General features: G+C 29.2%; 4 protein-coding genes across 7 annotated transcripts in view; 2 read left to right on the top strand and 2 right to left on the bottom strand.

Moving 5' to 3' along the window:
* Window positions 1–31808: 31808 nt before the first annotated feature.
* On the top strand, window positions 31809–111552 carry LOC129988748 (sodium/calcium exchanger 2-like). The gene is made up of 12 exons (XM_056097016.1): window positions 31809–31920; window positions 67104–67478; window positions 71324–71450; window positions 78056–78275; window positions 91064–91134; window positions 93848–94015; window positions 96111–96292; window positions 97595–97830; window positions 99414–99752; window positions 102176–102354; window positions 108795–109124; window positions 111051–111552. The coding sequence occupies exons 2-12, from the start codon at window positions 67111–67113 to the stop codon at window positions 111285–111287; spliced, it is 2457 nt and encodes an 818-aa protein (XP_055952991.1). The 5' UTR covers window positions 31809–31920; window positions 67104–67110; the 3' UTR covers window positions 111288–111552.
* On the top strand, window positions 39587–42569 carry LOC129987529 (piggyBac transposable element-derived protein 2-like). Its single transcript, XM_056095499.1, has 2 exons — window positions 39587–40346; window positions 42418–42569. Exons 1-2 carry the CDS (start codon window positions 39587–39589, stop codon window positions 42567–42569), a joined length of 912 nt encoding a protein of 303 aa, XP_055951474.1.
* Window positions 111553–114915: 3363 nt separating the features above from the next.
* On the bottom strand, window positions 114916–124591 carry LOC129989402 (L-xylulose reductase-like). Its single transcript, XM_056097919.1, has 7 exons — window positions 124426–124591; window positions 122188–122285; window positions 121321–121475; window positions 119735–119777; window positions 117853–118017; window positions 116438–116567; window positions 114916–115877 (listed from the first exon to the last, which is right to left on the bottom strand). The coding sequence occupies exons 1-7, from the start codon at window positions 124475–124477 to the stop codon at window positions 115771–115773; spliced, it is 750 nt and encodes a 249-aa protein (XP_055953894.1). The 5' UTR covers window positions 124478–124591; the 3' UTR covers window positions 114916–115770.
* Window positions 124592–134903: 10312 nt separating this feature from the next.
* Window positions 134904–144179, bottom strand: part of LOC129989347 (low-density lipoprotein receptor-related protein 8-like) — a 15720-nt gene continuing 6444 nt past the window's right edge. The window contains exons 5-8 of one of the 4 annotated variants that reach the window (XR_008785756.1): window positions 143327–143429; window positions 139583–139703; window positions 138475–138527; window positions 134904–135121 (exon numbers count right to left, since the gene is read on the bottom strand). Coding sequence is in view for 1 of the 4 variants with exons in the window: in XM_056097834.1 (XP_055953809.1) it covers window positions 139586–139703; window positions 143327–143429 (221 nt within the window). In the remaining 3 variants the exon portion in view is untranslated. The remainder of the gene's footprint in view (window positions 135122–138474; window positions 138528–139582; window positions 139704–143326; window positions 143430–144179) is intronic. The other 3 variants (XR_008785757.1, XR_008785758.1, XM_056097834.1) reach the window with 3 other exon arrangements.

Below are 144179 nucleotides of genomic sequence, written 5' to 3'. Positions count from 1 at the left end.
CTCACTAAATATAGCACTCAAACCAAACTGGCATTGCAACCCTATGAGTGCGCCTCTCATGAGAAGAAAACAAGCATCTGTTTACGCTGTTTATATTAAAAGATATCAAAATTATTGATTTTAAAGATGAAAAATAAATAAATAAATAAAAATGTCAAAATTATCGCCAATAATTCGCCAATCCTTCACCGTTAATTAATAAGTATCCTATATTTCTTAGTATTCAGAGCTAACTGATAAATGGAGTAGACAAAATGTAATAAATCATTTCACTTAAGTTTAACATCTGATTTTGAATGCAATATATATATGTATTAGATTAATTAAAAAGCCATTTTTCCGTTAATTCAATATCAGTTGTCGCCGATCATATACATTGAAGTAACACCCATGTAAGTGCTGTGCAAAATATTATATATTTGATAGTACCAAACTGAATGAACCGAAGCACTTTTTTGACATGAATCGCACGTTTTGTAACATTAGAGTGCTGTATTTCGTGGGGTTTACAAGCATTTTGGTTATTACAAAACGGTTTTTCAAAACAGAACTCCGGATACATATTTTAGTTTCTGTCAAACCAACTGAACAAGTACCAATGAATGTTAAAAGACATTTTCAAAGAAATGTCTTTTGTATGTTTAATTCAGAGTTGGCGAGTCATTATAAGAAGTAAAATAGATTTCAGTTACAACTCGCCAAATTCTCATTTTTTTCCCCGACAGACTTACTTTGTGAGCCAAATCCTGTAACTGTAGTAGATACTCTTTGAATTTGAGGATCGCATTGATTTCATTTGGGGTAAAATCTCTTCCGAGTGCAGCCATTTCATCGTCAACAACTATGCGAGGCGCAAACTAGAAAAACAAAAAGAAGTGCAGTTTAAATTAGTTTTTACTATCCCGTATACGTAGTACAGAGGAAATAATGTAAACGTCAAAAAATTCGAAGTCGAGATTTTGATGAATATCCACGTTTCAGACCTTCCTGAGTTTAAAACGCATTTTTGGAAAATGTCTGTCCGTCTATCTGGTAAATATGATTCAATAACGCTTTGAGTTAAACGGCTGAAATTCGATATAAGGACTTTGCACCAAATTTGCAGATTTCTATCAAAATTTGAATAAAATCTGTACAGATTAAGTCCATCTGTCCGAATATAAGTTAACACGATAATTAAACGAAGAGAGCTAGATAGATAAAATTTGGTATACAGATTTAATATCTATAATGTAAACACCTGTCAAAATTTGAACCAAATCCATCTACGAGTTGACTGTCAGTTTATACTTTCAGAAACATGAAAACGCAATTATTCAAAAATGCCAAAATGCTTTCAAATATGGCAAAAATGCCATATATGAAATTTGATATGTGATTTTGTGGCTACAGATGCAGATTTATGTCAAATTTTCGTTTCAATCTATTGATAAAAACGTGTCCAAAATGCAATTTTTGAATACTATTAACGTCTGCCTGATATTAATCTCGAAATAATTCCCCAAGAATGACATAATAGATTCATACAAATACTAAATTCAGGCAAAAAATTTATATATCGTAACTATTGTACGCCAGTGCCATATAAGGTGTTTTCTGGCATGACAAGTTTACTAGAATATATGCGAGAAAGTTTTGGGGAGACCACGCCCTTTGTTTTGCATTTGCAATCAAGAAACCATGTACACTCTCTGCATCAAGGCGTTCCGAATTGTCCGGAGTTTAAGCCTTGTAAGAACTCATAATTTTGGACTCTCCTCTTTACTTATTGCAATTTCAAAAATAATATTTTTCATTAATTTGAGTTTGATATTTATATATGTATTTTTTTAAAGTAAATATCACGACCAGCGAAACACTGCATTTAATTGCCTGCCACCTCCTTAAGGATATTTAGTTGCATTGCTTAGTAAAAATTGTCGTAGTTTTTATTAAAAATGGGGAAAAATTGCAAAATATTTTGAAAACTCTTTAGTAAAATTTTTATTACAAATTTTAAAGATATTGATTAATAAATCAGTAAATCTATAACAAAAAAAAATGCCCCGCACTGATTCGAGAGCAAATTTGAAAATCTGGAAAAAAAAAGACTAAAAAAATTACTCAAAAATTTGCATGATATTGAATAATATCTAGTACATGATCCTTGTCAATTAAATAAATGCATAAGTTTAAATTACTCAAAATATATTGTAAACAAATAAAATCTCAAGATCCCTCTACCCAATGCTGACTCTGCCAAACTGATAATCCAGTTCGCCCCCCCCCCCGGCAAAACAAAGGATAGCTCTTAACGTAGTCATGTTGATGATAAATGAATTTATATGTCTTGATGCAGTAGGTATAGAGGATTTTAAATGTTAACATTTTCTGTGGACAAAAAGGGGATATTTAATTTAAATACTTAAAGCTTTCTACAATGAGGAATTTAGAAAATATTGCCACATCAGGCAGCAAATTATTTTCTAAATATAATTTAGAAATTTATTTTGATTTTTAACATTTTTTTAACATGAGCAAATCAACGTGTTGAAATTTATCTCATATTTAAAATGAGAGATTTTAAGGAATCCTTATAGGTTGAATTCATTTTTATAGAAATGAAGGCATACACTTACGAATAAAAAACTCGCAATAAAAGTGCAAAAAAAAAAAAAGAAAAAAAGAAAAAAAAAAAAAGAAATTGGCAAAAGGGAAACAAATATATGAAAAAAAAATACATTTTTACATATTATTAAAACCATATAATTTGAAAAATATGTTAATCTCAGCTTAATGTCTTGACTTAAGATGGCCAAAACTGAAATTATGTTGGAGAGATTTCTCATCAAATGTACTCATGTCAATTTTGATTGCTACTCTAAAAGTCATTTGTTGCCATTTCTAGTAGCCATCGAGGATGGCGAATATTTGGAGTGTTTTGGGACGATCAGCGCGATATCATCACGCTCAGACATTATTCTTAAGCCTTATCAATAATAAATACTTTGTATACGAAAGAAGTAAATACTTTATTGAGCTCAGTGATAACTTCCAGACAATATACGTCGCGTCGAATCGCATGACAATCATAAAATCTCGTGTCATCTAACTCTCTTTCTTGGTACTTTGAAATCGCATTCTTTTCATCTACAAGTTGCGCAACGGATTTCAAAATTGAATTGTCGCATAAGCTTGACACATAGCATGTAGACAAAAATTAATATCATTAATGAGTTGGAGTGAATGATTCTGTTTTGATTCCCGGAGGGAAGAGAGCAGTGTATATTATTTTCAAAAATTTGAAGGTTTCATTTTCGGAAACGATACTTTTTTATTAACGGATTTAATCACCATACAATTGTTAAATGTCCTTTCATCTCGAAGTTTATTCTTAATTACGATGCTGGTTATATATAGTACTTAAGTAACATTAAAATGTTTCATTTATGGTTGAAAATGTGCTTTGCTGGTCTAGACTTAAAATTAATTTACGCCTATCAAAATTGAATTATTTTGAGTCGATTTCTTGCAAATGCAGTAGTGGAAATTTTTTTAGCAACCCTAAACGTTGTTTGTTAATATTTCTAGTAGCCATTCAGGATGGCGAACTTTTGGCAAGTTTTTGGATGATTGGCACGATTTTCATTTGATGAGAGTCTTAATTTAATGTGCCTCTTTGTTATCAATATTATAACCTAAAATAGCAAGTGTAATAGTTATTCTAGTAATCTTATACTCTATACTGTTTGTCTTGTCAGCCATATTGATTTTTTTTACTTCAGCGTCCTTGGCGATGTATGATGCACATTAAGGTAGATTTTAACTTCCATTTTTTAATTATTATCCGGTGATGCAAATTCAATAGATGATTAAAAAGAATTCTATTGAAATCTAATATAGAGTATGCTTTCATTTAGCCAAGAAAGTCAACAATGGCAAAGCGCAAGATGGCTGACGAGATAAACAGTATTGTAAAGCAGTCATTGCCAGTCATCTTGATTTTTGATTTTGGCGACTAGGCATTGTTGGCTTCTTGGCGAGGTAAAGGGATACTCTAATCTAGATTTCAATCAAAAATTCACCATGCCAATAAAATTATTAGAAAAATAGATTTATTTACCTTTGAAAAATATTTCCGAATGCACAATAAAATGTATCCTAAAAGAGAAAAAGAAAAGAAGAATTAGGTTTAATACCAGTATTCAAGGATGGAGCTGAATACCTATTCAGTGATTGATAAATATTTTAGATATTTATGGGAAAAAATAAATATTTTAGATATTTATCAATTTTATCATTTTATTAAAACAGTTTATTGTACAATTTCAAAGGAAATGATGTAATTGAATCCAAGAGGAGAAGACTAATTCTTTTTTTAAAAGAGAAATTGTTTGACATGTACATACATTTAAAAACTCAAATTAAAGGCGCTTCACGTTAATGATAAGAAAGCTACAATTATTAAAAAAATTACTTACCTATAAAAGCAACAGTGGCAGTTAATTGCAAAAAGGAGCCCGTTGTACATTCTGGTGTACTCATTACTATTTTAGAATTGGAACTTTGGTGATCAATTTGAACTATGAAGATTAATTACATATTTTTTTAAACATACCAAACGAGTTTTTTATTTTGAAATAACTAAAGATATCACCACGAGCTTGTATCAGACGGTTATGAACATTTCTCGCTTAATCTTTATTCATTATTATTTTGGTTATTTATTTACTTATATAGTTTTATCTTATATGAATTAATGCATATATCACGTACACGATTTAATTTAAACATCTCAATTTAACAATTTTTTGTAAAAACGCAAACGATAACTTAAGAAAATTCTTTCTGTTTTTTTTTTTTTTTTTTTTTTTTTTTTTTTTTGTAAATATTAGTTTTATTAAAAAAATTTTTTTTACTACTGTGAGAGTTATCTTTTCATAGCAACAAATTTGCCTAATTCCATATCAATTTTACGGATTAAAAAAAATCTGATGTTCCCGTGCTTTTGAAATTAGAGAGGTTTTATTTATAATATTTTGTAAATACTATGCTGATGCAACAACTATTTGCAAACGATTTTTGAAATTTTTTTAAAATATTGAATTTTTCTGGAATTATTAATTATTTATTTCTTTAATTTATAATTTCTTTAATCTATGATTTATTAATTTCTTTATTCTGTGTAAAATAATTATGTGATTATGACAATTTTTATATACTTTTATGTTGAATGTAATGAATTTTATTCTATGATATTTATTCCATGAATAGGAGTTTTAGAGCATTATTGATGAATTTTTTTTAGAAATTTGTGTTAGAAAAATGTGAGAAATTCTTTGTTTCTTGTGAAGAATAAGAAAAAAGAAAATCTTTTGATATATTACAATTGGATAAGATGAATTTCAGTTAGTCCTGCTTTCATCAGTTTTTGTAGTTATTGTTGTTTGCGTGATTGTAAAGATAGCATATTTTTGAGTTCCACTCGATAAAAAAACATGGAAGCATTTCGTCGTCTATATTTGAATTGTCATTATAATTGAAACTATTATTAAAAATTAGCAATTAAATTTTAGAATTATTTAGGGATAAATTTTTACTCGTTATAATAAGTATTAAAACTATTTGATTAAGAAATAAACTTAAAGAATTAAAAAAGTTTTAAAATTTTAAAAATATTTGGTCATAAGAAACTAGTTATTTTTTTATGATAGTACCATCAGTATAGAACTAAAAATAATTAAAAGGAAAAAAATTAGTATTTTATGGCATTAATATGTCATTTTTGTAACAGAAAATATCATGCATACATATATCGTAAAAGAACACTACACATATCTTGTATGCATACCTTTTTTTAAGTTGTAATATTTAAATTTAAAAAGATTAACTGATTTTTTTCTTTGAACTAGGTAACTTTTAACTATATATTGACGATATGCCAGGATTTGATGTTAGTTTAATTTTCGAAGTTTTAGAATTGGGTTTATTACATATTTAAACAGTAGAACTCTCGCCGAAATACGAATTTCTTATAACATTTAAATATCCATTAAATTAGATTTAAAAGCCGGAGTAATTTCGAATGACTATAGGGTTCATATTTGCATCGTTTCCTTTGTATTAGAATATAATTTGGAATAGTAAAGCAGTGCCTGGCACAACTAGACCCCGTTCACTTTAGTTTTTTTTGTATTTTACAAACGGTGGTGAAATATCATGATTCTCAAATCATGACATCATGTTTACTGGTTTTAATCCTGATTGTATTCGAAATGCAGATCTCACCACGTCATAGTTAGATATCCTTGATCTATTTGAATGTTAATGGAATTGTTATGCAGTAAAGAACCAACTCAAATATGATATTTAACAGCTGCATTCTCAGATTTCTTCATGTTTAAGTTGGTTTGATAATAAAGCTCGCTGCATTTTACAAACAAAGCTATTTATTTTTCATATTAGATCAACAAATAAATGGTAAAATTTAGAACTGGTCACGTACACGAATACGAAAAAGCATAAAAATTCTGGAGGAACACAAAGTCATTAGTAGGGCAGACGATTTTTTTCTAATAGTGTATTAAGAACAGTAGTTTTAGAAAAATAGTAAGAAAAATTCTAATATTACATTTTGTCTAAATTTATTATTGCATTGCAAGTAATCTGCTATACAAATAAATACAGTTAGTTAAATTTTATTTCACCAAGCAAATAAATCGTATAGTTACTTTTACGCTGTTCTACTATAAAAGAATTCGAAAGCAAGATGGAGGTTAATTCCCGTTTGCATAACAATATCCAATTAAAGTTAATTATGAAAATCTGAAGAATAAACTTTTTTAGTTATTTAATTATTTATCTAATATTATATTTATATGAATAGCTTTCTATATTTTACAATATTTGAACATGTGAATATTCTGCTTTAGCAGAATAATAAAAGCAAAGTTTCAAGTGCTAAATGTAATGCTTTCCAATTGAAGAGTAGTAGAATGTATATTTTGTTTTAACAAGCTTTAACTAAATTTTTCTATTGAGTCTGTTTGTCTGTCCGGTGCAATTTTTGCAATTGATTTTAAACTAACTTTCCAATAAGCTATACATTTGAAACTTTAAACATAATTCAGAACTGGATAAAAATGCAATATCGACTTGGTTTCTTGTCTGTATGTTTATCTATTCAGCGAAAAAAGTTTCAATTAATTAAAAACTTTCACTTCTGATAGGCGGCTCTGTCATTAGCTTTAATTTAATCGATTTAAAATCGATTGCAAAATTTCACAAACATAAGACTAAAAAGCAGAAAATTATTTAAATAATTTTTTGAACACATGTCATTTTTGAAACAATCTAAAAGTATTCAAATTAAATTGAATATCGTTTAAATTTCCGAATATTATTCTTAGTATCTTATTTTTTATGTTTTCTAAAGCGTTTACAAAGCATTGTGGTCCAGGTTTTTTTTCTTCACTTCATCGGCTGATTTAGAAGGTAACACTCCCGGCAAACATTGTATTTAAATACATAAAATGCATAAAAAATTATTATTCTTTTAAATTTGTTAGAAATTTATGCTGGATCTAAATTTTAAATTTCTTTTAAAGTTAACCGAAACCTACTCTCTTGAGGGTGTTTTGAAATTAAATTCATTGTAACAGTTATTAAAATAAAGTAAAATTAATTCGTTTTGGAATGGAGAAAAGAATACCGGCATTCCTTAAGGCATCTGAAAGGTAAGGTAAGGTATTAAGAATCTGATCCTATTTTCCACACTTCGGTATGACACTGTTTCTGTAAACAAATTAAATTAAAGAAAAGAACAGTTTTCTAAAGTTAACTATTTGTATAAGATTGAATAATCATTTTGTATCATATCACTCCAGAAATAGGCCAAGCGGTTGCATCATTATGATTCATTCCTTTTTATTTATTAAGAGTTCCATGGAAGTTGTCATTCAATCCACTGAGGCACTCCCATTAGTGGTGACGTCACAGAGCGTCATATCCGATGCGAAGCTGATAGTTAAGCTAAAAACACCGATGATGTTTAGAAAGTGGTTAGGGAGGTTCAAGCGGTGACTGGTAGATCTCACTGGCAAAGTAATATCGTTTTACTTTTCGTTTCATTTTTAAACTTTGTACGTTCGCCAAATTGGCGATGAATTCATTATTTGTCTTCTGTTCAGAAAGATGAGATTTTTTTAAAAACTGTATTTGTCTGTTTGCGAGTGTTTATATATTGGCTTTTTTTCCCAGATGATAATTACAAAGAAAACTTTTCATTTTCACTTTTCCGAAAAAGAAAGAATTTTTATTTGTTTTATTTATTTTATTCTAATGATAACGCATAAGAAAGATATTTTTCTTATTTTCAAAACTTTTTGAGACAAAATTATATTTGGTAAATACATGCCCTCTTCATATATAATATACTAATAATAAAGCTGAATGTATATATATATGTGATGGCGCTCCACAGGTCAGATAACTTGACTCGGAGAGGTGTAAAAAGGGGGGAATGCGACAGACTAAATGCTTTGATGATTGCAGTACTAAGTATTTCCTTTGCATGTCTCTGTAAAACATAAGACCGAACAGACAGTTTTTATATTTAACTTGACTTATTTCATGTGTGTAATCTATTTTTCACTCACTGTTCCGTAGCTCTGAAATTTTACGTAAATATGTATTTCCAATGTCAATGTACTGCTTTCATACTTTCAAGATTTATTTTTTAAATGTATCAATAATCATAATTAAATCTTGATTCCATACTCATGCTGCCACTGATAGCGAATAAATAAAAAATGATTTCAATATTCCTTTTTTTTAAAAAACCGTCTTTGGCAACCAGTTAATCCACCAAAATTATTGTTTACTACAAACTTCATTTAAACATTTTGTGTAGTCTGGCCTTAATAGCTTCTACAGAAAATACATTTACATTTCGAATTTTGATAGACATGGAACGTGTATTCTATGAGAAGCATTACATCCTTTTATTCATTATGCTGAATAAGAAATAAAGTATTATCTCTGATTTTCTGACATCTTGCCAAAGAATTAAGTTTTAATTTAGACTTACTTCTGAAGTTAAATTTTATTCGAAAATACAAAATTTGAAAGTTTGTTAAATGTATGTCTTAAACAGAAACCCTAATACATGAGAAAATAAGCCATATCTTCGCAAGTTAATTCACACCAATGGAAGGAAAATCCAGAGTGGAATATTTACAACAGCGAAAACGGTTTCTGTTTCATGTATCAATAAGAAAATATATTGTATAATGAATTTAAAAGTATTACAAATAAGCAATAAAACTGATATCATAGAAAAGACATTTTTGGAATTCGAAAATGATATAAAATATTTTTTGTGTTTATTATTCAAATTTCCAAAATATATTGTTCCGAGAAGAGTATTCCCACCTATCAAAACATATCTATGGTAAATTTGGTATTATATAGGTTTACATGTATAAAACACACACACTTCGTATTAATTTTTAACGAAAATGTATTAAAATTTTAAAATTAAAAAGCAATAAAAGTTTACTAATAAAAACGTTTTACAAACTTTTTTAAAAATTATTAAATATGTATCATTATTATATGTATTATATCATATGTATGCATTGGATAGCTCATTTTGCAATATGTAATAAAAATATTTATAATTTGCGATTTTTAAATTTCCATAGCATATAACATAAACAAGTTTTTACTTTTTTTTTTTTTTTTTGAGAATTTAGGTATTCTTTTCAAAATCAAAATTGAATTATTTCTTTTCAAAAATCTTGCCTATATTATCGAAGTTACAGACATATTTTTATTGTAAATCACTTGTCATCTTTCTTGCAATAATGGTGTTTTCTTTAAGAGAAATTTAGCTTTCAAAGTAATTAATCAAAATATTTCGAAGTTGAAATGATCTTGGCGACAATCTGTCATGCCGCACAAACAAAATCACCATATGTTTAGATGAAGCAATTTTTTTTTTTGTTTTTTTTGTTTCTGAAATTTACTTTGGGTATGTCATTGTTCAAAAATAAATTTAGTTAAAACGATACAGTAGCGAAATAATCATTATTTTTATTTTACTGCAATGAAAACCAAAATATTTTTAGAATAGATGCTTCCTTATTACATACATAACAAGATTATTCAAGAATTCGTTCAAAAATTTCAATTTTATTCTCTTCAAGTGTTTGAAATGATTAATAAAGGACAATATTAACATTTTACACGAGTGTGGGATTTTATTATAATTTCGTCGTTAACAATCAAGGCCTGAATTTGGAAATTGAAATGTAGTTGTTTTAAAAATGTGAACTATATAATCAATATAATAATTTGCTTATGCTCAAAAATACAATTTTGAATTAGGTGGGAAATAATTTATGAAATAAATTAAATATTATAGTTAAAATAAGTAATTATAGTTTTTTAAAAGTTGAATCTGGTATATAACAAAAAGTCATTAAAACCTGGTATATAACAAAAGCCATAATAATATTATTTACTTTAATTTGAAAGTATCTGCAGTAAATGCTGAATAAAGTTTGCATTACATTTTACACTACTTTCAAAAAAAATATTTAATTTACTTTCAATATCATAGATGGCGTTGTATTTTATCGTTTTAGAAGGGAAGAATCAAGTGTTTAAAACAGTATCCAAAATTGTTTTAAAACACTTCTTAGGAAAAAAAAAATGTTGTAGGATGATTTTATAAAAACTTAGTAATTTTTTTCTGTAAAGAAATATCATATTCTATTAATTTCAATTTCATTTTTATATTTGGAGAATCTTTCAAAAGCATAAAGGTATTTTCGTTTAATAAATTGAAAGAAAAGTGTTAATGCGAAATTAAAACTTTTTAAAAAAAGGTCATTATTTACATTTTATATTTCCATACAAAGAGGATTGATTAAATATACGGACTATGAAAGCGGCTTACTAATCCAATTAAAAATAAAAACCATAAGTTAAATATATTTTATAACCACAGTGTGATTATGAAAAGTTGTTGTTCTTAACTTCAGATGTAAAAGCGGGAGCTGTTTTCTTCTACAGTCAAATCGATGTGTAAAATAATTTAGTGATGGATTAATATGTAAAATATAATTTCTGTGTGCCTAATCTGACTACAAATTCACATTGCTTCCAAAAATATTGAGAAAAATTCAGGAATTATCACTTTTTTAATGTATTTCTCAGTCTCTTTCTTCTTGTATCTCACCCCAAAGCGGTTTTTTTTCTTTGGTTTTATTTATTATTTTTTTATTATTTCGTTTTAATGTAAGACTTCCTGTTTGTAATATAATATTTGAACTTTTATTCACTATTTCACTAGTTATAATAATTTTTTTAGACAAAGATAGTAATTTTCCTGATTGAATTAAACACAAATTTTAATACGGTTCCAAACTTGTACTCCTCGAGTTAAAGAAAAAAAAAATAGTATATTAAAGAACTTTGAAATTTTTTTTATCGTATCACTCATTGCTGATCTTATATCATTCATAATACAGATGGGAAATTAAAAATAACGATGATTTGTGTTCAAAATACGGATTTCTAGATTATAGAATTATGGGCTTCAGATATAATTCCATCCTAAATCTACTGTGCTTGCGCAATTGGTGCATATTAAATCCCTCCTTAAAGATTAGATATCACTGCTTTCGGGTTATCTTGGAGGTCAGAAAGTGTCAGTTTATGTGTCAATCTTTTAATTGACCACTGATCAGCACAGCAAGGTTTGTTCTCCTTACCCCTCTTGAAGGTTTAAAACGAGATGTCTATCTGAAGTCCTGTTCCTATGGCCCGTTGTCTTTATGGATATGGTTGTAAATCTGCCGTCTGACCCATTGTAGGACTACTCCCGCCTGTGGACGTCGATCGGGAACTTCCCGCAAATTTCCGGAACTTCCGTCGGTACCACATCAAAGAACCACGGGAAACTACAAGAAAAAAGAGGACAAGGTTCACTACGGGCCGTCGGAAACGGAACTTAACCTGAGAAATAAAGGCAAGCTCACTGAAGTTGCTTTTCAGCGATCTGCCTGGGGAGAGAGGACAGTGAATACGAGGATGAGATAGTGCTACTCGGTTCACTAGTGGTATAGTAAAGGTGCTATGACTGCTTGACGACCTCATCAACGCGGACAAAGATTACATCCATATATGTGCTCATACTTTTGTATGGGTTCTATTATTATTTCTAGCGTTGGAGATATTCAGATTCAGTGTATATGCACATGAAGGAAAAGCTCCCCTTTCAGTGGCCTTGGTATGAAAGTGTTCTATGAAAGAAGTTGTTTTATTACAAAAGATTCACCAAAAATAGAATGATTCGATGTGTTGCCTTTTTCTACAAAGGTCACAACACTGCTCTCATAAACCGAATCTGCTGTAAATTATTATAATAACGATTTAGCAATTTAGAATTCCAACTTTATAGTGTCTTTCATCTATTTTCCATTTTATATTAATAACTGTATACATCCTCTTCCTGAGTAAGCCCAGAATGTACATACATAAGCACGCTCTTGTCGAACAACGAATGATACTTCTTACCGTAAATGCATATTTCATGTAACCAGTTACCACCCAAATAAACATAACCTTTCCTTTACCCCAGCGTTGGCCAACCTGTTGCCCAATCTCATTTTCTCTCGGAAATAAGTGCTCAGGGTTCCTGACATCCAGGCTCTGAGGGCGAAGGAAATGTCAGAAATAATGGGCGCAACCCCCGCGCCAAGGTCGGATGGCTATTCATCTGCTAATGGTCGGACGACAACGCAATGCAAAGAGAGGGATATGCTTATGAAAGCCACTTTTTTCATTTTCAGATCTTGGTTGTTATTCGGTTCTGCACGCTAGACTCGGAAAAATGGAGAACAATAGAAGTCGATGTTGTTATGATAACAGTACTAAACCATTCCGAGTATGCGTCGTGCATCGTTTTGGGAAGGTAAAATCGATGATTGTTAAATAATTAAATAAACTGTTCTTAGAATTATATATTCAAAAGCGGATGCGAATTACAATTCATTAGATCAATGGATCCAGAAGTGTTGGATTTAGGTTATTAGCTCTTTGCAGTGTTTATTATGAAACTTTTCTTTAAATAATATACTTAATTTAGTTTTGCATTCAGCATTTTTTAATATACTAATGATTTATTTTAGGTTAATAATTTTTATTTCTTTTTGTTAACTTTGTGAAAAACATTTGATTTTTACACTTTTTTTTTATAAATGACCACAGACTTCCCAGTATTTCGTTTATACGTAAGACTATTGAAGTTCATGTTCGATTTTATATTCTAATATCTAAGGGGCTAGTTCTATTCTAATAGTTAAGGAAATGTAATGGAGTATGTCAACATGGGAATCTAAAGTGATAATGTGTTAATATTATACTAATATTTTATCATCCACAGAATTTTTTTTATATATAAAGTTATTTTATTTATTTACTTTTTGACAAAAAGGGAAAGAAAAATCTTATTCGACCTCCTTGCGAACCCTTTTTTTTTTTTTTTTTTTTCGATTCTTATTTGCCTCTGAGCTTAATGGCTTTAGGCAGCTGCCTAGTCGCTTAATGAAAATCCGCCATTGGGTTCCAGTGTTTGTTGCAATGAGACAGGATTCAAGTAAGATGCAAATGTCTCAAGTGTTAATTTTAAGAGGTGCTTTGAAAGAAACGAAAAGATATCATGTTCCATGTGCTTTTTACATTTACTAAGTCATCGAATACGACTTGAGAGAAAAAAAAAAGTCATATTACACAGTAGTCAATATTTACCAGGATCAAATTATCAAATAATAAAGATATACAACTGTCTAAAGACCCTGAATTTACAGGGGCCCAGAGACTTAAATATATATTCTTGTAATATTTTCAGATTAATCTGATTTTGTTTGATACAAAAAGACCTTGTGCTAGAACATATTAAAATTATGGTGAGGTATTTTTTAAATTCCGAACTTTATACTCGAGATTTATTTATTAATTTTTTTGCATATTAATTCGTTTGCAAATCATTGCGTCATCAATTTTTTTTCATTTAATAGAATGACACATTTCCATGTCCCAAGTAAACTGTATTTTATATTTAGAATGTGTTAAAAGGCTTTTATTTTTTAAAACAATTTTGTTAAAATGTTTTTATTTAAAAACTTTCGAATTTAAATTCTTAATATGCAGCATAAAGAACCTTAACTCACCTGAAGATGATCTGCAATGAAAGATTATGCTGTTTATGAATTGTCTGAAAACTGGCATAGATATTAAATTAAAATGTTAGTGTTAAAAAATAAATAAACTGTTTTTATCATTAGATTTACATAATGGATTAAAATAACGTTTTATTAGCCACAGAGCTTCAGTAGTATAGCGACAGAAGAAAAGGGAAGTAAGATAAAGATATCGCAAACGCTAATCTTAGAGAATGCATCGCAGATGCAAAATTAGTAGTCCATGTATATCATATTTTAAAATGAAATATGGTAAGAAAATAAATATAAAATGTAAGAAAACAAATATAAAAACAAATATAAAATAACGACTCAAGAAGAAAAATCACTTTACACGCCTACCAACATTTACCTTCAGTAAGTGCTCCTAAAGTGAAGGTGCCTTCTTATAGGGACGGGCAAAAGAAAAAAAACTCTTAAAAATATTGAGTAAAAAGTAATAGAAGGAGAATCTAATTGAGGAAAATAGGCTTAAGATTAGTACTATTTCGAAATTCCCAGTTTGAGATAATTAAGTTTTAGATGTGGACAGGCGGAGTCCATCTAATCCTATCCAAATTAAAAGTATATCTTGTTTGTGGTGAGATCTAATGAAGGCTGGTATTGTACTGCTCTTGTTTTCAATGTTTCAGAACTATTTTTATCGAACCAATATACAAATTCACTGAAAAACAATAAAAAAAAATCCCGCCCCGGACTTTGAACTTGTTCTGTATTGATTCAACTTCTACCAATAATAAAAAAAGATTAATATGTGTGTGTTACTGGCGCTTTACAGGCCAGACTGTTTGAACTGTAGCTACCAAATTTAACTCATATATGTATACTTTAGAGGGTGGAAATTTGTATCTCAAAGCGATTTTTTGAATTTTTAATAAGAATTTTAATTAAAAATCAAGCTGAATTTCGACATTTTCAGAAAATATTGTACAAAAATAAATTCTACACCGCTTCAAAATTTAAAAAGTTGTCTTTTTTATAATATAAATTTCATAACGTGCAAATTTTTCCTTAATTTTGGCAGTTTTTTTTAAAAATATTTTATTGTCCCGTTTCAAACAATAGATAACAATTTTATTTTTAAATTCAAATAATTTTCTCAATTTCATTAAACATTTAATTGCATGATTTTATCTCATTTCTGAAAGCTAAAGAAGAAGAATTCTGTTTAATGTCTGTGTGCAGTTTACAAAACGAATAAAATAAGTGAAATTACAATGCTGCGATATTCACCGGACAGATGAACTGGACATTTACATTTTTTAATTGTGCTATGATATCATGGGACTAGTCCCTATTAGAAAAGTTCATTTACACACTAAATAGAGCTAAAGTAAGACAATTAGAATAACCTGATTTTAACGCCAAACAATTTGGCAGAATCATGGATATGAAGTTATATCGATGCTATGGATCGAATTTATAAATGATTTAGCAAATTAAATATATTCAATATTCCAGGCGAGTCAGCTGGTCCCCAAAGCCGACTAGTTGTTACATAAAATACATTTGTAAACTCATATATATATATATATATATATATATATATATATATATATATATATATATATATATATATATATATATATATATATATATATATATATATATATAAAAGTTATTTTTAAAACTACTTCTATTTTAAAAGATTTGAACTATCATTCAATATAGAATTATGAAGCCATTCACCACAAGCTGAATGGGACTACTTAAATCATTTCATCCATCTAGCTCATTTTCAAGTTGTTTTGATCATATGAACGTGAACAGACCGACAGACATACAGACCATAACCTCTGTAATGTATTTTCATAATCCTGCAAAATCTATGTAGAAGAGTATCCAAGAAGTCCAAGTATCTATTTAATAAAAATTCTCTAATGTCATTTTATGAAAATTATAGTCTTTTCTTTATGCGAGGAATTAGAAAGTAAAAAAAAAAATATTTATATATATATATAAGTTTGGAATTTTTAAGCTTCACTTAGATTTATGTTCTCGTAAACCGTTAATCTAATTGCTTGGTAGTAAATTCTTTGATAATCGTGACATTAAAAAACATCAATGACGACAAAACTCGCATGGAATCTCATACTATGGAATACGTGAAAGTGTCGTACGCAAGTAGCTGTGTAAACAACGATCGTAAAATTCTGTTATGTGCGTGTTGATGTTTCTATATGCGGAGTTGACGTTTCTTTGAAAATCAATTTTAAATGAGGGGAAAAAAATCGAAGATGTTTGTAAAAGAGAATGAATACAATAAGCAACAAGAATAATACGGATCTCTAGAAAAAAAGAGAATGGATAATGGCATTTATGACATCACAGGCACATGATAAACGTAATTGTTTCATCGCATATTATGCAAACATACGTCTGAAACATTTAAAACGGATGAATCTGTTATGAAAATCTTATGCTTTATTAACATTTTTTGAGACTTTTTTGCATAAATATTAAATTTTTAATCAAAAAATAGTTTAAAATAATGTTTTTATTAATGCGCTATAAATGGTTTTAGAAATCACTTTCTGTTTTCCATTTTTAAAATTTATTTTCATTTATTATTTACTAGCCGCCTTTGGCGACCAGCCGGTTCGCCAATCTTAATGTTCGTTAAAATTTTAATAATTAAATATTTTATGCAATTTCTACTTTAATAGCTTCTTCATCAAAATATTTTAAAACTTCAAATTTTGATTATCATATAATTCATTCATAATATTATAAAGGCCTTCAGTCATAACGTAATATGTATCTCCCTCATTTTCTGTTAGCACCCGTAGAATTTATGCTTTAAATTAAATTGGAAACAATTTATCTTCAATTAATATAATAATATTTTTTACTGAAACAAAGAATTTTTTTATAATCTGATTACTGAAAATCGAGTCACTCAGCGTTTAAACTTTATGGGCACTAAAGAATATCTTTTTAAATTTATGTAATATCTCAAGAGTTGGTCAACAAAATTTTCTTAGATTCATTATGAGCAGATCGATTCATTAACAATGTTTAAATTTAAATGCATCAAACACTAAGAAAACAAAACGAATCGTTTAAAATAAACGGTTGAAAACGGTAGAATTTATGCTTTAAATTAAAGTGGAAAGAATTTATCTTCAATTAATATAATAATATTTTTTACTGAAACAAAGCATTTTTTTATAATCTGATTACTGAAAATAGAGTCACTCAGCGTTTAAACTTTATGGGCACTAAAGAATATCTTTTTAAATTTATGTAATATCTCAAGAGTTGGTCAACAAAATTTTCTTAGATCCATTATGAGCAGATCGATTAATTAACAATGTTTAAATTTAAATGCATCAAACACTAAGAAAATAAAACGAATCGTTTAAAATAAACGGTTGAAAACAGGTTTTAAAAAAACTACTTAAAAAACGATGTACTTAAAACTATAAGCATATACAAAAAATATATAACTAACATAAATACAATTTACTTACAAAAGCATGCAACTAACCCAAAAATAATTTAAATCATCCATTGATAACGTTGCCATGGCAACAATCAGAACAGAATGCGCATGCGTGAATTTTCTTCGCCGGTTACGTAACGCAAATACGTGATTTTTTCTACGCCAGTTGGGGTAACGCTATGCGGATTAGGAATTTTTAATTTCCTTTATTCTGTTTTATTTTAATTCAAAAGTACTTCAGAATGAATCTGAAAGATTGATTCATTAACAATGTTTAATTTTAAATGCATCAAACATTAAGAAAATAAACAGAACCGATTGAAATAATCCGCCGAAAAATTTTAACCCTAGCCTCATTACTGTTGGGAGAAAAAAAAACTGAAGCCTTTCTCGTTTGGCGCTGGGGATAATGGAAGATTTTTTTTGGCGGAAAAGTTGGCGGTGGGGAAAATGGAAGATTTTTTTGGCGGGAAAGTTAGTTTTTAATTAATAATTAAAATTCTAATTAAAAATTCGAAAAAAGAAACCCCAGGTGCACATTCCCAACCTCCAAGGTATACATGTACCAAATTTGGTAGCTGTATGTCAAACGGTCTGGCGTGTAGAGCGCCAACACACACACACACACACACATTGAGCTTTATTATAAGTACTAGCCGCCTTTGGCGACCAGCCGGTTAGCCAATCTTAATGTTCGTTAAAATTTTCATAATTAAATATTTTATGCAATTCCTACTTTAATAGCTTCTTCATCAAAATATTTTTAAACTTCAAATTTTGATAGGCATATAATTCACTCATAATATTATAAACGCCTTCAGTCATAACGTAATATGTATCTCTCTCATTTTCTGTTGGATCCCATAGAATTTATACTTTAAATTAAAGTAGAAAGGATTAATCTGCAATTAATATAATAATATTTTTTACTGAAACAAAGTATTTTTTTTTTTTGTAATATGATTATTGAAAACAGTCACTGAGTGTTTAAACTTTATGGGCACTAAAGAATATCCTTCTTAATTTATGTAATATCTCAAGAATTTGTCACCAAAATTTTCTCAGATTCATCATGAGTAGATTGATTCATTAACAATTTTTAATTTTAAATGCATTAAACACTAAGAAAATAAAACGAATCGCTTAAAATAATCAGTATAAAACAGGTTACAAAAAACTACTTAAAAAACGATGGTCTTAAAACTATAAGCATACACAAAAAATATATAACTAACATAAATACACTTTAATTACAAAAGCATGCAACTAATCTAAAAATAATTTAAATCGTCCGTTGATATTTGTTGTCATGTCAACAATCAGAACACAATGTGCATGCGTGAATTTACAAAGCTAGTTACGGTAACGCAAATGCGTGAGTTTTTCTAAGCCAGTTGGGGTAACGCTATGCAGATTAGACATTTTTATTTCCTTTATTCTGTTTTATTTTAATTCAAAAGTATTGCAGAATTAATCTGAAAGATCGATTAATTAACAATGTTTAATTTTAAATGCACCAAACATTACGAAAATAAACAGAATCCTTTGAAATAATCAGCCGAAAAATCTTAAGCCTAGCCTCATTACTGTCGGGGAAAAAAACTGAACTCTTACTCATTTCGTGGTAGGGAAAATGAATAATTTTTTGTTGAGAAAGTTAGCTTTTAATTAATAATTAAAATTCTAATTAAAAATTCAAAAAAAGGGACCCCAGGTGCACATTCCCGACCTCTAAGGTATACATGTACCAAATTTGGTAGCTGTAGGTCAAATGGTCTTTTCTGAGGAGCGCCAACACACACAAACACACACACACATTGAACTTTATATATAAGTATAGATGTTTTTTTAAAGCAAGCGAAGAGGGGAAAATAACTATTCTAAAAAATTGGGTAAAGCAGGTGTTCTTATTAAATAAGTAATTTTTTAAAAAAATGAAACGAAAAAGGGGAAAAGTTATTCTATAAAATTGTGTAAAGCAGATGTTCTGTATTAGAAACTTCTTTTCCCTTTGCAGCTGTGTTGCCATAGAAACCGGCGCACAGCTGTTTACACGTTTATGTTTATCTATTCAGATTTTGTAACATCTAATCAGAGTAACGGTGAATATCAGTGTGTCCGTGTTCGTCAATAAATGTTAATTTTTTTAATAACATGATTAACGAAAACAGAATCACTGAGCATTTAAACCTTATGGGAACTAAAAAATATCTTTCTTAATTTATGTAATATCTCAAGAATTTGTCGACCAGCCGGTTCGCCAATCTTAATGTTCATTAAAATTTTTATATTTAAATATTTTATGCAATTCCTACTTTAATAGCTTCTTCATCAAAATATTTTAAAACTTCAAATTTTGATAGTCATATTATTCACTCATAATATTATAAAGGCCTTCAGTCATAACGTAATATGTATCTCTCTAATTTTCTGTTAGCACCCGTAGAATTTATGCTTTAAATTAAAGTGGAAAGAATTCATCTGCAATTAATATAATAATATTTTTTTACTGAAACAACGAATTTTTTTATAATCTGATTAATGAAAATAGAGTCACTCAGCGTTTAAACTTTATGGGCACTAAAGAATATCTTTTTCAATTTACGTATTATCTCAAGAATTTGTCAACAAAATTTTCTTAGATTCATCATGAGCAGATCGATTCATTAACAATGTTTACTTTTAAATGCATCAAACACTAAGAAAATGAAACAAATCGTTTAAAATAGACGGTTTAAAACAGGTTTTAAAAAAACTACTTAAAAAACGATGCACTTAAAACTATAAGCATATACAAAAAATATATAACTAACATAAATACATTTTAATTACAAAAGCATGCAACGAACCTAAAAAAAATTTAAATCCAGTCCGCATCAGTTGATAATAATTCGTCAACACAATGCGGAATTCAGAACACAAAGCGCATGCGTGAATTTTCAACGCCAGTTACGTAACGCAAATACGTGATTTTTTTTCTACGCCAGTTGGGGTAACGCTATGCGGATTAGAAATTTTTAATTTCATTTATTCTGTTTTATTTTAATTCAAAAGTACTTCAGAATGAATCTGAAGGATCGATTAATTAACAATGTTTAATTTTAAATGCATCAAACATTAAGAAAATAAGCAGAATCGTTTGAAATAATCCGCCGAAAAATACTAACCCTAGCCTCATTACTGTTGGGAGAAAAAAAACACGGAAGTTTTACTCGTTTGGCGGTGGCGAAAATGGAAGATTTTTTTGGCGGAAAAGTTGGCGGTGGGGAAAATGGAAGATTTTTTTGGCGGGAAAGTTAGTTTTTAATTAATAATTAAAATTCTAATTAAAATTTCAAAAAAAGGGACCCCAGGTGCACATTCCCGACCTCTAAGGTATACATGTACCAAATTTGATAGCTGTATGTCAAATGACCTGGCCTGTAGAGCGCCAACACACACACACACACACACACACACACACATTGAGTTTTATTATAAGTATAGATAGATTATTATAAAATCTTGAAATAATTTTTTTTTCAAGTTCGCAGCAGATGGTGCTACTAAAATAGAATCAAACGATTCTTAATTCAATCGGTTAACGTGGTAAATAAGTTCTGGAAACATTATAAAAGTGTATTGTGATAGAAACCATGCTTTAAAATTCGTGTACATTAGGAAACGAATGGAAATTCAATTAAAAATATCATTCTTATAATATTTAATTGAAGTACATAAAATGCTCTATTGTTCAATTTTTGGCAATTATAAAGAGAAAAAAAGAAATACAATTATCGTCTGAAAGTTCTATTGTTCCAAGTATACATTTAAACAGTTCTAATTTATTGAAGGCATGGATTTTAATTTCAAATATGCGTTTGAATTGTATTCTTTTATATTTAATTTTAGTAAAGTTAAGCAACATTATTTATTAACGTATTTGTAATAAGTAAAAAATAATATAATAAATAAATTAAGTGAAATTAATCAAACATCTTATAAATTCTTAAGAATATTAACATAATATTTAATTTGGAATAGAATTAATAACACGAATGAAGAGGACTTATTCTATTACAAACTAAAACTAATATAAAATTTAATAACATATATTTTATATTATTTATAAAAATACAATAATAATAATACAAATATAATAATAAGAAATTTCGTAAAATTTAATATTTTATTCTGAATAAGATATTTCCAATTCAGCCAAATTCTAGTTTTCATCGGACAATTATAGTTACTAAGCAATAATTAATAAAAAAAATTAAATTAAATTAAAACATCGATGAAGTGAAAACTGAAAAATACGTAAAAAAAAAAGATTACTTTATAATACATATAAATGCAATATGAAAAGCATATTAAATATTTTTTTTTAAATTCAAAGTATTATCTATTTGGAATTTATAATTATAGAAATTTTTTTACTATATTTGAGATGAAATTGATAATATACAAGATTCTTTAAAGAAATTTTGTACTATTAAAAAACGAAATTTTAAAATACTGAAATATTTATTAGTTTCAGTGTTTTATTATTTATAATCCATATGTAAAATAAAATCCATATATATTATTTATATCCATATCTATTATTATATATCTATAATTACAAATAAAATGAAAATGAAATAATTAGCATAAAAATATTAATTGAGAAAATATTAAACCATGAGCAAAAAAAAAAAAAAATCTTGGCAACAAAACATTGTATCATTCTAACAAAAATTGCTATAAATTTTTATGGCAATTTTTGTTCATGTGATGAGTGATGCCACTTTCAAGCAGATTAATATTTGACAAAACGAGGCTAATTACCAATTTATAAAGCAGAGGGAGCTCTTTTGTAGGCCAAAATTGTTTTCCCCATTCAAAAGTTTTAGCACAGTGTTGGTTAATTGTTTTATTCTCTTGAGAAAATTTATCTTCTTCATTATCATAAGTGGTGTTCTAAATCTACATTAAAATGAGCAAACTTAAAAAAGAATTTTAAAAAAAACCTAACTAACATGTTTTATCGAGTAGCTGTAAAATAAATAAATATTCTTATTTTCCTATTTAACAACTGTTATTAGCAATTTAGTTTTCATTACAAACAAACATTAATTAAATAAGTGCCTTTAGGTAAGAACTCTTTTAAAAGAAAATTTTAAAAATAATAAGAATAAAGTTTTTTTAAACGTTGTTTTTAATTTATGTAAAAAAATTCATCTTTTTTTAAAATAAAAAAGATTGATGTCAGAATTCTAAAAGTGTAAATTATTGATAGAAATAATTTAAACAAATTTTAAGACTTAGATTATTGGTATCGAATTTAAAGGAACAAGGAAAGAAGCGAGGATAGCTGATTTTTGTTTTCTCAAATGCGAATAATACAAAGAAAATGTATTGCAATCGTCAGAAAATTCGAACTCGAAGTTCTGACGAATCTTCATTAAAAAAAATCTAATCAAGAATATGAAAATTTTTAAAGCTTTTTTTTCAAGATGTTATATGAACCTTTATTTTATAGAATTTAAAATTATTTGAATGCACGTTAAACAACAAATTCATTAATATTTTTTAAAATAACTTTAAAATAGTAAATACTGCCTGAATTATTTGTCATAATGCCAATAACTTTTTAAAATTAATATAAAGAAAAAAAAATTATTCGAGATATATTTAAAAAGCACATTTTTGTCAATGTGCTAATACAATGATGTTTATTTTATTTATTTCTTATTTTTTAGTCTTTATTTTGCAATTAATTTTAATAAACAAAATGGAATTTAGAAATTATTTTTTTCACGAATTCACCATTAGGTTCTGCCACTCATATGGAATACAAAATTTAATAAAATTGATCGATTAATTAATAAGGAAGTTTTGGAAATTTTGAAATAGAGTAATGCCAGCGAGAATACGTAACTTAAATTTATTGAAACATGCAATATTTGAAAAAATTAGCGCATCAAGAAGTAGATGAGATAGAAATTAAAAAATTCAAACTTAACAAACTTGAAACAAGAGGTATTAAATAAAAATACAAAAAAAAAAAATGAAAAACGCAAATAAATATTGTTTTTAAAAGATTTTGTTAAGCAATAACATCATTTTGCTTGAAATAATATACAAAATTCTTTTGTTTTTTTTATTCTAATTATTTTAAAGAAACTTACTGTTGATTCTTTTTAAAATATAAAAGACTTCACTTTTTTTGCTGTATATTTTCGTTGCAAATAATTTAAAGAGCGATAATTGAAACAAGTTAAATAAAAGTGCCAAAAAAATGAAAAATGCGAATAAATGCCATTTTTTAAAAATTCTTTTAAACAATAATATCATTTTGTTTGAAATTATAAACAAAATTCTTTTATTATTTCTATTTTTTTTATTGATTTCTATTTTTATTGATTGATTTTTTTTTAAAAAGATAAAAGACTTCATATTTTTTTCTGTAAATTTCCGTAATTTTGTGTAAATTTAATAATTTAAAGAACTATAATTTATATCGGAGATCTTTGTTGGTTTTTGCATCTGATAACAGAGATTTATTTTTAAACTTTCGATAAGAAAACAAAAATGTTTCGTATGTTAAGTGTAACTTTTATGCTGATGCTGTCAACGAGAGGTCTTCCAAGAAACGGTAGACTTGAATTCCTCCCTCTTACCGGGAAAACACTGCCGCTCAACTTAATTTTAGCTTTTGAGTGAGTAACAAACAAATATAACTCGAAGGAATAAATAGTTAGGCAGGTAACAACAGGCAGACACTTAGTAAAACATGCAGAGGATGTTAGTTTAAATATTAAATTTTTGCTGGTTCTTAAACTGAATTTTAAAAAAAGAATGAGCAACTTTTAAGTATACCATGGCTTAATTTCAGATTTTTCTGCCCAAATTTTGTATAAGATTGATAACATTGTAAAAGTTTTGAATTAAATATGATTTATATCAGTATTTATGAAATGGCAGCTAGATAATTATTATACTTTTGCATTATTGAAAAAACAAACATACAAAGAATTACTTTATAATGTCAGGAAACAGAAATATTGTCAGCAATAGATAAGTTTCATTAAAATAAAATAATATTTGAGAACTATGGAATTTCTTAAAATCATATCACCATTAGTTTATATAATATGATAAAATGGCATACATTTGTAATAAAACAAAATTATAATGCAGAATTATATTGGCATCTTCTTTGAGCGATGACATTTTCAATTAAGAAAGACATTGAATTATTAGATATGTTGCCATTTAATTGTATTAAAACTCTCCCAATTTTTTTTACAGAAAAAAATGCTAAATATTTTAAAAGAATGAAATAATTTTCTTGGATCACGGAAAATAAGGATTTAATACCTAAATCTATAATTTGCAATTTTATTAAATAAGAAATGACTTACTATTTTTTTTTCTTTTTATGCTAAATTCTATAAATTGCATCAGTAAAGTAAGAGATATGGTAATATTTTCACTTTCACGTATACCAGGTAGGTTAAAAAAAAAAGACTGTAATCTCAAAAATAAATAAATAAATCGAACTTGAGATTTTGACGAATCCACATTTCACATCTCCTTGAATCCAAAAAAACATTTTTTTTGGCATTGTGTGTGTGTGTAAAAGCTAACTCAAAATCTCTTTGACTTAGACTTATAAAATTTTCTATCTCATCTTTACACAAAATTTGTAGATTTCTATCGAATTTTTTTCGGAGCAACCGTCTGTCTGCCTGTCTGCACTTTTGTAGGCATATAGCCACGATCAATAAAATCTTAAAGAGTTAAATAAATGTATGTGATCTTGTGGTTGCAATTGTAATTTAATGTCAAATATTGGTTTCAATCGCTCGGAAAAAAAAGGCTTTCATAATATATATTCAGTTTTGTGATTTATCTCCATTATCGGCATACCAGCGATTAATCGTTGAAGATCGTATACCAATAGGCTCTTTCATAATTTTCTTAATTATTTTTCTTTCGTATTTTATTAATTAATTTTCTTTCGTCACTATTTCGTCGTCCCACATGTGGTGAATATATGGTATTGAATTTCTTTACTATAGTAAGAATCATATAACTCTTAGGCACGGGACTCGAAGTTTTCAATTTTACACGAGAAAGGAATAGCACCTTTATTGGAGAGTATATGAAAAAGTTCCTGGAGGATTTCTCTGGTTTTTGAAAGAAATCCTTTTAAAATAATTGCATGGAATGTTATGTTTAGTTTACTTTTTTATGGAATGTTATGTTTACTTTTTTTTAATGTAAAAAGAAAGAAACACTCCCAAAATTAACATTTTTATTTTAATTATAGATATTATTTTCCTAATTTGTCATATCTTTAAATTTTAGTTTTCATCAATGATTGATGTATATGGCGCCAGAATTTCCATCAAATAAATCTAAATGTAATCGCGCCATTCTAACTCTATTATGTGGTTCAGTTATTTAATAATCTACATCTAAAATCTATTTCTAGCTTTCAATGAATCGAAGATATCATAAAACACAGAATAACATTTATTGACGAACACGAACACAAAGAGGACATCGTTCTACGTTACATCTCTAATTAGGCATTACAAATTCTGAATCACAAAGTAATAAAAAAGAAGCGTATCAAAGTTCAACAGAAACTGCGCATGCGCCGGTTTCCTGATCACTACAGCTGGAATAGGGGAAAGGCGTCTCTAGGACGGAACAATCAATGTAAAGCAGGTTATTAAAAAATTATAATTTCATGTAAAAATGATCCATGGTATAAAATAGTCTTAGATCACGTACTCTGGATCATAATATTAATCCTGTTTTGTTTTGATTCCAGATGCAATGTGGAGAAAAGGAACTTATCTCAGTTGTGCACCTTTGAGGTTTTTAAAGAAGGCTTTATCATGGGTAAGTTGAAAGCTTTTGCCCTTAACAAAATTGTCTTTTTCAATTTTCTGTTTGATAATTTTACAGCGTACTTAATCATAAATTGTGCCAACTATTCTTCTTTGGCTGTTTTTTACTTCGTTTCACTTTTCAGATAGGATTTCATTATTGATCACTCCAAACTTATAAGCCAGACTTCGAACTCATTTCTTCGTCGACAATCCATAATTTATCTTTTGTCGCTTTGTTCTATATTGCTCTAAAGAGAGTTCTTATTTTTCAGAAAAATGCATGATATATTGTACCAAACATCATATTACAATTTCTCCTCCTCAGACTTGTGAAAAATCTGTAATTAAAACTGCAATTGAAATTTTCTTTTTCAGCCCATATACAGATTCAGTTGCTTATTTCATAGCTTCGGTATCAATATTTTCACGATTCTTTCACATCTTGATCCACAATATGGCATTGTAAGCTGGAAAAAAAAATTCCCCTAGATAGGCAATGGAAGATTCCTTTACATCTAAGTCACCATTTTCAAATTCCTTTCAATCCTTAGACAAAACTTCAAGGGGAAAAATAGCCAAAATAAGGTCTTGGAATATCACTTTTTAGCTCCTAAGATGTTGAAATTATCGAAAAACTCTAAATACGAAAGTTGTGCTTTTTAATGAGGTGCTAATTTGGCTAATTTGATTTATTTTTCTATCTTCAGTATTAAGAAAGTTATAGCAAAATGAAAATCCAATACTTTTCCCTATTATTCTCCCGGAGGAGGGTACCTTGAAATGAGGATGAGAAGCTTCCGGCATGGTGGTTGGTTCTCGCCACCCTGGAGGGTACACGAAAAGGTGGGGATCTGGTTCCTCCTCTCGATGACAGGACGTACTTCTTTAGGGAAGTGTTGTGCCGTGGCCTTAAGACTCAACCACAGTTCCCGACAGTGCTGCTGAAGCAGCGATCCTGTCATTCGGTCAGTGATATGACAAACTTTTCCCTATTTATTAGTTTATATATTGAACTGGGTCAGCGTCCATTTCCTTAAAATATTGATCATCGCAATAAGTAGCATTCATTTGATTTTTAAATATAATGTACATTTCAATCATTTTTTTTTTTTGGAAGAAACACTACACATTAATTATCCAAGCATTTTCGATAAAGGAAGTGTGGTTTGTAAACATAGGATTTGTCACACTTGAATGACACATATTTAAAATTGTTTATCTTGTGAAAATCAGCACAGAATTCCTGTAACATCTTTTTTCCTCTTACTTCATATATCATCACGACTATGTTTTGAAGAAAATGTATTCACCATGAGAGAAATAAATGTCAAGAAAATGATTAAAAAGTTTTAAATCGTTAGTTTTTTTTTTTTTTTTTTTTCAGATTTTTATTGATGATAAACATTAAACCCAGATTTACATTTTCTGCTCTGTTAAAGCACAATACTGTTGATTGATAATCAAGACAATAGTCTTCGTTAAATTTTTTTTGATGAATTAGAAGAAAATATTTTGATATATGCAAAGTATTTTAAACTGATTAAAACCCTTAATGACTATAAATACTTTTGTTTGTTTTTGATGCCATCCACAAAAAAAATTAGTCTAAATAAATCTGCAGACGATTTTTTTTCTTTGAAAAGAATGATTAAAAAATTTACTTGTTAATAAAAAAGCTATTTTTTAAAATTGTAGAAATATTCAAAATTAATGATTCTATACGTAACATATTAACCTAGCAATTCATGCACCTAGATATTCTTTTTGATTTGACACCATAACCTTCATTTTATCTTTTTTTTTTTCCCCAAAAAATTTTATTACGCATATTTTTTCTAAATTGAATTACATACATTGATTTTTTCCCCCATTTCCACTAAAAATTTTTTTCTGATTTCGCTTTTTTTAGCTTCTTTTTTTTAGTTTTTGTTTCTACTATAATGGATAGTTATTAATATTTGCATGGGCACATAAATTATTTTATTATAAAATTTAATATTTATTAGTTTCATTGTATTCTACATGCATTTATTAGTTTTATTCCGTATTATACATCTTACTATTGCATTACATTATCCTATTATCATTTGTTTGTTATGTGCTGTGCTATATATTGTTGCTATGTTGTATTATGTAAATAATATTTGTTATTCTTGATTTTATACCTTATTACTTATTCCTGGCGTAGATATACCCCTCCCGCCACTACCACTACTGTTATTTTATTTTACTTCCTCTCTTGCTGGGAAAGGTTAATATCAACTGATATTTTCTACCCACCAACTTTATACCCTTTGTGTAAGCTTGGTTGTGGGGAATAAAATTTTCTTTTTTTGTATGTGTTAAAATGTAATATTTCGACGTTATTTTAAAACTTTGACTCGTGTAATATCAATGCTTGTGATCGTATTATTAAAATTAAATATAATTTTGACGATTATACACTTTTGTTTAAAGATAAAAATCTAAGAAATGACAACAGTAAATAGAATTAAATACTTGTTTAAAATTTGTTTTAGAAAATAAAAATACTGCAAATATTTGTATAAAATACTGTAAATATTTTTGTTTAAAAATTAAAAAAATTTTGTAAATACTTATGATTAAAAAATTTTTAATGCTGATAAACAAATGATATTTTAAAATTTTAACTCATATTAGAATTAGAATTTAGAATCATGTACATTTTTTTATTATTTTACTTATAATCAAAAGATCTATAGTCTAATTAAAGATAATACCCTAGAAAGAAAGCAATTGGACCTTACTCAGTTCTTTCTATAATTTAATTATTCTTTCATTGAATAATTAAAATGCGGAAGTCTTATCGCAGATTAATTTAACGGTTATATCAATTAGACTTAACCAAGCATATGAGCATCAAATTAAAAAAAAATACTCATTTTAGAAAACAATTCAAATTTCTGAGAATGCTTTAACATAACAAAGTATACTAAATAATAATTTTTTTCCTTTATTATTTACTTGTTACTATTATTACTATAATTCCCGCTTTTATTTTTTATTAAAGCTAATAACTCATGAATTAAATTTCTTCTGCGACGTCTCAACACTCCAGCATTAATTAAATTGAATTATGAGAACCACTTGTGACTATTGTTGAAAAAGTGATGTTTCCTCTAACGGCAACAATGGAACTTGAACGGTACCTTGGAAATTGCATCGAAAAAATAAGTTCCAGCTTAATTGAAATGCAATACAGAATCTAATTGCGAATCTAATTTAATCATCGTTCTAAATGGGCTTCTAAAAAATCTAACACCAAGCGAGCACTCTTCGATAACCAATTTAGAAAATGAAAGGGGAATGGTTGATTCTACAGAATATACTATAATATTATTTCGATATTTTCTCAATATTCTACCATATTCAGACTCCTATCAACAGCATGGTGGTATAAATCATGCTGTACTTAACAACAGCATGGTGGTACAAATCATGCAGTACTTAACAACAGCATGGTGGTGCAAATCATGCAGTACTTAACAACAGCATGGTGGTATAAATCATGCAGTACTTAACAACAGCATGGTGGTATAAATCATGCTGTACTTAACAACAGCATGGGGGTAAAAATCATGCAGTACTTAACAACAGCATGGTGGTGCAAATCATGCAGTACTTAACAACAGCATGTTGCTACAAATCGTACAGTTCTTAACAGCATGGTGGTATAAATCATACAGTACCTAGTGCTAATATGACGATATAATCGAAAATTATAATAGATAATTTCCTCATCTAAGAGATTGAGAAAATAACAGTAGTGACAAGATAATTTAAATTTTTTGATTGCTCTTCTTCATTTGGGGAATCGTCTATAAATAATTTTAAGATCGACATTATATCTTTGGATTATAGATTTGGCTTCAGTGATGTACAGGGTGGTTAAAAAATTTCCCCTATTAATTAAAGTTCCCCTATAAATAGCATCCTACAACGCAAGCGGATGAACGGTCTGCAGCGGAAGTTGTTATATAGACTATACACGAGATGCACTAACGGAATTTCTGAAAAACAATTAGTTCTAAAATGTCCACCAGAGGGGAAGAAGCTTTATGCAAAACAGATTAGTTTAAGAAACGTTTGCAGTCATTGTTAGGTTTTATGTCGATGTTTCTGGTTTTAATGATGATGGTATCTTGTTGCGACGTTGAATGACTTAAGGAGCTCCAAAACGCTCCATGTGCGAAGCATCACAACTGATCAGTTACGATCTGCTGTTGAACACGCTGTCCATCGACTTAAAATTTCGCAGGTGAATGAGGGTCGTCACATGGAGCACCTTCCCTTACAACAGCCGGGACGTGATTAACTACTGCTACTCTTGTGCAATTTCGTCCTAATTTGTTCTTGTTTCTGCAAACTGAACTGTTTTTTTTTTTACCCTCAAACAATATACTGTTTTTTTTTTCTTACCTTTACTTAATGTGGTTCGATGAGTAGGTGATCAGAAACTAGCTAATGAATGTTAATATTGCTTCTGTATTCTGTTTTGATCGTTTATTGGGTTAAATTTAATGTTTTTCCGGAAAAGGAGCCCTTTGGTGGACAATTTGGAACTAAAATTTTTTTTTTCGAAATTCCTTGAACGCATCTCGTGTATAGCCTATATACCAAATTTCGCTGCAATCCGTTCATCCGTTCGCGTTGTATGGTGCTGATTATAGGGGAAGTTTAATTATAATCAGCCGGTATATCACAGAAATTTTCGCTATTCTTCATGTTTTTATTGGCGCCCTCTCCCACTGATTGTGACCCCCTTATTTGGAATCATGAACTTATAAGTTCATATCCATTCATTAGTTACATGCAAATTCCTGAGATATGCAACACCAAAGAAATGGACAAGAATATATGAAAAACTACCGCGGTAATATGAAAAGTTCATTCCCTCCTATTCATAATCCTCTTCGAATTACTTGAATCAGTAAAATTCCAACCATGGTATACTCAATAAACTACGAAAATTTTGACGTGAATTCCCCATTTTCACTCGTTTGTAAACACACGCGTTCCACAACCATGCACTTCAACAAAAAATTTCAACGCGTAATATCGCTGCTCTACGGGCGAGTGAAATAAAATTGGTTCGAGAAACATCGCCAAGGCGGAAAAAAGTGGATCGCCAACTATGACCTGTTGACTGCGAAGCCCAGTTCGTGAATGCGTCACGCTGGCTGACTCTGAAAAAAAGAAACCGCGTGAGTGAGTTGGCGCTGATCGTAACTTGCTGGAAGAGTAGGAGTCAGGCAGCTGTTCGTGTTTTTAGTTGTGCAGATCATCTGCTTGGAAATCGGTCAGACATTCTGCCGGTTCAGTTCTAATCAGCAGGGTAAGTGAAGTTCCTTGTCTTACCATTTAGTTCATTTGACAGTTGTCTGTAATAATTGTCAAGTTTGTTAAGAGACGCGATTTGGAAATATTTAAGTTCGAACAAAAGCACCAGGGTGTCTTATTGGAAAGGGGGAAGGGTTCTTATTTATTAGTAGTTGCGCTTGTGTTGTAGTTTAGGTTCCATATTTACAATCCGATTTTGCGATGCTTCGTTTAAAACTGTTTCTACAAATAATATGCTGCAAACATTATATTTATTTTGTTGTTTTAATTGTATTACGATTTCAAACATTTGCTTGATTTAAATTTATTGTGGAATGTAATTGTTTAATATTACAGAATTCGATCAAAATGTTTAAAAGTCTTAAAAAACAATGAAATAAAATATATAAATATGCTAGTTTACAGAAAATAATTTTAAATGATATTAGTAATTATTTAAAAATGTAAAGCATTAAAAATATTTTTGATAAGAATATTAAGAAAAGGAATTTTTGACAAATCTTGCACTTTTTTTTACAAACTTTTGAAAAAAAAATTAGCAAAAAGAAACTTTTAACACGTTTGAAACAGAAAGAAAAAAGAATTTTGTAATTGATGAGCTTTTCAATATTCATTAATTTAATTATTTCTATAATTTATTTGTAATGATTCGGAAACAATGAAAATTTTAAATAGACTTTGTCAAAAAAAAATAGTCTGAAATATATTAATTTAAATTTTATTGTTAGTATTAGCTGTAATAAATTCTTAAACATTAAAAAAGTTTTTTAATCATATTCGGAATGCTCAAATGTTAAATCAAGACATTTGTCTTATTACTTCCAGATCTGATGTCACAACTAATTATTTAAATTAGAGTTTAAATTTCGTTTAGTTCTCGTTCAGTTTATTTATTTAAAAATTTGGTAAAGTAAGAGATGAAAATAAGTAATTGACATTATTAAAGGCATAATAATTTGGTTCAAAGAAATGCAAGAATTTTTATGTTAAAATAATAATGACAGTAATAAAAATAATTCTGCCTTTTGGTAGCATTATGATGGTGAACGAAATTATCATTAATTTCTAAATCTAGGATACTGATAAAGAAAATACAAACTCTGTTGTGGGATGAAGTATTATTAAATATATATTGTTATTAACTCTTCTGCCATATTGGCAGTATTTCTCAGATTTGATTAATACTTTTTAGGCAGTTTAAAATATATATAAAAGATGTTAATTTAAATAAAAAATTTAAAAATAAATTTTTAAATTTCTGAAATGATGAAGTTAATGTCAAAATAGGTAAAAAGAATTATCCTGTAGCTATTAAATTAAAAACATGTTTTTAATATCATTATTTTGCTGACTTCCATTTTTTTAAATATATTTTCGATATCCCAGAGTTTTTGTTTTATTTTTTTATTTATTCGGATACTTTATATGTGGAGAAGAAATGTGAATTCGATTACAAGGCATCGTCACTGACTCACGAAATTTCACCGCTTAATATGAAATTTAAAACTCACGCTAAATCTATTGATTTAATTAATTTACTTAATACTTTTATCCTTTTTGCTTTTTCCAAGATTTAAAAAAAAATTCTTTCTAGATAATACTTGTCAATAACACTCTTATAGAATTTTATTTGATTGTATCCGAAATTATTAACGATTATTATAAGGATCTACAAGCTCCTACTTTAATACAGTTAACTAATAATTGTAAATATTCGTGGTTAAGAAGAGTGTTTTATGAGAATCAATATTTTATTTTCTTATGTTTTATTTTAATAGTAACCAATTTTTATTAATTAACAAACCTCCTAAAAATTATTATATATTGACAAAACAATCAGTATTAAAAAAATAATTTAGAAATCCGTTGTTTAAAATTATTCATTGCATCGCAATTAAATAAATAAAATTCTTCATTCATATTTAAATCATTTTGCAATTTAAGAACATCTTAGTGTAATATAATCAGTATTAGGTAAGTGAAGACATCTGTTAATTATTAAAAACAGATTACACCGAGTATAAGTGACGTCATTGGAACGGAAAAGACGAATAAATTAAAGAAAGAATTAGGTTTTTTTCAGAAATTGAAAAAATAATAAATATTAATTTGAATGATTTAGATTTAATAAACATTCATAACTGTTAATTAATAACAAAAAAAATTTCTGCAAAAAATTCTTGTGCTCACTTAAAATTTGATTTTTTTTTATAATGAAAGTTGTATTACTGAATTGACAAATATGGGCATTTTAATAATTTTTAGTGTATAATTATGATGTTACTCTTTTTTACTAGTACTGTATTTAAACACAAGTAAGGTAAAATCAATTTTTTTTAAAATTCTTGCCATTTAATTATAATTTCTGCAGTTATTTACAGCTAATGAAGTCAGTTTGCTTTTTCTTAATGAACGTTTCTTGGAGCTTAACTGCTCTTATGACTGTATGGATTTCAAGCATCTATCGTATGACACTGAGATTTTTTTAAAAGAAAAATTGTGAACTTAGTTTGCGATGAAAATACAGATTCATCTGAATATCAGTTAATTATGATAAAGTCAATTAAGTTCACACTTCTAACAAGAAAACTTATTCCTGCGAAAAAACAACAACAAAAAAAAAACCCTTGCTAATAAAGGCAGAACAGTTCTTATTCGTTTAGCTTCATTGCTTTATTTAATAGCTAAAGAAAAAAAAAATCGTTTGAGAAAATTATCTGCATGCGTGAAGCGAATTAACTATTCAATCCGGCGTTTTGTTGTATTAGAAGCTTGGAAGAAGCGGAAAAAGCGTATGTTGACGTCATTGCTGAGTAAAGTGATATCATATCATTGAATCAATGAATGGATGTGAGGTAATGCTACAATTTAGCGGTTTATTCATTTATTTCCTATTGTTGAGGTTTGCCAGGATTATAGCGTTCTGTTGGAACAATTATCTAATTTTTATTTTTAATTTGCTGAGTTCGGTCTAATTTTGAAATAAATTATGTGAGTATAATTAAAAATGCATTTAATTCAGCGCATATGTAATTTATATTCTAAAAAAAGTAGATAAAATTTAATTAATATTGAGGAATATTTTTTTGTTACTTATATATAAAAAATAACATTCTTTTTTTTCACAAGATTATTCTTTCAAACGGTATTGATAATGTGGGATTCAATTATAAGAACTGTATAAATTTTTCGAAATGTTTTACGAATAAAATAATATGTCGAAATATTTTACTTCATTTTTTTCATTCATTTTACTTCATTTCTAACTTCATTTTTTTCATTAATAAATTATCTTTTGTTGATCTTATCCTACGCACTATTTAATTTTATTTATTTGCCTATTTTAACATGTTCTTTTTTCAATTTTTGTAATTATAGATGATCCTTGCAAGGTTGTAAAACTGCGAATCCGTTGCTTAAAATGTGAGTGAAATTAATATCGCGAAAGAATTCTTAAATTTTTTAAAAATATTTTCTTTGTGTTGCCAGTTTAAAAATGTTTAAAGGAGACCAGAGAAAAAAAAATTAGAAGACTAATGTGTTGTAAATATTATTGAATTTTTTTCTTAAAATTTATTTTCAGAATAAAAAAAAACTCTTTATGATAATCATTCTCTTGTAATCGAAAGTTGCTGTTTAGTGAATTAAAAACTGGGATATTGATTTCCTGCCTAATCTCATCTCCAAAATCGTGATTTACACGATGAATTCTTTTCATCGTGTAAATCATGCTAGCTCCTAGATACCAAACAATAAGCGGGCTCATAACAATAAATGAGTTTCTATGTTGCACCGTTGCCATTGTTTGTTTACGTTATTTCCTTCTACTGAATATTAAACAGATTTTTTTCCTACTTCCTTCAACTTAAAACTAGTCATATATTTTTTTCTAGTATTGGTGCCTATATATTACGAAACATGAAACATTTATTCAAATTACATGTTGCTATTTATTGTTCATTTGAAGCTTCCTGTAATTGCTTGTAATATATGAGTGAAATTATGATCATTATGTCATTAGTGCAAATATATATTTTTACTTTTTAAGAATTTGAAAAGTATTGTAAGAAAATAGTTTCTTTTCTATAAGCATAATTTTTTTTTTTGTTGTACTTTCAAAACTTATGCATATTTGAAATTGATGAGAATATTTTCGATTGATAAATAAATGAGATAGTATTGTATTGAGATGGTCATCTTCAAAAGGATTAATAAAATTTTTATTTACCTAAATGTTAATAAAATCGGCGGGAATATTCTCCTTTCTCATATACTTATATGATAGACGTGTTTCCTGTTTAATTTTGCAAAAAGAATCAAGCGTGCAATTTGAAATATTAAATCGCTCCTTCAGTCGATGGGCCACGGTAGTGTGATGTCAAACTCTCGGACTTTTGAGGCCGGAAGGTTTCAAATTTGATACTCAGTTTCACCGATGATCCACCTTGTATGTTGACTAGGCTTTTAAATCTGATGTTGAGGTCAAACATCCACCTATCCACTGAATCTGCCGACATTTGAGAGGAGGTGACGGCTCAGGTGTTGTTTCTTGTCATCTGACTGCTGCGAAGGTTCGCTACTAAATAGCCCTCGTGTTGTTTCAAAGCGTACAATATAGTTTTAGCTAAATTAAATTCATTCCTTTTTCCAATTTTATCCAAAATTTCAATCTGATTTACAATTTTGATATAAAGATTGCATACTAAAATTCAGAATTAATTGAATATGCGCTGGAATATATTTCACTGTAAGCAAATAGGTCAGAATTTGGGCACAAATCCAGTGTCGATATTGAGATTAGATAATTAAATTTATTATTATTATTATTGTAGCTTATTATTATCATTATAAATTTATTATTATTGTATTTTCGAGTTATCGCTGTTACATGTACATGGATTTATATATCTGTAGACAATCAATCTGATGATAGATTAGGCCTAAAATATGATAAAATTCTACAATTCTATGGTTAAATTATATACCAAGTTTGTAGCCATATGTTTAGCGTGGTGCATTTGTAAGTTGCCGTGTTCACTTACACACAGGAGGATTGGTATTTTTTTGTCTGTAGACTGATTTCATCAAAAATTGTACAGAAACATACAATTTTAGTGTTAAGACTAAATACCAAATTGCATCCTTTTAACTCCTTGTATTTTTGACTAATCGTATTCACAGATTAACTGATCTAATTACAGAAACATTATTTTTTTTTCATATTCATATATAAAATGTGACTTTTTTTTTCCTGGGGAATTTCAAAGTCAATTTTTTTAATGCTTACTGTATTTTCTTCTTGTATAACTTCAGGGTATTAAAAAGAATTAATATATACTTTTTTGTAAAAAAAAAAATGAATTAAATTTTCTTGAAGAATTAAAAAATTCTATATTGTATTCCTAAACTAATATACCTGTAAGATTATTACCAGATAAAACTAATATTTTTCTCTAATTATTTCATTGCTGCCAAAAATTCTCATCGAACAGTAGACTTTAAAATTAACAACAACAAAAAAAAGATGAAAATAAGAATTTTTTATATTGGATAACCAAAATATACGTGTATATTCAACTGAAATAGCATTATAAAATGCATTGTTCAATACGATGAATATTTGAAAGGCTTTGAGAAATAAATATATTTTTCATAACTTTTTCTCAAAATGATATTCCTATAAGATTTTAATATCTTTAAATTGTTCCAAATGTCTTATATTTGAGAAAATTGCGTGAAATTTATAATGAAGATTTTGTTTAAACACCAAAAGAAATTTGGATATGCCTTTTGTTTCAAGTTCTTTTAGATAATTAAAAAACAATTTCAGTTTTTTTTTAAAGAAGTACACATAATTCTTCTGAAAATTCAATACATGTGCATGAAATTATTTCCAATAAATATATCTCTAATTGAAATTACAAAATCAGTTTTATTCCAAATAAATTTTTTTTAGAATAATAAGAGAAAACCAATAGAAAAAAAAAATTGCGTCGCCTAGAATATTTAAAAATTTTTTGATTATATATTTTAAAATTTTCTTATAATAATATATTTTGTCTTAAAGAGTTTTTATAGATATATGATGTATTTATATTTTAATAAATATGTATAAAAAAACTCTAAAATTCATATGTAAATTCGCGAAAATGGCCAACAGAGTCCACTCTCTCCTGAAGATTGAGAAGTGGTTTCTTAGAAAAGTCCCGATTGTTCCTTGTCGGCCGTTGACCATACGAGCATCGTTTGTGGTAACCCCTACCCTATTCAAGGTCGATTCAACCTCCACAATAAAGGTGTGTTCTTAGATCGAAAGTAAAGAGGTAGATGATATCACTTTCCACTATAAGAAGGCCTGCTGTTTCGAAAATATGTTGCGAAAGCGGTTACCCTGAGAGTTTAGATAACGAATGTAATTATTTCAAATATTTTCAATGGAAAGAATTGCGTGCTTTGTTTAAATCGAATAAATTATGAGATTGTTCTTCCAACAATATAACGAATTAAGCAATACTTTAAAATTTAATTGACTTTATTTGTCAAAAAGTGTTTTTACTGTAGCAACAATATTAAATTTTGAAATTCAATGGCTTAATGATTTATGAGAAGAAAATTGGTGAATTTGGATTACCTTTTATTCCCTGTATTATTACCATGTGAGAACATGATGTTGTTTTGGTTTGAGATTTTATAAGCCACAAAATGCATGGGCAGAAAATTGGCGAATTATGGATTTGAGGCATCCATTTTTCGCTTTTAGGGTTATTAGAAAATGCTAAAGAAGGTTGTCACATTTGATAACTCACAACCTAGTTACAACTTGGCGCGAATGCCCACCATGTACCCGATTTTTCTGGCCAATAAAGGGCAAGGTTATAAGAAGTTATGGTCCGAAGAAGTACAGAGATGAAAATGGGAATGAACGCGAAATAGTGAGGAGAGGTATCGAAAGTTATATATATATATATTAAATTTTCAATTTTCTAGCTGTCAAAAAAAAAAAAAAAAACGTTTTGGAGCACGAACAATTTAGAGATTAAAAGAACTCATCGCTTTTCTAAAAGTTGACAGTTTTGGAATACAATAGTAACTTGATCATTCCAAACCAATTTAAACTGGATTTTCTTAAGAAGAAAAAAAGAATTGGCTTTATTATAAAGTTTTGGAGCTTGAACTATTTTGAGATGGAAGAAAAAAATTCTATCGTTTTCTAAATATCAACGCATGCATAATCTGGTACTCACGTGATTGTTTAAAACCGGTTTTGACTGTTTTTTCATGGAAAAAAAGTACTGGCTTCGAGAAAAATTTTTACAATTGGATTGATTTTGAGATGGTTAAAAACCATCGCTTTTCGAAATGTTGACGATTGCGAAATATAAGACATGTGAGAACGTGATGCCTTTCTTTCTGTGATACCACGTAACTTAACACTTTGTTGACCGGTGACGAGATAACTCGTCTTTTCATGCCCGAACGTTGTTGACCGGTGACGAGATAACTCGTCTTTGCACTTTGATATTTTTTTCTAAGTTCATGAAATGCAAATATTTTTTCAAAAACTTGCAATGCAAAATTTTGTTATGTTGGCTTTTCAAAATCAAAATTACTTTTCTGATTTCTGTTTCCATTGCATTATAAAAATTTAAAAAATTTGAACCATGTCGGAAGAACTTTTTAGCGAGTTATATGCGGATGTTTTGTCGGATTGTCCGAGTGATTTCGAGTTCAGTGATTCTGATAGTGATGATTCAGACATTAGACCATCAAAACGACAAAGAAGAATTCTTTCCGATAGTGAAGCAGATAGTGATGAAGAGTGGAATTATATTGATATTGTTCCTTCTTTGGAAGATTATTCCAGAAATTCGAGAGTACCGAACTTTGAATGTGATCCACCAAGCATCGTTGATGTAATCGATTCGTTTTTTGATGAAGAATTTTTTAATTTAGTTGTTTCTCAAACAAATCTATATCACACCCAAATGAAAGATTTGCATAAAAATTCAGCCAAAACTTTACAGTGGAAGGAAGTAACAACGAACGATATGAAAAAGTTTCTTGGATTGTTGGTATTGATGGGACAAACGAAAAAAACTTGCTGGAGAGATTATTGGTCAACTGACCCTTTGGTGGAAATACCAATATTCCCTAAAACAATGAGCAGGGTGAGGTTTGAACAGATCTTCACATTTTTCCACCTCAGTGATAACGTTGAAAATGTACTTAGTACAGATAGGCTTTATAAAATGAGACCTCTCTTAGACTACGTTATTTCCAAAAGTCAATCGATGTATGTACCGAAGCAGCAATTATCATTAGACGAAGCAATGATACCATGGAGAGGACGTCTAAAATTCAAAACATATAATCCTGCAAAAATTACAAAATACGGAATTTTAGTGAGAATGGTTTGTGAAAGTAAGTCAGGGTACATTTGCAACTTTGAAGTTTATTCTGGTGTTGGGAAAAAACTTGAAGAAACAATATTGTCAATTTTGCAACCGTATTTTGGATTTAATCATCACGTGTATCAAGATAATTATTACAACAACGTTTCAACAGCTAGTATTTTACTTGAAAATAAAATACGTGTATGTGGTACCATTCGCGAAAACCGTGGCTTGCCAAAATTACTTATAGAAAAATCCAAAAATCTTCAGAGAAGGCAAATGACATTTTTACGAAAAGGACCGATTCTGCTCCTCACATGGAAGGATAAAAGGTTAGTGCGAATGATTTCAACAATTCATGATGCGTCTATGATAACAACTGGAAATCGAAATAAAAATTATATAAACGATAAAATAAAACCTTCATGTATAATTGAATACAATAAATATATGAAAGGAGTCGATCGTGCAGATCAATATTTGGCAAACAGCAGCATACTGCGAAAAAGCATCAAATGGTCCAAAAAAACAGCATTTTTTTTATCAATTGCCTTCTATTTAATGCTTTCGCGATTTATTCAAAGAAGTGCCAAAATAAAATAAGATACAAAAAATTTCTCTTAGAAGTAGCTAGGATATGGCTATCTTCGGAATCAATTGAAAGCAACACACAACCAGCAAATACTTCTCATGCATCTAAAAGAGCTCCACACAAAGATCCTGTATCTAGGCTTTCAGGAAAACTTCTGGACCACGTTTTAGAACCAATAATTACTGCATCTAAAACAAATCCAACAAGAAAGTGTCGAGTATGCTCTTCAAAAGGAAAGCGCAGCGAAACGAGATATATTTGTAAGACATGTTGTGTACCTTTACACGTCGGTGAATGCTTTAATTTTTACCATACAAAAAAAAATTATTAGTTATTATTATTATTATTATTGTTATTGTTATTATTATTATTAGTTTTACTATTGTTTTGTGCAAATAAAATGTTTTGAAAATCACTTCGAATTTTATTCAATTACATTTTTTGCCCCGGTGACATGAGATATTTTCTATATCAAATAGCGGGTGCCATGCATACATTTTTGTGCGAAATGGCCGGTCAACAAAATAAATTTTTGTATGAAATTGCCGGTCAACAAAGTGTTAAAAAAATAATTTTCTCACATGATAACTTGAAATTTTCAATAGCAGATTTCAATTTTTTTTATAATTTTTCTTACTGATTAATGAACATATAAAATGAAACGTATAAAAAATAGTCCGAACCATCATAATAACTGTTTTTGGCTTCATTCGTCCATTGTAATATTATTTTAAAAATTAACTCTTAATTATATAGCTGCAATAACTTATGCACAAAAGAAATGTATTTAACCTCGTTACAACGCACGTATTTGTAAATGCAGTCACTAAAATAATGAATGACTTTTGTAAAATATGCTTATAAATATTTTGGAAAAATTAATAAAAATTAGAGGGCAAAAAAAAAAAAAAAAGAATGATTCGGAAATGAAGCTGTTATCGCTGAAAAGCTAATTTTAAAATGGTTTTCTTGTTCAATAAATACTCCAAGGTTATTGAGTAAAAACGTAAAAATTTATGTGTAAAAACGGGATGGAAATATATTTTAATAATAATTTAAAAAAACAAATATCGCCATAAATAAAATTAAAATATGTTTATTAATTTTATTGAAAAAGTAAAACCGAAATGTTCCAAAAACATTAATAGATCATATCAGTTTCTAAATGTACACACATCAAAAGCAAGTAAAAAAGGGAAGTATTCAATTTTTCTATTTCTTTTAATTATTCTAAAAATAGGAATAAACTCTAAATAATTACAAATAATTCATTATAAAAAAATCCTTTTAGATGTAAAAAAGATGCTTTTTTTAAGTTACAGAAATCGAGTGTGTTACTTTAAACTATTCTAGTTTCCATTCTAGGCCAGTTCCACTTATTTTTAAATCAACAAACTATTGCTTCCTTTTTCAAAACTTTTCCTCGGTATCAAAGACCTTTTCAATCTCGAGAAATACAGCAATTATTTCTTTTAATGAGCTGTTGACTTTTCAAGTTCAATCTTAGATGACCCATATTGCTCGTTGTTCGCCTTGCTGTGGACACTGGTCACGGTTCGTGATATTTCGAACTTTACCTGTTTAGGCTGGAAAACAAAAGTCAGTATTTGCTCGAATGGTCACCTGCTTCTGCAAGAAACAGTCCTTCCACTCTGTTGACCAGACGATTTTTCCCTCTATCGTTTGGCGTATCAATTCAAGGCGTGTCGGTAACTTGCATGTTGTTTATTTAATTTATAAGTGTCCATTATGTCCTGGAGTGATCATGTAGGGCAGGGTATTATTTTGGAACGAAATAACTTCTGGTTCTGCATGAAAGACACATTTGAGAGGGAAAATGACGGATTGGCCTTTTGAATTGGCGACTTGGCGGCTGTTGACCCTTTCGTTTTCGACGCGTGAGTGACTTCGAATGTGTGTGTGTGAGGAATGGAACCTGGAAATGTCGTTTTTGCTTGGAATTTCTGGAAGTTCTCTTAAGCTGTTTTCTAAACTCAAAATGGGAGAAATTCTTACCATTCCATAGTAAATACCCAGCTACATAATTTATCTTTATTCGCTGTCAAATTGCTTGTATTAAAACTTCTGTCTAATGTTTGGTTTAAAAAAAAAGTTGGAATGGTTTCCCCAAAACTTTCTCGCATAATTTCTAATAAAAGTATTATCCCAGAAAACTTGCATGGCATTGGCGTCCAATAGTTACGAAATATTAACCTTTGGTGTGAATGTAGCATAACTATCTTGTAATCCTTGGCGAGATTTTTGGCAATTAATCACTGGCATATGGTTAATAGTAACCTAAAGTCTAATTTCAGCTACAGACGCATTTTCCCCAACCGACTGAAATTAAAATTTGATACAAAACTACGCTTGTAGTCACAAAAATCCATTCCAAATTTTATATATATCATTGCGTTTGTCAGTTATCGCATTTACATGTTTCTGAAAGTACAGACAGACAGCACGGTCAACTCTTTGTTGTATTTGGCACACAATTTGACAGGTGTCAGCACTATAGATGTTTAATCTGTATACCAAATTTTATTCATCTTTCTCTCTTCGTTATGTAATTATTGTGTTAGTTGATATTCGAATTCAGTATATATTTTTTGTATTACAATAGGTATTCACAATATATTTTATTTCTGTACAATAGGTATTCACAAAACTGGGCATCTTAACCAGAAATTTTATATATAAAAATAAATTTCTGAGCTTATATTTAATAAAAATAATAGTTAAGTTTATATTTAATATTCTTTATATTAGTCACAAATATACCCATGAGAAAATAATATATATATATATATATATATATATATATATATATATATATATATAATTGAAAAATCAATGTTTAACATTGATAATACTTATTTTTATCAACATGATACACTTTTTATTATTATTGTTTAATTATATTATATTTTATTGTAAATTTATAAAATTCGTTATTCGTTTCCAACACTGCGCAATCAGGTGATGGTTAAGTTGTTCTATTTTCCTTTCTTGAAACTAGAGCAAGTAAAAATGTTAATAAGATTCTTCATCAGTATTGTCTTTTAAACTGATTGCCAATATCGAAATAGTGGTTTTGGTATTCAGGTTGCCTTTATTTTCTTAATTTTTTTTCCTTTTTTAATTTTACTGCCTTCTTATGATTACGTTCAAATTTATTTCTCTTGAATTCATGTGCGGCTAACTCATTTACAAATTGATTTCGTTTTAACTTTCTCGTATACGTAGTATAGAGCAAGTAGTGTAATTGTTATAAGATTCGAACTCAAGATTTTGAAGAATTTTCACGTTTTAGAGCACCCTGAGTTCGAAAAAATCATTTTTGGAAAATGTCCGTCTGTTTATCTGTCTGTGACAAAGATAACTCCATGGCGATTTGAGCTAGACAGATGAAATTTGGATATTAAATTGATACAATATTTGTATATTTCTATCAAATGTTCAGCAAAATTCATAAGGAGGAAATCTGTCTGTCCGACTGCTTGAAAATTAGTTACATGATAACTACAAAACTGAGAGAGTTAGATTGATAAAATTGTATACACAGGTTAAACATCTATAGCAAAGGCATCTTGCAAATTTTGAGCCAAATCCAAGAAGGGGTTGACCGTCTGTCGGTATGTACTTTCAGAAATATATAAACGCGGTAATTAAAAAAAAGCATCAACTTAAATATATCAAAATTGGTATGGGATTTTGTGATTGCATGTGCAGTTTTGCATCAAATTTTTGTTTCAATCGGTTGAGAAAAATGCGTTTAAAACGTGTGTATTTGTTCGATTTTTGGATACCATTAACGGCATGGCAAGGATTAATCGCCAAATAACTCGCCAAGGATGACAGAAAAGATTCAATAAAAGCGCTAATTTCACGTCAAAAGCTAATATTTCGTAACTATTGTATGCCCCGCAAGGCATTATTTGGCATGACAAATTTATTAGAGAGTATACGAGAAAGTTTTGGGAGACCATTGCCGCTTGTTTAATCTTATAGTTGTATAATTTTTATTTACAGCACAACTTTCTCTATATTCTTTTATACTGAAATTTTGTATCTTTTTTATTTTTAATTGTACTATATTTTACTTGTGTCTTTTTCCAAGATAATTGAAGAGATTTCACTAAATCTTCTGATTGAGGGTAATCTTTTCCTTGTGAGCTACAATCATCTTACTCTTACTCACTTTAAAAAAATCGATTGTTGTAGGAAGTAATCCGCTTCGAGGCTTTAAGATAAGTCAAGGTAAACGATTGAAAGATGGGTTATTTCATGGCTCATTTCTCAGAAAATTCTGAGAAATGACCACTTTTTCTGACTTGGCTGATGTCTCAACATTTGTTTTCTCCCTTTTTTCTTGAATTATTAAAATGTAGATCACTTTTCTTTTTCTTACCATTTTTCAAATACTGTCTATTTCAAAAAAGTGTAGTTATTTAAATTGAAATGTGATAAAAAAGTCTCTTAAGTTATCATTTATTTGTAAATTGTCAATAATGATAAAGAATTTCTTCTTTTCAACTGGATTTTTTAACAAAAACATACAATAATTGCTGTTTCACTTGCATGATTGAAAAGTAAGATTCTGATTGTCAAGTTGCAAGGTGCATCCAAACCATGTTTCTATCTTAATTAGAGCGAGATATATCGTAATTTTTGTTGACCACTGCTTTGAAATTCTTAACTGTCAAAAAGGCGTTGCCATGGCAACTTCATCTCTTTAAATGTAAACCGACATTTCCTGGCATTGTTTTAGCGTAATTTTTGATTTTTTGGAAATAAATTTTTAATTAAACCAAACACTTGTGAGGAAGGGAGGTGTCTCTTATGCATCTGGAAACTTTTAAAGGTATTTAAATAGTTTTAATTCTTATAAATTTTATTTTTAAACTTTAAACGTATTTTTAACCATGTTACGTTTTTTCATTATTTTTGTGATCAAATTGATATAAGTCCAGATCATATAAAGATAGAGGTCTGAAATTTGAAACACATATTTTTCAAACTGTTTACTTTAATTTTGATTCAGCAAATTTAAAAAAAAAAATTTACTTTTCAAGATATGAATTTTTTTTAAAAAAGTACCCAAGAATTTTTCAAAATTTTCATTCAAATTTTTTAAATTTTTTTTTTAAAATTAATATTTTTTAAATTGCCGAATCAAAATGAAAGAATATATATTTGTGTTTGATTTAATGAAAAAAATTTGAAAATTGATCAAAAATATTTTGAGTTATATCGATTTAAAACAACGTCACTTTTTTTAAAAAAAAATTTTTAATTTTAAGTTTAAAAATTTTTTTGAAAACTTTTGTGTTGTGATTTTGTTTATTAATAAGATGGTTGATCAGTACAAAAAATTTCAAAGTTTTAAATTATGTAATAAAAATTTTTTCAAAATGTGTCCCGGACCCCCTTAATAACAATTTAATTTAATAACTCAGTAATTTAGGAGAACGCTATAAAGGCCACATCTTTGCGCATATTCTGCATTTTTGAATTCAGCAGTTGGCGTATAAATCGATATGACGTATAGAAAAAAAATTAACACTTCATTCATATCATTTGCCTTTGCTACGCCACTAGTATTTTCTCTCTTTATTAGTATAGAACACTAGTCTCCCATCAAGATTAAACACTGTTTTATATAGGATTTAAATTAACACTTCATTCATATCATTTGCCTTTGCTACGCCACTAGTATTTTCTCTCTTTATTAGTATAGAACACTAGTCTCCCATCAAGATTAAACACTGTTTTATATAGGATTTAAATTAACACTTCATTCATATCATTTGCCTTTGCTACGCCACTAGTATTTTCTCTCTTTATTAGTATAGAACACTGTTTTATATAGGATTTAAATTAACACTTCATTCATATCATTTGCCTTTGCTACGCCACTAGTATTTTCTCTCTTTATTAGTATAGAACACTAGTCTCCCATCAAGATTAAACACTGTTTTATATAGGATTTTCCAAGAATTAAAAAGAAATCGTTATTTAGTGTTTGAAATTGAATTGCGGTTTAAAACATGATTAATATTTTCATTTAAATAAAACTATGCATATACACACAAAATGACATTTTATCGAAAAAGAATATAGGATATTCAGAATCTATCCTCTTTCTTAAGTTTTCTTTTCTATATAGAAAATATTGATAATTATTTTATATTTTAGAAACTTTTACTTCCATTTTTTTTTTAAATTCTTGTTTCAAGAAGAAATGCCGATTGAGTTCATTGTGATTTCAATATTCTATGTTTCATGTCTCTCTTTTGCTAATAATTTCGTTTTAGTTTAAACATTGTTTTTATGTCGTGGAAGTTTGAAGTGATGTGTACCAACCAGCTCAAGTGTCGTCGTCGTCATCTGACGTCGCATGATTCAGAATGACGGTCCAAAATACCCTTCATGTAACCTTAAAAACCTGATAAAAAATCTAAAAAAAATCAATCAGTCAATATCAACAAGGCCGGTTTTGCCATTTGGGAAGATCGTCGCAGGATGGTTGCTCTTAAAAGGAAACTGTCGTTTATTTGTCGGTTTTTACTTCTTTTATAAATTTTAAATTGCAATATACATTTTATTGTAATTGTAATGCGGGCCGCGGTGGCCTGGTGGTTAGGTCCCGGCTTCGGAACCGGAAGGTTTCAGGTTCGAGACCAGATTCCACCGAAGAACCGTCATGTAAGGGGGCCAGTTGCACGTTAAATCCGTCCTGACCAAAAGTTCTCCCGCTGGTGTGGTGTGGAAAGGGAATTGCCAGTTCAGGTGTCGTCCTCGTCATCTGGACGAGGTCCGTCCTAAAATAGCCCAAGTGTTGCTTCAAACGGGACATTAATATAACCAAACCAATTGTATTTGTAAATGCATTTATTAATAATTTATTGATTAAACCTAAAAACACGATAAGATCCTATTTATTGATGTAAGAGAGTAACATATTTGTTCATTGTTAAGATTGGTCCGTCATCGTTAGGTCTTATCCTAACTGAGTTGAATTTGGCCTTATCTTAACTGAATTAAATTTGACCTTATCTTATCTGAATTAAATTTGGCGAATTGGCGCTTGAAAAAATTCGTCTCATGCCAATACCGCTTTCTTAAATCTAACCGACTTATTGATGTTTAAAAATACAAGTTAAAGAAATTACTGTAAGTATTTTTTTTTCTTTTCTGGACAGTTTAAATAATCTTTTATCAATTAAAAGAATTTTTGTCATATCAAATTTGTTTATATTTGGTTATGTTAGTTTTTTCTCTTCATTTAAATGTGTAATTGCGTTTTGACAAAGAGTGGGTGAATTTCTATTTGTTTTATGCGAGTTTTGAGTGTCGTCTTATTTTATTAAAAATCACCTCTATACACTTTTTGCGAATTAACAGGTCTTTAAAATAAATATTCTGGATGTAATATTTACGAGTTTTCAGCCTCATCGATTTTTTCTATGATCCTTATTATTTGGTCAAATTTCTACTTCATTGTAGGTATTGAACTATTTTTCTTTCTCTTATATGGCAGTAAAGGCTCCTGACAGATCAATAGGTAAGGAAAAGTTAATTTATCAGCCCGGGGCTAAGTGTTACTGATTCAACTTCCCTTTCTTGAAAAGAATAAACGTGATGTAACTCTTCTTCATTTTGCGGTTATGATTGAATTAAAATGCTGTGGGGCACTTGTTTTTCTGAATAGTTTTTGATTAAATAATAAACAAACCTTCAAGCTTTGAGTTGCTAATATTTAATACTTCCTTTCTAAAAGTTTCTGTATAGAAATTCTTTTTGCATTGGTGTAAAAACCAAAAACAGACAAAGAACAAATGAAAAACACTTTAATATGTGATATAAAACTTTAATTTACATAATTTATGTTCTTCAACTTTATTTTATAGTTATTCTATTAAAGGAATTATACATAAATAGTTGAGTCATATCACGAACAACTGAAAGTACTCTTTGTTTCTTATTTGAACTAAGTTAAGGATTATAATAAAAATACTGTCAGAAGCAGTGGTGTCATTATTTAAGGCACCTGTATAATATTTTCGTCTTTTATTTTGTAACAAGCTTTTCTTGAAGCAGTGTGCAAGTTTTTATTTTCTTGTCTTCGTAGCAAAATTTCACAAGGGAAAGTAATTTGGTTGCTGTTTTTCCTTTTTTAAGGAAATAGTAAGAGAAACAATGTAACTGGAACCAAAACTATTGCTATTAATAGTTAAATTTAAAATAGTTTGAACAACCCATAATTAAATGCTTTACTTTAAAGTTGTTATGATACAAGGCAGATGCAATCGATTAGGTTAAAAGAATGGTTTATAATGTGTAATATATAGACGAACACGACAATATACATAGTAAAACAAAGTATGAAATAATGAAACACCCAATGTTTGCCATTTTCGGAAATGTCCTTAGTCTTCGTTACTTTGAAATTGTCTCATCGGCCGATTAGCTTTGTTGTTTATCGGCGAACATATTCATATCTATCATATTAATACAATAATCAGCACAAATAATTGCTCATTTTGAGATATTATTTTACTACTTTCGAAGGAAATTTCATGATACCTACATATCGGAATGTGTTTCATATCAGCATGTCGCTTTTTTAGAGTTGTTGAGAGACAACTGAAAGACCCCTGAACCACAATCGCAGATTAGTCTCAACTGGTATGGATTTGAAACACATCTGGATATTTATCCATGAATTTAGGATACTATACTAATCGGCAATTGAGCTGGCACATTGTAATTAATATTTCTAAAATTATTCAGTTTAAATCCGCTGAAATAATTTTATTTTTCTTGTTTATCGCATAAAATATCTACGTTAATCAAAATGCTAAACGAATCAAATATTTCTGTAAAAGAATATTTTTTCTAATATTTAAATAAATAATTTTAAGAAATGTACTTTTTGAATGTCCAAATGAATTATCAAGAAGAACAGAAGAATTTATACTTGTATTTGACTTGAAAAGTTTTTATAATAATAAAAATAATAATGAATATAATTTGAACATTGTGTCGCTAATTAACCCTTTGAGTACATTGGACGTATCAGAACATTTCGTATTTGTTTGAGTTTATGTTTCCATTTTTTTTTGTAATTCTAATTAGCTTAATTTATCTCAATATCACGCAGCAATATATTCTGAATAATAAGAAATAAATGAATTCTTACGTAAAAACTACTGCCTTAACATGTTCAAAAAAATCAAATGCGCTTCAAATCCAAAAGTCGTTTCAAATAAATGCAGTCAAAGGGTTAATATGTTTTGTAAAAAAAATTGGAAATTTATGTTCATGAATTCGTTTGTTTCACTAGTTTGAAAATTGCAAAACCGTGCTATGCCAAAGAATGATTTCGTTCTCATAATGTTAATAATCTTTATCCTTATTAATTAGTGAATTCCGAAATATAAACATCATTATTATGATACATCATACGTTCTCTGTGCTGACCGTTTTTCGGAATCGGACTGGATCCTCCTGTTTGACAAATACCTCATTCACAGGTCAACAGCAATGACCTGTCTCAAACTTACCAACTCGGTTGCATCACAGCATACAAAATAGCATTAGGGACAAACACTGCGATAAGTTAGCTACAATTTAAAAATTTTGCATAAGCAATCACGTACTCACAATAAACTAAACAATGCGGATTTACATTAATGATACTATTCTATTCCATAGACGTAAATAGGTCACCTAACGCAGCTTTGAATATTTGGAAAACTTCTCTTTTACTTTTAGGTTAGGAATGATTAAAAGCATTTTGCAATGGTTAAGTTAGAATACAAAGATTATTCATCAAAGAAAGGAGTCTTTTGTTGTCATTCATCAAGCTGGATTGTTCCAACTCCCACTAGAAAAACCTATTTACTTTCTTTGCGTGTGGGATTTGAGTGAAAATGTAAGTGAAGGACGTAGAGATAGATTCGGAAAGATTTCTCATTTCCTCTTATTTTCTGGATATTGTGTAATGACGTCTGTCAGGTGGGAAGAGGGGAATTATGGCATATTTTAATCTGTCCATCGTCTGTATCCGCTGTTTTTTATGTCATCCGCGACAGACGGCGAGAAAAATTTGTCAGGAAGTTCTATTACATATGAGTTGGTAGATTTAAATATGAGTTGGTAGATGTCATAATATTTGAAAGTGCGAAGAAAATGAATTTAAGTTTTATTGGGATCATTGTTGGGATCCTAGGCAGTGGTCATTATGAGGTCCCTCTTTTAATAAACTGGCTATTTCAGTTTTAGATTTCAACAGAAAATATGACTTAGGATTAATTATTTTATTTTAGTAATCTTGTGATAATGTTTATTATTTATGATGTCTAATAATTGCGAGGCATCCATATTTGCATACAATGTCGACTTTTTGAAGATACTTGGTATTTATGAATACTATAATATCTAAATGAACGTAATGAAGCCTTTCCAATTTACTCCTTTATATTTATTCAAATATTTTAATTCATATTAATCGATTTTCTAACCCTTTGACTACGCATTTATTTGAAACGACTTTTGTATTTGAAGCGCATTTAATTTTATGAACATGTGAAGGCAGTAGCTTTCACGTAAGAATTCATTTTTATTTCTTATTATTAAGACGTTATACTGCTGCATGAAATTGAGATAATTTAAGGTGTACGTACACACTAGAAGATTTTTTTTTAAATTTTAACTTTAAAAATCCATTTTTTTTCACAGTAGGTCATTAATATATGTTTAAACTCATTTCAGTGAGAAAAAAAAACATATTTCACTAATTATTAATTAATTAAATAATATTTAATGAGCTAATTAGCATATTTTTTGAAACATGATATCTTAATTCTAATTTGTACTGGCACACAATTCTAGTTGGAAATGATGCCTAATATTAGTCTTCATGTTGTTTGCCTCAATCAAGTTATAAAAATATATAGTTATTTTTTAACAATTTTTTCATCAACAATGAATAGAAAAAGCGAGATTTTTTCTGTCATTTTAACTTTTAAATAGCTATTAAAAATTTATTTTTATAAATATAACTTTGATTGAGGCACAAAACATCCGCTATTTCATACAGATTATTTTGATATGTAAATAACTGTATTTGGTTCATTTCTTGTTGAGTTATGATTGTTTGAATGAAGCAACATAGTGGAAAAATATCATTCTTCATAAAATAAGTTTAAAAAAAACCGTAACTAGAGTTTTTAATGAAAGCACCTCAAGAAAAATAATTATAACTCGAGAAATATTTCGAATATTGACAACATCTTGTTATCGTTTGAAATCTAAAAGATCAGAGGACATTATTAAGCAATAAAAAAAAATTCGATATTTTGAACGATTTTCGAAGTTTCAAGTGTGTACAAACACTTTAAGCTAATTAGAATTACAAAAAAAAAAAAGAAAAAAAAAGGAAACATAAATTTAAACAAATACGAAACATTCTAATACATCAAATGTACCCAAAGGGTAAATTTAAAAATTCTTTTGATTTACAAATTTATTTATTTGTCAATTAGGCCAATAACATTTTCTCAATTGATTGAACTGCGGCCTCTTTCATCCTAGTAACTTCAAGCAATTGCTTAGCTGCTTGGGAAAGCTAACCTGATTTAACTGCAAAACCTAATTTCCGTAAGAATATATTGAACAGAATCAATTGTCATTTCAGAGTAATATGACCAACGTAACTGCATGTGCTATCCAACTTCTAATTGAATCAGAGATTTGAAAGAAAGAACAAACCCAAAATAAATAAACAAAATTTAAATTTGTCCCTCCACTGTATTAACATGTGTATTATTATTATAGATGCTCTTTGATAGCTATAAAAAAGATTGGAAACCACCTAAGCAAAAAATTTCGTATAAAGTTTGATTGAGGCAATTCTATTAATAATAATGGTGAATTTGTGTGCGCATGTATGTACATGTGTATGCTTGCTGGCTGTCTACAGGTACACAATTTGTCCTAAAGCTACTGAATTTAGTTCAAATATAATTTGGACTGTGAAAACGTGCAATATGGAGTGAATTTTTTTTGAAATTTTAATTAATAAAACAACAAATTTCGACGAAAGAACTGTCTTTTTATTGGTACCAATTTAATTTCGGTGCAGTTTTTTTTCCTTGGATCGATACAATTTTTATAAAAAAAAATTCTTCACAATTTCCAACAATATTTTCATTTCTGCGATACATTTTTTTTTCTTCTTTTTAATGATACCAATTTAGCAGTCGTTCAGTTTTTTTACCTGGATCAAAAAAAATTTCTTCAGAATTTTCAACAATAGCTTTCTTTTCTGCGACAAAATTCAAGCCGCTTATTGCTTTGTAAAATGTTTCATAACACGATTTTCTTCCTAAGTTGAAAACTGAGGAAAAAAATTCCATTTATTATGTGGCCAGTTTAAGTGAGGGGGAAAAAAACAACAACAACTACAGTTCTGAAAATAGACATTACTTGAACAATTGCGTTTTAATGAAACATCTGATTTCATGGGATTTATCTATATTAAGAAAGTTCATGTGCATAATGAACATAACAGGTGCAAGGCAATTAATATAAAGAAATTTAATGCCTCTTATAATTCGATATTTTAAAAAATACTTTTGAGAGATGAATAATTTTGGAAACGATTACAATATGCAACTTTTTCTTATATCTTTTTAAAATTTAATAATTAGCTTCTTCAGATATCCATTCTTTATTTCCTACATTTTTTTTATTAATTTCAATAAATTAAAAAATATTTTAAATGTACAACAATAATTTCCGTCGTTATTGGATTTCTATTAACGCTTGTTGCGCCGTTATTAAATACATTTATTGTGTACCCGTAATCATTGTTATAAACTAGAAGAAATTTGTAAAAATAAAATAATGACTGACCAATCAAATGTAATATATTCCGCCATGTTGTTTAAAATTAAAGTTTTTTCTTAATATCATTTATCACTCATCATTTTTCTTTCACACCGAAATGGGGCATACACGACCCACTACTTAAAAAATGCTATCGCATTAAAAGAAAAAGAAAGAAACAATGATGAAAAATTTATTTTAAGAGTTTTTATGCATTCTTAGTTAACAGTTCAGTATCGAAATGAGTTCACATTCAGTCATACCATAGAAATTACACTCATATTGAACTCGGCCGTGCGGATATGAAATTGATAATAATACCATTCATTGTTTGGCATTCTAATTTAAAATTTTTTTTTTTTCCCTAGATGCATTGAATGAAATATTTATTAAAAAAAATACCAACGCATCTCATCTGAATGAATGAATACAGGTTAAATGTATTTCGGGTGATGAAGTTCACACTTCGATATCAAATAACGTAATTATAATAATCAGTATTACTCTAATAAACGAAAATAACTCTTCGCTTCAGTTCATTGAACATCTGAATGCTTGAAGATCGTTTGCAAAAGTTTTCCAACAAAAATAATAATAATAAAGGAAGTATTAATGCATTAAAAAATATAGTGCTTGGAATTACTAACGATTTTTAATAAAAAAAGAAATAAAATTATTGTTATTTTTAGTGGAAATCGACCCATTTCCACTAAAAATCTTTTTTTGTAATATTTTCAGAATTTGGCCCATATTTTAACGAATATACTCAGAATAAAAAGAATAATATGCAAACGATATACAGATAAATAAATAAAAATAAAACTTGCGAGAACATTGAAATAGTTTCTTGAATTTAAATTGATACATATTGATTTTACATTTCTTACAAGAAATTAATTGCATTATATATAATTATAACGATACTATATATAATTACGATAATAAGCACTATTTAGGACATTAATTTTTTTCTAAAATGAAGGTATAATTACAAATTATTTTTATAATTTTTGGTATAAAAACGTTTTTTCTGGATAAAATAATAAATTTTTCAATAAAAAAAGAAAAAAATTATTGTTATTTTTAGTGGAATTTTTTTTTTTCGTAATGCCCTCAGAATCTGATCCAGATTTAAATGAATATATTCAGAATAAAAATAATAATACTCAAATAATAAACAGACAAATAAATAAAAATAAAAGTTGATAGAACTTTGAAGTATTTTCTTGTGCTTAAATTGATACATATTGATTTTACTTTTCTTACAAGAAAATAATTAAACCAACAAAATATATTTTACATAATTATGGCGAAAAGTAGTATTTTCGGACATCAATTTTTTTAAAATAAAGGTAAAATTACAAATTATTTTTATAATTTTATTTATAAAAGTGTTCCCTGTGGATAAAACATTAATTTTTAAGAAGTACGGAAAAAGAATCGGATAATTAAAAAGACATTCTATAAAAACTAAAATCAAAACCATTATTAACGAAGTTTTTTTGGTAAAAATGACATTTTAAGCATTTTTATTTTAAATAATTTCATATTTTAGTAGATATATTTAAAATATCAGTTTTAATTTTAAATTCTTCTTTTATTTGCGTAACAAAGTAATTTACCAAAGTAAAATAATTTTAATTCAATAATTTTCCATCGTCTGCAAATTTGATGAAATATTTCATATCCTCTTGCATAGCTATTAATATTCTATTTATATAATATGATTTATCCCAAACGTTTACTGTCCTGTTGACTGATTTTACTACATTACTGTCGTTAAAATGCATTTATTTAAGAATGGAAGAGCTTCCCAATTGCTAAACAAAAGAATGTGACGTCATAATTGAGTGAAACATCATTCATTTCAAGGATTAAGCTTATGAATGAACGTGAAGTTAATGCTTCCATTTTCTTTTTCTACTTGAGTACTTTACCGCGTATATAAACGAAAAAAGGACGATAATTTTTATTTTGAAATGTTTTGCTCCGTAATTAATATTTTTATGTTTTCAATGGAATTCAAAAATTTATTTTAAAGTTTTGGATAAAATGATTTCCCATATTAGTCATGACAGACATTTTATCCCTGAACATATTGTAAAACAGATACTATATAATAACTTAACTGAATATTATATCTAACTTTCAAATTATATTTTTTCTTAGTGGGTAAAAGACGACTTATATAACAATATAAAGACATGATATAACGATATTATATATTTCTTTTGAGGATTATACCATTAAATCGATACTTTATTTAGTTTTTTTCTTCTTTCTTTTATGTACTATCTGTCTGCACTTAGAGAAAATATGTGGCAGAATGTTAAAATATTTTCTGTAACATCAAATAAGAATGGATTCTTTTACTTTTTCCACAATCTTTTTAATGATATTTTTCAAGTACATAAAAATGAATAGACTTTTCATGTGTATTAGAAAACATTCCATTAAATCAATAAATATCATTTGTCGTTACAGGCATTTTTAAAATGTCTTTCGCAGAAATAAAGTAGCATTTATTTTCTGCTTTAATAAACAGTTTACAAATGAAATGGCAATAAGATTTACCTTTTAAGACGTATTGCATTAAATTTAGAATGTATTCTAAAATTTAGCTTATTCAATTTTTAAGAAATAAGTTGTATTTTTTTTTAATTTCTGTATAGCTAAGAAAAATTTTATTTTCATGGCATAAGTATTTTTTTATAATCCTTAAAGGGATTTCTATCAGTTGGAAGTCTTTTAATTTGAAATGTTGTAAATATTAAGGGAAATAAAGACTGATTCAGTGATAGTTATTTAAAATTTAAGGGAATCCTTCTTTCAAATCAATAACAAAATAGCATTTTCTTCAAGCAAAAATCGTTCTTTTCTTTTATATTAAGTTTATTATGTGTCTTTTTTTATTTTAAATATATGATGAATTCAATTATTTTAATGTAAATATTATAATATTTTATGTGTGTCAGAAATGTTTGTTGAAACATTCTATAGATAAGAATCTAAATTAGAATAGGAATAAGATTTATAGAATAAGAAGGTGAATAATTAGAATTTAATTAGAATAAGAAGAAAAAAAAAACTATGCTATTTGCAATTTTCTTTGTAGAAAAAATATTTTAAATAATTTTTCTATCAAAAGTTTTACAGTAACAAATAAATTCAAAACATGCTATTAAACTACATGTATGAACAAGAAGCCTTCTGGCATCCACATCGCGTTCAAGGCATTGAACTGCGTCTTTATAATGGCCAATTTAGAGCCATTTTATAAAAAGTACCTTTCTATTTAATGCATGATTTCACCTCGTGGAGATTCAACTACGGAAGAGAATTGTGGTTCCGAGTAAAGCGAATGCTTAAGTCATGAACAGAATAATCTATGGAATGACGTAACCGACAGCTGCCAAATTGTTCCAAACATTACCCTATAAAGGCAGAAAAAAAAGTTCCATACTGCACACGAATGTTCCTAAAAAAATTTGACCTTTTGTATTTTTTCTTGACCCAACCTTTTTCTTGAGGAACTTCATACCTGAAAATAAGAAGCAACTCCGTCGTATTTCTTTTGCAGTAGGCCGGAAATTTAACCTTGAACGTGAGTACGTCACCCAACAATGACTGTTCGGGTCAAAGGAGTAACAATTTTCATTGGAGTTCTTTTGCGCGCGAATACCTTTGTTAATCGACCTTCGACAAAGTGAAAAGTTTTTAGAACAATAGCTTATTTTTATAAGATGGCGGGAAAATCCTCCTGCTATTTATTCTTTTAACTTTGTTTCTCTTGATTGGATTGCCAATTTCAGTTATGTCGTAACATCCGGGCGGTATAATTGAAAATTCAGGTCATGTGTAGTTTGGCACGTGACGGCAGACGATTTCCGAATTCTTTTCACAAGAATTAAAACAGCTAAACTTATCTCTCCGCGAAGATCGAGTCACGTGTGGGTTTTGAATATTGATGTTATCGAAAGGATTACTAAGAATAAAGGATATACTAGTCGTATATAATTCATGTACAGTTTGTATGCGTTGAAATGCTTTGTTGTGGATTTTATTTCAGAACAATGTATTCGTATTCTTTTTTTATCCAGAAAGTAATTATCTTGTTATTGTTCCGATAGTCTTTTGACCCCAATTATGCGTTTACAAAGTTTTGATGGAAATTTAATTGTTTGTACTATTTTAAGAAAATGTGTTAAGTTCGTCTGAGAAAAATACCTAGATTTTTTATCACGTTTTTATTTAGTATAAAGCAGTCAAAGAAACCTTTTTCTAGGCAGAATTTTGTAATTAAATTGATTTTTTAAATGTTTTGCGTGTATTGTTATAACTTCTATTTAACAATGAATATGCTTGTGTTGTATATGTTATGATAAATGTAATTAATCATTTTTATACATTTATTTTTATAATAAAATAGTTATAATTATACACATATGATTATTCATAATCACGTTTATTACTTTTATCTCAACATATACACTAGATTTAAAGATAAAGGCACGTATAATTAAACTTCCTTAAAGCATTTTTTTTTAAAAAGTTCTCTTTCTTTGTTTTTCTTTCGTAAAGAATATGGATCGACATGATAATCCATTTTATAATTTATTCAACTTCATGAATTCACAATTATCGTTTAACTGTTTTAAAGAAAGTTATTTCAGTACAAATTACACTTTACGTGGACGTTTTAATTATGTGAGAGTAATTACAAATTATACAAAACGATGGCAACTCAAAATTGAAACCAAACTAAATGTTTGAAGCAATAATAATATGCATTAATATTAAAATTAACAAGCCAATAAAAAAACAACTTAAAAGTAAATAAACAAGCTAATTGAAAACAAAACAACATCCTATTGTACCATATAAATAAAAGCATAAAAAATGATAATAAAAGTAAGTCTAAATTTGATCAAATGCCTTAGGGTATGTGACGACGTTCGGGATGAATTTTTTTGAAAAACAGTTATATTTTGAATATTTCTATAAAAAAAGATTGAAAAAAAAATATCTATGAAATCAAAATATACCATTGACGGTGTAATTTTTCTTCTTCTTTTCTTTTTTCTTTTAAGAATTGGAAAACATGACGTTTTTTGGCTAAAAAGAGGCTTAAAGCAAAAACTCTTTAGTCTGGAAGTTTATCAAATGATTTGCTTAAAATTTTGTGGATAGTTTAATAAACATATTATTTAGTTGCTGAACTAAAAAATAAGCTGTTTTTCTATCCGTTCTTTAGATATTAGAGTTCGATTAATAAATAACGCCAAATTTTCAATCGCTTGCGCATTTGAAGCACTAAAACAACTATAAAATATTTTTAAATGATTTGATTACTTATTCTTTAGTTCAGGAACTGCAAAACATATTGAGAAATTATGATACCAAATTTGAACAAAAAAATATGCATTAAATTTTCATTTATGAGATTTTACTTAAGAAAACTCTATCAAAAATTAGAATTGGAAAAAATAGCATCTAATGATGTAAAATAGTATTAAAACGTATGTAAATACAAATATAAAAATAAGTACAATTTTCCAAAATATAGACTTAGATACAAAATTCTACCGGTTTTAGAATGAAACCTGTTCAAACATTAGAAATATTAAATTAAAAATTTCACAATTTCGCAAAAAATCATCATTTTATGTAATCACCTGAACTATTTAAAATTACATACAAATTAAATATAGAGAAATGAATCAGTTTATACAGTTCTTCATTCACAGGATAAACCTCACAGCGCATGTCAAATTTTAATCTATCTAATGTTGTTCTGTGACGTTCTTCCTGTTAATGATCCATTGAATATCAAAATCAAATTACGACGGTCAATTTCACAAGTATCATGAGAATGTGAATTGATTCCAATTAAACAATGATTTACTGCATACATGTTTAGTTCGAACCAAAGTTTTCTAATCAATCAACGCATGATTACTTCATCCCCAGAAATATTTCTCCTAACCGCAGCACCTGCAAGCTGTGTTACGAAAGTTCATGGACTTCTCTCACGATCTGACTTCACGTATATTCTAAATTCACGTAAATTCTTAGCGTTATTTTTCCTCGTGGCGCTGGGTTCTTTACAATTAATGTCAGTAAGAAAATCTTTTGAAGCATGTAGTAGCTTCTTTGCTTCTGCTTTCAACGCTTCAAAAATTCAAAATGAACGGTTTCTTTATTACAAGATACTTCTTTTTAATAAAGGTCATCTTATTTCAAATTTGATTTGTTAAGTTATTTATTTATAAGTTTCTTCGGTGCTAATTTTTTTATTGTTTCTTGAATCCTTAATATTTATGGTCTCGCTAAATTTTTATGCTTTGATATATTTTTTGTACCATGTTTCAATTTAATTTTTGGAATGACCTAGATAACAATTAAAATTTTATTTTGTATTAAATATCCAGTGATACTGTTTAAATATCAGATTCTTTAATACAGCATTAAACACTTTGCTAAACTATTTTTGATATTTCTTATAAAAAAAAATAAAAATCAGTCATTCTTTTTTTCTTGCAATACGTTTTAAGTTTACCTAAATTTTTGAAGTCTTTATGAGAATTCTGACCATCTCTATTTTTTCATTTGTTTTGCGTTAAAAGCAAATTTTTGTTTATTTTAAACACGTTTTTTAAAAGCCTGAATAATTTTAATTTCTGGACTTATTAATAAGTTTTTAATTCGCTCTCGTATAATTTTTTGTGTAAACTATTTATTATATCAATATTAAACAGGATTGATTTTATAATACTGAATTTTATAATTTGCAAGCAATTGTTTGTAGTAGTGTAAACTATTTAATATTAATATTTGATTAAAATTATTTATTGTAACAAAATTAATTATTCTGTAACCATTATTGTAACTTGTTACCTTTCCTAAAATATATCTTAAATTTCAGTATTATTTATGTTTCTTTGTTTGTGTAGCTGTCTATAATATGTGTCGCATATTTTCAAGCTTAGGTGATGAATCCTGTATCCTGCAAGGGAAATAAATAAGTTAATAAGTAAAATATTTAAAAAAAATTAATTATTAAACCATATTAAAAAAAGCAGACGCATTTGGTTAAAATGAAAATAAAATGCTTTCTTAAAAAATGTAAAAATGCTTATAAGTAGTATAAACGCTATCTTGATATTTCTTTTTAATATTTGAACATTCATTGACAGATTCAAAATTTAAGAAAAAATATTGAAAAGGCGAGGGTCGGGCAAAAATACTTTGTAGTGAAAAAAATTGTCATTATTTTAATCGTTTATGTTCTACATAATTTGTTTGTTAAATCAACTCAGTCTTAACGATTTTAATAAAAGTTTCTAAATAACTATTTTCCATTTTGGTAATTAACTAATACTTCATTTTTTAAATTTATTCATTTTAAAAAATTTCTGTTGCAAATGAAAAAAAGAAAAGAAATTAAAGTAGTTGTAATATAGATTGATATGATAAATTAGTGCTGAATACTAATACTAACGGCTGAGAAAACGCAAGTTTTCTTTTTCAAAGATGCTTTTTTAATATCTTACTATAATTTCTTTTTTCAATGATGTATATACTTACTGAAAAGCTAGAAACTAAATAATCTATGAATAACCACCCCGAATGATTTAATACGTTAGAATTCAGAAACAGTTTTTGGCATTGGTTCTTTCCAGAATATTTTATGTTCCACAAATCGTTCTGTCCCCAGTAGAACCAATGCCACTTCACGTAACTAGATCACTAGGTCTAGATCACACGTTTTGATCGATAACGCTCGCGACCTCTTGCGGGCGTGAATGCAAAGCAGGAGAGAACAAAGTGACCATTAGAATGGATCATAATCTTTCTCTCTTTGCATTTAATCTTTGTATATTGTATGGTATTATTATCTGTGCCTACTTCGTTCGCAGTTCACGCTTTGCACGTGTTGCATGAACTTGAGACGATGCTAAGTGTGGCGGGGGGGGGGACCCTGTTTACTTTAAAATAGGTCTATTTTTGTGAAACTTTACAAATTTCTATTTTTCTTTGCTGACAAAAGTTCGAAGTCTTTTTCAAAAATTGTTTATAGTAAATTGTCAGGAAATAGAGCATGATACAACAATTCTGATTGGTTATTAGAGACCATTGTTATCACGATAAGCTGGATAATAGATTTCGTATGAATAGTTTTTATTTTAGAAAATTCAGCTAAAGAACGTAACATGAGTGCGAGAGAGAGAGAGAAATAAAATAAATATCAACCTTTAAAATTACTGAGGAATTCGGCATGACCGAAGACTCCTTTGATAGCCAATAAGTTTTTTTTAATGGAATTTATTATTTGAATATTTTATTACTTCATACTTTTAACATTATTCATATAATATATGATGGATTTTTTTTTTTTTTTTTTTTTTTTTTTTTTTTTTTGCAAAAATATAGCAAAAATAGAATTTGAAAATGTATATATATCCGAATTCTAGCTTGTCCTAATTGAAGTTAGTCTTCACTTTTTAAAATAGGAATACAAGTGACTCATTTTGATTTTCAAAAAGAAAAAAAAAAGAATTTATTCGTAATCTTAAATGTAAAGCCCAGTAACAAACTAAATTAAACAAATAATATATTAAAATTTTTTTAAAGTCAATTCCTACTTAGGTCAACAAGAAAAAATTATTTTAGTTATTTTTTATTAAATAATTACAATTAATATAAATATGTATATACATATGACAGAATTACAATATTAAGTGGCAACATAGAATTTGAATTGAAAAAACTGTATTAACATCAAGTGTCATCCACTACAAGTTTTATATATTGCTTTTATATTACTTATTAAAATTTTTAACTTGGCGACCATTTAAAAATTAATTAAATTTAATTAATGAATTAATATTTGAAATTACCTAATAAATGAAGAATTACGTCAAGTAATATATAAATTTTTTTTTTAAATCGAATTCCTACTTATTTTCTTATATTATTTATATATATCTTATATAATTTATGATCGGGTGTCGCGTCAGTAATATCAGAGCTTGGCGACAAACTTGGCAACCATTTGGCGACTTGGTGACGGATTTGGTGACTTTGATGACTAAATAGAAATTACTGGACAAATTTAATTAATTATTTAATATTTGAAAAAAAATGTATTAACATCAAGTGTCCTCCACTACAAGTTTAAAAAAATGTATTTGAACTTGAGTGGATGAGTATATATATATATATATATATAGGGACAGTGTGAACTAATAGTAGGAATTGAAAAAAAAATATCGTTTTAATTCAGTGTTTTAAAAATTAATTAAAAAATTTAATTGTTTTTAATTATTTATGATTATATATATAATGGAAATTTTCATTTATGTAGTTTTTCCTCCAATACACCTCTAGGTCGCTATACTAGTATGGAATCAGAATTTAATTTGATTAATTGATAGTCAAATTCTGAAAATTTAAAAATGGTGTATTAATGGTAATCAGTGCTTCATCAATCTACAGAATTTCAGCATAATAAGTAGGGAATGCAATCTTTTTATCGACTTCTCTTTTCTATAAACATAAAGCAAGTAAAGTTAAATGAAAGAATTAAAAAAATTATTAAGAATTAATATTAAATATTAATTTATATGTCGTAAAAACATATTTAATTAAAAATATTTTTGATACTTTCTAATCATATATATTTATTACTTTGTAATCAAATATACTTAAATATATATATATTTTATAAATTGGGGAAATTAACAGATGTGTTTGATGATTGTTTTTCGAGGCACCAGAGTTATTGTTTACTAAATCACTTTGTTCTATAATTGAAAGTCATGATTTAAGTAAATCGTTATTATATTTTGACTTTACAGAATACTATATTTGAAAACATTTCCAAAACATATATTTTGGAAAAAACCTAGAACAATGCAAAAATTTCAATAATGCTTTTATCTTTAAAATCGATTTTTGATTTATAAGTAGTCTATTCCATATGTAGAGTAATTCTGCCTAGAAGTTACTCACATTTAGATGCAATCTCCAGAAATGAATCAATCCGCAATTATTAAAATGGCAGTTGACTCCCGATTACACGATTCCGTCCATTTACGATAACAGCGGGATTTCATTTTAATTTCACCGCCTACGTGTATGTAATATTGTGTATTTTTTGAAGTACTTCTCAATGGGAGATTGCGTCGCAAGGTTAAAAGGTAAATGAATGTCTTTAAATGTACAGTACTGTTCTATTAGTTGTTGTAGAATAACTCGAATGTTTTTTTTTATATATATAATTTGTAAAGGTAATTTTTTCTTGAAAATGTACCGAATAGATCTTCATGTATATGTTTTATTATTAAAAATGTTTAATTTAATTCGGTTATTTCATAAAATATTTACCTGCTGAATTAAATTGCAGATGAAGTCAAGTAAAATATAAATTTATTAAAGATAGACAGTTTGAGTGTAAAATAAAGTCGTTCAGCAAATTTATGATTGACTTTGCTAAAGGTCTCAAAAAGTACACTAAATTATGTAGACCAACAGTTCCCAAATCTTTTGGTTATATGAACTACCTGTTGTGCAAAAAATATTTTGAGGGGCTAATTATCTGAATATTTAAGCGACGTATGCATGACACACCCGCGCTTTTGTGTATTGGTAATAAGCAAAGCTTACCATGAAAAGGATAAAAACATAATGTTTATGAAGCGAATAATGTTGTTATTACTTAGAAACAACAGTATAAGAAAACACAAAAATACTCGATCAAGATTCAAAATAATAATTAAAAAAAGAAAAAAAAAAAACCTAATTGGGAATTTTCAAATTGTTTTTCTTCAATGTGAAATTCAATATATGAATAAAATACGGCAGTTTCGGTTTCAAATCTTTTCTATGTGTAGCTTGTTCTGTGCTTAAGTTTTTTATTTGAAAAAGTACGTTCAAACAGATAAATGACCGAGAACCCATCAAATGACTCGATGCAAGTTCGGCAATTGCTGGATATTGTTTTGCGAAATATATATCCAGAGAGGGATCAATGATGTTCTAAAAAAGAAATTAAAGTTTGGACAAACGATAATTCAAAAATGGATCTTATTCATTTAATGGTATTTTCACTTTATTTATTTAGTATTCTTTAAAAGAATTCTTTAATTTTCGTTTTCAGTTTTCGAAAAACAACACCTGAAACGAATATAAAAGGACCGTCCATCGCGCCCCACAGGTTGGGATTCACTATTTATTCTTTTTAATGTCATGTGTTTCTACTGCAATCGTAACTTTGAAGCAGTCGCAGTACTCTGTCTTCTCTTTTGGATTATAAATGGCGATGCCTGATTAGGCACGCATCCCATAGTGCACTGCGATTGTAATTATAACAAAATGAGATGCTGTTCTGTTAAGGTGCGCGCGTTAATGTCTTGTCTTGTCTTTTGTGTTTTGTTTTTGTTTTGTGTGAAATGTGACCATTAAAGAAATGTTCCCAAAAACATGGGTCCTCTTGCTTCCACTGCACGTATCATAATGATTTTCATTCCACCACAACTTGTATGATTATTATGTGTACATTGTGAAAGACTCTATAATGATTCCATAATGTTTTTTCGGTAACATAGGTGACATTTCATTTTGTTTTCTCTGTAACATATCGACTGGATGTAAATAAATCCTTTTTCTTAAATCTTCGATTCATTGGGATTTTACTGTCATAAATTCTTCAATATAATACATGATACAAATCCCCCACACGCAAGTTTTTTTTCTGTTGAAAATTATCTCAAATATATATATTTGATTTCATAACTGTACATATTTCAAAAATATGAAATAAGGAAAAATAAACACCTGTTCATCTTTATTAGTCCCTGTCCTAGAAATTTACTTCCATTGCACATTAAACAATAATGATTTCAAAGTAAAATAATATCTGTTTGTTATTTGCTAATAACTGGATATGCAAATAGCATCAGAGGAGCAATTGTCATTTTTGGTGTTAATGATGTCACCATTTCTGTAATTGCCATTGATTCTGTATGGATTGCTAATTGAGATTTTTAGATCCACTACACTGTTTGAAGATCTATAGTTTCTTAATTGGTATCTTTATTGGAACAATAAAATAAACATAGCTTGATTGCTGTTTAATTATGCTTTATTCAGAGTAAGAGAATATGAGAATAAAAGAATGACATTCATTGCTTATAAAGATTTCGTAGAGATACTCTATAAATAATCCTAAATGGTACTGTTCTAATTCTTTGTCAGAACATTCTGTCGTATCTGTTTTAATTTTCTGCTTTGTTCTCTTATTACTTTCTAGTAGGGAAGGGGTCAATATCGCACAGTCTGCTATTCCGAGAGTTTTGTAATAAAAAAGGCAGAAAATGATCATGTCTAAATTGTGGAAGGGATATGTGTTAAAAAAAACTGCTTTATCTTCGAATTTTTCGTTTTTATTTGAGCATTGAAAGAAATCGTTTTCTTTATAATTTCGGTTCTCATTTTTTAAAAATAAAACTCTTGTCAAAGCAATAAAAACAATTTACATCTACAAATATTGTTAAAATGAGCATGAAAATTCAAAAATGCAACGATCAGCATTGTTGAAATTTTGCATACAATTTTATCAATAGAATTACAGATGTTTATTAGATATTGAACCAAATTATGATTGAATTGACAGTCTTTTAGTTTATGAAATCATGTATATATTGACATATATTTAAAAAAACAATTATCAAATCAGATTATAATTTTGTTTCATTTTAGCTTATGCTAAATGAACATAAAGGGATATTTTTTTTTCACTAAGTGGACATACAATTATCGACTACCTAATGAATATTCTTCGCATGTTTGTGTCGTCAGGCACTTTTAAAAACACATATATCGAGACGTCACATATATGTGATAGTGAAATCGGGTAAGAAAATATTGATGCCCATGTAAATAACGCTAGATTCGGGTAAAAAAATGGCCATATCTCATATGTGTGACACTGAATCTCTGTGAATCTGAGAATGAATGAATGTTTGAATCTGTGACGTCATATACATGTGACGATGGACTTGAGTAAAAAGATAGGGGCGTCACATATATGTAAAGTTGGACTCGGTTAGGAAAATAGGGGCCTCACATATAAGTGATGCTGAATTCGGGTAAAATGATAGAGACATCACATACATATGTCGTTGAACACGTCACATATATATGACGTATATAACGATAGGGTTAAAAGCACTTGACTTTACTTATTATTTATCATTTGATTTTGAAATAAATTTGTTTCTCCTTTCCATCCAGATTCAGCATGGCCACCAACAATACACTCAATGCAACTTTGCCCGATTACTTCTACGACAAATGTCTCGAACCGGGTCTCTTGCTTCCGTTCTTCGACGAGTCCAAATGGAATATGGGAGTGCGGGCCTTCCTGTACCTGCTGGCCCTGCTATACTGCTTTCTGGGCATCGCCATCATCGCCGACATCTTCATGTGTGCCATCGAGAAAATCACTAGCAAAACGCGCAAAATCATGCTGTCGACATCCAACGAGCTGGAGCCAGAGGTCATCGAGGTCAAGGTCTGGAATGACACGGTGGCCAACCTCACACTGATGGCCCTTGGTTCCAGTGCACCTGAGATTCTATTGTCCATCATAGAGATTGTGGGCAACAAGTAAGAATTTTTATGTTTAGTAATTCTTAGATACAAGATCTGTAATTCCTTAATCCTAAAGAGGAACATACTGCTGTAGAGTATTGTTTGTTTTGAAATGCATCTTTTCAGAGTTTTACTGTATTTGAAATGCTCTTTCTTTGTTATGTTTTGGTCTATTAATATATAGATTTGCAGCTACTCAGGAGACGCTAAGGATAGACCTCGCAATTTTAAATTTTATCTTTGATACCTGAGGAAATATTCCCATTTCCAAACATTTGTTTAACATTTTAAGTGGAAGATATTTAATTCTCATCCAGATTTAAATATGCACTAAACTCACTTACATTCGAAAGGAATTGGAAAATTGAGGAGTTCTTGGAACATGCGATCCAACGAATACGATATCCTGCTATCAAAACTGTTCGCGCTCACAGCTGTTTAACATTTTAAAGTAGAACGTTGAAAAAAAATGGAATCTTATTTCTAGATTTGGCTAAACGGAATCTAACATCACATTTTCAAAATTAAATTTAGCAGGGAAATATTATAATAATTTTTCATATGCGAAGTTATACTAAAAGTTGTCATTGTCAAAACAGTTTGCGTCTAGATTTTAATACGTCTTTCATGTTTCAGATTCTCTCGCGTTTGAAAAACCATTTTAAAAATTGCATCTATTTCAGCCAATCTGCCACTCTTTTTTAAACAAAATGAAACAAATTTTTATATTTGAGACTTCAATAAGTTAGATGGATACATGTTGACGTACATCTTGAATAATATGTATTTCAGTTAAGGTGGGCCTGTAGTAGTCTACAGCTATTGGATTCAGTTTGACCTTCCTGGTTAAGAGTTAGAAATATTCATTCTGATTGAAATATAGTTGCTAATTTGGAAAACCGTTATTGTAGTAAAATCCTTTTCGGTCAACGCTTAATTCAGTCTTGTAGGAGCAACAAGGAAATTGGTTTCAGTATTTTACTTATAGTAAAAATTTATATCTAAGAGTAATTTTAAACGAAACTGTAAAAAAAATTGTAAGATTTTTTAAAAGCAATCTTAAAACTGTAATATAAATTTTGTCAGAACTGTTGATTTTTAAATCCCCAAAACCGTTTGAAAAAAAAAAAAAAAAAAAAAAAAAAAAAAGACCAGATTGACAAATAAATAAGTTTGAGAAAAATTTTTGAAATTTTTTGCTGTATTTAATTTTTATTTGAGTAAGTTCGTGTACAGCATCTTTGTAACTCAAATGAAAGCGTAATATTTAATTTAATTACTTGAAAACATCGAAGGGAAAAACTCTAGAATTCTGAACTCCCGAAATTGCAAAGCCCTTTTGCAGCAGGTACCTGATTTATAATCCGACCTCGCATTCCATGAATATAGGCCAAAATGGAAAAACATATTGAAAATTTAAAGTGCTTTCTTAAAAACATGCCCATTAAAGGGACTAACGAATGTGTCAGTCCTAGTTCTTTTAGCTGATATAGCACTTTAATAATTCCCGTTTCTGTAATCCCTAATTCGATATGAGATATCATCAAATCGTAATGACCATATCATTTGCTTCTAATGACATATTTGATATTTCTAATGACACATCCATTTTTATCTGATCGAGCTCTCTTCTGTCATGCAGAAATAGGCTAATGATAGAATGGTCGGCATCTCTGAAGTGTCAATACAGATGAAATCATCGAGCTTTATAAGAAACATTGATATTTGTTCCACTCATCAATTTCTCGATGTATTTAAATATGCATCCATCAGAATAAAAGTTGGACGAAGAATTATTTTATCTTAATGATTGAATTTTAACTACACTCTATTATTTCGAGGTCATATTTATAGAGATAGCATCGCGAAAAATGGATATTGCGATATTCTTTAGTTTCGTCTCGTAAACTAATTTGGGACCAGGACCTTGCGCATTGTTGAAGGCCATTCTTTTTGGTTCATTAAGTAAATGTGCATAAAAATGGGGGTCAAAATGAGAGACCGGACAAGACCTATTACCCAACTGAATTGAATAATGCCAGAAAGAAAAGCAGGAGAAATTTTGTTGAGCCGCAGTGTTGGATTTTGTTAAGTTGGAGCAAAAACATTTTTTTTTTCTCTTTACGAATAAGTAATCTTCAAGTAATAAATTTAATTGTATTCTTAAAATGATAAATTTACTTTTTGTCAGAAATATACTTCCTGTTTTATGCGATGACGATGTTTTTGGTTTTATTACTTCATTAATCATCACTTAGTTCATTATTTCACATTCATAGAATTTTTGGATTTTTATCATCGTCAATAAAAAAACTGAGAACCAACCGCAATTTCATTATGTCATGGTCATTATGACTTTCATCAATTGAAGAATTTTGGGACTGGCGCCCTGGCCTAGGGGTAGCGCGTCTTCCCCGTGGTCTAGGCGTTCCGGGTCCGAGTCCTGGTTCGGGCATGGTTGTTCTCTCCCTTGTGTTCTCTCTGTGAGGTGCGTGAATGAGCCCCCCTGTAAGAAGGGGTTGTGCTAGCAAGTGTGTGTGTGCTATCTTCATTTGAGCTAGAAGTCAGACTTCTGCCCTCGGGTACTCAGGGGTCTTTACCCTCAGAAGTTACTGCTCGAAAATTTGGCTTAAAATAGTCTGACGTCAAAAAAAAAAAAAAAAAAAGAATTTTGCGAAAATGTAAGTAAATAATAATTTGACGATGGAAAGTCTATTTTTCATGATGAATGCGATACAACTTTTAACTACTCACCAATAATTTTTTACCAATTATAATTCATTAAATAAGGGCTTAATCTTCCGTTATTTTGGAGGAAAAAAAATTAAACATGAAGATTTGCTTAAAGATTACAAAATTAGGAAGCTACCAAAAACATATAATTCTATCAAATTGATTCCATAGTTTTCTTTTGAAAAATTTCAGTTTTTAATTTGGTTCACCAGGATTATTTATCATTATCATTAATAGAAATAATCGATTTTTGATCGATATTTATCATTGTTTTTTTTAAATGGATTATTTTCGCTACGTTTAGAGTATAAAGTACAAATCTGATATGTGTATTCATTGAATTTGTTTCGTTAATGTGAAATTCAAATTTCGAACTTTTTAATTGTTTCATTTTTTACAAATGTTCCATTGATGGTTGAAAAAAGAACGTGGGAATATTTCTCTGATCTCATATCCTGAAATATGACGATCCTTATCGGTTACAGAAATGATTCAGATATCACTTTCATCATCTGACCATCTTTCATAATTGCAAGTTGTATCTCCCCGCTTTGTGTAGTTTCAAAATAGAATGCAAATATAATTAAATTAAATTAAATTAAATTAAATTAAACTAAATTCAAGAATGATATGAAAAACGATATGTGCATTTTATATAATGTACGAGAAGCATAAAGGGGAAGGGGGCTAACATTTCTCCAGTGAAAGAGGGACCGCGCATATTAAAATCACACTTTCTAGACTTGATTCCGACGAATATCTGACGTGTATATGAGCTCGAAGCATGTTATATCGGCCGTCGAGTGTCAGATTTCATCGCGTGGATGTTTGGAGAGTTCAGGTTGAGGTTCATGCCTGTTATCTGACTGCTGTTCTGAATGACGAAATTCATTTCAAATTAATTTCCCCGTTGTAGCTTCAAAAGAGAAGATAAATATAGCATAGCATGGCAATCCATTTCATGGATTATTATTGTATATTTTAAAAGCTGTAACTGTATTAAATTCCACATAAACTTTATAAACATCTGTGCTGTCGAATAATCAGATACCCATTGTAACTGATTGATTATTGTTACGCCATGTTCAGCTTCCATTTCCTAATTTTGTTCTTGTTAATTCTTACAGCTTCGAATCTGGAGCCTTAGGACCCGGAACCATTGTAGGTTCCGCAGCTTTCAACTTGCTCGTCATCTGTGGCGTGTGCATAATGGCTTTACCGGCAGGCGAAACGAGAAGAATTCGTGCATTCAGCGTAAGTATCGCAAATTCAAAAATTTTATTCAGGTTATTCAAACGCAGTTACACCGATTACTAATGCTTGTAACTTTCTTCTTAATAATGAAAGAAATTAAACATCTGAATGCACTGCAAAAGGAAGCTCAAAATTTTGTTCATGATTTTGGGAGTATCATAATTAGCACGCTGTAATCTATTTAACGCCAGTTACTATCGTGAAGGATTGTACAGTACTGTGCAAATTAATTGGGACAAACACAGAAATTTTCACAAATGTTGTTTAATTATTATAGGTTACATTACATGCACAGTATAGCAATCTAATATAAAATATGTCCTCCTCTAGCTTGAATGAGATCCTGTACACGGTTTGGCATGGATTCCACTAAATGAGAACATAAATTTTTGATCCCGACATCTCGAAACCAAGCTTTTATAGCATTCTCAATCATTGTTTTCTTTGTTGAGCAGTCCATTTTACTTAGATGTCTCATTACAATGCTCCACAAATTTTCGATGGGATTTACATCAGGAGAATTACCAGACCAATCCAAAACCGTTATTTTCTGTTTTTGAAAAAATTTCGTTGTTAGCATAGAAGGATGGCATGGAGCAAGATCTTTTTGAAAGATACCAACACTACCAGCGAACGTTTGCATCAAAGGCACAATTTTACTTTCTATTATAGAAATGTATTGTTTAGAGTTCATCATCCCTTCAACTAGTACTAAGCTTCCAGGTCCTCCAAAAGTAAAATAACCCCAAAACATCTGTTTCTGAGGGTGCTTAACTGTTTGAATAAGATGTTGTTCCGTGATGAGTTCTCCACCTCTTCGTCTGACAAATCTTGGTCGAAACCCTTGCACAAAAAAATGCGTTTTGTCGCTGAATACAACCTTTTCCAATCTTGTGCAGTCCAGAATTGATATTTTCTATCTCAATCCAAATGTTTTTTCTTCATTGCAGGTGTCAATAACTGTTTTTCTATTGGTTTTCTTGCAAATCTCCCAGCTTCACTAAGCCATCGTCGAACTGTTGATGAATCCACGCTCACACCAGTAGCTAATCATTCTCTCTGAAGATCTCTACTTGTTTTCTAAGGATGAATTGTACTATTTCGTACAAGAAATTTGTCTGTTCGAAGTGTGGTCTTGCGTTTGCGTCCATATTTACTCTTTCATTCTGGAGACACTGCCCCAAAATTCTTTTGCTGATTAATAATCCTAGAAACACTGGATTTTCCAACTCCAATTACTGCAGCAATATCCCTCACAGCCATAGAAGTATGCTGACTAAGGGTAACAATTCTAGTCCTTTTCCTGGTAGTGATATCCATTTTTTTAAATACACGCCAGAAGGACACAATTCACACAAGTGACCACTTTTTACAGAAACTGAAGGGAAAAATTTTCGACATGTCATGATCACGTGGTCAAACCGGTTTAGATTAGTCAAGGGCAGTCATACGTTCCAAGAAACTGCAGTTGAAAACGGTTTCAGGCAGAAAATCCCCGAGAAAGGAACAATTTTCTTAAAAAATCTGTTTGTCCCAATTAATTTGCACAGTACTGTAGCTATAGCTGTGTATTCAATAGCCATATGTTTGTTCTACATGAAGCTATCTAAATTTCTGAAATGATTTCGCAGTCTTCAATTTATTAACATGTGTTGCATATTCTATCTTAACACCTCCTTTACATTCAAGAAATGAATGAAGAATGAAATGAAGTTTTATATATGGCAACGCAACTAGTTAGTGTACATATAAAGCATTCACAGGGGAAAACCATAAAATAATTTTCTCTTCCTGGAGGCATTTGCAGATAAATTTGATGAACGGAATGAAACCATACTTTACTGTGAAAGGCGCAGAGAGCTAAGTGTGTAAGGAAAGCAAAGAAAAAGAAAATTATAGACAAAAATCACCAGTAGATGCTACAGGAATTTAAACCAGTCACAATGAACCCACAGAAAATTGCTTATGCCAAATTTCAATAATATTTGAATAATAAACCAGCAGAAGTGGTCTTCCACAAACTTTCTCGCATATTTCCAAATAAAGATCGAATCCCTCTTTCTCTGTATAAAATTGCGAACCTTTGGGAGGGCCGAAAATGCCTGACACGACAATAGAGGCAATATTTAAGAAATATTGATCTTTGCATAAATCCAGCGTTTTTATTGAATCTTTCATACCCCCGGGGAGCATCTTGAAATTAGGATGAGATGCTTCCGGTATGGTGGTTGGATGTCGCCACTCTGGAGGGTACACAAAAAAGTGGAGGATTTGGCTCATCCCATCGATGACGGGATGTACTTCCTTCCGGAAGGGTTGTACCGTGCCCGGTGATGGCCCTTAGTACTCAGGCACAGTTCCCGTCAGTGTTGCTTTTGCGGTGGTCCGGTTATTCAGTATTACTCGGGCGGGTCGAATAGTCAGTGATATGACTTACTGAATCTATCATGTGAATTTGTATGTTGGACACTTTTTTTCAGTAGATTGAAATCAAAATTTGACATGGAATTACGGCTGCAGCCACAAAATTATATATCGAATTTCATTGATTTAAATCATTGCGTTTACATGCATACAGAAGTACAGACCGACAGACGGTCAATCCTTTGAGAGATTTGGTTCAATATTTGATAGGAATCTACATTTTAGATGCTAAACATATGTGCCAGATTTTATCTATTTAACTCTTTATGTTTTGTAATTATAGAGTTCACTGATACTGGAACAGCCAGACTTATATTCTGGGAATAGACTTCGTTGAAAATGTTTAACGAAGTTTGTAATGTTTGTAATGTTGTTTGTAAATGTTTAATTCGTATCGTTTTTGAGTTGTGGAGTTCACAGACAAACAGACAGACTTAATGCCAAAAATGTGTTTCTCATACTCAGGGAAATTTAAAATGTGGAAATTAACCAAAATATCTACAAATTTTTGAATTTTTTGACGATTACAGTGCTTTCTCTATATTTGTTACACGAGATAATAAAAATGTACATGTAGCAATGAATGACCTGCAATATAAAAGTCACAGAAAATTGTCTTTATAATTGAGCATCAAAGGAATCCCCGTACCACACGCAATATTCTCAATGTAAAAGACTTTTTTACGTTTCTGTCTTTTTTTGTGTGGAAATTATTGCCCCGTATCTGCATATGAAATTCGGGTTCATTTCGTTCTTCAGTTTTTGCTGCTAAGATCACTAAACAGCATATTTTTGGTCACTCTTTTTAAGTCGAAAAAAGTATGAAAATATTGTTTTACATATTGTACTGAACCGTTCAACGCGTTTTAAAAGAACTAATCACTATATACTAGTCCCGGTAATACGAATTCACTTTGTACAGTGGGGCGTTATGCAAGAGTCTATTATTCGTTAATTAAATAATATTTATTTTTAAATCTGTTTAAACATAAATGTCGTTTGCAGTCAACTATATTTTCTGAGTCCTTTTGAACTGACTCAAAACTATATTTACGATACGTGTTCTTTTAATAATGAATAAAATCTCTTATTTTTCTGAAGCATATAAAATTATAAATTGATATTTAAATTCAATATAATTATCACTAATAACACATCATTTCAAAATCTCTACTCCTTTGCCTTTTCTCTGCTTTTACATGAATTAATTTCAGAGATGAATTAATTTTAGTTTAAATTTAAAAAAAAAATAGATGTCGGGCTTCAGTTTTATCTTTACCCATAAATGGTAGAGTAGGCAATTAATTTCAGAGAATAAGGTAGGTAAGCATTTGATCTCATTGAATTTTGCACTGTAGGAATTCTGATAATTTCAACTATATCGCTTGAAAACTTAGAAAGACCTTCGTGCCTAGAAAGAACATTTAAGCTGCATTTTAAATTCGGTTATTTTTGTATCCTTTCAGGCTTGCATGCTTCTGTAATGAACTGGATTTGATTTATTTCGCTGTCTTTGTCTTAATGGTAGGAATGCATAATTCATTTCAAATAAAACTTGAATTACGATTTCAATCATGGCGTCACTATCTCACGATTCGATTATAAGCAAATCTATTTATTATACGAAACCACAAGGTATGAACTTCCTCGTTGTTTAATTCGAAAGAATCGCAATTACATTTCTTACGCCTTTATTTTTGATGATGTACATTCTTAGTTTTCCCATGAAAGAAGTAGAATTAGATCGAGATCTATTTGATTTAAGCATCTTTTCCCATTTGAAACATTAGGTCAAGAAACCATAAAAGGATAAAAGTGTTTTTTAAGGCACTCTAATGGCCGTTTTCATGTCGGTTACGCTTCACATGTGCTTAAAATTGCTTTCGCGTGCAAGGCAGGAAGCCAATGTCCAAGAATATGCTTAACCATGTATAGAAAACCATGTTTTGATTGAATGCTGTTCACTTTGTATTGAATTTACTAGAGTATGCCATGGGAAAGAAAGAGTAATTTATTTTAAAATGCGATAGATTTCCTTTCGTTTGGTGTTGTTAAGAGAGTCAATGAAAAAAAGGAGATTTCGAACGATTGTGCAGAAATGTGTTCTGTTTGCGTATTAGAATGAACTGTTATCTCAGATACAGAAGATTTATTACCAAGTCTTATATTGTTTTTATTTTTATAAATTTAATGGTTTTTTTAGAATAAAATAATATCTTAATGTAACATAAGTAATACTTAACACTTTTATATAACTTATTATTAAAAAATAAAATGTTTGATTTTACAATCATTTTGGGAACATTTTTTCCTCGACTTCTACATACCATAATATCGCTCGTTTTATGTTTAACTTCGTCATACATTACTGAGCCACGGTACAACATTTCCCATGGGAAGCACGTCCCGTCATCGATAGGAGGTAGCCGACCCCTACCATTTCTGTACCCACCAGGATGGCGAGGACCAACCACCATACCGGAAGCTTCTCATCCTCATTTCTGCGGTGTCTCCCCTGTGGGAGATATGAAAAAGTAAAAGAAGATCTTGTTATTGACTTGATACCTGAAAAAAAATCCAATAGAAAGAAATTTTCAGTGCTTGTTTTTTATCTCAAGATTGCACAATAGCTGCCATTTCATAGATTGCATAGAAATTGAAATTTGTCAAGAAAATTTCTAATTTCGAAAGTTGCATTATACTTCCCAGAAATAAAATTCTTTACGTATATAAAAGTCTTGACCCGTCCAATCTGTTACCTGTAGACTGAGGAATTTTTCCCTGAAAATATAGGCTTTTGTTTGAAATAGCTTATGGTGCATAGTCTAATTGGCCTTTTTTGTTTATTTCAATTAACTTTAACGTGGAATTTTACATCTTTAAATTTTGAATTAGCTCGCTAAATTTTTAAAATATAATTATATTAAATCATTATGTAAGAATCTAAATAATTGAAAATTTAATCTTGAAAAATATATAATAATTACAAAATTATATAATAATAATAATATAATAGTTACAAATTGTTGGAGCGTGCAAGAACCAAAATCATGCTTCATTTACTATGTAGAAGCTAAAATATAAAAGCAGTTACCAGAGAAGACGAAAACATTTATGATTCATCCATTTTCTGAACAAAATACAATAAAATTTGACTAAATGGAACGTTTGTAATTTGAATTCTCAATAATTCGAATTCTTTTTTTGATCCTTCCTTTTTCCTAGACTCTATTGACAGTAAGTGAAAATATCTTTTATAATTAGAATTCATTTTGATAAATTCGAGGCGAAAACTGAACTGTTTTCACTTTATAAAAATAGCCATTCCATTTGTTCTTAGTGATTGTATTTAAATAATGCTTAATATAATGTAATGTAATTAATTTACTAGAAAATTTAATTTCTGTACAATGCATCATTCCTTCCAAAAAGCATGAAAAAATTTCACTTAAAAACTTTGGTAATATTTTAATTTATATTAAAGAATATTTGAACCCTTTCCAGGGCCGTGGGAAGTATGCTTCCCTCCAAATTTATCAATCTTTGTATGAAATTATGTAGGTTGGCATAAGTTCTGACAAATTGTTTTAGTAAGTCATAAACTTAGATGCTTCAGTTCTTTATCTCAGACAAAATGATGTATCTTGATTTGTTACTTAATTATTAATTAACCAAATTAATTAATTAATCAAATTAAATTTATCTAATTAGCTAAATGAATCCCTTTTCTTATTCTAATTTCAAGTCTAAAAATATTTTAACATAATATGACTAGAAAAACCCTTTAAAGGGTTAAATATATATGATGCAGTTAATTTTGTTCTTTTAATGTATAATTGTTGCAGTCATATACTGCTTGCCAATTAAAATTACTTATTTTTTAAATTATTATTTCCAAAGTTTTTAAACTTATTAAATTATAATAAGCATTCTTTTATTAATTAAAAGTAGTGGTTATTTGTTAATCATGCATAGTTATTTGAAACTGTTAAATATTAAATTGAATCTTTACTGATATTTTTATTATAAGAATTTGCGTTTCCTTTTGCTATATTCATTCTCAAGTCCAGCCTTTCTTAATTCATATAAATTTGTATTAACCATGTTGTATAAGAATCTAGACCAGATAGAAAATTTTATAGAAAAGTACTCTTTAAAATAGAGCAATTAACTCATTACAGGTGTTCAGCGTGACAGCGTTTTTCAGCGTATTTGCATACATTTGGCTCCTGATCATCCTCCTCGGAGTCACCCCTCATGTGGTGGAAGTGTGGGAGGCTGTTGTAACTTTTCTGTTCTTCCCAGTCCTTGTAGGCATCAGTTATGCTGCAGATAAAGGTCTTTTCAAGGTCAAAATGCTTGGCAAGCCCTCCAAACAGATGGAAGTGGATTCAGTGACAGGTATGGAAATGTATGAATAATTCTGTAAAGTAAGCAATTTTAGCCTGAAGCACCTCTGTAAGTCAGTTCAAAATTTAAACTAAAATGAGCTACGTATCATATTTCATGCACTTTTAAAGTGAAGTTCTTAACTACTACCTAATACCGCGAAACACAAACTACTTTGATCCGCTCTGGTTGTTTTTATTTCAGTATATTGTGAAACACTCTGCGAAAACCGTTCTGGTTATTAATGCCTCTATTAGGTTCTGAAGAACCGAATTGTCAGTCTAAATGAATGATATTCTTTCGTAATCTGCTGTATTACTGAAAAAATTGAATGGATGTATTGAATGAAAATGCCCGATCAGTGGAGTTTTTTTTTTTAATGCGTTTTAACAACAAAATATTTGTTTAGTACACAAAATATACAACATTAAACAATACATATTCCTGCTTTCTCAGTGGGCACCTTGGAACTATGAATTATTCTGCAACAAAATTTTTGTTTATTACACAAAATATACAACTTTAAACATTGTATAAACGCTTGTTTGTAACGTTTTCCCGCTATAACTGCTTAGGCAGGACCAGACTACTCTTACTCGCTTTCTCAGTGGGCACCTTGGAACTATGAAATATTCTGCAACAAAATTTTTGTTTATTACACAAAATATACAACTTTAAACATTGTATAAACGCTTGTTTTTAACGTTTTCCCGCTATAACTATTTTGATTGTAGTAGGCAGGAGCAGACACTCTTACTCGTTTTCTCAGTAGGCACCATGGAACTATAAATATTCTGAGAGTTCTAACCGCTTTGAAGTCTGCCCCAAGTGTTTTACAAAAGAGGCTTCACTTGATCGCTTTGTTGTTTATCTGGACCTCTACAGGTACGATATTATTGATAGTCCATTGGACTATAAATAATATCGACTATAAAATTGGATAGTCCATTGGTCCATGGAACTATAAATATTCTGAGAGTTCTAACCGCTTTGAAGTCTGCCCCAAGTGTTTTACAAAAGAGGCTTCACTTGATCGCTTTGTTGTTTATCTGGACCTCTCCAGGTACGATATTATTGATAGTCCATTGTTAGTATTAGACTTCTACAGGGTGCACAATTTCTTACACTTGATATAGCTCTGTTGTTCTTGGGGGTGTGCAACAACAGCAACAACGTTTTTCCGTCGTTAAGAACACTTTTTGTTGGCCCTCTTAGATACATACACATACTGTTTAAAATTCATCCGATTTATTTTAATGAAATTACTTCTTGCCGTTTATACTACGCCATTCAGTTGGAGGGGGGAGGAATCGAAGTAAAATGGCGTCATTTATAGAGACGAGTGAAAGTAATTTTATTTATGACCGGGATTATGACCGGGAAGAACAAATAGGGAATAAGAATAAGGACAAATAGGAATGCATCATAAGAAAATTAAATATGCTTCATATCTTTAGTTTTAAATACAAATTTTAAAATCTCTGCTTCCTGAAAAATATTTTAAAATTTTATATCATGAATTAAAAAATATAACTTAAAAATAGCACAGTCAGTGAACTTGTTAAAAATCTTATGCAATCTTTCATTAAAATAATCTTTCCTTTAACTTTGTAATCTATCCTTTAAGTTATTATTTCTACACATTTTTAATACTTTTGAATCAATAAATAGTAAAATTATTATTTATTTATTTATTCAATCATTACTTTCTTTGTTAATTTGTGTACGACCCCTAAAATACGAACATCCGACATAATTTTTTCTCTTTGCGAACTCATGTCCAGTCATCGAAAAGTCGTTTAAGTCAGCATTTATGTAGTTTCATATCTTTGAGACTTTTTGTGATAAAATGCTGAAATTTCGTACATGACCTTATTAGAGGATGCGGCACATTTTACTCATTGGGAATTTTTTTGAACGGGGTAAGTATAAAATTTTAAATGTTGTATTTTTTATAGTTTTATTCCCTGAAAATTTTAATTGATTTCATAGCAATTTGCACCTTTTTTTACGCAACTTTGTAATTTACAATATATGTCTATGATCAATATTTAAGGAATAAAAGCCGCGGTCAAGGTTTTTGAGACACCCTGCACACACATATATATATATTTATATATATACACAAGGATCGCTTGTTTAAAGTTGTAAGATATAAGCGTTGGATTTATCGGACCAGACTGACTATTTCTTATGAGGTTAGATAAATAGCAAATAATATTAAAAAATTACGAAGAATTTTACTTACAGTAGTTTAACCTTGCTATTTTTAACCCGTGATTACAATACCGCTAGGTTAATTTGCAAATAAGCAGGGTATTATAATACAAATCTGATAGTCTCTCCATGTTCCAGCCATTTCCTATTCATCTGTCATAGATAGATATTACCTAAGAGAACGGACTTGTCACGGCATCCGGCTTAAGAAGGCTATATTTAACTAATGTCCTTTGCGAGATAATACCAACTTATATGGAAAAAAGATTCTAAACGTTATGTCATCAAATAAGTAGGTCAACGTGGAAAAGCAGCAATTTTATTTTCTCCTCTGTGAGATTAATCTATTTTGTTACTATTGTTTAATTTTAATTAAAGTAAACATTGAAGAAACTTTTGTTTTTGTTGTTAATAGTCCAATTTGAAGTAATGCGCATTATTACTGATGAGTGTCTTATTCAGTGTGTTATTTATAAGTTATACAAATTAAATTAGATATCCTTTTCCTAAATTTTTAATGCCAGTACGTAACGGAAACAACTTCCTTCCTTCTTATCTTCAATTTCCTTTTATAATTTTAAACAATACGATTCTGTTTAAGTTTAGCCTTCATATTAATGCGCTATGTACTTTATAATGAAAAGTAATAAAGGCAATCGAATATTTGTGTTGTGCCTCCACAATTTGAATGAATGGATGTATTCGAAATGGGACATTCATTTAAAGATGAAATATTATATTAATTAATGTAGTTAGTTGCGTTTTTATAATATTGCATTTCAAACAAATCTAGCATCTAAATTGTATTCTAGATTTCATGTATTTATCATGCTGCGTTTTTTAAGAAATTACGTATTCGTATACGATCGAACCTTCATTCATATATATATGTTACCGTTAAAGTATATAATGCAGTTATTTCATAGAATACCTAGTTATTCCATGAAATAACTGATCGTGTCCGTTAAAGTGTGTAATATGTTATTAATTTGACACTTTAACTAGTTATTCTATGAAATAACTAGGTATTCTATAAAGTAACTAATGAGAGACAGTTAAAGTGTAAAATAAACAATTTATCTCAAATGAAATGAAACTAATGATAGACAATTAAAATGAAAAAGAAGCAATTTATCTAATTTATGCAGCGTATAAATGGTATTTATGGAAACGTACCATAAAATCATTTGTTACAACAAGGATTACTAAAATGACACTTGGAATTACAAAGAACATTATTTCTAAAACAAAAACATTTTTTGTTGACACACTGGGTTTTACACGAACATTTTTTAAATTCCTGACCAGTACCTAAACTTTGAGCTGTAGCAACCGACCGGAGCGATATTTCTACATCCGGTACTTCTTCGATTTTAATTAATTTTTGTTCACAGACACTGAATTGGGATCGGGAATATAATTGTTTTATGCGGCTTATGTTTCTTGTGCCCAATTGGAAAAATCCTTCTTCGGTTATTTTTATGATGATAGCTAAAATAGATTTGGCATAGATAAACAAGTTCTCTGCCTATGGCCTGGAATAGTTCATAAATGCAGTTAGGGTGGAAGGTAAATGTATTTGTCGTGCGAGATATATGATATAGATTATTTTACACTTTAACGGGCTGCAGATCGTTATTCTATGAAATAACTAGTTAAACCATGAAATACAAGAGAGTTTTACACTTTAACGGACACGATCAGTTATTTCATGGAATAACTAGGTATTCTATAAAATAACGGATTTCATACTTTAACGGTAACATATACATTTGAATGAAAGTTTAATTGTAAACGTTCGTGAGCGGATCTTTTTAGGAGCATAAATTTAAAAAAAAAAATGACAAAATCAATGAGGATTACGCTCTCGACATAATTCACGTAAGCATGAATTAATTGTATTAACCGCAAATATAATTTCTTGAATTAAATTATGATATTATTCCATATAATATAGAATTTTATAGCATAATAACATATAACCAATTGCAATTTTAATACTATTTTTCAAAATAGTTTAAAAAGATAATCATTTTTTTTTAAAGATTATCATTGAACTATTTTTTTATCCTGAAATGTTATTAAAAGGTTTTTAAAATGGGTTAAATCTTGCAAAAACTATTCTTATTAAAATAAACGAGCGGGAATGGAGTAAAGTTTTTCCCGTCCCTGCTACGACGAGTTTCCACGTTTTTCGACGGCCCATGTTGACCGTTCTGTTAATTTGTCATTTCATGTAGATGTGGCCAACTGCCTGTCGGCATAAATAAAAGCCAAGCGCCATATTCTAGACTATAGTTTTAATTACATAAATTTACATTATATACTTGGGTTAATTGTTGTGAAATGTACAGCTTTGATAATGTAAGAAATATTTTCTTAACCATCAACAAATACAAGCCAACTGGACATGGCGTCCTCTCCTTCCCTCCTAGCTTCTTTTCACCCCGTTCCTCTCTTTTCCCTCCGGTCAATGCTCTTTGGGGGCGACCTTGGAACCGGGGATGCAAAATTTGGCAGAATATCGCCCTATGGAGTGAGAGAACCATGGCCGATCCTTACTAATGGTCTCCCCGAAACTTTCTTGCATACTGTCTAATAACCTTGTCAGGCCAAGAATGTCTTCCTTGCATGGCGCTAGCATATAATAGTTACGAAATATTAGTTGGCATTTTTACTGTATCTATGGTGTCAGCCTTGGCGAGATTTTTAGCAATTAATCCCTGTCATGTAATTAATAGTATCAGAAATTCGAATTTGTGTTTTATACATTTTTTTCTCAACCGATTGGAACAAAAATGTGACATGCAATTGAAATTTTAGTAACAAAATCCCATACCAAATTTGATACATTTAAGTCAGTGAGTTTTCGAATGATCGCGTTTACATATTTTTGACAGTACAGACCGAAAGACAGTCAACCCGTGGTTGAATTTGGTTCAAAATTTAATAGGTGTCTATATTATAGATTTTAAATCTGTGTACCAAATGTTATCTATCTAGCTCACTTCGTTTTGTAGTTATCGTGTTAATTATATTCGAACAGACGGATAGACGAATTTCTTCTAAACAGATTTTAATCAAAATTTGATAGAAATCTATTCACTTGGTGTAGAGACCGTATTCCAAATTTCAGTCGTCTAGCCCAAAGTGTTTTTGAATTATTTTTGCTATAGATAATTCAAAAGCATTTTGTATATATAGACTGGCCGACGTACATTTTCCAAAAATGTGTTTTTCAAACTCGGAGATGTCTAAAACGCGGAGGTTCGTCAAAATCTCGAGTTTGAATTTTTTGAAGATTGCTAGGCTTTCCCTATACTATGTATACGAGAAAGGTAAAATGTATCTGCTACATAGTAATGAAACTTATTTGTTTTACCCTGCAAAATCAATTTTTTTAAATTTGAAACAAAAAAAAAGCAAAACGTAGAACTTCTTGAATATATAATAATCTTTTGAAATATATATATGTGACTAAATCTGGCAACAAATCTTGAAAATATAGTCAAGGCGTTTTCATGCTTCCTTATAATAGATTTGTTGTTTATACTTAAACTCATCAAATATTTAAGAAAAATTCTGATAAAATACGCAAAACAAAAATCAATGTTTGCGTGTGTTTCTTTTGATTTTTTTTCTTCTTTTACCTCGTTATTTTTGTCGTTGCTAGGATAGCACTTTTACTTCATTTTTTAAACACGAGTGAGCATTAAATTTCTTTTTTCTTCTGTTGGGCAATGGTTACTATACGGATGCCAATAATAACAATAAAATAAGTGTGTAAAATATTGATTACTGGACAAACGGAAAAGAACGATGGATTATATAAACGGCTTTTTAAATCTGTGTTTTAATGTCAATTCCAGACTTCTCGAATTTCAAAATTTCTTCTTTAATTCATTGTTGATCAGAATATTGATTGCATTATTTTTTTTAATAAATATATACAGATGAAGCTGTTTCTACTAAATGAAATTAATTTTTAGGATTCAATATTTTTTATGCACCTATTAAGAATACACAGCGCAGATTTTAGCAAACGAAATGTCTGTCATTTATTAAGGTCTGATATAGAATTTAATTTTGTAAAGATATAATAGATTTATTACCACTGTTTATCGTTTTTTATCAGAGTATTTTAATCGTTTGCCAACAGTTACCATGGAAACCATTAAATGGTTTCTTATAATATTTCTATCGTTTGATTCTTATGAATGGTAATGTTTTCGGTTGCTAGATTTGAATATATTTTAAAATTAAATGAACACAATTAAAAATTTGTTATCTCGTATTGTATATAGTTGAAACTAAATATTTACATATATATTATTATTAGTGTGTTTTGGATTATAAAAATTGTAATTATTGCTGTATTAAAGTTTTAAGTTCATTATAATGGTCTTGGGTTTATTACCATGTTTTTGGCAATTCCATTTGGCATATATACAAATTTATTTTTTGGCTTTTCCTGTACGGAGCACGCAATGTATAATTGCCCATGGGTAAAATATGGATTCTCCAAATTCAATTCACGCATTTCCAGTAATTGACCTTGTGACTAACTTCACTTTATAATGCAACAAAATCATTGCATTTAATATTGGATATCAAGAAACTCATAAAACATTAAAACACTGAATATTTCTAAATTTCACTAAATTTAGCCTTCATTTCATAAGATCTTGCGAAAGAACCATTAGTATTTCAGCCCAACGAAAGATGATTTCTTGAAATAAACGTGCCCTAATTTGTCCATGTATCTGGAACTCCGATAAATCTGTATTATACAGGAATACATTAGTAGACCATCTAGAACATACCGTATTTCCAGGCGATGCAATTTTATTTAAGTTACCGTCGTGGGAAGATGGGATCAATAATGAAACTGAATAAACTAAAGTGACCCCATTCTTCCAAAAACAAAGTAAAACAAGAAGTGAATATATCTCCCACGTTGTTGCCATGACATCTATTTTTCCCACCTTTCTTCTATTTTGATTATTGCTTTTTACTGAAAGAAAGAAAGTGAGCTATTATCTCTTTGGCCTCGAAGCTAGGAAGTCGAAATTACTTTTACCAGTTAAATTAATGCTGGATATAATAAAATGAAAAATCGAATTGTTTTTAAGTAATGATAATGTTATGATATTATAATATTTTCCATTAATGCAAAAACGAATTTCTTTACTATAGAAAAGTTAACATCAATATAGCTGAAAATTCTTTTCTCTCTCGTTCTCATTTGACCGACATTTATATTTTTGGAGCAGACGATATTTTTCTAGTTTCTCTTATATGTTCCTGAAAAAAATATCAAAAATAAATTTTTAATAGAAAAAGAGAAGCTTTTATTATGAGCTATTTCACGGGTAAAAGCAGAAATAGGTTTTGATATTTTGCAACCCTTAGCAGTGCATATGTGAGGTTCTTTTTTTAATAAGAAAATAAATTTGATTTCATATTTCAGTATGTTTTTTAATAAACTAATTATTTATTTTAAGTAACCATTTTAAAATTTTTTTTTTTATCTTTGTGAAAAGATATTTGTTTTTATTTAACTATTAAGATTCAAAACTGTCCGAAATCCATAGTAATATACAATAATATTCAAATATCCATTTATAAATATTCTAATTTCTAAATAAACGTATTGAAAATATAGGAAAATTTAGTAAATTATATATATATTGATATAATAATATTTTATCTTTTGTAAAATCTTGCAAGTTGTGTAGTGGATTTCAAAATAAATTCACACGGTGTATTTCTTATATATTACATGACAATAAAATGGTGTCATGCTGAATATTACATGGAATAAAAATTCTTTGCGTTTTTTGACGTAAAAGATTTCCCTGCCATATTTATATCTTGATGTGCTTCATTGCTCAAAAACAATATTATTTCATTATTATACTCAAGATATTATTTCTTTATTAACGAAAAGTACCAGTATTTATTTTTTCTATCTTCATCAATTGATTACCATTTTTTGTCTCGATATTTATTCACATTTTCATAATATACAAGGCCAAAAATTAATTTAGTAAAGCAAAAATGCTTGATTTTCACAAAAAATATTAATTTTCCGAAAGCTAAGATAGAAACTTACAGTTAACATTTTTCCTATAGAATATAATCATTTCTTGATTATATTCTATACTAATTTAACAGCTAGAAGAAAAAGAATTGTACGTTAAAAAAAGTAAAATAATGATAATTTTTTTAATTTAATTTTTGAATATATGATATTATTCGCTTTATCACTTGCAAATATTGATAATTAAAATTTTTTAATTATAATGACTAACTAATAGTATTATAAATAACGTTTGGATATCAAAGCTGCATTATACTATATATATATTAAGCCGTCCCATAAATAGTGTAGTTTTTTAATTTCATGATTCGGAAAGGTGTTGAAAGGGTATCGGAAGGGTGTTGAGCGTTGTTCGATTTTAATGATTGTTTTTCTAAATTATTAAGAAAGTCATAAAAATATATGCCATATATGGCAAAGGAGCGTATGCGGCCTATTTTGTTTTATGAATTGATTAAAGGCAACAATGTAATGGTTTACTTTACTTTAGTTATATTTACATCCCATTCTAAAGAAATGTGAGGGCTATTTTGAGACAGATTTAGTCATTTTGATCTGTCATCAGATGACGCGGACGACACCTGGGCAGCACTCTCATCTCCAAACTTCTAAGGTCGTACTGGTGAGGAACATATGGATACGTCAGATTAACATGCACCGGCCCTCTAATATGGTAGTTTTTTTTTTTCAGTATAATCGGGTTTCGAACCTGCAACCATTTGGCCTCGGAGTCGAGACCTAACCCGCATGCCACCATGGTCTCTAACTTAATGACAAATTCGACTAACTTAAATGCAGTAAATGGCCATCTTATAATAAAAGTAAACTAGTGTCAGAAGTGAAAAGTGTCCAGAGATTCCGAATCAAGAATTATAATTCTAAAAAGTGAACTTTGTCTTAGGACAGGGGGAGGGGCAAGAGCAGAGCTCCACGAAAACTTCTTGAAAATCCTGGTTGAAAAAAATCCCATAACTGTTCAGGAATCGGTCGAGAAGTTTGAGTTCGGCCATTCTATAATAAATTGACATCTGCGCGTAATCATAAAAGTCAACAAATCTTCATAAGTTTTCCGGCACAGAATGAATATGTGCTTGCTTAATTGTCTGATAGAAAATAGCTCTGATTCGCCACATTATGCCAATTCTAAGCGTAAGAACGATAGATTTTGAACTTTCATCATCAATCCAGATGTATGCTTAATACACTTACGTAGTTTAAGTGGCGTATATTGTATAGAATTGCTCAATAGGACATTTTTTTGTTGGGGGGAGGGAGGGGGCTAAGCTATAGCTTGTATAACTGATGTGTAAATCCGGCAATGACTACCAATCCGTTAGCATGATATAAAGTTGGGCTTTAGATATGTGAAACCCAAACCAAAAAAGAACAAAGGAGAGCTGGTGCAAACAGTTTGAGCGGCTGGTATCAGTCTTGAAGAAAAAAACTCGTTTGGTTTCACGACGGAAATATTCTGTTCCACAACCACAGTAAGGATGACATTCCAAAGAAGTTCAAATGGTAAACGATGACCTATCCTTTATACATTACATTACCCAATCTGACGAGAATTAATTCCACAGACTTCTAAATCATTTGCACGAATAGGGGTGGGGTGGGGGAATCAGAATGTCATTAATGCGATTTGTTCTAGAGCTGCATTTAAACCGCTCAGTTTTTCCTAGCAGCTGTCATTTGTTATCTTTTGGCTTAGGTTTAGCATTGTTGAAGGATACCGTAGAAGTATTTTCCGTCACGGTCAAGTGAATTTTGGAAGAGTGCCCATGAATGATGATGATGAAAGGAAATCATAAAAGAAATGAGTTTATTATGTTTTAAATTAAAACAATGCAGAATGAGCACGAAGTTTTACTCTGGTTACAAACATTTATTACGAAAAAAATCTGCATCCTTTCAACAAGTGAAGTTTTTTTTGTAAAATGCAATTCTTTAATCAAATTTATAATTTGATAAATTAGCTAAGAAAATTTCATCGTGTATCTCCTTTGTAGATCGAAGAATGTCAAAATATTAATTTATTTCTCCCCACGGATTGTCCATTATTTTATACGTGATATTAGACAAAATGTTTATTGTCCTAGCCTCGACATTTGATTATCAAGAACCAGTGTATCAAACACTCATAACCATATCTAAATTCTCTTGAAATAGAAATATATGATTTCATGAAATCACAAAAAAAGTATTCTGTCATCGCCCCTCCCTAATATTCTTTCGGTAAAAATTAAATTTTTATCCACTCTTAAATGTATGGACCAGCTACGCCACTTGTTTAAGGATTAAAAACAATTTTAAGCACAAGACTATATTTTTGTATCACATTTTCAACGGTTATTTCATGCTAATATTTTGTAATCATGTTATTACAAAATATGCTCATGCTCAAAATATGCTCAATACGCTCATCATGTATGATAAAACCTCACTATTTATCGGATGAACTTCAATCTTTGAAGATGAACCTTTTATTATGCGAGAAAATTTTACATTTCAATTTGGTTAAAGTATTAATAATACTAGCTGCTAATATCTTACTGGTAAATATAGTAATAATACCTAATAATAATAATAAAAACGTTACATTTTGAGTATAACAAATAATTTTATTTAATTTTTTTTTATGAAACGTACTTAAGTAGACTGTTTAGTAAAATTTAGCCTAATTCTTTAACAATATAATTTAAAACTAACCTATTCTTCTAATCAATTTTTCTAAAATCACTTTCCAATATTTTTTATGTAAATTAATAGCGGATCAAAGCATGTTTAATTTTTTTGTGTAAGAAATATAATAATCATAATTTAATAATTAATTAAATAATAGTGATAATTTAATTATTATAAATTATCTCATAATAATAATAATAATGAAGTAATTAAAGGCAAACAAATATTTGCGTTTAATTTATTTTTTGTCTTTAAAATAATGTAAAACCTCAAAATGTTTTTGAAAATCAGTAATGAATTATATTTATAAAATATACCTGTATGTCTTTTTTAAAAATCAATATAAAATTTTATATTAAAAAATGTTTAAATCATTAAAAAAATGGAACGTTATTTCTGGAGTATATTTAAAACCTTAAGTTTTATCATTACTGAAAAAAAAATGGCAAAAATGTGTCAATTTAATGTTCAAGCAGATGCTATTCATTTTATTCTTTATCGTCTATCATTTTATGCCATTATGTCATCATACCTGTTGAATGAAAGGCGGTTTTATTTTGATGACAATTCAAATGCTGCGTCATAATCAGATTAGTAACGTAGATTATTTCTGACTTTAAATACAAATGATGAAATTCATTGTTTACGAGCATATGTTAATGTTGTTACTCATTTCGTAAATTATTTCTCTTTAAAAGAAAGACCTTAAAGATGACATAAGGATTTTATGATAAGAATTATTAAATCGTGTTTGCTTTGATGATGATATATTTATAATCTTTTTTTCCATCTCATTAGTTTTCTGATTCTTCGAAAATAAACAGATAAATTCGAACCAATGTCTGCTTTTATTTTGTTTTTCCGCTCATATTTTATATTGTAATGTTGATAAAAATAACTGATAACATAACTGAATGAAAGTTTTTTTTTAATTGTATACACACGAAAACATCTTATATCAAATCGTTTATATCTTTTAAAACGCATACAATTTTGTAATGGCCGATATTAAGCTTTTTTTTTTTGTTTATATGACGTAACCTACTTTTTACTTTTTATTTTGAAAACGATTTTTTATATTTTTGGAAAAGCAATAATTACATTAGGAATATTTGGCAGTTACCAAAATTTGCTAAATATTAAGCAACTGAAATAATCTTGAACAATTTTTAACACATTATGTATGTAATAAAAAATCATTAACCAAATAAATAAAATACAGTTGATATAGCTTTACTTTAATTTATTATTGATATAAAGTTAGCGTATAAAAATCTGACATTGATATCAAATCCTTAATCAATAAGTCGACGATTACGATTAATTTATATAAGTAAGCTCAGCGCAGGTTGTAGATTTTTAAAGATTTTTTATATATTAAGAAAACTGTATAACAATGCTAAAAACAAACACCTGTTGTATTTTTCGGCATTCATTATTTATGAATTTTTTTTACTACTGATTTTAAGTTTTCGAATAATTATTTTTAAATTTTAATTTAGGAAACCTAGTTATTTTGATTATTTTGCTACAGATATTCTTAAAAGTTTTATTTATTTATTTTTACTTGTAGCTTTTGGATTATTATCGCCAATTTTGGCGAGATTCATCATAAGAATTTAAATAATTCGAAGATATGTTAATTTGTTTGTTCAAATGTAATGTTTAATCATTTTATATTAAAAATATTGATATTAAGTTTTGTTTTTAATAATTTTTAAAAAGAGATTTATAAAGTTAGGGGGCATATATATTTTTAAAAATCAGAAATTAATTGATATTGTTTTTTTTATAGGTACAGTAAAGAAAGAGGAATATTTTCCGAAGGGTCAGCTGAACAAAGATACTCTTGTTAAATTTATAAAGGTATAATTTTTTTTGAATATTAATTCGAATTTTCCTTTTTATCTTTCTTCTATGGGTTTGACCATAAGCTTTGATTACATTTTTTAGATAACTAAACATAATTTTCTTAAGTGCTCGAAATTAATACAGATGATATAAAATGCAAAGTTGAAACAATATCGGGAAGTTGTGACAGTAAAAGAAGTGTATATTTCAAAAGAACATGGAGTTCTTATTTCTTTAATATTTTTTTATTTAATACCTTTGATGATTTTAATTTTATTAATTACTAAATCAATGCTATATTATTGAACTTAACCTTGATCATTCGAACCATGCAGTAGTTTAGTGAGTTAAGACAAGATGTGGATAAGGTATTTTAGTCAGAGGAAGAAAATCATAATCTTATCATTACTATGCTCGAAATCGCCATTCAAAAATTGTTTGACCGATATTCCGTTTAGTAATGAATTACTTACAGAAATCTGGTTGATCGCTGGGGTTCCTTCAGGTATGAAATGCAAATATGGCCGAATTACTGTTGGTATTCTTCCATGTACGCAATCTACTCCAGTATAGAATATTAAGTCAGATTCCTAACCCAGATGATATCTAGGCGATCCAAGGCCACTTTGACCAGCGAAAGATGTCATACTTATCCTTTATCATGGGCCTTTGACTCTTTGAATTAACCAGATATACTTGAAAACTAATGAAAAAAAATTAAATAAAAAGTACAAAAATTATTGTCATTAGAAGCATGCCATTTATTGATTTTAGAAGAATTACAATAACTAACTAATGGATATTCCTGGTAAGTAAGTTTAAGGGCACTAACAAACCGTCATCTCTGTCTTCGTTATGCTTTCTGCTTCATGATTAAAATATACGTGAAAAACCAAGAAATTAATGTTAGTTAAAAAAAATGGTAAAGATAAAAATGTGCTCGTCTTGAAGGGTTTGTCAAAGGCAACCTCCAGGCAAGAATTGAAACCAAAGATTTTTTTGTGAGAATCTAACTTTTATTCAAAATCCCCCCTTCTCCCCTTAATCCAAAGGCCCCATGTAATTAAGAGGTTATCGAAAAATAAGAATTATTAAATATAAAATTAAAAAAGAATAGAATATATAGTATATACATCGAGATAGAAGTTCGTATTCAGGAGGGGAAAAAAAAAAGATTCTCTAATAATTATTTGTGCCAAAACATGAAAAGGACACGAAAGAAATTATTTACCCCTGATCATAAAAAAAAACAGAACAGCTTAAAGTTTCCCAGAATTAATTATTTTTTTATTCATTGGTATTTAATATGAGATAATGGTTGATTGATTGTGCTCACAGGATACAACTTATTTAAAGCGGTTCAAGAAAAATCGAAAAAATAGCCTCTTCTCTCTTCTCTGCGATTAAATATTCTTCCCAGGTTTTTTTTGAAATGGGTTATATTCAGCGCTCCATTAGAGTCTCCACCTTCTTTGTAAATATTTGAAGTAATTAACTTTCCCCATATACTCCGAACTGATAAATGGCATTGATAAGTGGTGCTTTATTTTGAAATTGAGTAGATGTAATAGAAGAGTATATGTAGTTGTTCTGTAGTAATTGTAGCTGTTCCTAGGGAAATTTTTATGTATGATTATTTCTTTATCTTAAAAGGACGAAGAAATCATCATTTAGAATCGGACTCTGTTATGTCAACTTCTTCAAGAATATCGGATTCAGTTGACAAATTTCATTTGATGGTGCATAATTGCTAATCGTTAAATCTTTTAAAATTTAGATTAAAATGTAATTAATCTCTAAGATTATTGAAGTTTAGCAAGGACACTATAGTATAAACTTGCTAAATTTGCTGCATTAGACAAACTATTTTGATATATGCTATGCATATTTAAATTTCGTAAAAAAGAACGCTAATTTCTTTTAATGTTATTTGTTTCAAAGAAATGTTACTTTTAGAAAAAATATATATGAGAAACACTTTTAAAAAAGGGATAGGGAAAAGCCTTTCCTATATTTAAAATCCTTCATCAATAACACGCAAATGCATTGGCGGTTCTTAATGTACAGTTGCTACATCCATGATTTTTTTAATATAAAATTATGAAAATTAATAGTAAAATAATTATAATAATTAAAAAATAAAAAAGTAATTGCTGATAAAAAAATCAATTAGAAAATATTGCACAGTGAAATTTTTTCATAACGAAATACGATAATAGGATCCTCCTTGCATGTGTACTTATTTCAATCTTACAGTTTTATAATTCCTTTATTTTTTAACCGTAGTTGAGTAAATATTATACAAAATGAGAGTAAGAAAATGCAAGAAAAATAAAATCTTTATTTTAAAATTTTATTTTTAATTAAAATTAATAAAAAAATATATTAGTAAATTCTTTGTTAAATCTTATCTGCATCAAATAAAAAATTCTGTTATTATTTATTATTAACCTACAATTAAATTACTGAAAATGAACTAGATAATATAAAATTTAAATTATACTGCTAGCGATTACTGTACAATACGGAATAGGTTACAACCTACCACCAAACACTTCGGTGCAAGAACTGTCTCTGCTGAAACGAATATAGTGATACTATATATTTAAATATCGCCATTGCCAGCAATCATTCTTATTGAATATGATTACTTTCTGCATACTTTTTTTTTAGATTTTAAATATCTGTTATATATATATATAATATAATTTATTTCATTTTTTGGCAGGAAGTCCGCAAACACCCAGCCTTGACGGCGGAAGATGCTGCCTGCTTGGCGGCCGCCAGGCTCGTGGAAGAGAGCGAACATACAAGAATGTGGTACAGGATTGGCGCCATTCGCGATTTGTCGGGAAGCAAGAAACCCAAACCCAGTCTCAGCAAGAAGCTCAAGAAGGTGAATTAAAATATATTCTTTTATTCTTAATACGTTATATTTTGTGAATGGACTTGCAAATGGGAGGTTAGGGAATGGTCTTTTTTTGAAGGCCCTTCCAGAGATAAACTCGTTATCGTGTTACACGTGCTCTGGCATATCTGGGAGGTTTCACTGAACCCACTTTTGAGGCAGCCAGTCGTTTATGATATTATATAGCTAAAAGAAGGTTAACAATATCCAAATCCGTTCAATAAAAGAGAAAAAACGTGCATAAGACTGAACTTTGGAGTAAAAAAGGCATTTTCAATGAAAATATTTATTTACAGAAATCTCGTTTATCCGGCTTTTTATTCTCGATTATCTGGTCTATACTTCACAATATAAGGTCAAATTGTCTATTTTACTATTCTGGAATAAAAGTCATTCAGATTTGTAATTTACCAACAAAAATTTTCTCAGATAATTTTTCTTGACTTTTTAAGAAGTTAAATTAGTACTATATTACAATGATATAATTATACTATTTATTACAATAATTATTTTTTATTTGATTATTTCCACTCAAGTATCAATTCATCGTGACTAGTTGCATATAAAAATATTTGTATTAAAATAAATCTTTGTCTCACAGCTGTTTCTCATTTTCTGAATTCTGTACTTGTTTTCATTATTTGAGCACGTTTTCGTGCTTCAGAAATAATGGCAAGTCGTTTTCGAGAATGTTTTGATTCAGTAAACTAAACTGCTTTTGATTCATTAATGAAATAATACATTTCAGATAAGTTTTCCTCATAAAAAGTATAAGGAGCAATCTGACTTTTTTTTGCTGTGGTTTTCCTCTGTGACAGACTTGTATTTCTTTTAGTTCTTCTACAGTAGTCATGGTTGAAGATTGAAAGTGGATTTATTGGTTGTAATGAATCCCTGATTAAAGAGACAGGGAAATGGAACTCAAATATGAAGATAATTTAGAATTTAAACTCCCCGCCCACTTGAAAAATGCCATCGTTGGAAATAACAGGAATTTCTACTTTAAAACTTTTCAAGGCTCTTACACATACGTCTTTTTATTTACATACATCAGATTTTCTATTTCACAAAATCTTCACAAGATTTTTTTGTGTGTGAATAAAATCGCATTTTTTTTTTCACTAAAGACACCTATATAGGTAATATTAAAAAGCAAAACCTTATCTAAATATAAAATTTAATCCAAATCGTTAAAGCCGTTTCCGAGATACGCGAAATAAATAATGATATTAAAATATAGTATTTTATTCTTAATACGTTATGTTTTGTGAGTGGACTTGCAAAAGAGGAGGTTAGGGAATGGTCTTTTTTTGAAGGCCCTTCCAGAGATAAACTCGTTATCATGTTACACGTGCTCGGGCATATCTGGAAGGTGGCACTGAGCCCACTTTAGAGATGAGCCTACTTTTTAATGATATTAAAAAGATTAATGAATTTGCACATGGCTACCCTTCGTGGCTCGTAACACATCGAGACGAAATTCGATTTCCCTCCAAGTGTTCTCCAGCATTTGTGGGGTAATATTTTGTATCGCAGTAACAATTCTGCGCTTCAGTTCATCAAGGGAGGGCACAGGGGTCTTGTACACAATGTTCCTGACAAACCCCCATAGAAAGAAGTCCAGCGGTGTTATATCTGGTGATCTCGGAGGCCCTGGGATTGGTCCACCTCTTCGCATTGTTGCCACTTAAAATTCTTTGCGTTGTAATTTACGAATACATAATCGCCTTCAGCTGAATGCCTACAAAGTGCAAATTGTGCAAACTTTACACTTTAATATCATTAATAAAATTCTTTGAGTTATAATTTACGAATACGTAATCGGGTTTTGTGTAATATTTTTTATTCGAAAGTTATGAAGTACGGAAACCCCGACAATAATTAATGAACACCCTATATAATATTTGTTCATTCAAAGTTATAATATTAAACAGAAGTTCCACTATATTTATAAATACAGTCATTATAAAATATCGTTGTCTATTTGGAATGGCACATTTTAGAAAATCGTTGATATGCTTTGTGAGATAGGATCTGCGAGATCGTGTTTTGTGCAGAATATAATTATCTCTTATTTCTGCAGGTTTACAGTCTGCTCGGTCAAGAGGGAGATCAGGTGGACAGCAAAGCAATAGCTCCCGAGGAGCAGAAGGACATTCCAGTACTGGATTTCAAGGCGGCAACGGCAGCAGTGATGGAAAATGCGGGAAAAGTTGCCGTCAAAGTGAAGCGGCACGGAAAAACCAGTGGAATCGCTAGATGCAGGTGAGGAATAAAATGTTGCATTTGATATATATTCTCTCTTAGAAGCAAAATTTAAATTATTTCTTTAACTCTGATTTTTCATCGTTTATGAATATGAATCTCTTTACTTGCAAAATTTTGCAACTATATGACTAAAATTTCATTAATGCAAAATATTGATTTGTATACAATTAAATGTTTTTTATCTTATTCAGTTTTACAAAAGAAATAATTTATTTTTTTAATCTGTCTCTTTATTTAATTTAAATTTAAACACAAAAAGCATGGCAATTAAACGCATTGATGAGTTTTATTAAATGCATGACAATTAATAAAAAAAATGATGAGTTAAGCGTTTTTTACAACTGTAATAAAAATGTCAATTAAATAGTTGAATGCCGACATATTGAAGCTATAGCACAAAACCTTTTAAAATTAGAGATTTATCTTTAAATAAATTCATTATCTTGAAGTTAATTCTAACTTTACAATTTTTTGATCTAATGCAAATTGTTGAATATATGTTGTTTGTATATATTTTTGCTTTGCACACATTTCTCTTATATTGTCTTATTGCCTGTGCGGTTCTTTCTTAATTCCGTCGCTTTAACATGCGCAGTATATTTAAGAATTCACCAGAACATATTCTGAAATCTTGAAACACTTTGTAGTCGATTAGAATGGAGATATATAAGTTTCTATTCCGCGATTTTTTAAAAATTTATTTTGTATGATAGCTTTGAATGAAATTCAAGTATTAGTTAAAGGAAAGTTCATCCTCATTTGTCTGAGAGCGTTCAACTGGAATCGTGTCATTCGAATGCCTCAGATATCGAGATTTATTTGCAGTTCTGCTTTATTTATTTATGCATTTTTTATTCTTTCCCTTGGGTAATCAATAAATCTAATTTTGGAATTAACTTCAAAAAGTACCGCTTTAAATACTGAACTTAAGAATAGAAGCTACAAAATTTTGCTTACTCACACAATAACCCCACATTTAAGGCATCTTAAGTACGTAGATGAGAGATTCCTGGACGAGTAAAGAAGCTCTTGTTGCGTTAATTGATATGTAATAAGACCGAGTTACCACCACTTTAGCATCAGAATAAATCTTACAAAGAGAAGATGTACTGTGGTGGTTATTTAATGGTGGCACATTAGGATTCAAACTCGCGACGACGATCATTCATATTACCCCGGATGGTTAGGCAGAACGGGGGGGGGGGGTAATTCATTTGCAATTACTTTCAGAAAAGGCGATGATTCTTGAGATCTCAGAAGTGAAGAAACAACATGATAAAGATTTCATTTTCTTTTCAGGGTGGAGACCATTGATGGTACCGCCGTGGCAGGGGAGGACTACGTTCCCCTGAAGGAAATCCTCACTTTCCAGGACGGCGAATTGGAGAAGGAAATACACGTTGAGATTGTGGACGACAACCAATGGGAACCGGACGAGACCTTCTTCTTGAAGCTGTGCATCCTGCCCGAGGATGTCGGACAAGTGATGTTGGGAAGGGTCTGCATTATGGAAATCACTATCCTCAACGATGATGGTATGTAGACAGTTGGGCATTCTTTTGTGGAACTGCCAACCTCAACTTTGGTAATAAGTTTTTATTACCAAATTGTGATATGAAACTGTGATAAAATGGTGCCATATAATCCTACAGATTCTTAGATCGACTCTTATGCCAGTAATATAAAATCGCCAGAAGAAACAAACTTCCCCCCATGATAAGATACCAGTAAAGATTTGTAATTTGGAGCGTGAATTTAGATTTTCACTTTAAGATTCGTTTCATGACATAAAAGTATAACCCTTTAAAGGGCCATTTTTTTATAGTCATATTATGTTAAAATATTTTTAGGCTTAAAATTAGAATAAGAAAATGGATTCATTTAGCTTATTAGATAAATTTAATTTGATTAATTAATTAATTTGGTTAATTAATAATTAAGTGACAAATCAAGACGCATCATTTTGTCTGAGATAAAGAACTGAAGCATCTAAGTTTCTGACTTACTAAAAAAATTTGTCAGAACTTATGCCAACCTATCACAGTTTTCTGAATAAAACCATTAACTTTTAAATTTTGCAACTAAGGACAAAGTCTTGCGAGGTACTACCGCTCAATTTCTCAACTGGTAAACGTTATCTCCACTACTCTAATTTTCTTTGTTTAAATGTAATTTTGCGAGGTTAGGATTTATCCATATACTGTGCTTTGCTTTAAAAAAAATCCAGATAATGTAGACGTTTTAAATGAAATAACTAGATCATTAATCGGTGAGTGACATAACACAAAAACGAAGTTTACTTCCATAAAAAAAAAAAAAAAAAAAAAAAAAAATACTTGCAATTTCTCATAAGTTCAATGTACAAGAGGATTCCGATTTTCCTGCTTTAAATGATTTTAGAATATATGGAATAATAATCCTTCTTTGGATGATTTTTTTTCTTTTTTTTTGTACAATAAATCAGAGTGATATAATTCATGCTCTAGATTAAAGGAAAAATGTTCAAAAAGGCCTGGTATAATTATATAATATAAAATAATTAAAAAATAGTATGTTGGAAATATCCATCATCATGTTAAGGAAAAATGGAAATATCCTTTATTCACATGTTAAGCTCAGTACAAAATCTTCAATGTTCCTCTCTTCTGAATTTCTCCACTTATTATCTATCGCTTTTATTAGCAAAAAAATTATCTCAGATTAGTTATAAAAAATATTCAAGAAATTGCATGTTTCTTCCAACCACAACAAACAGCGGAATGACAAGTTCACATCCGCTATAATGATTGTGACATTTGAATTTTTTTTGACAGCTACGTTCCTTATTACGCAATAGTTATGAAAAAAGTTACCAGTAACAACCAATTTATAGTACACCTATTTTGAGTCCAATTTTTTGTTCACTAAATATTATGATGGAAATTTCCATTATCATACAAAGAAGGATTAATATTTAATCAATTACTACAGACGATTCAAACATTAAGTGCATTTCTCTATTGATAAAGCAGGTGTACTGTAATTTCTATTTTTCTATAATACATTTCATATCATTCCATAATTTTTTTTATTTCGTTTATCAAAATAAATTCTTGGATCATGATTTTTAATCTCTTAGAACCCGGTGTTCTACAATTCAAGCGACGAGGTCTGTTGGTTCAAGAGAGCATTGGTACTGCCCTTATTCCTGTCGTCCGAACCAATGGAGTGGACGGTGTAGTGACCGCCAAATGGCGTACCATCGACAGGACTGCAGTTTCCGGCAAAGACTACATCGGAGGCGAAGGAGAAATCACCTTTGAGCACGGAGAATCGGAAAAGAACATCGAAATTCCCATTGTCGACGATTTCAATGCGGAGAAGGACGAACACTTCGAAGTTGAACTGTTCGATCCAGTAGGAGGCGCCAGCATCGGGCAGGTGAACAGATCAACGGTGACGATCACAAATGATGATGGTAAGTTCAATTAATTATGTGTAAATCTAATAATTCATGGCAATTCCATAAAAAACATATATATTTTGATAAACGCGCTATCTAATTATGTCATCTACGATGTTATATTTTAATGTACTAATTAAAAAAAACCGAAGGTAATATATTAATTGAAAGTTTTCTTTAAAAACTAATGCTGATAAAGAAAAACTTTATGAAGCAATTTTAAAAACCAGACTTTCTCACATACTCTATAATAAATTTGTCAAGTCAGTGAACGCCTACATGGCATTGGCGTACAATAGTTACGAAATATTTTTTGCGTGAATTTAGCATTTTTACTGAATCTATCGTGTTATCCTTGTATCCATCGATATATTTAGCGATTAATCCCTGGCATACGTTAATAATATCCAAAAATCGAATTTGTGTTGTTGACACGTTTTTCTCAACCGATCGTGTTCCGAACTGTCACTTGTGCTGCCCTCTTGCGGCAAAGGGAAAAACACTTCAGTGTATCGTGAGCGAGTGATATGTGCGGTAGCAAGACAGCGTGCTGCTAAGCAATGATGGCCAGAATAAAAGAAAAAAAGAGTCCAAAATTATTCTTGTGTGGTGATTTTTTAATAATGTGATAGCAATCGACATAAATTTAGTGCGTGTATGTTCAGATCGAAACAAAGATTTGTCGCAAAATTGCACTTTATAGTCACAAAATTCCATATCTTTAAGCAATTCTATTTTCGAAGGATCGCATTTACATTTTTCTATAAGTATAGACCGATAGACAGTCGACCCTTATTTGAATTTAGCTCGAAATTTGACAGTTGTTTACACCATAGATTTTAAATCCATATACCCAATTTTATCTATCTGATTCGCTTCGTTCTATAATTAGTGTGTTAACTTATATTAGATCAGCTGGACCGATGAACTTCCTCTAAACAGATTTTATTCAAAATTTGGTAGAAAGCTGCAAATTTTGTGAAAAGGCCGTATCCCAAATTTCATCCGTCTCGCTCTAAGCGTTTTTGAGTTATCTTTGTCACAGACAGACAGACGAACGGACATTTTCTAAGAATGTGCGTTTCAAAGGCAGGGATGGCTAAAGCGTGTCAAAATCTCAACTTCGAATTTTTCAACGATTACTGTAGTTTCTCTGTGCGATGTATACGAGAAAAAGTATCTTCAATTTTTTTCGAAATCTTATAGTTTATTCATGTTACTCTGAAAAGTACTGATACTTCTGCTTTAATCTCTTACGTATTGATCTGATTCATCTTCATTTCCAACCAAGTGAATATCATCGGATTTGATACCTGAAGGCATCGAAAGTTTTGAGTTCAATTTCATTTCTCTCCTAAAAGAGTAAGGTGCTCCCTGCTTGGAGTAAACAATCTTCCACAACGGCAAAGCGAGAGAGTTGAACTCTAAAACAGCAGAGTTATGGTAAATGTCAAGGAGCTATAGATATTTCAGATATTAATCATTGGTTAACGCTGCGAAGTTGAAATAATACTGGCACATATACTTCACATTTAAAAGGCTAAATGTAACGAAAAAACAATTCCTGTAGCATCTCTTAGCACAGCAAGAATACTTTAAATTTTAAAGAGGAATAGGGTTTAAATTGCAAAACAGGATCTGATTATCTAGATGGCTGAAAATTCTGTTCAATTTCCGTTTGTTAACCCTTTAAAGGGCCATTTTTTTCTAGTCATATTATGTTAAAATATTTTTAGGCTTGAAATTAGAATAAGAAAAGGGATTCATTTAGCTTATTAGATAAATTTAATTTGATTAATTAATTAGGTTAATTAATAATGAAGTAACAAATCAAGACACATCATTTTGTGTAAGATAAAGAACTGAAGCCTCTAAGTTTCTGTCTTTCTAAAAAAATTTGTCAGAACCTACATAATGCCAACCTACATAAATTCATACAAAGATTGATAAATTTGGTGGGAAGCATACTTCCCACGGCCCTAGAAAGGGTTAACACGCCATATGCTTGAATGGATTATCTCTAAAGGTGGATTTACATTCAACCATTTATAAGATTCCAGTAAGTCACGCATGCGCAGAAGGAAGATTGCGCGTACACTGAAAGAGCGGACTATAGCAAGTTATTGTCTCGACTGGACAAGTACTTGTTACTGTACAATTTCTATGCATGCGTGATCTTCCTGCATGGATTGTAGCTAGCTGAACGTAAATCCTACTAAAGACCTGGTATTTCTTGTAAAATGAGAATATTTAAAGATTTCACTTTCTCTTTAATATATAGTATATTATATTATTTTACTGAATTAAAATGTGACACAATATGTGTGAGATGCACGAGATGTTAAAATTATTACCAAAGAATGACACGTTGTTAACTGTGCTTATTACCTTTCACAAACATCTACTTGAAATAATTTGTTTGAAAATTATTTTTTCAGATTTCAATTCGATCGTCAACAGAGTTGCTGTCATGACTAATGTGAACGTAGATAACGTGAGACTGCAGTCTGAGACATGGGGGGAACAATTCAGAGCGGCTCTCACTGTGAATGGCGGCGACCTAGAAAATGCTACGACACTGGATTACGTCCTTCATTTCCTGACATTCGGATGGAAGGTAACTTTCCCTAACTTGTTGTTAAAATAACTATTTCATTTAAGGGGCATCAATTGAAAAATACGTCAAATCTGTTAAATGTAGGAACTTTCACAATACAAAACGGGCCAAACACTATTTTTCTATATACTACTATATTCAGTTAAAATATTATGGTTTCATGAAAATATTTTATGAACTCCACACCCAATCAATCGAATGGTTTTTGGATAATGCAAAACGGTACACCATGTTATAGAAATACGTCAAATCTGTTAAATGTAGGAACTTTCACAATACAAAACGGGCCAAACACTATTTTTCTATATACTACTATATTCAGTTAAAATATTATGATTTCATGAAAATATTTTATGAACTCCACACCCAATCAATCGAATGGTTTTTGGATAATGCAAAACGGTACACCATGTTATAGAAATACGTCAAATCTGTTAAATGTAGGAACTTTCACAATACAAAACGGGCCAAACACTATTTTTCTATATACTACTATATTCAGTTAAAATATTATGATTTCATGAAAATATTTTATGAACTCCACACCCAATCAATCGAATGGTTTTTGGATAATGCAAAACGGTACACCATGTTATAGAAATACGTCAAATCTGTTAAATGTAGGAACTTTCACAATACAAAACGGGCCAAACACTATTTTTCTATATACTACTATATTCAGTTAAAATATTATGATTTCATGAAAATATTTTATGAACTCCACACCCAATCAATCGAATGGTTTTTGGATAATGCAAAACGGTACACCATGTTATAGAAATACGTCAAATCTGTTAAATGTAGGAACTTTCACAATACAAAACGGGCCAAACACTATTTTTCTATATACTACTATATTCAGTTAAAATATTATGATTTCATGAAAATATTTTATGAACTCCACACCCAATCAATCGAATGGTTTTTGGATAATGCAAAACGGTACACCATGTTATAGAAATACGTCAAATCTGTTAAATGTAGGAACTTTCACAATACAAAACGGGCCAAACACTATTTTTCTATATACTACTATATTCAGTTAAAATATTATGATTTCATGAAAATATTTTATGAACTCCACACCCAATCAATCGAATGGTTTTTGGATAATGCAAAACGGTACACCATGTTATAGAAATACGTCAAATCTGTTAAATGTAGGAACTTTCACAATACAAAACGGGCCAAACACTATTTTTCTATATACTACTATATTCAGTTAAAATATTATGATTTCATGAAAATATTTTATGAACTCCACACCCAATCAATCGAATGGTTTTTGGATAATGCAAAACGGTACACCATGTTATAGAAATACGTCAAATCTGTTAAATGTAGGAACTTTCACAATACAAAACGGGCCAAACACTATTTTTCTATATACTACTATATTCAGTTAAAATATTATGATTTCATGAAAATATTTTATGAACTCCACACCCAATCAATCGAATGGTTTTTGGATAATGCAAAACGGTACACCATGTTATAGAAATACGTCAAATCTGTTAAATGTAGGAACTTTCACAATACAAAACGGGCCAAACACTATTTTTCTATATACTACTATATTCAGTTAAAATATTATGATTTCATGAAAATATTTTATGAACTCCACACCCAATCAATCGAATGGTTTTTGGATAATGCAAAACGGTACACCATGTTATAGAAATACGTCAAATCTGTTAAATGTAGGAACTTTCACAATACAAAACGGGCCAAACACTATTTTTCTATATACTACTATATTCAGTTAAAATATTATGATTTCATGAAAATATTTTATGAACTCCACACCCAATCAATCGAATGGTTTTTGGATAATGCAAAACGGTACACCATGTTATAGAAATACGTCAAATCTGTTAAATGTAGGAACTTTCACAATACAAAACGGGCCAAACACTATTTTTCTATATACTACTATATTCAGTTAAAATATTATGATTTCATGAAAATATTTTATGAACTCCACACCCAATCAATCGAATGGTTTTTGGATAATGCAAAACGGTACACCATGTTATAGAAATACGTCAAATCTGTTAAATGTAGGAACTTTCACAATACAAAACGGGCCAAACACTATTTTTCTATATACTACTATATTCAGTTAAAATATTATGATTTCATGAAAATATTTTATGAACTCCACACCCAATCAATCGAATGGTTTTTGGATAATGCAAAACGGTACACCATGTTATAGAAATACGTCAAATCTGTTAAATGTAGGAACTTTCACAATACAAAACGGGCCAAACACTATTTTTCTATATACTACTATATTCAGTTAAAATATTATGATTTCATGAAAATATTTTATGAACTCCACACCCAATCAATCGAATGGTTTTTGGATAATGCAAAACGGTACACCATGTTATAGAAATACGTCAAATCTGTTAAATGTAGGAACTTTCACAATACAAAACGGGCCAAACACTATTTTTCTATATACTACTATATTCAGTTAAAATATTATGATTTCATGAAAATATTTTATGAACTCCACACCCAATCAATCGAATGGTTTTTGGATAATGCAAAACGGTACACCATGTTATAGAAATACGTCAAATCTGTTAAATGTAGGAACTTTCACAATACAAAACGGGCCAAACACTATTTTTCTATATACTACTATATTCAGTTAAAATATTATGATTTCATGAAAATATTTTATGAACTCCACACCCAATCAATCGAATGGTTTTTGGATAATGCAAAACGGTACACCATGTTATAGAAATACGTCAAATCTGTTAAATGTAGGAACTTTCACAATACAAAACGGGCCAAACACTATTTTTCTATATACTACTATATTCAGTTAAAATATTATGATTTCATGAAAATATTTTATGAACTCCACACCCAATCAATCGAATGGTTTTTGGATAATGCAAAACGGTACACCATGTTATAGAAATACGTCAAATCTGTTAAATGTAGGAACTTTCACAATACAAAACGGGCCAAACACTATTTTTCTATATACTACTATATTCAGTTAAAATATTATGATTTCATGAAAATATTTTATGAACTCCACACCCAATCAATCGAATGGTTTTTGGATAATGCAAAACGGTACACCATGTTATAGAAATACGTCAAATCTGTTAAATGTAGGAACTTTCACAATACAAAACGGGCCAAACACTATTTTTCTATATACTACTATATTCAGTTAAAATATTATGATTTCATGAAAATATTTTATGAACTCCACACCCAATCAATCGAATGGTTTTTGGATAATGCAAAACGGTACACCATGTTATAGAAATACGTCAAATCTGTTAAATGTAGGAACTTTCACAATACAAAACGGGCCAAACACTATTTTTCTATATACTACTATATTCAGTTAAAATATTATGATTTCATGAAAATATTTTATGAACTCCACACCCAATCAATCGAATGGTTTTTGGATAATGCAAAACGGTACACCATGTTATAGAAATACGTCAAATCTGTTAAATGTAGGAACTTTCACAATACAAAACGGGCCAAACACTATTTTTCTATATACTACTATATTCAGTTAAAATATTATGATTTCATGAAAATATTTTATGAACTCCACACCCAATCAATCGAATGGTTTTTGGATAATGCAAAACGGTACACCATGTTATAGAAATACGTCAAATCTGTTAAATGTAGGAACTTTCACAATACAAAACGGGCCAAACACTATTTTTCTATATACTACTATATTCAGTTAAAATATTATGATTTCATGAAAATATTTTATGAACTCCACACCCAATCAATCGAATGGTTTTTGGATAATGCAAAACGGTACACCATGTTATAGAAATACGTCAAATCTGTTAAATGTAGGAACTTTCACAATACAAAACGGGCCAAACACTATTTTTCTATATACTACTATATTCAGTTAAAATATTATGATTTCATGAAAATATTTTATGAACTCCACACCCAATCAATCGAATGGTTTTTGGATAATGCAAAACGGTACACCATGTTATAGAAATACGTCAAATCTGTTAAATGTAGGAACTTTCACAATACAAAACGGGCCAAACACTATTTTTCTATATACTACTATATTCAGTTAAAATATTATGATTTCATGAAAATATTTTATGAACTCCACACCCAATCAATCGAATGGTTTTTGGATAATGCAAAACGGTACACCATGTTATAGAAATACGTCAAATCTGTTAAATGTAGGAACTTTCACAATACAAAACGGGCCAAACACTATTTTTCTATATACTACTATATTCAGTTAAAATATTATGATTTCATGAAAATATTTTATGAACTCCACACCCAATCAATCGAATGGTTTTTGGATAATGCAAAACGGTACACCATGTTATAGAAATACGTCAAATCTGTTAAATGTAGGAACTTTCACAATACAAAACGGGCCAAACACTATTTTTCTATATACTACTATATTCAGTTAAAATATTATGATTTCATGAAAATATTTTATGAACTCCACACCCAATCAATCGAATGGTTTTTGGATAATGCAAAACGGTACACCATGTTATAGAAATACGTCAAATCTGTTAAATGTAGGAACTTTCACAATACAAAACGGGCCAAACACTATTTTTCTATATACTACTATATTCAGTTAAAATATTATGATTTCATGAAAATATTTTATGAACTCCACACCCAATCAATCGAATGGTTTTTGGATAATGCAAAACGGTACACCATGTTATAGAAATACGTCAAATCTGTTAAATGTAGGAACTTTCACAATACAAAACGGGCCAAACACTATTTTTCTATATACTACTATATTCAGTTAAAATATTATGATTTCATGAAAATATTTTATGAACTCCACACCCAATCAATCGAATGGTTTTTGGATAATGCAAAACGGTACACCATGTTATAGAAACGGGACTGGTATAGATGAATTGGGCATTATTATAAGGTCAACGTGAGGAAAATTCTCATTTACCTAATCTCATTTTAATAAGATAAACTTAAATAGGCAGAAAAAGAACTTATATTCCGGATCAATTTCCTCCTACTATGCTAAGTAATTAGCTTATAAATAAGTATGTACCATTACATTGGATTCAGTCTCAAATTATAACAGAGCAACTATCAGGTCTGGTCATGTTACGCCATATTCAATGTAAAGTTATATTATTTCATGATTACATGTAAAAACACATGTAAGTGAATACGTAAGTCATTAATGAATAAACGAAATCTAATGTATCCGAGAAAAAAAATGAAATGAAAAAGAACTTTTTAATTGAAAAAATATTTTTAAAAAATGAGGTAATTAAAATCGTAACAAAAAAGACAATTAATTTAAAGGAAAGTAAATAATTGATAAATCCATTCTATTGAGTTGTTTAGGACAAGATTTCTCGTCCAGAGAACCATAAGATCCAAAAAAAGGTGGTGTAAAAAAAGAATCGTAAATGATATCTATTAAAAACCAATGCACCACTGATAAAATAGTTTTTAATAAGACTTTTATGACAGCTTTTTTATCCAAAAACTGAAATATTTTTGACTCTAAGGAAAAATACGCATTTTTTTTTTGTTTCCTTTTTACATGAGTTTTTCTTTCCACGTTTTTATATAATATTATCGAATCGGAAGAGATTTTCAAAAATTTGCTAGGGGGTCGGAATACAAAATCAAGCAGTAATAACATATCAAGTTAGCGCAAATGCAATGTAAGGTGGGAACATAACAGCAGTAGATAGGGTTTTAGAATTTGAGCATCATTTCATGGACGAAGCAATATTTCTAGAGAATGTTTGCCTTAATGTATAAATGGCATTTGTACTGTTTGAGAACCTCGATTAATAAATTAGTACATGGAACAACTGCACCTCAGCACCAAAGTTTTAACTAATATTATTGGAAATTGTTTGCTTGGTCCATTCCTACTGCAAACATAGTTGGATGGGAACACCTACTGAATATTTTTTAAGATGAACTTCCAAAAAAAAAAATGCATCTCTGAAAGCACTCACTGAACACGGTGTTTTATTCAGTTGCGCTAACTGAATATCACCGAGACGTCCGGAGTAGTCGCAAGTTGCATTTACAAACTTGGGAAAATTATTGAGCTGTTCCACTGAAACATTGGCGCAGTTTAGCCAAGGCTGGCTCTCGCGCCACTAAAACTCACAACCAACCACTGAAACATTTTGTAAATTCTATTCTAATACAACGTTTATATTCCTGTTCAAACTACATTTTGCTTCTATTGCATTTTCATTCCTGGGGCAGCAGTTGTCACCAAACATATGTAATAGTGATGATTCTTGTCATATCCATTCAGATTAATGATTTCACATAAGATTTATGGTAACTGCGGAAAGGTACATTTAGTGTTGTAGTTTTTTTTTTTTTAAATTCCTGTCTTACAATCTCCCTCTTATTTCCAGTCTATCTTTGCACTTGTACCACCAACTGGTATTTGTGGTGGCTGGCTCACTTTCTTCATATCTCTGATCCTGATTGGCGTCTTGACGGCGATTGTTAGTGATTTGGCTACTATTTTCGGATGCCTCGTTCACTTGGACGATGCCGTGACTGCAATCACGTTTGTTGCTCTGGGTACATCTCTTCCGGATCTTTTTGCATCGATGGCGGCAGCAAGGCAAGAAAAGTACGCCGACAATGCAATTGGCAATGTGACTGGAAGTAACTCTGTGAACGTCTTTCTTGGACTTGGATTGCCATGGCTGATTGCAAGCATATTCTGGGCCTCTAAAGTAAGTATATATGACTTTTTTAATATAACACTTTTTTCCCCTACCGATATACATATTGAACAGAAAGATGACTAGACTAAATTATATGATTACTTGTGAATTAACCACATTCCAACGATGAATCGTCAAAGATCACACGCTGTTAGATTCTTCCGTAACTAATGTACGCCATGGCATGTAGTTAATTCACAAGTATCTTTTTATGGTACCGGCGCCAAATTAGAATTTTTCTGTGGAAATAACTCATCAAATATGGTAACCTAATTAATTTTTTTTCTTGCAATGCTGAAACCTTAGTTTGAAGTAGAAAATCTTTGCTCTAAGATCGTGGACGTTTTGCACGATTTGGCCAACATTGGAGGAAACCGACATCGTAATTTTACCCTGAAGATTCACCATTACATACAACTACACCTCGGTTTAAGCTATCGGCTATCATTTGGCTGCTATTTCATGAAACATGTTTAAATCGATTCCATCTCTGGTTCATAAAATAATGGCTTTTCAATTTTCATTAAGTGTCAATAATTAAGAGATTATTAAGATTAAGTACCCAAGTTGGATTCGAACTGAAGAAAATGTAATGCATTTTCCGCATAAACTTGTATATTACCAATTACAAAATAAAGATGCAGCCATATTATTTAAAAAAAAATTCATATTTTAAATTAAATGGCGATTTTTTTAACCTTCGTGCCATAGTAATATAAAATTAGTTATAGTCAAATTGTACATTACTTTACTTTTGTAATCTATTATATCACCACATGAATTGTTGGCTAATACGTGAAAACAAAAGTAGAGAATCCCATAAGATGTCAATAGGAAAGAAAAGCACTTTTCTATTATGCGGCCAAAATTTTCGTCTTACAAATGTGTCGAGATTTCTTCTAGCTGTAATCTAAAGGTTAAAACATCATACTTAAGAATTTTTTTAAAAAAAATAATGCAGTCTAAAATAAAATATTGAAAAGCATTGAAATTGGGTAGCAAAATTTTCAATTTGTGAAATAACTCAAACTTTTAAACAACTCAAATTCACTATTCTTTCTTCAAACATATATTGCCCCATCCCCTAGGTTACATTCGGGTAAAGTGGTCAAAATTTAGAGATTTCTGTTTGTCTATTCTATTTTCAACGAAACGCAAAATATGTACAATAAACAAAAAGGTTTTGAAATTATGCTTTATTTAGTTTTTATTATCATAAATTGAGGAGGAAGTGTAAGACAGGAGGATATTACATTAATGTAGGACTCAGGAATCACTACTATTTTAGAATCACGCACATTTAATTACATTTAGGACGGACAATTACATTAACATAAAGGAAATGGACATTAAACAGATTTCGTCGAATACGTCGCAGGATTAATTCACATGTTAATATCGCAGTCATTGCATGGCAATATTCGTTGTTTCGTCAGCTGCATTCATCGTCTCACAGCTCTCATCCTGACCTACGTCGCGTCTTTCGTTCAGAGACCCGTCTGATCTGTACTCCGTCTAACAAGCATCAACACCTGTTGGCCAGCAGATGGCGCTGGTCACTACATTAATGTGCGTTTTTAAAAGATTTCGGTACAATTTGGTTTTAACTGCGATCAAAAAGCACCAAGAAAAATTTCGCCAAATTACAAAAATATTCTCAAGTCCATTATTATTTATAAAGAAAAATTTTGAATGTGCGAATCACATGCTATATAATGTGACTACTGAAATCGCAAAATTGGCGAAATTCTTACTGGGCGCCTTTTGGTCGCCGGTACAACCGATAGGTACCGAGATTTTGAATTGTTGCCTAACTTAGATTATATCTTGCACCTAAAAATGTATCATGAGTAACATATAGATTCCTGTATTTCATTTCTTAAAAAACTTTGACTACATGAAATATTACGCATCTAACTTATTCATTATTTTCAGGATCAAGCATTTAGAGTAGAAGCAGGAACTCTGGGCTTCAGTGTTGCCATTTATTCTGCTTTGGCGATTGCATGCATCTCTCTTATTGTGGCAAGGAGATATATGGCTGTGCTAGGAAGAGCAGAACTCGGTGGCCCTCGCAATGTAGCATTAGGATGTGCTATTGCAATGATTTCAATGTGGTTCTTGTATGTTATGCTATCATCACTTGAGGCATACGGTTACTTTCATTTCTAAACAAAAGACATGGGTTGAACATTGAAAAATTAATCATCCCCTTGTCTGGAATATATCATCTGTAAATATTATTCAGTTTAATTTTTTTTTATTCTTATTTTATTTGATGAGGAATTTATCTCATTTCTTGAGAATATTTTTGATGTTTAAATGATTCAGTTATTTGATGCATTGAATTTTAAAATTTTCTTGATAAGAGCTTACAACATGATGAATTTAATTATAAATTGCAAATGCACATTTATTTTAAAAATTTTATTAAAAAAATTATCATTCACAAAAAAAAAAAAAAAAAAAAAAAAAGCTTAGATGAAAGAAATATTCCACATACTATAACAAAGATTTATCAAAAAATGAAATGAATTGATATGGTGATTATTATATTTATTTTTATATTATAATGATAGGAAGGGAATTGGTCCATTTATAAATCTTATTCTTTGAGCATTATTTTCCAATAGAATATTAATTGGATAGATTAAGCAATTTCCTGAAATTTTCTCCCCCCTTTTTTTTTTTAAATCAAACTTAGTTAAAAAATACATTATGTAATTTGCTAAAATGTTGTCTTTAAAAAATTTTTATGAATTTTATTACAATATGCAAATTAAATTTATATAAATCAAAACAAGAAATTAAGCATTAAATTTTTTAAATTTCATGTATCTTATAGGATTTATAATTATATAAAATATTAAAAACAACATATATACTGAAATTCAACAGATTAATACTTTTACTGCTTAAGTAAAAATATTTGGCCAATAAATCTTCAAATAAAAAGTGCAACTGTGAGTAATTAATTTGTATTCAATAATAAAAACTCATACTACGATTATTAAAATATTGCCCAAGATTCTGTACTTAACTTTGTGTTTTAAAAGTAGCTTAATTTGTTTATTAGAGTTCAGTTGAATTTCTTCTCAGAAGTTTTATTTAGTTACTTCGAAATATGTGATATTTTATACCACTGACTTTTGCTATTTAATTTTTTTATGTCGTAAAAATGTTATTTCAAAAGCAGCTAACATAATCAAAGTGCAGTACACTAAATAAAGCATGATAAGTGTATGTGTATTATTTAACATGGAATCTAAGACATTTTTATGTATTTTGTGTGTAATTACCTATGTATTATATTGAAATATTTTGTAATAAATTTTACAAAAAACAACAGTGATTTCATTTTATATCTTCATGCTTGTCAATATAGGTAATATAAAGTGTTCATTTAGCCATTTTTTTTTTAATTGGGTATATTCAACTTTTTTACTTGTCACATTCTTCTCAGCTTGAAAAAAAAATTCACTATTCTAGTTTCAAAAAAAAAAAAAAAAAAAAGGTTTTGATTCTAAAAGCATATACATTAAAAAAAAAAAAAAAAAAATAGGTTTAATTTATATGAATACATTGATGCAAAGCTTTTGCACATTCAGCAGATTTTATTAAGCTGTGGAAAAATAAATATTCGGCAAAGTTTATTATGAAATAGTTAAAGGTATTTATTTATATTAAGAGCATCTATATAACATGTGAGGTTAAATTGTATTTATTTATAAAAGTTAGTTCTATAAAATTGAAAATAAAAGGAGTAGGGGATCTGCAAGGCATTTTAACTTAAATTTAAACAAGCAATAAATTTTAATGCAATGTTCTTTACAGGATACCAAGATTAGTACTTTGGGACAATTCAATTTATACGCAATAAGATGTGCATGTTTCTGGAATTCATTTTTAGACTTTTTCCTTAATGACTATCTCAATATGTGCATGTTTCTTTCATCTCATCCTTATTTTGTCAAAATTAACATCTTATGGTGCATGCCAAAAAGTTTCCATATCTGGCAGTTGACAGTATACTGAGTCTTATCCACTGACATCCTATTCATTGCTATAGTTTTTGTATTATTTAAGAACAAAAGATTGACAATATTAATAATAAAAAATCTTATATATATGTGATATTTTAAAATCTAATTTAAACTTAATTAATATCCAAAGTTTTGTCTTAAATAGCCCAAATTAACTTCATTCTAAAATATTCTCTTATTTCCTGATCCCATTATACTTTTTCTATTTAATTAACGCAATAAAAGCTCTGCGAAAGTGCTTTAGTCAGCAGTTCCCACACTCGAGTGAAGGGATAAAATACTGTCCAGCTAAGCACATTCTTTTAAAAGATCCCTATGATACCCTTACTTGTGATTGACACATGGTAGAAAACCCTATTAAAATCTCACAGTATATATTCACAGGGATAAAATTTTCATGAGCTTTTCCTCATTTCGTATTGTATTGTGCTTGTCGCTTCTGCTTGTGCAAGAAATCGTGTCTCCCGGGACGGAAATAAAACAAAGTTAAAAAATCGAAAGTCTCTTCACTGTCTTCGAAATTGCCTTCTGCTTCAAAACTTTTTATATATATATATTTACATCTTTGATGATATTTATGTACAAATATTGAAATTTATATGTATCACTTGGAGACAGTATTTTTGTAATACCACATGAAGCAACAAAATATATTTCAATATATAAAATGCAGTCATATGTCTGCTCTCAGCCATAGTACTTTTCCAGTTGGCATATTTTCTCTTAGCTATCACAGTAAAAAACATACTCATCCTATACTATACTAAGTTGGACAGCTTTAGACATATATAGAATTTAACATAATATTTTACAAATTGCTTTTATGTGTAATTATGTATTTCTGCTTTTTAAAAACAATACTTTAAAATGGTAGAAAGAGAGTTACTGAAAGAAATGAACAGTGAAATTGAAAGTAGCAACAATAAATTTGATTTTGATTTTTTGAATACTGATTTAGATAAAGAAAGTGATAATGGCTGTTTTGAAAATATTTATGTCCAATTTGTACTCAGTAGTGAAACAAGGAAATAAGAATAGTGAAATTTATAAATTCGATTAGTATGACTCCTATGCATAAACTTAACAGGACTGCAAAGGGTTAATACTATTAAGTTTTGAAGCAACAGCAGAACAGTTAAGTGGATCGCAATTTTTTGAATAGTGGTCAGAAGATGAGGGCAACATTTGTGATAGCACTTATCTCTTCAAACTTATTCACCAATAGAACCCATATTATACGAAAATGCAAACTTTCCATTCAAAAACACAAAAAACAAACCAGAAAAGAACATCCATACTTATTCTTTAAGTCTTAGAATTGAAGTGCAGGCCTTATGTATTGCACTCTATAAATATTGGTTAAAAATTAAAATTTCATGAGAATTTTATTTAACTTAATGCTTGTAAAGACAGAATTTTGTTATAAATTTTTCATGTGCCTTCTGATGCGATAGAATTTTGAAATTTTTTATGTATTACTGATGACTTACAATATTACATTAATTATAATTTTCAGATCTTCATTAATTAGAGCTTCAGTTAACTCCTTAATGTAGTTAAATTTTGATTGATGTAGCAGTGAATACAAGAAAAATTTATACGGAGATTAAAAAATAAAAATAAATTTAAATCAATTTTACTTTTTAATTCCTAATAAAAAATGTTTTTTTCGACTGTTTTTATTACATTTTTCGAAATACTAGATAAACAACAAAAATAGAAAAAGTAAATTAGTTTCTATAAATGTTCTATATCTGTAAAATTAAAATAATTTTTATTTATCTTTTTGTTGTTGTACTTATTATCGAGTTTTCTTGACCTTACATAATTACACTGTCTCACATACCAACATGTATTTAGCAAAGAGCTTGGAAAATAGCTTCCAATCATATACTTAATTCCTTACAAGAGGGAAATACAAAATAAACTTTTAAAGGGATGTTCACAATGAGATAACATCCCCAATATAGAACATTTTTTTTATAGGGATCCATTACATAATAAGAAAATATCCATATAGTGAAATAAAAATTTTTTAGGCATGGGTTCTACAAAATACTCTTTAAAAGACAAAAATTATCTACTTGTTTTCCAGATTTTACTAATCAGAAAAATCTTGAAGCCCTAAGAATTTTTCTTTGTTATGGAATAAACTTATTCAATCCAAAAATCAATATCTTAATATTTTTAATAAATAATTGTGCAAGATGTGTGATAAATATAGCAAAAAAAGATTCTTTATATTAATTTCATAAGCAATAAGAATTAATTTTAAAATTAATTACATAGTATAAAGTGCTGTTTTATTTATTAGTATTTTAAAAAGACTATGTTCAGATGCTCATACCAGAAAGTATATGCAATACATTTCTTGATTGGTTTACTCAAGAACCCATATAATTTACTTATTTCAAAAAAAGTCATTTTTTTTCAAAATATACAAAAGAAGTTTACTTTCAACATCTTTAACAAGTTAATAAGTAATCATTTTAAAAAATAAAGTAAAAATGGCAATTATAAATTTTAAAAAATGGCACCATTTTATATTGTTGACAAACAATAATCCCATATTATTATGTGGATTTATAAAATATCCTCAACATTTCAGAGGTCTATTGTATTATATAACCACCCTCTAAAGGCAACTGTGCTCCTGTAATCATACCAGCATCCTCATCACTCAGAAGGAACATTGTAGCTTTAACAACATCATTGACCTCTATTTGAGGAAAAAAAAATATTATGTTAGTATAAAAAAAAGTTTTTTTTTTTTTTTTTTTTTTTTTTTTTTTTTTTTTTTAAATCAGAGAAAACATATGCAAATAAAAATGATTAGTGATTGTACATGTTAATTTTCTTAATTTCAATAGCTTCAATCAATACATAATGTTTTGCAGAAACCTCAAATTCATAAAACAGCACAAGATAAAACTTCAGTAAAATAAGCATTAAATGATGAACATTTTATATATGTTTATATATGAGCTTATTATCACATAAAATACACATATAGTGTTGATTCCAATTCCATTAAATTTAAAGAAGAAATTTATTATAAAAAGTAGACAAAAAAAATTCTGCCATAAAAATTAATGTGTACAATAAAAATTCGTAAGTAAAAAGATAAAAATTCCTTAGAAAAAAATGGGTCCCTCTCAATGCAAACTTATCCACATTTTGGAGAAAAAAGAACACACTTTTAAACTCCTACATCCTAATGCATTACGATTTTTTCAGTGGAAAAGTCTGCAAAAAATATGAATGAAAAAAGAAACATACCACAGAATTTTCCTAGAGGTATTTTGGCTTTCAAAGCTTCCTCCACTTCTTTGCCTTCACCATAGGATCTAATAGCTGTTGCACCCATATCTGTACGAACAATTGTTGGGTTTATACTGTTGACTCTTACCTGAAATAAAAATAAATAAATCTAAAATATCATGAATATAATATGAAGAGAAGATAAAAGAAAAATTTTAGAGATATTCATTTATTTAAAACACTATTATATTTCCTACTGTAATGCAAAAATTTTAAATGTGAAACAATTGCTAATTTTTGCAATTAACTGATAATGTTGCATTTTTATATCTCACATCAATAGCTTATCCAAATTATTTCAATTGTTATACTTCAAATATCTCTATATCTATTATTATACTTCTAATAATACCTTTTACTTTTAATATGTGTTTTAAATAAGGACATTATCCATTATGTTTAAATAAATTCACTTCTGTTGAATGAAAGCAAAACAACTGATGATATATATATTTTTCAAAAACTTTTATATCTTGTAATGAAAGTTTTTTTTCCCGCATCAAAAATGCAATTTATCAAAATGATCAAGATCATACCAATAAAAGTTTTAAAAATTGTTCCAAATAACTATTGATATACAGATTCATCCTAAAATGTTTTATTACTATGAGAATAGTTTGAAACAAAAGTCAGATGTGATAGATTTAAAATGCTATAAAAAATAAAAAAAGATATAAAAACTCAAAGTGGCAAAAAATATAATGGAATTTTGATCAACCAGTAAATAAAACAAAGGTCATTTGCATAAAAATTTAATTTTTATATAGTTAAGTGTAGCAATTGAAAACATATCACATATCATGACAGGCAAAATAAAAAGAAAGGCTCTGAGAAACTTTTTCTCATAATGAAATTAAAAATTTAACTAAACATATATATAGGCTTGCTTTTATTATTCAACAATTTAAACTAAAATAATTCCTCAAGGCCTCACTATTTATTTCTAAGAATGCATGCAATGAATGATACAGAATATAAAAAGAAAATTGTTCATTTGCACTCTTTTCTCAACATGCCTTTCAAAATATTACATTCAGTTGAAAGTTTTATGATTAAAAATTGGTATTTATGTATTGACAATGTAATGTTATTTCAATAGGGATGTTCTACATTAAAAATAAAAAAACTGACAACTTTAAAAAAAAAATGGTATAAGAACTATTAATAAAATTTTATTTTTCTAAATGGTATCAAAGGAAGTAAACACTCCCACTTTGAAAATATTATCCATGTATCATATTCTTTTCAATAATAATAATAACAAACTGCTTATAGTACATTTTGCAATAACTCAAAAGTTATTTCAGTTTAAAATTATAGATAAATTAAAACATCCTATATTAATCACAGTATAGTAAAATAAATTGTCATACTTTATGTGGGCCCAATTCAAGAGCCATAACTTTTGTTACTTGATCCACTGCTCCTTTTGATGCACAGTAAGTGGTATGATTTGGTAGACCTATAATTGCAGCCTGACTGGATATGTTAACAATTGCACCTCCTGTTTTTCTTTCAACCATACCTTTGGCAACAATCTAAACAACGTAATTAAATAACAGTTTACTTTTTTCATCAAATATAACACATAAAATGTTTCAAAGATTGCATGAAATAGGAATAATAATGTGGATTTTTTTTTTTTTTTCATTCTTAGTAGGAATTTAAAAATTATAAATCCTTTTTTGAACAAATTTTAATATTATAATACAGTATAACTGACTTTTCCAAGAATAGTTAATTTTAGAAAGTGGAGAGAGAAAAAAATCCATTTCATTTATCATTTCGAGGTTGTTTGGAATGATACTCACAGTGTGCACTAGAGCATAATGAAAAATCCCAACTTCTTCACAGAGATACTGTGAGATATTATATGATTTTTATAATTATATTAATATTTTAATTTAATTTCACAGGCTGCAACATTTTTTATAGAACATTTATCATAAACTATTATCTAAATTGAGAAATATACTTTTAAAATGATAATACCTTTTTTTTTTTTTGCATGGCTCAAGATTTATTTTATGATAACTTTATCTGTATTTATTGCTGCAGAAGAAATTAAATAATCATGAAAATTCATTACAAGACTCTTTAGAAAAGTGGAAGTAATTGAGTTTTTGCTATTAATAATAGATTAATATCCATTCCTATATGCCAAACTTGAGGAAGTTAAACACCTACTGTTAGTTCTTATCTGTGTGAAGCTAGGTTTTGGGTCTTGTTGTCACAAAGGAATGTCAGGTCTAATTTAATTCCACACTTTGAAAAAATGTGTAGAGATAAAAAAAAAAAAAAAAAAGTGGCTTATCCACCCCAATTATTATTAATTTTTTGTATTAAAATTTGTTCTTTAAATTTTTATGTAAAGCAAAAATGGTTTATTTATTTACACATAAGCTATTATAAAATTTATTGAATATTTGGTGAAAAATGGTTGTCAAAATTTTATATCTGACATCTTGGAAAACATTCAGATTGACAAGGGGAGGGGGCAAGAATAAAAAAAATATAGGAAACATGGCTTTAATAAAAGAAATTAACATTTTAGTTAGCCATTTGATTTCTCAAGATATTTTTTTCAATTCCTTATGCCAGATGAATAATCTATTTAGAAGTGAAGATGATTTTGACAAGAGCCTTGCAATCATGAACTATATTTAGATGATGCTTAAGCTGACGTCTCAATTGTGAAACCTTTTTCTATACTAACATGAAGGCATCAATTTGAAATCACATAGCAGCAAGTTTTTATAGTGTTTTGTAATCTGCATCCAGATTGCATGACATTGGTTTTTCCATGGTCTATGGTCTCAAATGCATGATAAACAGATCACAAAGCAGATAGTATGCCATGAGGTATCTTTTTCTCTTTAAAATCTTGCTTAACATCACAAAAAGTTTATACTAACAATTACTTAAATTTGAATTTGAGAACTGTCTTATCTAAATTTGTTTAATATCACATAAGTATTTAGTATGAGTTAATAAAAAATATCAGTATAACACATGAAGAAAATCATTAATTAAAAAATTAAAGAAAAGTTTATTAAATTATTAAAATTGTTTGAATGTTTAGTCACTCAACCAGTTTTTTAGTAGAAAACTACATCAATAATATTTTAACACGCCTAAAATAAAATAAAAATAATTAATTTACATTAGTTTGTAGATTATGGTCAAATTGATGTAATATGAGCATGAAAAAAAAAAAAAATATTAGAAATTACATCTATCTTATGGCAAACCTACTTGTGAAATATTTATTACAGCTTTCACATTCACTGCAAAACAGCTATAAAAAATAAAACATGCATAATTATTTCATATATGAACATTTCACATGCACATGCAAACAAATTACAATAAAATTTAATAATGCATTCATTATTAATCTTGTAATTTTCAGATTAATGGAAGATGAAATTTAAAAACATTTGTTTAAATTTTCATAAACTGCAATAATTTTCATTCTTAAATTGATGCTATGTATCTCTTTAATGTAAAATATATTTTATGATATGTTCCTGCAGTTTTGATAACTTTTCATTTATAACTATATAACAAATAAATCTGTTAAAAATTAAACTAAAAATAATTAATAGACTCAGAATGCAAAAGTACTTATAAGATGTTGCAACTAACACAGCAGAGATTTTTGTGGAGAAACAGAAAGTCAATTTTAATTTTTTGATTATAAGATCTGCTATTCCTATTTGTTGGGTAATTTATTTATTTGTTGTTCCTTATTAACAATAAATATAATCAAAATATGAAAGACAATGCAATGAAGGAGAGAGTGGGTCAGTTTATAAATTTAATAATGAGCAACAATGCAAAATACTTTAAAAAAATGCCTTGTATTAATCCCCAATTCTCATATTCAAAGACAGCTTTAAAACTTTTCGGCATTATAATTGTATAAAATGACCAATTCATTTTAATTAGTTTAGAACTTACAGCCAGAAATCTGGTTTAAAAAATCGATTCTAAAATGTGTTTATTTTTTTTCAGTCTGGAACAATTTTATCTAGAAATTTGATTTGTAAAAAATGAAATAAAAAGTAAGGAGGTTGTAGAAATATTTCATATTGAAATGAAAAATTTCAAAATAAATTGAAAGGAAAAAAAAATATTTGAGAAGTGCAAAAAAGAAGAGTGAAATAGGAGCAGAAAAGAAATTGTAATTTTTTTTTTTTTTTTTTGCTTAACTTCACAACTCCAACCTGAAAGGGAAAAAAAAATCTATTTTTCTCAACTTATAAATCATTTTTTTAGCAGCATTGAACTCTAACAGAGAAACTGTTTCTTTTCAATGTTAATTGAGATTTGTCCAAGTAATAGTAGATTTTTGCAAGGTAATAATAGCATTCAGGGGATGCAATTAAGAATGATTTTAATCTTGAATCAATAAAATCTTTGCAATCTTAGCAAAAATATACTAATGTTAATAAAAACAAAAACAAACAATTTTTTAAAAAAATGATTACAAGGTCAGTTGCAACTCTAAAGCCCAAATGTATGAGCCATCACTGACGTCAAGGGTGTAAATCTGTTAATAAGATGATTAAAGGAAGAATATGTAAGTTTTGCATTAAGAAATAATAATTAATATTTTAGCCTTATAACATTTGTACCTGACTGCATGCAGAGGGGAAAAAATCAAGTTGCAAAGCATCTTTTTTTACTTTTAACAAATAATATTATATATAACAAAATTATTCAAGTGCAAAAAAAAAACAAAAAAAAACTATTAAATAAAACTTGAAAAAATCATTATGCATGTAGTTATTAGTAAAAAGTCCCAAAACTAAAAGTTATTCAGAAGCAAGCATTACTTATCCACTTCTTCTTCTGTGATAGAGCCAACTGGTTGTAAAGAGAGGACACCAGCATTATTTACTAACAGATCTATGTGGCCTAATTTCTTAACTGCATTTTCAGTTTCTTTCCAATTTCTCACATCCACAGACACAATTTCGATTCCTGGGGCCTGAAAAAAATAGGAATATTTCAGTACTGACAGAAATCTTTTTATCTTTTAAAGAATAATTTTGGGTATTTAATTAATTTTGTTGATTTCAAAATTCTCACATTTTATTGCATCAACTATTCCTGGAAATACTGAATAGCTTAGTTCCAATTTTAATAATTTTAAAAGAACTTATCAAATTGAAGAGAAAAAATATTTTCATGGGGAAAAATTTTAATCATTTATTAGTAGTAGTTAAATCTGCTAGAATTATAATATATCTTTAGAATTGAAATATAATATATTTATAGTAGAGACTGAAATCATTAGGCATATTCTTTAACAAAACTTCCATGTTTACTAAAAAAAAAAAAAATGCAATACTGCCTATGCTTTTAATGAAAATAATAATAATAATATAACTAAAATAAGATCGTGATTTTTCATTCCCAAGCTTTAATTCATGCAAATTATTTCTTTAACCATTAATTTTCATATCCCTTTTTCTCCTTATATAAATAAAACAACCTTAGAAATAGAATAAGCTTTGAAATAATTCTTAAAAGTTAACTCACTTAAGATTTCAAATTAATTAAGCATTGGTGATCATATTTCTTAATTCAATGCCCATGATAACTCAAGAAAACAAAAGCATTTGAAATGAGCCAAGTAAGTTGCTCAATAGCTAAACAATGATTTACAATCAATCTAGTAATCTATGTTTAAATCTTACTTCTTCTTTTAATTTTTCCAGATTTGATTTTGTGTGACTTAGAGCTATTACATGGGCTCCATGTTTAACAAGCTCAAGAACAATGGCTTTACCAATACCTGCAATGAAAGTAAAACATATTGTCAAGAGATTAGAAAAAGACACATATTGTCTTATTAGAAAAAGATATAATAAATACTCAAAAAGAATGTGGTGAAAAATAATAATAAATAACATTTTAAAATGATCAGAGAAATAATTCATTATACTCAATCAAAAAGGGCTAAAAATAATCTTATTGAATATTTGACATACGATTTAATCTTGGATATTTATTATTAATACTCTGAATTGTCTTTATCTTTGTTCAACAGAATCATAATTTCACAGTGCCTTCCATTGTGCAAATATGCATATTTTGCATCATTCACAGCATTCTATTTACTATCAAGTTGAGTTACTAATAATAAAGAAAATTGCAATAATATAAAATATTAGAAAATTATATCATTTTATATCTTTTGAAAGATAAGGGATCTTGAACTTCCATTATTCAAAAAAAGAATTTTGAAGAATAGATTTAAAAGTCTAAAATTTTTCAATAATCAATTTTTTCCAATGCATAATTATTATTACTGCAATTATTTATCCAAATCAGTTTAAAATTAACAAGACTTCATAAAAAAAACACATGTAAAATCAAAATTAGATTTACATTTAAATTAATAAAATATTTTATTTAGGAATTTAAAAAAAGTATAAAAAATAAATTTTAGCAGCATCAGACTCAGAGTTCCTTATGAGACATTAAACATTGAAATAAATTTGCTTTCCAAAACATGCAAATCATTAATAACATATTTGAAATAAAAGATAAGGCACTTTACATTAAAAAATATTATAGGGTTTCAAACTATATAGAAGCTTTATTTCTCACACAACTTCTATATAGTTTTAAAACCTTTATGAAGCCATTATATTCCTGTTTTCATCTCATATTTATAGTTCTGAAAAGGCTTATCTTAGAGAATCAATTTATTGAAAAAGCACTTTTAGTTTATAAAGTCCAATATTTTCAATGTTAATTCAAATAATTAGATATCAGTTTATAGTTTTACAAATTCTTCATAGTTACAATCATAATCATACTTGATTTTAAATAAAATCAATATTTATATATTATTGGATTCCTTTTTTTTTTTAGGGGGGGGATACATTTAACAGATTTTACAAAAAGCATTAAATAATTTAATGCAAAATTTAATAAGAATGTGAAATTCTTATTTTTGATATATAAATTAATTATGTGAAATAATTTTTTTCCACTGAATAATAATTTTTCTCACACTATATTTTCATAATTAATAAAATACTATAGCATTTAAGATTATAGTTCATGAACAAGGACTTGCACAATATACAAGATCTTGCTATTTATTTTATATTTCATAAAAATAAATATCAATAATTAAGTAATCAAAAGGATATGCATTTATTATAGTGACATAAAATCTTTCATGGTTAGAATACTTTTAACTTTTCTTACTTAAAACCCCTTTTTTATGCAATACATAAGAAAGTAAGTCATGTACATAATATTCTGATTTATGATAAAAAATTAATTCAATGTTATTTAGTTATTTCACAAATTTTAATGATATGGTTTGAATTAAAATAGCTTTATAATTATTTTTGCCACTTAACAGTGAAATCATAGGAACATGAAATAAATTTTTTTTTTTTGCTATCCCAAAATCCTCTTTAGCAAACTTTTATAGACTACAACTTAAGAATAGTTTACAATATCCTTTTTATAAAAAAAGTGGCTAGTTCCCTTCAATCTTACTTTTCAAGTTTGATGCTATATATTCAACAAGGCACCTTTTTTATTTATTTATTTATTTTATGAATAGAACTGCATTTAGGTCATCATTCCAATATTTACTCAAATCGATTTAATTTTAAAAACTATTTAGTAATTCATATGATTTGTAAATCAACCTTTCTTCAAGTCATCAAATACAATAAAAGGGCCTCACACTTCTGCTTGTCTGATTATACGATATTAATAGTCATAAAAATAATGAATGCCTTTTTATCGATTTATAATAGTATTGCATAGCATTTTTTTTTTTTTTTTGAGATTTATAACTTCTGTAATAAAGAAGTATTTGCTCAAATATAATTGATTTTAAAGACTATATGAATAAAAAAAATTAAAATCGGAAACTTTAATATAAAATTCGGAAAATATATTACCCCGCCCAGCACCAGTCACAAGAGCTCGCTTGCCGGTAAATTTTTTCTCCATGTTCTTGACAGAATCCTTAAGAAACGTAGCAGACCGATAACAAGAGAATATAACTTATTTCCGAATTACGGACAGAATACTTCTCGAATGCATTTCGTAACCACGCCCCCTGAGTTATCAGATTGTAAATAAACAGTAGCAGTTCAGTTCAGTTCTTTTGGTTCATATTGGAATTTTTTTTTAAAGAGTAACCCTTAGTTTGTTAAAGTTAAAAGAAAGCTGCTCCTACTAATAAAAAAAAAAAACGTATTTGTAAAGAAAAAGAAAACAGATATTAGCAAAGACAAAGAAGGGGGGAAAAAAGACAATATAAATCATCTGGGTTCAAGGCTACAAAAAAAAAAAAAAAAGCTATGGGTGCATGCTCGGATGCTGTGATGCCTTGTGAAAGGTAATTTTCGATTTGCATTGAACGCAAATTTATTAATCTGTGTTGACGCTTTATAAATCAGATAACAGCGACGAGACATGAGTAATTACTTGTCTTGTGGTCATGTTACGCGGCTATGAACCATAAGTTATGAGTATAATCCTCCCCTATAACCAATAGCTACATTGGTGACCCGATGACGAAAAATACGTAACATTCATACAACTATTATGGCACCCTCTACCAGAAATAAATAAAATAAAAAAAGGAAGCTGATAAAAAATCAGCCAATAAATAAAAAATGAAGCTGATCAGTCAAAAAAAAAAAAAAATCAGCCAATAAATAAATGAAACTAATAAATAATCAGACCATAAAAAAATGGATAAGACGCAACAGCTAATATCACCACTAATAACAGCAAAAAATAAAACAGGACAGAATATCCTTCGTCTCACCTCCGACTCACTGGAGGGGGAGTAATGTGGTGACGCTTTATAAGCCAGATAACAGCTACGAGATATGAGTAATTACTTTTGTCTTGTGGTCATTTTACTTGGCTACGAACCATACGAGTTCGATCCCCTCATATCTCCAAAAGTAACAAGTCTTTTAAAATTGATTTCTTCCGCATCACGTTGGTTTTAATAAGTGGTTGCAAGTCGTTTAGACATTTTAAATTCTTCATAACGTTCTTCTATTCATTAAAAGAATATATATTAAACTGGATAACTCATTAATATCAAACATATATTGCTATTACATGTTTTTTTATTCTGTTAAGGCCTTATCACATGGCAAAATACCGTCTACACTTTTGTGGACAAACGCGCACGGAAAAAAGTGTGTAGTGACGTCACGTGGGGATTTGCTGTATAATAAACCTAAAACACATGTGTACTTTATGGCTAATTTATCGCTCTTTATTCGCTTTTTCTGTTTGGTGAATATCTGCAGTTTACACATTTCGTTAGTGGGATTCCTGTTCATACATTGCATACATTATATCCTGGGATATATTGCTGTTCCATCAATTTTGTTAATTTTTCAGTAATAACGACAGGTTTACGTACAAAAAATAATCTAATAATTGCATAATATATCTGTATTGGTATTTCATAGATTAAATTGTGAAAATCAAATTGAACACAGAAATATGCTAAAAAAGCGATTTTGTGAGTTGGATGTGCAATTCATTTTAAAAATAAAAACTTCACTATTATTTATTAATTAAAGCATTAAACAATAAATAATCATTCATATTCTGCAGTTCCCTTAAATGTACTATATAATGTGCTGAACAATATTTCAGCGGTAAGAAAATGAATTGATCCTTATTAACTTTCACAACAGCAAAGAATTAAATAATTTTTCAACTGTATGGAAGATGTTAATTACATATTTTAGAAATTCAAAAATTATACCATTATTTAAAAAAAAAATTAAAGATTTAATCTGATCAAATACAGTTCACAAAAAGAAGACAGTTCACATAAACATTAATAATTTTTTTAATTCTGAAAATAAATTTTCTTGGTTTTAATGACTATCTACGGATGTCAATATCTCTTTTCGTCTTCTGATAATTATTGTACGAATTTCTTCGTGTAGCGTTTGTCTTTAATAATGAATATTCAGTGGATTCCAAATAGCCTACTTTTGATGAATAAAGTCGATCAAAACCCATTTTTTATGACACGACCATAGAACATTTTGAAAATGTGTTTACAAATTAGTTTTATATTGACGACAATCGCGCCATTCTTGGCAACTACGTCAGTACCAAAGCCATGCACGATTGGTTGAATTTCTTTTGCAAACGATCTTTCCGTCGCCATCGTCTACATTTTCAAGCTGGTTGAAAAAAGCTCACGATGACGGAAAACTTGCTTGACCGGTTGCCTGCGGGTAAAAACGGAAAATTGTCCACGAAAGTGTAGACGGTATTTGCCCGTGTGATAAGGCCTTTAGTACTAATTAATCTAATGCATATATATCGTAAAAGTTATTTATGACTTTCTTGATTTAATAAGACTCACAAGTATTTATTTCAGGATTTTTTTGAAATTTTTAAATGGATTTTCCATTCAATTTATTTAAAAGAATTTAGGCTTAAAAGATTCTTCTTAAAGTTGAAACAATATATAAACAATAGCTTGAAGGGCTAAGAATACCATTATTTACTCATAATATTTGATACCAACTATAATTAGTTAATGAGGAAAAATTGTATTTTTTAACGTATAATCAAATCTTCGGTAGCTTAAGAACATTGATAAGAATATACAGGTTTAGAAAGAAATAGGTTGCCCACTTCAGACGGCTCTAAAATGCGTTCTATTGGTCGAAATAAGATAAAATTTTAACTACAGATTATTCAGATCATGCTCTTTACACTTATTAATTAAAAAATTAGTACAAAGATTCACCAATAGATGGCGTTGTAACAAAAACGGCATTTATTTGCATATATTGAAAATGTGAAACATAATTTGCGTTACAGCGTGTGCCTATTACCGTTTTTCTTTGGATAAAAAGGAGGCGGATTCTGCACGAACTAAGTTTCTTCTCTGTTCGTCATGCCTACTTTGTAAGAAAAAGCGCTACTGGTGTAATTTTTCTACAACAACCAACAAAACTCCGCTGCAGCTCTAAAGGAATTTCGTCGTATGAAGCAAATACGAAGAGGTCCAATGCCTCCAGGTTACCTACGCAAGATGATGCAGAAATTTGAAAAAACTGGGCAACTTGGCATTCTTTCAGCAGGAGAATTCTTTCAGGATTTTTTTTTTCTAGAGGACGAAAAAAAAAAAAAAAATCCCGTCTTTCAACGTCGAAAATGTTGTGACTGCGCTCGTTAAAGCCAGCAGTCAGTCGCCACATAATAGTGTGAGTTTGCCAGTTATTTCCCGTGTTCCGGATATTCCGTATTCAACTATACGAAAAATCGTACGGCAGATTTTGCATTTTTTCCATCCAAAATAAAATCTGTGCAGGGACTTACAGGGCGGGGACTTAGAGGTCCGTAAAACATTTGCACTTCAGTTCTTTGCTCGAATGGTGGTCGACACAAGTAGGTCATGGAACATTCTGTGGAGTGATGCCCTCTACTTTTAGAGCCCTCTACTTTTGCCTCAATGGGCAAGTTAATACCAACAACAGTCGAATTTGGACAGAGGAAAACCTCTACGTTATCCAGGAACAACCCTTAAATCCTGAAAAAGTGAAAGTATGGTGTGGTTTTACAGCTACCTTTATCATTGGACCGTATTTCTTTGAAGAGATAACTTCAAATGGAATCCAAACCTGTTCAAACACAGGACAACGGTACTATGATATGCTGAGGGATTTTATAATCCCAACTGTTCTACAGCGTGATGCTTCAATACATTATTTTCATGCAGGGTGGTGCACCACCTCATATTGATCGCCGTGTAAAGCGATTGTTAATACAGCATTTCATAGCATCACGAGTTATCAGCTGTCATTTCCCAATAGCATGGCCTCCTCACTTGCCTTGCGACTTTTGATAGTGGGGTTATTTGAAGAACAATATCTACCGTCAAAGGCCCTCATCTCTACCATATTTGAAGGACAGCATTCGTTGCCATATTCTTAATATTCCGGCAAATTCACTCCTGTCATCTATAGAAAATATGATTCTCTGATTAGAGCATATTGTTGAAAATGAAGGTTTAGTTTTGTTATATTAACGTCCCGTTCGTAATTTTGAGCTGCGGTCAGATGACGAGGACGATACCTGAGCTGGCACCCCCCCTCTCCATACCACACTAGCGGAAGGACTTTGGCCCTGATGTATTTATTGTGCAACAGATCCCCTTACACGACGGTTCTTCAGTGGAATCGGGTCTCGAATCTGAAATCCTACGGCTCACAAGCCGAGACCTTACCACCAGGTCACCGTGGCCCCATTGACAACGAAGAAGGACATATCGAGTAATTTTAATTTTACTTTATTTAACAATTATAAAGCGTATTAAAGGGTTTTATGTGTATTACAATGTCACCTAACGGTGAATTTTTGTAACTAATTTTTTTAAAAAAATTAATAAATGTAAAGCGCATCATTTCAATAATCTGTAGTTCAAATTTTATCTCATTTGGATCAATAGAACGCATTTTAGAGCCCTCTAAAATGGGTAACTTATTTCTTACTAACCCTGTCCAATATTATTTTTTATTCAGTGAGCCGACACATTCAATTTCATACGTAATCCGGCTTCATCAGCCAATGAAACCAATTTAAGCATACATTATTTGATTATAGAAGTAAGTTTTTCACTTTTAAGTAGCTTCGTTAAAAATTCTGTTAAATTATCCATAGAATTTAAATACCTTAATTGAAATTCACTTTCGTTTAACAATTTTTGAATAAATTTATATTTAATATATTTTTTAAATAATGAAATCATACCAAAATAGAAAGAGAAAATGGTTTTAATTCTTCAGAACATATTATTTATAAATTTGATATTTGAGGTGAAGATGATAATATGAACTCTGAAAGCTATCTGCGACAAATTATTGAAAATCATCAAACATAATTACGATCTAATTGGGAAGTAAAATATTAGGGATGTATTTCGGATTAATTAAAACTAAAAAATAATTGAAAATTGGAAGTAATACAATTCAATTATAATTATTGTACAGTTTTATATCAAGTTTTAAGATATATATTTCAAAAAGATTTTGCATACTTCAGAAGCTGAAAATATGTTTTTTTTTAAATTCAAATACAACTAATACATGATGGAACTTTAAAGCAGTAACGTAACAACGGAATTTTTTAAGAATTAAAAAATAAATGAAAAATTTAATAAGGATTTGAAAAATATAGTGTTACGAATCTGTGATGCGGCTTCCCAGCATAGTTGGTTCCATAGGAGGTCCCAGAGCTTGGCGACAAACTTGACGACTTTGGCGCCAAAATAGATTATGCGCGAAACATCGAGAATTTTCCCGATCCGTCCAGTAGGAACTGAGATACTCCTCGAACGTTCCTGATTGGTTGATAGGCTTCTAGCCCCGCCTCCTGAGACCTATAAAAGGAAGCAGCCGCAGCTGCCGGGCAGTCGTGAACCAGATCGGAGAGTAGTCGGAAGCGACAGAGAAGAGTAGTCGGGATTGACGGTGAAGAACTGGTCTTCCAGGGATAAGCGGAGCAGAGATGGAGTCAAGCTAGTGCTGAACTAAGCTGCTCGCTACTGTCTGACTGTAGAGTCTGTTGTATGCTGCACGTCTCGTCTGAAGATAATCGTCTTCTGTGCTGTATATAGTTGTCGTCTTTGAGCTGTCCTGTGTGTCTTCGTGTAAATAAACGTCGTTGTTTTATCTTCTACTGCCGCCTGGTGAGTGAGCGTTCTTCACACCATATAACTTCCACTATCCAAACGAACTCCCGGAAATTTCGTAACAATAGTATTTTATGGTTATGTATGGATGGTAAAAAAATCCTTCAGATATGGAATCTTTTGGAATATATATTCGATATTTTCAATGAATATTTAAAAGTGCTTCTGAGTTTACTGCTAAAATGGAATTTCTGACAAATAATGGCATGAATATGTTAAATATAGATGTTAACCTTAATTTTAGAATAGATATTGAAGATGTATCATTGTTTTTACTTTATGCTGAATTTAAAAATTCAGCAGCTGAAAAATTTTAGGAATTAATTATTTTTAATTCATGAGTTAAAATTAATTGGGATAATTTTAGAAATGACAAAATAAATGTTCAGCATGAAGTTCAAAAGGTTCATCTCCCATTCCGATTGAATCAGAAAAAGTTTCAGCAGTTTATGTCCTTTCTCAGTATATTAATAGCTTGTGATAAAAATGATTCAATATTTGATCATTTACACATGAATGAGTGTTTGATTATTAGAAGCGATCTAGAATATGCATATAGCCATTTTAAAACTAAAAGATTGAAAAAGATTATAATTAAATATGGCTGTTTTAAAAGCAGGTTTCAACACAATTAATACATAAACAGATTTTATGATTAATCGTGCATAATTTGAAGAATTACATCATTTGTCATATCATAAAATTTTTATTTCTTTAGAAGAAGGAAACATTGCAATTCAGTTGGCGATTAGATTATATATTTTGTTTCATTTTGAAAAAACAGAAATAAATGATTTTTAAATATATGTAAAAATTCAGCTACATTTGCATTTCAGTTTCAGTCATCAATAAAAGGATGATGATTAAAATGAAGAATTTTTTTTTCTTAATAAATGTCTTTCATGTGACTTTCAATTTTTAATGTCTCACTCCAGTGTTGATTCTTGTTTATTTTTCACCAATTCCCGCTTTTTTTTCTACTCATTCTCTCATTGGTGAATTTCTTTCCCTTTTCAAAGTCTTTTTGTTGAGTTTTTTTCATGTTTCAAATATTTTTACAGAAATATTTATTTTTCCCAAACATTATATTTTGTTTTGATACTCCCCAGATTATTTTTGTTTCATTTCTCCATAAAATAACATATGATGAATTTTTCTCTCTATCAGGATAATTTTGTTAACTCTTTTCTTCTGGAAACATTTAAAAAAAAAATTTGTTAGTATCAGAATGAAGGAGTCTTGATAAATATTTTTTTCTTATTATTATATCAATTGAATTAAATCTTTTCTATAATGATTCGTCGAATTTCATTCCTTTATCAATGAATTTTAGAATTTTAAAAATTTAATACCTAAATAAATTTTGTATGAATTGCAAAGCTTACATGCATTAAACTGCTTTTAAATTGGAAGTTAAATTTGTATGAACAAAATGAATTGATAATTTAATAATGAACGCTTTGATATTTTCTTATAATATTACACCCAATTTTGCCATTTCAGCCATTAAATGCATAAACTCCAGTGTTAACTAATAATCAATGGCTGATTGTTCCAATATTCTTGAAATAGAATACTTTGTCTTTATTATCCTTTTGTCTTATGCTTCCCCATTGTTATAGAATTTTTTTTTTGTGTGTGTGGAAATTGAATTGAAATATTTTTTTAATAACTAACTTTTATAAGTATACTAAAAATTAATTCCTGTTTTTCTAGTTTATGATTTTTAATTTAGGAGTATTTTTTAAGGATTATTAGGCATTAATTAGGAGTATTCATAACTATCGTAAAAATTTGAAATTAATTTCCGTGAAATTCTCAAGAACGCGGTGTTAATGATATGGAATCAAAGACTGTATCTTTAAATACTAAAAATATCAAATCGTCTATCAGTATCTGAAATACATAAGAGTTAAAAAAGTTGCATCTCCAGCACAACAAAAATTAAGTAAAAAAAACACCCAACCAATTACAATATTTAATTTTTTGAAGCATAAAATAAATCAACATAAATAAATTTAATGAAGTCAGTTTCATAAATTGTTCTTTTTTATTAATGAGCATAAAAAGCAGAATTTTAAAAATTTCATTTTATAATTATTGGATCTTAATTTATAATTCATCTTTATAAATAAAACTAGGTTCACAAACAAACAAAAAAAAATTATAATTTTCATGTACTAAAGTAAATAGTCCAGTGGAAAAAAAAAAAAAAAAACTGGCAAATTTGCGATTTTATTGATAATTTAGTGAATATACAACCATATAAAAAATCATACGACAAGTATTTTTCCATAAAAATGATAGTTTGCATGCGTTATATGACGAGTTATGCTTTTCTTTTTTCAATATAGTAAAAAATATGATTTACATAATACACCAAGAGATTAAATCTAGCTGCACCAGAATAATAAAGATCTGCTTTCCTTACATCCAGATCCAGAAAAATTTCTTCACTCTCATTAAAATTTAGTTTATCCATATTAATATCTCATCGATGTTTCTGATTAAACCCAATCAAATTAAGCTTTTCATCAAATTCAGGGAACTCATATTTCCTGATAAAACATGCTGTTACAAATCTGTAATTTTGCTACCCGGTACGAATAGTGTCATCGTGAGAAAGATCGTTGTAAGATCTGTGCTGAGCGGCTGCTGCGTCAATGACCTGAGAGCTTGGCGACGAATTTGGCGAGTTTGGCGACTAAATGGATCATACATGGAAAGTTCGAGAAGTTTCACGATCCATCCAGTAGGAAGCAAGATACATTCAGATACGCCCTGATTGGTCTGAAGATTCTAGACCCGCCTCCCGGAACTATAAAAGACAGGCACTGAAGTTGTGTGGATCGTCAGAAGTTGTGTGTGAGAGGAGTCGGAGTCACCGACAAGTAAAAAAACTGGAGGATTAGACAGCAAGCAAGCTGCTGAACTATAGCGATTAAATGCGTTACGTTATTATGATTGATCGACGGTATTTTGTTGTAGAAAATTTTTTGTAACAATACTCTATTTTGTATTCTTATATTGTGATGTACTGTGACTTGTAATATAGCCTTTAATATTATGGGGAACTTTAGAGGTCCCGTGTTCGAGAGTATATTATGGTGAAAAAGAAAAGAGAAAAAAAAAATACATCTTGATGATTTTATTCATGGAAATACTGTGAATGAATTGAAGATAAGGCATTCTTTTAGAATTTTTTTCTCGTGAATTCAAAATTTTCAAAAGCTTTCTAAGTCGATTATGAAATTTTTTTTATAAAAATGGCTTAGTTATTAGATGATCATGTTTTCATTGCCCATTCAAAGCCATTGCAAATAAGAATCTTATATACTGATAACAATCAGAAGAAACCATCAAATCATTGTCATTAAATTATCATATAAGCTCAGGCACCAGATTATTTCTTTAGAGGATAAGCACAATAATAAACAGCGTTGATGTGCTTGCTGGTAACAAATGAGGGAATTTTTTATGTGTTTCCACCAAAAAAAAACTAGGATATATAGGTGGTATCATCAGTACATCACCTGGACAGATAAACAGTGGAGAACAGTACAGTTTACAAATGGTAGAAGATACTATTTGATTCAAGACATCAGGATATTTGGCAGGAATTCTATTTTTCTGACAGCACTTCAGAAGTTGACCATAACAGAGTTGATGGTGCTGGACAACCATAATGTTAAATGGGCTTACACAGCTTTTCATCTTGAAAAGGGGCACTGAATATGTATTGTTATTGCCCACTGAATATGTATTGTTATTGTGTTAGCAGTCACCACAACAAATCCTGTCAATATTGCTTCCTTCAATGGTTGCGGGTTGCTGTATACAAGAAGAAGTCACCTTGGGGAGTATTGTAAATTATTTTATCTTTACTGATTAATAATAATGCAAAACATTATGTAGGGCATGTGCTGACGATCTTTTTAAAACAGAAGAATGACATCGAATGGAATAGACTACCTAATCAAACAATTTAATATCACAATATATTTATCACAACTTGAGAGACGCAATGCAGACCATAGTTTACTTTCACTTAACTGTGACTAGTAAGCTGGTGTGGTAATATTTTCTCTGAATTCTTCCACATAGTTTGCTCAAGAATATGTGCAACTGTTATCAAGTATAAATTATTGCTACATGTGCATGTAGCAATTATAGTTTTCTATACAAGCTTTTATAAGGTTTAAAAAAAAGAAACTAATAAATTTCTTATAATCATTTTAGCTGTCCCTCCAAGAACTATAATTGTGTGTATTTTATCTTTGCATCCCTTATCTCTTTATTTTTAGAAATTCATTCTATATTTGCTTCAGATTTGTTTATATTTCATATTATTATAACTATTTTTTTTAACAAAATGTTGTTGTCCTTTCATTAATGGACACCACCAATAAAATCTGATTTATCATAATTTTCATTAATGAAATTTTTATTAAATTAATAGTTAAATTTATAATTCAGTTTTGAAAATATTAAAGGAGTGCGTTGCCAAAGACAGTGTATAAGTGTACAGCATTTAAAAAACGCAGCATGTTAGAAAAAGAATGTAAAATAGATCAGTAAATTTCATCTTTATAAGAAATGGTGTACTACTAAGAAACAACCCATTGCACTACTTCAACTTCATAAAGAATTTATATTCTATCTCTTAAACATAAAATATGAATATAAAAAACTGAAATATGTTTATTTTTGTCTAATTGCTGTTTTTTCAAAGAATATAGAAAAAGATGTGATTGCATGACTGAAATGGGAAATTAAATTGTTTTCTTTCGATATCGATTTACCATATAGAGTTCACTTCCAAATTTTGTAACTTTTACGAAGAGATTGGCATTTGGCTTTCGTTTTTTGACATCAAAACAGTTGATCGCCTGACAGATCTTCTGGAAAAAGAAAAAAAAAATCAATGCATGATTTTTAAAAGAGAAAGAATCCTTAATAATACAAAACAATTTTTTACATGTTTTTTTTTTCATTAATTCTGTTAAGAATATATAACCCCATTACCATGTTTGTTAGTTTTATGATTGGAAAGAAAAATGTGCAGAGATTTTTAATGGATGCCAGGTCTATATATTATTAATATATTATAAATATAATATATAATTATAATATTAATGATGAATTAATAACATTAATAATTAGCAGTGCCCGCACAGCGCTGTTCGTGGCATAACATCCAAGAGGAAAATTAACTTTAAGCTTAAGTCTAGCTTCCACCCGATATGACATGGGCATGTCACGCAACATCAAACAAACATAAAAATATATTTAGAAATTATTAAAAATAATTGAAAAACAATTTTTATAGCACACATTCAGAAATATTTAGACTGTTAAAAAAGTAAAAATATGATATGTTCATAGACAAAACAATTCACTAAAAATATACAATAGAAAAGCTGTTTTAAAATTTAAAAATATACAAACAAGTCATTGTACCCTTTGTTCCACACTTGTTTATCATCTCTGTATAATCTGATATGAATATAAAATTCAGCTTCATCATAATATTTCTTTGTAAACTATATTGGACTGGCGACCACTTCGCTCCTCATGAGATTCATTCTGTCTGTAATTAAATTGCAGTGCGATTTAAAGAGAGATGGTCACATTTGTTGAGAAAAATTGAAATTCTGGAATAATCAATTTGTTTCTATCTCTATTAGGAAACGAGATCTGAAGATTCTTCTGGAGAATTCCATTTGAGTTTATGCTCTGTCGAGAACCGATGGATATCGATGGAACTTGAACGAGAGAACTAATCTCATTTTTGAGTTGTGGTCACAGAACAAGGTCTCTATCCATGCAAGCTGAGTGCTATTATAAATTTTTAATTATAGATTTACTGCTTAATTTTGCTGTTATTTTTTATAAGAGCTCCCTTTTGCGTATATCTTGGTTGTATTTTTGTTAACTGTATCTCTTGTTTACTGGAATAAAGTTCATTTCCCACTATCGAGTTTCCTAGACTTCAATCCCCACACAATCATTGGTCAAGTTCGCTAACAGTGCTAATCTATTTATTTATATGTTACTACGTTCTGCACCATTTTACTTTCTCTTATACATAATATCGGTAGAGAAAGTACTATAATTGTAAAATTCAAATTTGAAATAATTGTAAAATCGGTATAAAGTACTATATATATAAAATTCAAATTTGAGGTTTAGACGAATCTTCACATTTTAGACCTCTTTAATCCTCCACCCCTTCCCAAATCATTAGAAATAATATGTGTTTTTGAATGCGATAACTCGAATATGCTTATTTAAAAAGACAACAAATTAAATTAATGAAATTTGCAATACAATTGCATCATCTTAAATCAGGAACAAATTTTAGACCAATCTGTAAAAGAGAAATTGCTTGTCAGTATTATAATCTTGCATATATGCTCTCAATGTGTAGCATACTAGAAAAGGAGTAGAAGGTGTGGCATTTCGAATCTAAAACTGAATCTGTATTAAATTTTAATAAACAGTAGTCAAAGCAAAGAATTTGAAAACACATACCGGATTCCCTTCTCTTTACGACGAAACTAAATATTCAATTGTCATATTTTAGTAATATATGACAGAGTTTAAAGTTTATTCTTGAATTTTTCTTTCTTTCACCATTCTTCTGTAAAAATATCCTTTTTTAAAATGACATGGAATTTCACATAGCTTTTTTACTTTCTCGTATATGTAATATAGAGAAAGTGTAGTCATTGTCAAAAAAATTTGACAAATCTCCACGTTTAGACGAATTTTTACGTTTTAGACCACCCTGAGTTCGAAAAACACATTTTTGGGAAATGTCTCTTTGTGACAAAATTAACTCAAAAATTCTTTGAGCTAGACGGTTGAAATTTAGTATACGGTCTTTATACCACATTTGACAAAGATTTCTACGAAATTTAGAGCAAAATCTGTTCAAATGAAGTCCCCATATTCAATTTCGTATGGAATTTTGGGACTATAAATGCAGTTTTGTGTCTAATTTTTGTTTGAATCGGTTAAGAAAAACGTGTCTAAACTACAAAATCGATTTTTGGATGTTATTATCGCAAGGATTAATCGCCAAAAATCCCATCAAGGATCACACGATAGATTCAGTAAAAATGCTAAATTGAAGCCAAAAGTTAATATTGTTTAAATATTTTTGCGCAGTTAAATATTGTACTAATTATATATATATATATATATATATATATATATATATATATATATATATATATATATATATATATATATATATATATATATATATATATATATATATATATATATATATATATATATATATATATATATATATATATATATTGTTAAAATATTATGTGGGTAAATATTATACAATGCTATGCAAGGTGTTCTGTTTTACGACAAGTTTATTAGAGAGTATGCGAGAAAGTTTTAGGGAGACCACTCGTGCTGGTTTTAAAGGTTAACTAAAGCGGCCATATTAGTTTCAATTTGCTACTACTAAAGTTATTATTATTTTTTTAGCTACTACAACAGTTTTCTTTTATTAACTTCCTCTTGTATACATTAAAATTATCATAAATATATATTTTTTTCATTTCAACAGAAAGGATAATTTATGCCACACACAAAAAAAAAAAAAAAAAATTAAATAGCCTTCCTGGCTGTTTAAAAATATATATATACAGAAAGGGAAAACGAAAAAATAGGGCTTCCAGCTCAATAATCAGCAGAATAAAACTAGATTGACAACGGCAGACAAAACCGTCTAGAAAACGGGGGGAAAAAAATGCTGAGCTGAAGAAAGAATTTATTCTTATTCTAGAATATATGCAACTTTCGCCGACAGCTTTGATGATAATAGAACATACATTTCATACATATTTTTTATTCAATTTAATGGAATATCATCCAAGTTTAATTTTGTGCGCATTTCATTGCTATTTATATTATTTCATGCTTCCAATTTATAAACATGTTCAATAAATTTTCTGTCATCTTTTTAAAACTATCATGCGTATCATATTTAAACAATAATAAAATCTCAGCGAAGATAAAAATATGAATCGTTCTATAATATATATACTTTCACAAATCCACAGAGCGAAATTACACTGAAAGTTGATCTGCGAAAATAATGTCTGTGTATAGTAAAGTATCCATACGTAATCATCTACGACTGATCGAACAGTTCCAAGAAGTAAATCTCGGAAATTAGAGATTTTATCTCAAAAACAGTTAGAGATAAATAAAAAAAAGTTCTCACTTTCTACAGTTAAAACAGGAGAGAACGTCAGCGATTTAGCAGAGAACGACCATCTGCAATAAAAACAATAATTTACATAGTTGTTTTAAAATAACTGAAAATTGAGGCCATAAGAATCTTGCAATAATTTATTTGTCTTTATAGTTTTTCTTCTATCACGCCATTCTATAAATTTCTTAAATAAATACAGTAGACTCCAGAGTATCCGGCCTGATGTGGCCGAAGAGCAGACCGGTTAACAAAAGCGCCGGATCAACCGGAGTTTTATGAACTCCTTTCTTTGCCCACCAATACCGGAAGATAAAGTTTTTAAACCAAAACTCACTGTTGTTGTACGTATTCTCTCACTTCTTTTTGAGTACTAAACCGTCCATTTATCTGAAGCCACGTATAATGTGGACGCGGCCTTCGCGCGGTGAATCATAGAAGCAGTTGCCGGTACGAATCATAGAAGCAGTTGCCGGTACGTGTCGAGTAAAAATTGAAGACTCTGTACTGGTAGTTTATATACGTTTATATACTGCACCGTACGCTTCAAGAATTTATTAGATAAAATGTAAGTTAAAGGATATAAACTGTTCACAGTTTAGCATAAATTCTTTAATGCCTAACTTCAATGCAGGAAACATAAACAATGTTGCCAATACAATGCCTTGCCTTTCTGATTTTATCACAGCGAAAGGAAACTAAACCGGATACTCGGGAGTGTATTATAATATCTTCGTAAATAAATTTGCATGCATCTTAAAAGACATATTTAATTTCTTTGTTATGGTGGTGATCGGATATTCTTAGATATGCATTTCAGAACTTATTATTCAAATTATTTTTATACTAGAATGATTTTCGATATTTAAATAATTATTTTTTCGGACTTTTGCGCAATTTTTGTGATAAAAATCTCTAAAATCCTATACGAGATGGTGATCTATCTTCTGAAATACCACATAACATTTTATATAGGCGGAGACTACAAAAAATCCGTTGTATGAAGATATTAATAAATGCATATCCAAAATTGATTTTAAATACTTGAATGGTGATAAATTTTAATTATTTTTAAAGAAATACCTTTCATATAAATTTTATAATCGCACAAACTATTCACCTTTTAAAAAAGCACGATGAATAAAGCCAGAGACATGCCTATAACCATTCCTAGAACATGGAATTCCAGTTTAGCAGAGAGACCCCTTTCGCACTTCTCCCCCGTGAAAGGTGAAGAGCAGCTGAAAGTATAAAAAAATATTAGAATGTAGCGATCAAATTAAACAAGATTTAATTAGAAATACCTTTTTTTTATAGAAGAATATTCTTAAGAAACTGTAATAAAATTTCTCTCTACAATTAATCTAGTAAAGAAGAGAGAATTACCGAAATTCGCTAAGGATTTTGAATGGATATTAGGCCAATGTTCCTCTGGCACTGGCGACAAAATGAGTATTCTAGAAAATACAAGAGTTTTAACGATATCTCTATTAGGAGTTGAGATCCGAAATGTTTCTGATAAATTCGGTATCCTGACATGGAGATAGTAAAAGTGGAGGCAATCACATGGGCTACGCAATTTCTCCTTTCGTGAAGTGTTGATCGCGGAGCGAGATTTCTAGATTCAGTCTGAAAGCCATAGCTGTCTTTTGTTTATTTGCATTTGAGTTTCTACAAATGTTATTTTTTGAGTATGCATCCAGTGTGAATTTGCTACCTACGCTTCGTGTTTTTTATTGGAAAAGCGTTTTTTTTTTTTTCAATTATTCAGCAAATCAGACTTTTTAAGCTAAATGTATCGTGCTATTTTCTAAGAACAGTAAAATAAATCTTTGTTAACCCTTTAAAGAGCCATTTTTTTCTAGTCATATTATGTTAAAATATTTTTAGGCTTGAAATTAGAATAAGAAAAGGGATTCATTTAGCTTATTAGATAAATTTAATTTGATTAATTAATTAATTTGGTTAATTAATAATTAAGTAACAAATCAAGACACATCATTTTGTCTGAGATAAAGAACTGAATCATCTAAGTTTCTGACTTACTAAAAAAATTTGTCAGAACTTATGCCAACCTACATAATTTCATACAAAGATTGATCAATTTGGTGGGAAGCATACTTCCCAAGGCCATAGAAAGGGTTAATCAGAAACACTCAGATCAAAGCAAAGTCATATAAACGTGTGATGCTGATAAAAGTCATCAGTGACCCTTCATGACTAAAATCTGCAGAGTGTTTCACACTACTTACTAACTTTACTTTTGCTTTTTAAAATAATTTTGTGCAACAATTAAAAAGTAATTCTTAATTTTTTAAATATTTTTAATTAAAAACTTAGCTTTTAAAATATATTCTGTCATTTTTTTCTTGCATTCCGTGCTGTCGCTTCTAAATACTTACTTATCTGCTCATAGACAATTAACAGATTAATTACAAAGTGTAAAGTTAAAATAAATAATGGGAAAATATTAAATTATTTTTAGTTATCTTTATAATACAATTTTTTTTATCATTAATTGTCTTCCATTTATTAACTTATTTTTATTTTTAAATTATGATAAGCGAAATACTTTTTTAGTTAAAAAAAAAGTAAAAAGGCTTGAAACTTATGAATGGGAAATGTGGATATGTTGAAAAGAAAATCAAATCCTTGTTATTGCACTTACGTGTTAATAGGAATTAGAACTGGACAAAAAAATATTCTTTAACCAGAAGTTTTCTTAATGCCAATTTGTCGACTTGGCGACAAATTTGATGAGTTCAGTGACAAAAGGAAAGGTTCTGGAAACTACAAGAACTGTGGCGAAATCTCTATTAAGAGCAGAGATTTGCGGGATGTTCTATGTCAAATTATTTTGGAAAATTTTTATATTATTATTTGGAAATTATAATAGGGGAATTACTCATAGAAGGAATCATTTCTGTCTTTGGTGTTCTGTCATTGGATAGGTCATTTGTTATTTTATACTGTTGTACTGGACTGCTGCTTAATTAGAAATTTATCGTCTGTTTGTACGCCGTTATTCTCCACAACTACTGTTCTTTTTGTACCTCTTAGATACATTTTTACACTTTGTGCAGGAAGTTTTCTGGAATATTCATTGAACATAACATCACATTTCGTTCTGCAAGTTATCGGATTTTTTTCACTTCATACTAACCGGATGACTTTCGTAAAAATATGTTTCATTATTGATTAATATGAGTATAACAGAAAAATGAATTTTTCTTTTATACCATCAGATATTAAAAATTTCCTTAAATACATATTTAATTGAAATTATCATTAACTGACAATTTAATTCTAAAAAGAATAAAATTCATGAATAAAATAAACTAATGGGTATAGTCTTTCCGAACCTTTATCGCATACTTTCTAATAAAGATGTTATACCAAAAAACATCTTATATGGCAATAGTGTACAATAGTTACGAAATATTAATCTTTATAGTGAATTTAGCATTTACTGAATCAGTCACGTGATCCTTGGCGAGTTTTTTGGTGATTAATACTTGACATTCGGTAATTAGAATACAAAATCGAATTTGTGTCTGAGACGCGTTTTCCCCATCCGATTGAAACCAAAATTTGACACAAAACTACAATTGTAGCCACAAAATCACATACCAAAATTTGATAAATTTTAGTCTTTGTATTTTTTTAGTTATAGCTTTGATATGCTTCTGAAAATATATACCGGCAGACATGATTCGATTTGATTAAAAATTTCCAGGTATCTATACTATAGATGTTAAATATGTGTATCGGATTTTATGCATCTACCTCTCCTCGTTTTTTAAATATCGTTCTAACTTATATTCAAAAGTCCAGACAAACTTCCTCTAAATAGATTTTGTTCAACATTTGATAAAAATGTACAAACTTGTTCTAAGGACCATATGCCAGATTTCATCCGACTAGCTTGGATCGTTTTTGAGTCATCTTTATCAAAGACAGATATACATTTTCAAAAACGTTTTTGAAAATTAGTGAGGTCTAAAACCTGGAGATACGTCAAAATCTCTAGTTCGAATTTTTGTGATTTTAAATTTTGATTGTGATTTTAAATTGTCTTATCTTGTCTTTATATGTATTCGAATTACCCCCGGGCGAGCACCTCGAAAAGAGGATGAGGTGCTTCCGGTATGGTGGTTGGATCTCACCACCCTGGAGGGTGCACAAAAAGGTGGATGATCTTGCTCCTTCCATCGACGGAGGGAGGTACTTCCTTCGGGAAGGGTTGTACCGTGGCCGGTGATGACCCTTATGATTCAACCACAGTTCCCACCAGTGTTGCTATTACAGCGGGCCGGTTATTCAGTTTTCTTTATCCGTATGTCTTCGGGTGGGTCGGAGAGTCCGTCATATGACTACATTTGAATTAACAAATAGTCAGACAGTCAACAAGACAATATGTTTTATTTTTATTTACATTTAGATCCATAATTCTATGAATTTATATGTATAACTCGAAGCATCTTTCTGTTATGGTGTTCTTAAAAAAGCAAGTATTATTCAATTTTTTTATTTCATTTAGTACTTCATTTTATTTATTTATTGATGGTTGGTAAAAACGTGATGACCTATAAGAAGATTGCAGTCGAATTTTTTAATGAATATAATGTTTTATTCTTTGTACACATTTTTTCTATTCTGTATACATTATAAATCAAATCTCTTAAACCATCCATCTTGAATCATGAAAATATAGGAAATCTAATTACTAACGAAGAGATAAACAATCTAAAAATTATATTAATATTTTATCAGTCCATTAATTTCTTTGTGTACATTGGTAGAACTGAGAACATGTTTTACGTATTACGATTCCATAGGAATTATATCAAAAGTTTTTACTTACTTACAAGTGTATTCACCATCGATGACGACGCAGTCTCCATTGTGCATGCAGTAGTTGTCTGGGCATGACGGTTCCGTCATTGTAGGATTTATTGTGGTTGAATCTTTGGAAAAAGAAGATTACTTGGAAATAGTCACATAAAATCTTTTGAAAGAAGATGTTAAAAATATTTTAGCGAAGAAATATTTATATATTTACATAGCATGCAGATGGTACAACTAATGTACTTTGTTAGATGGAACTATCGTGGATAATTTACGCTCTCAATATATCTGATTAAGAAAAACCGCAGAGAGGCTACATCTCTATTTAAAAAACTTATTTAGGCATGCATAGCTTTAGAGCTTTGATAGCAATTAGTTTAAAAACACGTGACAAATTTTGAATACTCCAACCCTAATAGAAATACATATGAAAACATGTAAAACTTATGAAGACACGTGTAGCTTCACAGCTTTGCTAGCAATTAGTTTAAAAACAGGCGACACATTTTGAACAGTCCACCCCTAATGAAAATACATGGAACACACTCCGCAGCGTACTTATAAAGCTTTTTTCTATTTATAGTTGATCTAAACAAAAAATGCAGTAATTTTGTCAAATTTTGTCAGCCTAAGCGCTACAAAGTTTTTCCATTGGAAACAGCTTATGTTGGTTTCAAAATGTTATTACTGTAGGTTTTTTTTATTTATGTTGACAATTGCTATAGGCTTACTAAGACAGGATGGTAACAAAAACAAGGCAACAAGCAAAATCATTGTAATTTTTATTGATTTTTCAACTACTAGAGCCCTGTTTACACAGAGGCAATCGTTGATTGCAATAAGAGATCATAAAAACCCAAAGAAAATCT

This window comes from Argiope bruennichi, chromosome 10 (assembly GCF_947563725.1).
Source record: "Argiope bruennichi chromosome 10, qqArgBrue1.1, whole genome shotgun sequence".
NCBI classification, from domain to species: Eukaryota; Metazoa; Arthropoda; class Arachnida; order Araneae; family Araneidae; genus Argiope; species Argiope bruennichi.
Note: the sequence above shows the minus strand (reverse complement) of the source record. Positions and strands in the feature narration are given on the sequence as shown.

Coding starts and splice junctions, on each gene's coding strand:
- LOC129987529 (XM_056095499.1), top strand. CDS start 39,587: ATGTCGGAAGAACTTTTTAGCGAGTTATATGCGGATGTTTTGTCGGAT. Junction 40,347..42,417: donor AGTGAGAATGGTTTGTGAAA/GTAAGTCAGGGT, acceptor GTTCAATCTTAG/ATGACCCATATTGCTCGTTG.
- LOC129988748 (XM_056097016.1), top strand. CDS start 67,111: ATGGCCACCAACAATACACTCAATGCAACTTTGCCCGATTACTTCTAC. Junction 67,479..71,323: donor ATAGAGATTGTGGGCAACAA/GTAAGAATTTTT, acceptor TAATTCTTACAG/CTTCGAATCTGGAGCCTTAG. Junction 71,451..78,055: donor GAAGAATTCGTGCATTCAGC/GTAAGTATCGCA, acceptor AACTCATTACAG/GTGTTCAGCGTGACAGCGTT.
- LOC129989402 (XM_056097919.1), bottom strand. CDS start 124,477: ATGGAGAAAAAATTTACCGGCAAGCGAGCTCTTGTGACTGGTGCTGGG. Junction 122,286..124,425: donor TGTGACTGGTGCTGGGCGGG/GTAATATATTTT, acceptor CTTTCATTGCAG/GTATTGGTAAAGCCATTGTT. Junction 118,018..119,734: donor CTGTAATAAATATTTCACAA/GTAGGTTTGCCA, acceptor TACGTTGTTTAG/ATTGTTGCCAAAGGTATGGT.